Raw genomic sequence first — 125,949 nt, forward strand, 5'->3', positions numbered from 1 at the left:
TGAGAGAACTCCAGGAGTTGGTGATGGACCGGGAGGCCTGGTGTATTGCAATTCATGGAGTCACAAAGTGTCAGACACGACTAAGCAACTGAACTGAGGGTGTCTGAAAAACTGAAAGACAGTTTTGTGGTTGTCACAGTGATTGGGAGAGCTATTTTCATTCAGAAGTTAAAGCCAGGGATGCCAAATGCCCTTCAGTACTCCTGACAATCCCCCACATACAAAATTACTGTGCCCTCCATGCTAACAGTGTCCGCACTGAGAAAGGCCATTAGAAGATCTCCAATGGCCTTTCCAGATCTAAAAGTCTGTTAGTGAATTCTAGTCACTCATTTGAATTAGTATTGGTTTACTATTCTAAATGTCAAATACAATAAGCAGACAATATCAACCAGCTAGGCATCTGTGATGATTGATTTTATGTATCTATTTGGCCCAGCAATGGTACTAACATTAACAGTCAAACATTATTCTAAATTAAACCTGTGATGGTTTTGGGGTGAGAAAGTGAAAGTGAAGTCACTCAGTTGTGTCAGACTCTTTGCGACCCCATGGACTGCAGCCCACCAGGCTCTTCCATCCTTGGGGTTTTCCAGGCAAGAGTACTGGAGTGGGTTGCCATTTCCTTTGGATGAGATTGACATTTAAATCAGTGAATTGAAAAAAAAAAAAACTTTTTCTTTTACATTAGAGTATAACTGGAGAAGGCAATGGCACCCCACTCCAGTACACTTGCCTGGAAAATCCCGTGGATGGAGGAGCCTCATGGGCTGCTGTCTGTGAGGTCACACAGAGTCGGACACAACTGAATCGACTTAGCAGCGGCAGCAGAGTATAACTGATTAACAATTCTGTGATAGTTTCAGGTGGAGAGTGAAGGGGCTCAGCCATACATATACATGTATGCGTTCTTCCCCAAACACGCCTCCCATCCAGGCCCCAACATAACATTGAGCAGACTTGCTTGTGCTATACAATAGGAACTTGTTGGTTATCTATTTTAAATATAGCGGTGTGTACATGTAGAACCCAGACTCCCTAACTATCCCTTCCCCCCATCTTTTCTTCCTGGCAACCATAAGTTCATTCTCTAAGTCTGTGAGTCTGTTTCTGTTCTGCAAATAAGTTCATTTGTATCATTTCTTTTTAGATTCCACATATAAGGAAAGTCATTATGTAAATCAGTGGACTTTGAGTAAAGCAGATTGTCCTCCATAATGCAGGTGGGCTTCATCCAATCAGTTGAAGGCCTGAATAGAACAAAAAAATGACTGCCCACAAGCAAGAGAGAATTCTGCCAGCAGATGGGCTTTGAACCTGAACTGCAGATTTTGAACTTTCCAGACTTCATAACTGAGTGAGCGAATTCCTTTAAACTTGTCCCCCCCACCCACCCTCACACACACACTTCCTATTGCTCCCATTTCTCTGGAGAACTCTCACTAATATAGCCTCCTTGAACTTTGATATAAGATTTGGAAAATGTGCAATGGATAAATGAAGTTAAAGGAAATTATCATGTTTACCCTAGCTATGGATAGCCATGGTCTCATTAAGTGCACACCTCAAATCTTAAACATTTCAAGTATTTGAATTTTAGAATGTCCCTGAGCATTTTTTCCGGTAGTCATGAATGGATGTGAGAGTTGGACTGTGAAAAAAGCTGAGTGCCGAAGAATTGATGCTTGTGAACTGTGGTGTTGGAGAAGACTCTTGAGAGTCCCTTGGACTGTAAGGAGATCCAACCAGTCAATCCTAAAGGAGATCAGTCCTGTGTGTTCTTTGGAAGGACTGATGCTAAAGCTGAAACTCCAGTACTTTGGCCACCTCATGCGAAAAGTTGACTCATTGGAAAAGACCCTGATGCTGGGAGGAATTGGGGGCAGGAGGAGAAGGGGATGACAGAGGATGAGATGGCTGAATGGCATCACTGACTCGATGGACGTGAGTTTGAGTGAACCCTGGGAGTTGGTGACGGACAGGGAGGCCTTGCATGCTGCAATTCATGGGGTCACAAAGAGTCGGACACAACTGAGCAACTGAACTGAACTGAGCATTTTACTAAGCATGTTTTCCTCTGTACTTTTAAATTCAAGTACACTGTGAGGGCGTCCCTGATAGCTCAGTTGGTAAAGAATCTGCCTGCAATGCAGAAGACCCTGGTTGGATCCCTGGGTCAGAAAGATCTGCTGAAGGGATAGACTACCCACTCCAGTATTCTTGGGCTTCCCTTGTGGTCAGCTGTTAAAGAATCAGCCTGCAGTGTGGGAGACCTGGGTTTGATTTCTGGGTTGGGAAGATCCCCTGGAGGAGGGAAAGGCTACCCACTCCAGTATTGTGGCCTGGAGAATTCCATGGACTATATAGTCCATGGTGTCACAAAGAGTCAGACACTACTGAGCGACTTTCACTTTCACACTTTGAGGAGTGTGTGTGTGTGTTAGTTGCTCAGTTGTGTCTGACTCTTGGTAACCCCATGGACTGTAGCACATCAGTCTCTTCTGCCCATGGATTTCTCCAGGCCACAATACTGGAGTCGGTTGCCATTTCCTTCTCCAGGGGATCTTCCTGACCCAGGGATCGAACCTGGGTCTCCTGCATTGCAGGCAGATGCTTTACTATCTGAGGTACTATAATCCATATGTTTCTAATTATTTACACTTAACTGATCAAAATCTCTTTCCACAGTTGTCTCTCTGAGCCTTCTGAATGCTTTAGCTCTACCAAGTCTCTTTTCTAAGAGTCTGAAGTCACTTTTTGCTCTCTCAAAGAAATGAAATAAAGTAAAAACCCAAGTTGGGGTAAATCTGAAATGTATAACTTTTTAGTTTAGTTCTTACTCCCCTTCTAGAGGCAGATTTATTTTTACTTATCACATTTTCATTAGGAAAAAACTGCCTTGGACCTAAAACCTATTGAAGGTTTTTAAAACCTATTGACATATTTTTAAATATAGATCTTCAAAGGCAGCAAGTCATTTTTGTATCAAGCTTATTTACATTAAGTATATTTCTTTTCTTGCCTTGGTTACATATACTTATGATGGACTAGTATCAAGTTGAGTGAATCCAAGTGTATTAGAGGTTGGTTTTCTTTTCCCCTTTAAGTGCCTCAGGTAGTACTGCAAAGTCCATATAATTTAATCTATGTAATTACCTTTTCAACACACAAAAAAATTCCTTGGTGTTGCCTTATTCCAACAAAACTAGCCCTATCTGATCCAACAGATGAATATTCCTGAGACACATACAACAACAATCCAATATCGACACAAGAAATAGGAAAAGCAACTACTCACAAAGAAATTAGAAATGCAACTTTGCACCTCTAAGCTGCTAACTCACATTTTTAATTTAAACACGAGATCTCAGGACTTTTGATTTAGTTCTTACTCCCCTTCTAGAGACACACTGAGAGAAGGACATGAAGGACACATTTAGTCAGGGCGCTGACGTTAACTTATAGATAGTAGTGAATTTCTTAAGGCTGATTAATAGTCTTTTAAACAATTTAAAGATTGTAAATATTAAAAAAAAACACTCCTGTTTCTCTGGCTTTGATAGCTAAACTTTAATTTCAGAATTGTTCATTTATCTCTATTATTCCAGACTCTACGATAGTAACAGTTAATTAACCTGGCAATGATTGTCATCTGTTTTTCAGAGAACTAAGCATACAATCAGAGAAGGCAATGGCACCTGACTCCAATACTCTTGCCTGGAAAATCCCATGGGTGGAGGAGCCTGGTAGGCTGCAGTCCATGGGGTCACGAACAGTCGGACATGACTGAGCGACTTCACTTTGACTTTTCACTTTCACGCATTGGAGAAGGAAATGGCAACCCACTCCAGTGTTCTTCCCTGGAGAATCCCAGGGATGGGGGAGCCTGGTGGGCTGCCGTCTATGGGGTCGCACAGAGTCGGACACAACTGAAGTGACTTAGCAGCAGCAGTAGCAACAAGCATACAGTATGAACCATGTACCAGACAAAAGTTGGTCTTCAAACAGCTAGGTACTTAATGCTTAAAATTATCAAGTTAGATACAGAGATGCTTTTTAAGGGAATGAAGGAGAATTAAGCAATTTTTAAAAATTCATTTATTTGATTGCTTTTCAAATTAAAATAAACTTTTTCCTCAATCCCAAAGTAATACATGCTTATTAACAAAAATACAGAGAAGCAGAAAGAAAGAAATAAAGGATATACTCAGGTCCACCTCGCTCAGTCTGACTCTTTGCGACCCCATGGGCTGTAGCCCACCAGGCTCCTCTGTCCATGGGATTTTCCAGGCAATAGTCCTGGAGTGGATTGCCATTTCCTTCTCCAGGGGATCTTCCCAACCCAGGGATCGAACCCGGGTCCCCCACATTGTAAACAGATGCTTTACCATCTGAGCCACCAGGAATATCCACCCAGAGATAAACATGTTGACAATTCAGTGCAAAGCCATCTGGTGCAGAGATGAACTCAGATCCCAGCGTAAGGCCATATACTTTCAAATTTGGCTCCACCATTTACCACCATTTACATCTGGAGCTAGTGATTTAATTTCTCTGTCTCTTCTTCTTCATCTGTAAAATAGGGGTGCAAGGATGTGGTGAAGATTATGAGACAAATCATGCAAGGTCCTAAGCATATAGCAAAACTTCAGTGAACATTAACTCTTTGTTCAACTTTCTAGATCCTTTTTGTCTTAGTATTTTCATCTAAGGACAATGCTGAGTTTAATTTACATTTGAAAAGAGCACTGAGTGTCTCAGAAGATAGTCACTGAAGATAGTTGTAATCAGATAATGTCTCAGAAGATCAGGTCAGTTCAGTTGCTCAGTTATGTCCAACTGTTTGCGACCCCATGGACTGCAGCACACCAGGCTTCCCTGTCCATCACCAACTCCTGGAACCTACTCAAACTCATGTCCATCGCATTGGTGATGCCATCCAATCATCTCATCCTCTATCTTTCCCTTCTTCTGCCTTTGATCTTTTGCAGCATTGGGGTCTTTTCCAATGAGTAGTTCTTTGCATTAGGTAGCCAAAGTATTGGAGTTTCAGCTTCAGCATCAGACCTTCCAACAAATATTCAGGACTGATTTCCTTTAGGATGGACTGGATGGATCTCCTTGCAGTCCAAGGGACTCTCAAGAGTCTTCTCCAACACTTCAAAAGCATCAATTCCTTGGCACTCAGCTTTCTTTATAGTCCAACTCTCACATCCATGCATGACTACTGGAAAAACCATAGCTTTGACTAGATGGACATTTGTCGGTAAAGTAATGTCTCTGCTTTTTAATATGCTGTCTAGGTTTGTCATAGCTTTTCTTCCAAAAAGCTAGTGTCTTTTAGTTTCATGGCTGCAGTCACCATCTGCAGTGATTTTGGAGCCGAAAAAAACAAAGTCTCTCACTATTTCCATTCTTTCCTCATCTATTTGCCATGAAGTGATGGGATAGGAAGACTTTATCTTAGTTTTCTGAATGTTGAGCTTTAAGCCAACTTTTTCACTCTCCTCTTTCACTTTCATCAAGAGGCTCTTTAGTTCTTCTTCACTTTCTGCCATAAGGGTGGTGCCATCTGCATATCTGAGGTTATTGATACTTCTCCCGGCAATCTTGATTCCAGCTTGTGCTTCTTCCAGCCCAGCGTTTCTCATGATGTATTCTGCATATAAGTTAAATAAACAGGGTGAAAATATACAGCCTTGACGTACTCCTTTTCCTATTTGTAATCAGTCTGTTGTTCCATGTCCAGTTCTAACTGTTGCTTCCTGACCTGCATATAGGTTTCTCAAGAGGCAGGTCAGGTGGTCTGGTATTCCCATCTCTTGAAGAATTTTCCCCAGTTTATTGTGATCCACACAGTCAAAGGCTTTGGTGTAGTCAATAAAGCAAAAGTAGATATTTTTCTGGAACTCTCTTGCTTTTTCCATGATCCCGCGGATGTTGGCAATTTGATTTCTGGTCCCTGTGCCTTTTCTAAATCCAGCTTGAACATCTGGAATTTCAGTTCACGTACTGTTGAAGCCTGGCTTGGAGAATTTTCAGCATTACTTTTTCTAGCATGTGAGATGAATGCAATTGTGCAGTAGTTTGAACACTCTTTGGCATTGCTTTTCTTTGGGATTATAATCAAAATGTATTTTCCTTCTTGCTGCTGTTTAGTCACTAAGTCGTATCCTTCTCTTTGGCAGCCTGCCAGGCTTCTATGTCCATGGGATTTTCCAGCAAGAATACTGGAGTGGGTTGCCATTTCCTTCTCCAGGGAATCTTCCTGAGCCAGGGATCAAACCTGCGTCTCTTGTATCTCCTGTGTGGGCAGGTGGGTTCTTTACTGCTGCACCACTAACAAAGCCCAATTTCATCCTATCTTTTTTAAACTTTTATTTTAGAAGGAGGACATTGTGGATAAAATCTTATTATTCCTAAAATCAAGGCTGGTGATTTTAAAGCCCAAGCAAGCTCTTCTTCCAAAAAACAAAATATATTTATCATTCAACAACTTTCCATGCAGTAACAAATGTTTCAGTCTCTCCTACACAGATTGTCTCATTTAATGCTCACACAAAACTCTCTTGACAGCATAAAACATTAGAATTAACTCTATTTTTTTAGCTAACTCTTCCCTTAGATAAAGGACAGATTATTATCGTTCCCACGGGCTCTTGAAGACCATATTTAGATTTCGAGAGAAGTAAAATCACACGTCTCTCTGCTCAACACTGAAAGTTAAAAATTCCACGTGCTTCTCCTATTTTTTCTTATCTTATTTAGAGATACCATCACCCAGGAATTCAGGCATACTATTAACCTGAGTCATTCTATGCCCCTCTCTCCATCCGTCACATTTCATGAATTACCGAGTCCAGTTGATTATGTCTCTTCAATGCCTTTGGAAACAACTCTTTACCTTCTATCTTCTTGGGCACTGACTTCAGGTCTGCAGTGTTGCAGTGGCCTTGGAGTTCATCTCCTTGCCTCCAGTCATACCCACTGATGTCTGTCAAAGGGAAAACTCTTCTTTGACCACCCGTTACTTACAGACTAATGGCAGAAGGCTTTTCATAATCTGGCCCCTTCCCAACTAACAAGATACTCATTTCTAAATGATATGTCCAAGTATTAACGTTATGCTGTAAAATATACTTCTCCAGTGACAAAAACACGAATGCCTACTCTTTAGAGCACTGTCTTCTTGTTATCAAGGAAACCAGAAAGTTGAACTAATGATTATAAGGTAGTATTTGGTAAGCAAAGTCACTGCATAATCATAACAGAGTTTTTATTCAGGCTATCACTGATCCCAATAAACTTTCGTTTATTCACAATCGACTGTGCTTTTCCTATGATTGGAATACAGTATTTGCATCTACTGAGTTGTCTTTGCCTCCCGGACTCTGTTAGAAAAAGACTGATAAAAATGATTTTCCAAGATAACTGTCTCCTCTTTATGAAGACTTCTCATATGTCCACTCAATGAATATTATATATTTCCCTACCCATCCTATTCTAGTTCTGTATTCAGTGTCGGGAATTTCTAATATAGGACTCATTCGTATTTTCATCACTATAATAATTCATGAAGGTTATTTTCTTCTTGAAAGCTGAATGTTAGTGATGAAAAGGACTAGCACATGGGTCAGCCAGATGTGGGTTTGAATTCTGATTCTCCCGCTCGCTTTTTGAGTGGCCTTTCTCTAATACCTTAACCTCTCCAGCTACTCTTCCCTCATCCATAAGAAGCAGATAATATGGTACTGGCTTCACAGAGTTATTGAGAGAATTAAAGGGCAAACTGCATGGAAAACCCTTTCCACAGTACTGGATGCACTCAATAAAGAAAACACTCAGTAAAATCAGTCTAAGTGATCATCTTTTTATTCGGCATGGCAGTGAGGAGCCCCGTGTGTAGGATGGGAACGATTAGACAGTCTTGCTTTTACTCCTAGTGGTTTATCGATTTTGGAAAGCAAGAGCACTTTCTCTTTTAAAATATTTTGTCCATTATTGAGTGAAGAGACTTTCTCAGACAGCTGGAAACATGCATTTGGTTTATCTGTCTTCTTACCAGACTGTCAGTTACGAGAGGAGAAGCATAATATTTTAGTTAATTTTGAATCCCCAGGACCTAGAAAGTGCCTGGCACATAGCAAGGGCTTAAAAATATGTTTACTAAGTGAATAGCTAAATTTCTAGAAACTGTTCATAAGACATTTCTGAATTTATCATCTAGACCAGTGGTTCTGAGAGTGTGGTTCTTGAATCGGCAGCTCAGGCATATCCTTCAGTTTGTTGGAAATGTACACAAAAGGGCCCTTTCCCAACATAGTGCATCAGAGGTTCCGGGGTGGAGTCTGTTAAACTGTGATTTAACAAGATATTCAGCTGACTCAAAAGCCTCCTATAGTTTGGGAACCACTGATCCAGATAACTGGGCTTCCCTGGTGGCTCAGTGGTAAAGAATCCACCTGCCAATGCAGGAGATGAGGGTCTGATCCCTGGGTCGGAAGAAATGGCAACCCACGCCAGTATTATTGCCTGGAAAATCCCACGGACAGAGGAACCTGGAGGGCTACAGTTCATGGGGTCACAAAGAATCAGACACGACTTAGCAACTAAATAACAACGATCCAGGTAATTAACACCATGTTATAAATCTCAAAAACATTATACTGAGCCAAAGAAGTCAGAGACAGGACTTTGCTGGTGGTTCAGTGGTTAAGAATCCACATGCCAGTGCAAGGGACAAGGTTCAATCCCTGGTCTGGGAAGATTCCACAGTCTTGGAGCAACTAAGCCTGTGTGCCACAGCTACCAACTCTGCTGTGCTCTAGAGCCCAGGAGCCGCGACTTCTGAAGCCCTTGTGCCCTAGAGCCCATGATCTGCAACAGGAGAAGCCGCTGCAGTGAGCAGTCCACACGCTGTAACTACAGAGTAGCCCCCTCTCGCTGCAACTAGAGAAAAGTCTGCCCAGCAACAAAGACCCGGTACCGTCACATATAAATAAATAAAATAAAAAGCAGTCAGAGACAAAAGAATTGTTCCTTAAAACTAATAGAAGGCGCACAAATCCAGAATAGTGTTTTCCCTGGAAGATGGGGTGGGGGTTTGAACAGAAAGAGGCAGGAGGAAAGCAGACTGCGTGGGTGTATGCTTATGTTAAAACCCATCAATCTGTGTACTGAAGATCTGTGAATTTTGCTGCATTTAAATGCAATACCAACAATCAAGATGAAATAAATTAATGCCCTTTGAGTTCTTTCTGTGTGAGTCGTATCAGCAGGAGATCTATTTTTACACTGCAGTCTTAAGCTGGTCTGCAAGGCTCCACATGATCTGACCCCTACCTGCTTTCTCTAACCTTACCTGTCAGCACTCCTCCCGCCACTGTTGCAGTACAGTCCTTCTCCAGCAGCGACCTTTCAGTTTCGCGATAGTATACATTCCTATCCTGCCCCAGGCCTTCGCACATGTTGCTACCACTCCCTGGAATGTTTCTTGCTCTTTCTTTTCACCTGGTTAACTCCCATTCTCCTTTGGTTCTCATTCCCTGTTTTGCAGGGAAACCTTACCAAATCCTACTTAATTGTGTGTCCACGGAACCTTCTGTAGGGCTGCTGTGTACATTCGTGCAGGTTATTCATCTAAAGAATGGTTCCCAGATGAGGTAATGGTGGCTGAAATCTACTTTAGTTCACGTACAGTGCCTTGCGCAAAGATCAAGGCTGTGTCACCTGGCCGAAGGACTGCCTTTTTCTAATTCATCGAAGGCACAGTCTGCTTGTCAAGCTGGGTTGTTTCTGCCTATGAAGGTACCTCTTAAAAAATAGCACAAAGACACTATATAGCCTAACAGCAGTCCTGGTTTTGTACTTTCTCTTCATGGTACTTCACAGTTGTAGTTTTACCTTTATCTGAGTGAATATTTGGTTAATGTTTATTTCCCCCACTACACAGTAAGCTCTATGACACTAGGAACTGTCTAGTTTTATTATCAAGTATTTCTAGCACCTAGAACAGTGCCTGGCACACAGTGGTGGTGGTGGTGGTTTAGTCGTTAAGTCATGTCCGACTCTTGCAATCACATGGACTGTAGCCTGCCAGGCTCCTCTGTCCATGGGATTCTCCAGGCAAGCATACTGGAGTGGGTTGCCATTTTCTTCTCCAGGGGATCTTCCCGACCCAGGAATTGAACCTGGGTCTCCTGCGTTGCAGGCAGATTCTTTATGGACTGAGCTATGAGGGAGCACTCAGCAAATACTTCTGAAATGCATGAGATATTTTTCACTGCAGGAAGACTAGGTAGATCCTCTTATTTTCCCTCTTTCCCTCCCCTACTCTTCCCCAATTACCACACTGCTTTGCACATAAATGACATTCAGTAAATTCCTCCTGATTGACTTTAAAATGTTCAAAGAAGCCATATGATGTTCTTTTCCAAGAAAAGTGGATCTGCAAGCATCTAATTACACACTGCCTGAGCGATGATGAACAGCTGCTATTTATGAAGCAGAAGAGACAAAAAAATGCTGAATGAATGAGAAATAGACTTCAATTGAAATGGTAAGGATTTAATTTAGCTTTTGAAATTCATTTCCTGATATGAAGCTTACAAAATACTAAAAGGCAACACAAAGGAGACTGTGAAAAATTTTCATTCTTTATAAACAGATTATCTTGGAACATTTTCCAAAATAGATCAAGTACTTATTTGAAGGTTAATGGGTATTTCTGACCTGAGTTCTCAACAGTCTAAGACAGATATTTTTTTAATAAGGTTTTTCATAGGGGATAATTTTACAGAAAAGTTGGAAAGTTTTTCTCATTAACATCTTATATTTCCATGGTAAACTTACCAAAATTAAGAAATTGGAACATATAATTGTTAACAAAACTTCAAACTTTATTTGAATTTCCTGTTTCTCCAGTTATCTCCTCTTTCTGACCCAAGTGAGACAGCCTTCTGATATTCTTCAGTGGTGTGTAAAAGATTGTGTGTTCTAGATATCAAGCTCTGTAAGTAGAAATACACATACCTAGAGTTGCCTGGGGTCCTTCATCTTGAGGCAGAAGTACTTTCCAATCAACCAGACTTGATTAGGATCCACAGCTCTATCACTTGGAAGAGATGTGTGCTTGGGGGCAACTTGCTTAATTACACTGAACCATGCTTTCCACGGAGAAGGCAATGGCACCCCACTCCAGTACTCTTGCCTGGAAAATCCCATGGACGGAGAAGCCTGGTAGGCTGCAGTCCATGAGGTCGCTAACAGTCGGACATGACTGAGCAACTTCACTTTCACTTTTCATTTTCATGCACTGGAGAAGGAAATGGCAACCCACTCCAGTGTTCTTGTCTGGAGAATCCCAGGGACGGTGGAGCCTGATGGGCTGCCGTCTATGGGGTCGCACAGAGTCGGACACGACTGAAGTGACTTAGCAGTAGCAGCAGCATGCTTTCCATGGGGTTTCCCTGGTGGTTCAGAGGGAAAGATTCTGCCTGCAACTTAGGAGACTCAGGTTTGATCCCTAAGTTGGGAATATCCCCTGGAGAAGGGAATGGCTACCTACTCCATTATTCTTGCCTGGAGAATTTCATGGACAGAGTAAACTGGTGAGCTACAGTCCATGGGATTGTGAAGAATTAGACATGAATGAGCAACTAACACACACGTGCTCTACACATCTGTTTTGTTTTTGGCCACTGCACGGCTTCCTGGATCTTTGTTCCCCGACCAACGGACTGAATCCAGGGCCCTCAGCAGATTGGAGTCCTAACCACCAGATCACCAGGGAATTACCTCCACATTTGTAAAATGTACGTAGTAAGACCGCTCCAATTGTGATGGTTTCTGAAATCTTTCACAGTAAGAGAATTCAGTATTGAAAAACTTGATTTTTAATAGGTAGTCTTTTGCATTTATTAAACTAATATCATAAGAATAGCACTCTAAATAGCATATCTGTGATATTTTACATGTTGAATTAGAAGAGGGTTCAGAGGAGCCTGACTAAAGACTCTTTAACTAAACATTAGTCAGGCTCCTCTGAGCCCTGTCCTCAACTTGACCTTATCCTAGAACTTGCCTAATTCAGTTTTCACAAGAATTTTGCTAAGTTGGTTTGGAAAGAATTTTGCAGATTTGATATCTTATAACCCTGGTGTAAACCCTGGTGTAAAGCTCAACATTCAGAAAACTAAGATCATGGCATCTGGTCCCATCACTTCATGGGAAATAGATGGGGAAACAGTGGAAACAGTGTCAGACTTTATTTTGGGGGGCTCCAAAAAATTTCATGGGGCAGACATGAAATTAAAGACACTTACTCTTTGGAAGGAAAGTTATGACCAACCTAGACAGCATATTCAAAAGCAGAGACATTACTTTGCAAACAAAGGTCTGTATAGTCAAGTCTATGGTTTTTCCAGTGGTCATGTATGGATGTGAGAGTTGGACTATGAAGAAAGCTGAGCGCTGAAGAATTGATGTTTTTGAACTGTGGTGTTGGAGAAGACTCTTGAGAGTCCCTTGGACTGAAAGGAGATCCAACCAGTCCATTCTGAAGGAGATCAGTCATGGGTGTTCATTGGAAGGACTGATGCTGAAGCTGAAACTCCAATACTTTGGCCACCTCGTGCGAAGAGTTGACTCATTGGAAAAGACCCTGATGCTGGGAGGGATTGGGGGCAGGAGGAGAAGGGGATGACAGAGGATGAGATGGCTGGATGGCATCACCGACTCAATGGACATGAGTTTGGGTAACCTCCAGGAGTTGGTGATGGACAGGGTGGCCTGGCGTGCTGAGATTTATGGGGTGGCAGAGTCGGACATGACTGAGAGACTGAACTGAACTGACCTGAACTGAACCCTGGCGAGTTGGATTAGAAAGAATCCTCCTACTCTTGATGTCTTCTTTAGCAAATTTCCACCTACCAACTTCCCTGAAGGGGAGGAAAGACTTTCCCTCTAACCTTCTAGGTTTGATAGCTATGCCTAAGAAACAAACTAAAACCAAGCAAGTTATCAAAATAAAAGGTACATAAATCTATTAATTTTTAATAACACATGCACAGGGGCATCTTGGGGGGGAAATTGAATATCTAAAAAAGCAGTGATCTTTGAGAGTTTATACCAATCTCAGTAGGGGAAGGAGAAGGGGGAGGTATGCCACTTGGGCAAGAGTAATGTTTGAGAAAGATGAATGCGCTCAGAATAGAGGGGAGCTAATGACAGTGTGCTGCAAAATTTCTCTGGGTGTGGTGTTGAGTCCTGACTTCTAGTCTCTTCTTCGGTGATAAGAGTCAATCTTCCCTGATTGCCGAAATTCCTAGGGAGGGAATTGATGACAGTTCAGTTCCTTTCGGAGGACTATCTTTAGGCACAAAAGTGAAGCTCAGAGAAGTCTGTTTTTCAAAGTGTCTTCACCTCAGAATTATTACTTCCCTGGTGGTCCAGTGGCTAAGACTCCAAGCTCCCAATACCGGGGACTGGGGTTCAATCCCTGTTTGGAGAATGAGATACCATATGCCCCAACTAGTTCACAGGTACCACGAAGACTGAAGGTCCTGCATGTTGAGACTAAGACCCAGCGCAGCCAAATAAATAAATAAATATATATATATATAAATGTTAAAAAATTAATATACCAAAGCAACATATTGCAAGTGACATGCCTAACTCCTTCACACCCCACTCTTCTCTTTGGTTATAAAGCCCTACCTACCCTTGCTGTATTCAGAGCTAGCCCTATCTCTCTCTCCTACTGTGACAGTCTTGACATTTATCATGATAGTACTGAATAAAGTTCCTGTTTTAACAAGCGTCAGAATAATTTTTTAACATTAGCAACAATGAGTATTAACTAATTTCTATTTATTATCTCTGATTCATTGTACAAAACTTTAAAACTATCCCTCCAAGTTTTAACAAAACTCTTTAAAAAATATTTTTGTTATGGGTCTCATGAATGCTGAAAGACATCTTCCTTCCATATGTGTCCTTTATCCAAATGAAAGGGACAGAGTAAAGGGATAAAGTAGGTGATTAAATAGCTAGTCCCACTAGGGGACTGTAAGTAGGAAAAAATATGGGAGACCCCACAAATTAATGATTACTCAGGAAAGCTCATTTACTTAACCACAAAACCAACCAGGCTTGCTTAGCAACAAAACCATGCACTAGAGGCACAGGACATGACCCAAAACAATAAAACAATGGTGGCATGAGACCAAACTCCTGCCCAGTGAGCTCAATAGGTTAGTGATCCTTAGGACATACTTTGCGCGCATAAAAAACAACTCTGAACCTAGCTTGACCATGTAAGGACATGAAAACTTCCCTGGCCGACCTGGAGGAGGAACTGATGATGGAAGCATGAGGTCTACTCAAGAAGAACAAAGGTCTTCTCCTCCTCCCCTCTCTTCCTCTGACTATAAAAATGTAACCCACTAAGTACTCAGGCCACAGCACCCCCTCAACCTCACCCACCTGCCTGTAAACATCACAAGCACCTTATTCTAACAAATCGTTTACCTATCACTTTGCCTCTCATTAAATTCTTCCTGTGCTGAGACATAAACGACTGTGGTACTGAGCTCTTTGGAGCTCCCTGAAAGGACACCATCGAGTTTCAAAGTCATTCAGCACTTTTTAAATTTTATGAGTAGAAGTTGATGCCCACTTCCCAGCTCCCACTGATTTCAGATACAAAGAGTAATTTGGATTGGAATTGCTTTAGTTGATTACCCTTTTATTTGTAGGACTATATTTCACAAACATCCTTCTCAACAGAGAACTGGGAGATGTTTGTCTCTGCCCATGAACATGTCAAACAAGACACATCTTACTTTCTCAGTGGAGACTCCATACTAGTCTCATCTCTCTCTCGCCAACTAACTGATTAGTAGCGCCTGGCACTTTAGGAGTTCAACAAATAAGTGCAATTACTATACTAAATCCAAACTTTTTTTTCAGCTTCCCTATTTTTTCTTGAATCTTCATTACAAAAACATCTAAATTCTGCCCTGCCTCTACCTTACTTTTCTTATTCTCAAGAGTTCTCTCTTTGTCTCCAAAAGAAGTGACTTGCAATCTACAATATGTTAAGGCATCTAGCTCAAGGACACTAGAATTTTAGGGATGAGGCATTCTTCTACTGTTGTATCCAACATGTGATGTAATGAGCTCTAGAACACACAAAAAAGTAGATATTATCCAGTAGTGCTCAAGAAATGTTAGGTCCCTTCTTTTATCGTCATTTTTACAGATGAGGACAATGACGTCCAGAAATATAAGGAGTCACAGCTAAGTTCCCAAAGAGGCAGGTGACACGGAGCTGCCTTTTATTTCTTATCATAGTTCTCCTTTTCTGGGCTACTCCTTTGGTCATGTGGCTTAACGACCCCTCTAACAAATCTACGAGGCTCACCAATGCACTTAGCACCTGTCAAGAGCCAACATAACACAAACATGTTTGTAAAATATCACAGTTTTTGTTGACTTCCCCTATAATTTTGTCAAAATCATGCCAAAAAAATAGTGTCCGTCATTTAAGTCTCACAGTCTCATACATACTTGGAGATGAACATTGCTTTTCAGGCCTTGGCATTGTTCAGGGCAGTTAACATTCTTTAAGAGGTAAAGGAAGCACTTTGGGATGTAATTCAAGGGAGTCTAGAATTATACTTTTAGGGTATTCCTACTTAAGCCCTATCCAATATTGGAACTAACTGGACGAGGATAATAATCCCTTGCAATCAATATTCACTAGAATAAATATTCATCAAGAAATCAGGACCCACTCAAGGGACTACGATTGGGTAGCTCCTTGAGATCCACCCTTTGCCACGGAAACCGGTGGAAGACTACCTGGTTGGAAAACAAGATTTCCAAGAGGAGGGGCCTGGAGGAGGCGGGCCCGGACAACCAAGCCCGAGCACACGCCCCGGCGCATGCGCACCTGTTAGCGGGCACCTTCCATTCGCTAGGCAGGGGAGGCAGGCGCGAGGCTCGCTACAGTTTTTGAATTTCTGTTCTCAACCGCAAGTGAGGTGGCGACCAGTTCCGCGCATAACGTGACAGCGTTACTCCTCGAGTTCAAGATGAAGAACACTCGGCACAGACGCCCGAACCGTAAGGCGACTTGTCGTCTGGTCCCCCCCGTCCCCCGGGACCCGAGTCGGCCCGTCCATTCCACAGACTTTCGAGTCCTCGCAGCGGGGTCGGGGGATCGAAGGATTGGGCCAATTGCGGCTGAACCGTCTCTGGAAGGAGGAAGGGGGTGAGGGGGCACCCCTCTTCAGAGTTCCGCCTCTCCCTTTACAGGGCGGTCGCGGGGAAGGGGGACGTTGGAAATAACTGCCCTCGGAAGCCGACGGATCCCACACCCGCTCCGTGCAAACTGCCGGGAGGGCGGCGGGAAGAGGGCAAGACGGGAGCGGGGACAGGGAAGGACCCGGGAAGCCGCGCGGGAGGGCGCGCGCGCGCGCGCCCCTTTTTCAGCAGTGTGGCGGGGTCGCACGCACGCCCGCCTCGGCGGCTGGGCGCGGTTTGCGACAGTGGGGGGAGCGGCGGCGGTGGCGGCGGCGGCAGCTTTGCGGCAAGCTCCGGCCGGGCTTGCTTGACGGCGGTGTGGCGGAGGCCCCGCCCCCGGCGGCAGGAACCTGGAGGGAGGCGGAGGAATATGTCCGAGAGGGAAGTGTCGACAGTGCCGGCGGGAACAGACATGCCTGCGGCCAAGAAGCAGAAACTGAGCAGCGACGAGAATAGCAACCCGGACCTCTCTGGAGACGAGAATGTGAGCGCAGCCCCCCAGGGCAGTCCGGACGGGACTTGGCCGTCAAAGTTTTCAATTCTTTTTAAACTGTAGGCGCGGGGGCGGGCGGGCGGCTGTGGTAAGGTGGGGTGGGGGGAGGGAGAGGTGTCACCGCTCTGCTGAGGAAAACGCGGGCGTGGAGGAGAAAATCAAACTCGTCTCTGAGGGGATTTTTTTTTGAGCTGGGGCGCCGAGAGCGAAAGGAAACTTCGCGAAGGAGAATGTGTTTGGGGCCAGAGCGTGGTGGCGGAGGGTCGGAGGGGGTCTGCACTGAGAGTGTTTTGCGTGGAGTGGGAGAGTTTGGGCCTTTGGGGGCAAAGTGCGGATCTGAGATTCCAGTAGTTTAAAAGGCAAGTCAGAGGTGTGTTTTTTCTAAGACAGTTGGAAGGAGGGGCCAGCGTGTGTTACGGACTTTTAAAAAAGGGATTTAGGGACCGTGTCCTTAGACCCTTCCAGGCGGTCCACAATGGGAAGAGCAGATCTCGGACGTCAGGGATTTCAGTCACTCTCTTAAAGGGGCTTTTGTGTTTGCTCCTGTCTCGTCTGTGGAGAAGGGGTGCACCTGACAGTCGGCCTCACTTCTGGAGAACTGCGAGAGTCGTCTCCAGAGTTGGAGGGGGAGCGACTCTTGAGGAAGGGATGAGAAGGGACAGTTGGTCTTTCGTCGGTTTTCACTAGGATAACGGGGACAACCTAGAAGACACTAGGCAACTGTGGTAAAGGTAGATGGCTTTAGGTGTAGGCTCGTGGTCTCGCATGTGTAAAGGTGCTCTGAAATCAGATTTTTTTAACTTTTTTAAAATAGTCACAACTCTAGTCCGTCCCAACAGTTGACCCCACTGTGTTTAGGTGAAACGCCAGTGATAACCGAACCGAATTGACGTTAATTTGCCGTTTCATGTTTTAAGTTTATATCCAATAAGTTCAGGAAAAAATGTCTGGACGGTTCATTCAGAGGTGATACTCTAAAATGTGAATCCTCCGAGGGAATGTCTTCTGAAGTGTTATAGAAGGGTGGTGTAAGTTCTTTTTCTCAGTTTGCCTAGTTTTAAGAATAAATGGTGTATCTTACACACCGACTGAAGCACATGTATGGCATGGTATGAAGACCAAAATTTTCACTGAACAGATGGGAAAGAATTCTTTTTGCAGATAGAGGAAGGATATTTGGGGGGTTGTCAGTTTGTGGGATTTGGACTTGAAATATCTGAAAGGCTTAGTAGATGGTGTTACTTTTAATCTTTTTATTTTCCTGTTTGTGATTATATATTGGGATCTAACATTTTTGACCCTCTTCACTCCAGCCGTTGGAATCTGTTTTACTTCCACCTTCTCTTAAATTTCTCTTGGCAGATTAGATTAGTGACTAGGAGCACAAACTGGATCCAAGTGTTAGGTTAAAATTCGCCACTCTACTCTTTACCGGTTGCTTGATCTAGGTATTTTACCTAGTTTCCTTGGATTCTTATCTTAAAAATGGGGATAATAGTATTTACCTCATGGGATGTTTGTGAGGATTAAATGAGATAATATAGGTAAAGTGCTGAACCGAATGCCCCATTCATAAATACCATGCAAGTGTTATTTAATTATTATTCCTTATTTTGTAATCTAGACTTGTGTTTCTGGCTCTTCCAGATATTTATCAGGCAGAAATGTAAAGATGTCAATACCCAATTTAGACTGAGGAAAATTTCAGGGAACTAAATAAATTGAAAAGTTATTTTCTTTTTACAGACCCTTAAGAGGAATGTATTCTTTGATGCATACTGAAGCTATTCAGAGCTACTTGGATTAAGCCTTTGTTTTGGTTCCTTCCTTTAGATGGCTACTTTTAACCTTTTCTCTGCCCTGGACACTTTAATGAATCCTGTGAAACTTCAGAGTAATATTTTCAAATGTATAAAATACAATATATAAGATCACAAAATCAATGATAAAGTTATAAGGAAGTTATAAAATTGTTTAAAACAAATTTCAGGTTTAATAAAGTACTTCTTTATTACATTAAGTAACTAGACATCACAATGACTAATAGTACTGATGGGTATAGACAGCTTTTGAGATCTGCAACAACTATAATGGAATATAAAAATTCATGATTTCCATTGCTGAGAAGGTTACAGCTACAGTAACATTAGCACATATACTGCCTGTATTATAGTAGAAGGAAGTAATAGATTTCAGTTAAAAATGTGAAAATTAAGATGCAATCTTAAATTTATTTATGAATTTATTCAACTGCATAAGTTCACAGGCCCTCTGAATTCCATCCAGGGACCCAGATCTAGGACATAAGTTAAGAGAAGCAGTAAAGGAAGGGAGTAGAGAATTCTGTATAAAAATGAATTCAGAAAAAGCTAATAAGGGCAGTGGTTTAACTCTTGAGGGAGCCAAATAATGACAGGAAGGCCAAAGGCAAATGGAGGAAAGAATCTAGTATTTGTAAGTTGGAGTTATGGTAATCTGAGCAGTTGATACTGTTAAAGTGAATCAAAGAACTGATAGGATGTTAAACTTTTTTAAAGTTTAGATAAAATTGACCAATAACATTATGTTATTAGTTCTAGGTGCACAACATAATAATTCAGTATTTGCATTGCAGAATGATCAGCACAGTAAGTATAGTTAATATCGGACCTATTTTAAGTTCATTGTATATGTACCTGCCATTTTATTAACTTTTTCATATAAGTGCAGCATAATTGGCTTCTGAAAGAATACTGATTGTTGCCTGGTAGTAAGATCAGAAGGCTGAATCTGAAGACTTGACTTTGCTTAAGGAACCTGTGGCAAGATCAAGGGACAAACTACTATCCCCATTTCCTTGTTGAGCAGATGAAGGTGGTAGTGCCATGTCTGTTACACAGTACCATTCTATACTTTGAGGAGGAGGAGTCAAGGTGGATATCAGCTTGTGCACATACTAGATGCTCAGGAAAGGTTTGAATTTACAAATAAAATGAAAGCATTGTGAGTGTTTTGCATTTCCATTTGATTCTGTCTTGATTTGACTATTTGAGGAGATGGGTAAATTAAATGGGTAAAAGGTGTGTGTGTGTAATGTTCCCCAGTTATTTACTATGTTTTGTGTGGCTTCTTGATTAGCAGTTGAATTTTTAGCCAGAGTGGAAAGAAGCTGGTGAATAAATGTCTAAGTATTGTATTGTTTCATTTCTCTAGTGTTAAAAGATAATTTTCAGAAACATTTTACTCATGTAAGGGAACTGGTTAATTTAAGTCACACAGTACAAACTATACAGATGAAAGAAATGTAGAGATGAAATTGCAAATGGAGACAAAAACTTTTCTTCAGAACGAAAGGGAAGACATTTTGAACCTCTGCCTTTGGCTGTCCACAGTGTAAGAGGTGTAAGATTGTTCAAAGACAGTGAAGCAGACTAGAATCTGATAACCTGGAAGAAAAGTGTGCAGTAGACGTGAAGTTTCCCAGTGAAACACAAAATTGTTTTCTACACTAAATTTTAACTGTGTAAATTCAACTGAAAGGTAGGAAGAAATAGAGATTAAAAAGCAGTGATTTTGACCTAGAAACTGAACTCTATATAGTTTTGTATTTTATGTATCTAAAAGCTGATTGTGTTTACATTAAGTTACAGTCTAGATATTGAGCACTACTGTGTGCCATCTATCCACTCCATTGCTTTTTTCCCATTGTAGTGTTAGAATAAGTTGTGTACTTTTTAAAAGCATTTCATTTTGGTATGAACCATTTGAAGTTTTGGAAACCACCCCTAAAAACTACCATATAATACCATACAGTTTTTAAGCAAATTAATGTGAATTTTTAATATACTTTTTGATATTCTAGTGGATTTTTAACTTTCTGTAATATCGTAAAACTAACTTTAGAAAGCAATAATTTAAAAACAGCTCCTAGGGCAATGGTTTCTAGTCTGTATTCTCATAGATGTTAGCGGGTACTCCATGAAAAACGCTTCCTTTGGAATGAATTTAGTAACTACTGCCCTAAGGTGATAACAGGTTTAAATAAATCTCTTTATTCCAAAGAACACTTTGGAATGTGTAATTGGAAGAGGTAGTGAAATCCTCTTCTGAGAGTAGAGGACCATTAATATATCTTGTGGACTGGAGACAGGATATAAATTAGGTGAATTTTTAAGGTTTGTAGTCATTTCTGCATTTGGAAAGATTTTACTTTATTGTGAGCTTCTGGAGCTCTGAATCATGAGTATTTTAGAGCCATGAGTCAGATTTCACTGGTAAATAGCACGTAATATGTAGAACCTAAAAAAGTTTCTAAATGGTTTAAGTGTTATAAATAAGTAGAGTTTGAGTGATAATCAGGATTTTCATCTAAAATAGGAAGTAGTAACACACTGGCCTCAAACCGCCACCTACTGCCATGCTCCAGACTGAGCAGCAAGCAGTCAAATAAACTATGAGGACATGTAGGTCAGTCAGATTTAGGAGTCACAGCTCTGGTTTTCAATCCCAGCAACCCTAACCAGCAAGACACCACCTTAGGCTCTCTAAGCAACACTTTCTTATCTAACAGTACGTTGTATGAAGAGCAGTAAAGATGAAGTGAGGTAATGTAGTGTCATGGCTGGCACAAACCAGTGCCTTATTAATTAAAGGCAGTATTATTCTTACCATTAGCATCATCAGGATTCGATTTTTGTTTATATTTTTGCTGAAATAGCAAATATCCACAAATCCTAATGCATTTGCAGGAATACATTTTTTCATTTCTTGCAGGATTTATTAATTACTTCTTTTATGTTGGTCAGCAGCTCTCCAGTTTGAAGTCATTTCCTAAGTACAGTATTGCTGTTTCATATAGTTTTTTCTGATTTGCTGCTTATAGGATGATGCTGTCAGTATAGAAAGCGGTACCAACACAGAACGCCCTGATACACCTACAAATACGCCAAATGCACCTGGAAGGAAGAGTTGGGGGAAGGGAAAATGGAAATCAAAGAAATGCAAATATTCTTTCAAATGTGTAAATAGTCTCAAGGTATGTGGAGAAAGACACAATCTATGGGCTAAATGCAGGGTTCCAGAATTGCAGGTTTCTCAATGGCAAACATTTTATGCTCAAGGTTCTCTGTCAAGTTAAAAATATTTTAAAGTTATAATAGTTGGAAGTCAGTCTTTAAAAATTGAAGTATTATTTGTAATTGTTTTCAAGAAAAAAGGTATAAATTAAAATTTGTTTTACATAGTTAATATTTAGGAGAAATAATAGGTTCGTGTTATTTAGATTACTGTCTTTCTCAATAGTCTTTATTTTTAAAAAATGTTTACTGATATTTATTTTAAGTGTTTTATATATTCATTTCCTGTTTTTTTAATTTGGGGATTTTTTTCTATACTGAGCAAAAATATACCTTATAGTGTCTTGTGCATATGTTAGATTCTTTTTAAAATACCTAAATATCCTTTTAAAGTCTTTGAAAGGCGTAAGAAGCTATGGAAATTATTGGAAATTATTTCCATATGGAAATTATTTTCCTATCTAGGTAGCAAAATTCATTGCTGTGTATGTCAAATTATACTCTCTTTAAAGGAGAGAAATTAATCTCAGTGTTTTTGTGTGTGTGTTTTTCTTCTAAAGCAAAGTGTCCCTTTGTAGTTTCATGTTAATATTTAGGTATATTAACCTATTTTTATGTAGTATATTTGGAAAGTGGTTTGAACTGTATTGTTTTTATTAAATATTTCCAAAGCCTAAAACTGTGGCTTTTTAAAGGATAAGAAATGAATGTTGTCAGACTTTAAAGTGCCTTAAAGTGAATATGAAGGTTACTGTTAAACATCAGGAAATTGCCAGTAAAATCCTAAGGCTGAAAAATAACTTTATGAACAAAACTTAATACTTTTAGCAGAGGGAACTCTGCTCAGTATTCTGTGGTGACCTAGATGGCAAAAGAGTTTGAAAAAGAACGGGTGTGTGTGTGGCTGAATCACTTTGCTGTGCACCTGAAACTGACACAACATTGTTAATCAGCTCTACTTCAATTAAAAACAAAAACTGAATGCTTGTTTTTTATACACTTCCTTATAACCTCCTGATAACTGTGGAGTTACAGCCCACTGCCTCCCTGGCCCCCACTTTCAAGTGTTCTTGTTCATTATAAAACTTCTTAGGTGGTTTTTCTTTTAGGATCCAAATTCAAAGTAATTTTAAATTGTTTCTATAGAACTAATGGAGAGCAGTGATTTGAATGGAATCAATTTTCTTCACTTCACAAGGGAAGAATTCAACCAGAAAACGTTTAATGAGTACTGGAGAAACTGTATTAACTCAGGTTATTTGTTATTTCAGAAAAATAAATTGTGTCCTGAGAGATTAAATGCATTTGTCACAATTATCCATTATATTTTGATTCAAAAGCATGGCATTTCTGTTTAAGAAGATAGAGAGCAACTATTAAAGTATTTTCATTGATGAGTACTTGTTACCTAAGCTCTAAGTCTTTAATTGTTACATAGTTTTATCATGCACCAGTATTTTAAAATGTGAAAACTGGACTAACATATCTTTTAAGTGTCAAAAGTCAGTTTATGTATGATAACATAAAATTGCAGCTTGCATTTTGTGGAGGGGAAGGTTTTTAATGGGAATGATCAGTTTACTACCTTTTTTGTTTTTAAAATATATTGATTTTTCTTATTTCTTGGTTATTTTATAGGAAGATCATAATCAACCATTGTTTGGAGTTCAGTTTAACTGGCACAGTAAAGAAGGAGATCCATTAGTGTTTGCAACTGTAGGAAGCAACAGAGTGAGTGTTAAGGGGCTGTTTGGCATTTGGCCCATCAGTCTCTGGTATTAGTGTAACACTGAAGTGTAATGATTTTGAAGTAAACTTTGTATAGCCGATTTGACAGTATCATTCCTTTATGTAAAACTGGAACATTCTAGAAATTGTCAAAAATTAAAACTGATATTCATGACTGAAAATACATCTTTTTTCATATATACTCACAAAATACAAGTCTCTATTTATATTTTGTCTTCATAAATATTGTTCTAAGTGGCTGAAAAAATTGACTTTGCTTTTTCCAAGTGACTGTGATAGTTGTTTGTCAACTTGGAGTAACAGGTCTGTGATTTCTTAAAAATAATAAATGTAATTAGTTGCTCTCTATAAATGCAAAGCATAAATACAATGGATTTGTATAATAGTTACTGAAAATATTTTAATTATACACAGTAAACATTTGTTTTGAATTGTTTTTATTTAAGGAAGCCAGAGTATCTTGAACTGAGAGAAGGCATGGAAAAAAACCGTAGGGGACATGTTTTGATGTAAATTGTTATTTAACTTTTTAGTTGAACCTGGGACTGAAAAAGTGGATTGCAAAGACTTACTTCCATTCACTTCTAAATGAATGGGAAAAAGGAAGATTCCTAGGGCCTACCAGGGAGTCTCAGGAGTCTGTTAAATTAAAATAATTTTGGAAAAGTTGTCCTCCTAATAATAAGTCTTTTAATTAACTTACATTCTGGTTATTCATTAATAATATACTAGGAGTTATGAGGAATAACAGAAAAACATATTGGTGTATTTGGAAAAAGGAAGATGGGGAAATTGACTAACTGGTATGGGTTGACAGTAAAGTCACTTTCTTTACCTTTAGCCCAAGAGGGGAAGGGAAGGAGGTGAATCTGGGAGCTATTCTGTAACTTTAATTGAGTGAAATTCAATCTTATGCTTCTTTAGTAATTGTGCTAAGCTTGTTATAGAAATGAAAGACCATGATTTTGAACGCACTGTTTCCTATATTTATGTGTTTAGTGTTAGTATTCTGTTTTCAATCAAAACTAACCTGGGAGTCGTCAGCTGAGTATTTTCCAAATGTCAGCATATTTCCAAGCTTTTTTTTTTTCTGAAAGTTTGAAAATCTTACAAACATGCATGCATCTATTTTTACTGGGCTAAATCCTTTCTATTCCTATTTTCTGAAAAGTAAAATTTGGTTTTAAATAATTTCCTGGACGTCTTCAAAGAAGTTTATATATATATGTAATCATATTATTTGGCTCTGCTGAGTGTTTGTTGCTGTGTGGGCTTTTCTCTAGTTATGGCAAGCATAGATTACTCCCTAGTTGAGGTACACAGGATTCTTCCTGAGATGGCTTCTCTTGTTGCGGAGCACAGGCTCTGGAACGTTGGGGCTTCAGTAGCTGTGACACATGGGCTCAGCATTGCGGCTCCTAGGCTGTAGAGCATAGGCTCAGTAGTTGTGGCGCACAGGCTTAGTTAGTTGCCCTGCATTCAGAGAACATGCTTTTATTGGTCGTTAAAGTTCTGAAAATTTGAAACTCACTAAAGTTGATAACCTGGATAACAGCCCTTTTTTTATGTTTAGCCAAATGTCTGTTGTGATATGTACCTCAAAAACAATGATTCAGAGAGAACGTGATGCAGTTCAAAGAAAAAATTAAGGTGTTTTTCTTTTTTTCCCGAAAATTGGGAATATAATCCATTAATTGATTTGAATTCACTTTTAAGACATCACTGTAAGCATACTTCACTAACTTGACCATCAATTATTATTAACTGTCATGTTGGTATAATTAGAATTAATACAACTTGTGCTTCAGAATGCCTATTGTAATGTTCCAGGCTTTCTAACAAAAAGAATCCCTAGTCTCACTTAAAATGACATTGAATAATGTTATTGAATTATAAGAAAGATCATGGCATCTGGTCCCATCACTTCATGGGAAATAGATGGGGAAACAGTGGAAACAATGTCAGACTTTATTTTTGGGGGCTCCAAAATCAGTGCAGATGGTGATTGTAGCAATGAAATAAAAAGACGCTTACTCCTTGGAAGAAAAGTTATGACCAACTTAGATAGCATATTCAAAAGCAGAGACATTACTTTGCCAACAAAGGTCCATCTAGTCAAGGCTATGGTTTTTCCAGTAGTCATGTATGGATGTGAGAGTTGGACTGTGAAGAAGGCTGAGCGCCGAAGAATTGATGCTTTTGAACTGTGGTGTTGGAGAAGACTCTTGAGAGTCCCTTGGACTGCAAGGAGATCCAACCAGTCCATCCTGAAGGAGATCAGTCCTGGGTGTTCTTTGAAAGAAATGATGCTAAAGCTGAAACTCCAGTACTTTGGCCATCTCATGCGAAGAGTTGACTCATTGGAAAAGACTCTGATGCCAGGAGGGATTGGGGGCAGGAAGAGAAGGGGACGACAGGATGAGATGGCTGGATGACATCACTGACTCAATGGCCGTGAGTTTGAGTGAACTCCGGGAGTTGGTGATGAACAGGGAGGCCTCAGTTCAGTTCAGTTCTGTCGCTCAGTCGTGTCCAACTCTGCGACCCCATGAATCGCAGCATGCCAGGCCTCCCTGTCCATCACCAACTCCCGGAGTTCACTCAAACTCACGGCCATTGAGTCAGTGATGTCATCCAGCCATCTCATCCTCTGTCGTCCCCTTCTCCTCCTGCCCCCAATCCCTCCTGGCATCAGAGTCTTTTCCAAAGAGTCAACTCTTCGCATGAGATGGCCAAAGTACTGGAGTTTCAGCTTTAGCATTATTCCTTCCAAAGAAATGCCAGGGTTGATCTCCTTCAGAATGGACTGGTTGGAACTCCTTGCAGTCCAAGGGACTCTCAAGAGTCTTCTCCAACACCACACTTCAAAAGCATCAATTCTTCGGCGCTCAGCCTTCTTCACAGTCCAACTCTCACATCCATACATGACTACTGGAAAAACCATAGCCTTGACTGGACGGACCTTAGTCGGCAAAGTAATGTCTCTGCTTTTGAATATGCTATCTAGGTTGATCATAGCTTTCCTTCCAAGGAGTAAGCGTCTTTTAATTTCATGGCTGCACTCACCATCTGCAGTGATTTTGAAGCCCAAAGAAATAAAGTCTGACATTGTTTCCACTGTTTCCCCATCTATTTCCCATGAAGTGATGGGGCCGGATGCCATGATCTTCGTTTTCTGAATGTTGAGCTTTAAGCCAACTTTTGGCGTGCTGCAACTCATCGGGTCGCAAAGAGTCGGACACGACTGAGTGACTGAACTGAACTGAACTGCTATTTGGACCTCTTTTTTTTTTTTTTTTTTTTAAAGAAAAATAAAGCAAAATACTTTCTAAAGACATAACTTAGTTAATGTCCATATAAAGAATATGTTTTTAGAATATTAATGTAGAGATTATCTTATTAATAGGTATTTTAAAGGATTTTTATGGAGGTCTTATAGACGTATTGAAATTAGTAACAGTATTGCTAACGTGACTAAACTAATAAAAATGGAAAGAGCGTTTTAAAAATGTAGTATTACAGGGACTTCCCTAGCGATCCAGTGGTTGAGACTTTGCCTTTTAATGCAGAGGGTGCAAATTCTGTCCCTGGTTGGGGAGCTAAGATCCCACATGCTTTGGGGCCAAAAAACCAAAACATAAAACAAGCAATATTGTAAAAAAGTTCAGTAAAGACAATGGTCCACATCAAAAAGTGTTTTAAAAAATTTTAGTATTACAGGGTAAGCCCTCTGTATCCTTGGGGTTCCACATCCACAGATTCAGCCAACTATGGATTGAGAATATTCAGAAAAGAAAATTCCAGAAAGTTCCAAAAAAGCAAAACTTGAATTTGCTTTGTGCTGGCACCTTTATTTGCATAGCATTTGCGTTGTATTAGGAGAAGGCAGTGGCAACCCACTCCAGTACTTTTGCTTGGAAAATCCCATGGACGGAGGAGCCTGGTGGGCTGCAGTCCATGGAGTGGCTAAGAGTTGGACACGACTGAGTGACTTCACTTTTCACTTTCATGCATTGGAGAAGGAAATGGCAACGCACTCCAGTGTTCTTGCCTGGAGAATCCCAGGGACGGGGAAGCCTCGTGGCCTGCCGTCTATTGGGTCGCACAGAGTTGGACACAACTGAAACAACTTAGAGGCAGCAGCAGCAGCAGTGCTCTAAAGATAAAGTATACTGGAGCATGTGTGAGGTTATATGCAAATACTATGCTATTTTATATGAAGAACTTGAGCATTCTCAGATTCTGGTATCTGTGGGTGTCCTGGAACCTATCCCCTTGCAGATACTGAGGGACAACTGTACATAATTGAGTAAAGTGAATATGTTACTAATTTTAGAAAATGATAAATGGAAAGGGCCACTGTACAGCAGAAAGTTAATATTTGATGAGCAATGTTCATGAGGCAAATTTTAGATTTTCTTTTATGTAATTAATGAATGCTCTAAAACTACCCAAAGACTTTAAAGAGGATAAGCCACAGGAATTCCCTGGAGGTCCAGTGGTTGGAACTGTGCACTTTCACTGCTATGGGCCTAAGTTCAGTCCCTGATCAGGGAACTGGGATCTTGCAAGCCATATGGCACAACTGAAAAAAAAAAAAAAGGATAGACCACAGTTTTAGGAAGTAGTTATACTTTACTGTGGGAGAAGGCAGTGGCACCCCACCACTCCAGTACTCTTGCCTGGAAAACCCCTGGACGGAGGAGCCTGGAAGGCTGCAGTCCATGGGGTCGCTGGGGTCAGACACGACTGAACAACTTCATTTTCACTTTGCACTTTCATGCGTTGGAGAAGGAAATGGCAACCCACTCCAGTACTCTTGCCTGGAGAATCCCAGGGACGGGGGAGCCTGGTGGGCTGCCGTCTGTGGGGTCGCACAGAGTGGGACACGACTGAAGTGACTTAGCAGCAGCATACTTTACTGTGAGGTACTCAACTCTATTTACTTTAGAATTGGAGTTATATGAATAAGTTGAAAACATTGGAAATAGAAACCATTATTATTACTACAGTGTTTAATATACTCTGGAAATTATGCATTAGAGCTTATAATGGTTTCCTTAAATTTAAAGGAGTTCTCCTTTTTTAATAGTTTTCTGTATTAAGTTATTTAAAAAAAGCTTTTTTTGACTGTACTGCACAGTAAAATAAAGTATGCTCAAAAGCTGGAGAATGTGTTTCTGTTTTTGAGATAAACTTTGCTGTATTTTTGTTTTCATTAGGTTACCTTATATGAATGTCATTCACAAGGAGAGATCCGGTTGTTGCAGTCTTATGTGGATGCTGATGTATCCTTTCCTGGGTTTTTGGTATTATTGGCTAAAGAAATTGACTTTGAATAAGTACCTCAAAACTTTTGTACCTTACTTTGTTAACTTTATCCAATGCTATTCCTTCACTGTTACCCAAGAGATTCTTGGTATCTAGTTTTCCTGATCCCGGGAAGCCACTGTCAGGGTGGATATGAGGGCAGACAGTACAGGTGGCTAGAGATGAGTGCTGGAAATCCAATAATAGAAAGTTATAGCAGAAAGTAGTTAAAACTTGCTGTTTCTTTGACCTTGCTTAGATTTTTATCATTTCAGGGCAGGGATATTGGTGAATTTGGGTTGATCAGAAGGTGTGCCTGACAGTCATATCAAGTATTTGGTCAGCAGAGCCTACAGGGAGAAAAAATACGCATGTTTGTTTAGGAAATGAAATATTGTAAAACATGGGTTTATAAAGAAAAGAAAGCTTTAAAAAGCCAAAGGATACAACAGTCAAAGCTTGGTGATAAGATTTCTTTCAGATCCATTTGAAAAACCTAGCAAGTAAGAAAAAGAACATTTTAGTCTTCCCTTAGGTGATGAGGAAGGAGGTGACCTTTGGCATTATTGGGAAAGTCTCACACAGGAAAAGGTGGAAAACTGAATAGTTAGCTGATTTTTATCTAGAGGCACATAGAGTTGTTGAGATAGAGCCAGGGTCAGCAAATTACAGCCTGTGGAACTGGTCACCTGGTTTTGTTTTTGTTTTTTTTAAGTTTCAATTATTTATTCTTAATACCAGAAACATTTTGTATTAGGAAATAGCCGATTAACAATGTTGTGATAGTTTCAGGTGAACAGTGAAGGGACTCAGCCGTGCACATTGATGTATCCATTCTCCCCCAAACCTCACTCTCATCCAGGCTGGCACATAATGTTGAGCAGAGTTCCATGTGCTATACAAGGGTTTTTGTTGGTTATGCATTTTAAATACAGCAGTGTGTACATGATCTTCCCAAAGTCCTTGACTATCCGTTTCCCTGGAAACCTGTTTTTATAGATAAATTTGGGGGAGGATACAACCTATGCCTATTCATTTACATATTGGCTGTGGCTGCTTTCAAAAGAAAGGTAAACAGTTGTGCAAACAGCAAAATAGTAATCAAAATTGAGTGGAAGGATTGGGTTTGTTTGATCACTTGGTATAGATTTTAGACCTAAAATCTTCATTGTTTCAACCCTGATGGTATAAGAAAAATGAGAACTTCTTTGTCAAGAGCTTCAGCAGTTCTTTGGACATTATTGTGATCATTGATGTGTTTCCTTTTCAAAAACAAACTATATTTCTTAACTGGGATTTCTTAGGCTGATGAAAACTTTTACACTTGTGCGTGGACATATGATAGTAATACAAGCCATCCTCTGCTGGCTGTTGCTGGATCTAGAGGCATAATTAGGATAATTAATCCCATAACAATGCAGTGCATAAAGGTGGGTTTTCTTGTTAAATTGTCGATCTGCTTCTTTTGTATGCCCGCCTGTAAAAACTTGCCATGTTGAATTTAAAACGGAGTCAGTTTCTGTGCAGTTTTTTAATTTGGTTTGTACTTTGCCTGTTGCTTCCTTTAGACAAGTCTTTTGAGACCTTTGTCACATTTGGGTCATGCAAATCAAGGAATAAATGGGAAATTTTTATCATTTGCACTGTTTTCTATTAAAATCATTTCTGTTCTTTTCCTTTATCCTAAGAAGCTCTAAATGAACAATAACTAAAGAGTGAGCTCATTTTTCAAGAACCCCTAAATAGGAGTATGGAGTCAAGGATACTTTGTAAAGAATTAAAAAGTGAAGCCTTGGAAGTTGATACTAAAAGAAATTTTACAAATCACTTTAACCCTGGGGGCACATTAGAATCACCTGAGAATCTTTTAAATCCTTGCTGTGGCTCAGAATATCTGCAAATGGGACTTCAGTATCATTTATTTTTCCTTCAAGCTGGGTGATTTTAATATGCAGCCAAGGTTGAGAACCACTACTTCAAGTGAAATTATTTTTCCATTCTTTGAAGATTAATGAAAATGAATTTATTGATTTTTATATGAAAGTTGAAGTGTCTTAAATTTATTATAGCACTATGTTGGCCATGGAAATGCTATCAATGAGCTGAAATTCCACCCAAGAGATCCAAATCTTCTCCTGTCAGTAAGTAAAGGTAAGAGAAACAAATATTTCCTTGTATAGTTGTATTTATTTGGGAGTGAGTTGGGTTTTTTGTTTGTTTTGTTTTGTTTGACTTCGGGACAAACTAGTCTAAGGGAAATTTCCAAATTTAAAACAAAATAAGTTTTAGAAAAATTTTGGGCTACATTAGCATCCCCAAACCAAGAACTGGAGAATGGGACCATGAAGTACACGGTTCCTGTAAGATGTAGATAAGACAATTGACACTGAGGATTAGATGTATGTTACCCTTATGTACCATATTGCATTATGATTGTTCTAGAACTTTATCCTCAATTGAATTATCATACTAAACTGTATTAATTTTAATGGCAGGTCACTGAAGTTGCAACATTTTTAATAGTTTGAAGGTAGTCTAGCAAATTTCTGATGCTTTCCAACCATGTAATAAGAAATAGTGTATCTGAAAATCCATGATGCTTTTTTTTGCCTCTCTCTATAAGGCTTCCATTTTATAAAAGATTCCCTACAGGATTCCTTAAAATGCTAAGTGATCCAGTGTAAGCTCTTCTAAATATTTTCCTTCCTTACAAAGAGAAAGCATTGTCTTGCTATGTATGCCTATGTTGGCATTGTAAGTTTATTTTGGGTTCAGACAGGCCTCTGAATCATTCTTAAATTTCTGAGCTCTCTAAAGTGATTTGAGTTGTTCTTATTTCTACATTCTGTTTTTAATTGCCCTTTCTCTTTTCATTTCTACATTATTATTCTAGTCAAATGTATTCTTTTCTTAACAGCTATCACACCTATAACCTAACCCCCATATTAAAAGATATCCTCAAATTAAAACTCTTACATGAAAAATATTTCAATGTGATTTTTCAACTATCAAGGCTTGTTTGGAAATAGACACCTAAGAAGAGAGCTGACAACTTTTTCTCTTCTGTTAATAACAGTAACTGGGCTCAGATATTCTTTTACAGGTAACATAGACCATAATGCCTTACTTGTTCTTAATATCACAGTTTCTTAATCTTGCTCTTCCCCCATTGTGTTAGAGCATTTTTCAAACAGCTTTTCAAAATGAACAGGAATTTTTCTGCAAGTAAAACTCTCAAGAAAGGGAAAGACAACTTATAGGAAAAAAAAAAAGATATGCAAAGTGTGTATCTAATAAGGGACTTAAATCAAGAGGTCATATAGTTCAGTAATAAAAAGACAACCAAATTAAAAGCAGACAAAGGCTTTGAAAGTAGACATCTTTTGAAAGAATAGGCAAGAATGTCCAATAAGCACATGGAAAAGCACTCATTGTTAATCACTGCTGCTGCTGCTAAGTCGCTTCAGTCGTGTCTGACTCTGTGTGACCCCATAAATGGCAGCCCACCAGGCTCCCCCGTCCCTGGGATTCTCCAGGCAAGAACACTGGAGTGGGTATTGTTAATCATTAGGGAAATGCAAATCAAAAATACAGTGAGATAACCACTTCACACCTACTAGGATGATGGCAGTGAAAAAGACAGTAAAATAGGGAACCCCTTCATCCATTGCTGGTAGGAATGTAAAATGTGTAAGCACTTTGAAAAACAATCTGGCAGTTCCTTAAAAAGCTAAACATAGAATTACACTCCTAGGTACATATATCTTCAAGAGAAATGTAAAACTTGGATGCAGATTGAAATCATTGCTACAAAAAGAAATCATTTTTGTAGCAATGTTTATTTCCACTACTAACAATATGTTGTATTATATGTTAATATTACACAGTATAGACATTGTTATATTTCAAACTCTGCTTGGTATTTATGAATATTGCTTTCTATTTATTTTGTTGCTGATGTTCAGTGGAAAATGAGATTGCTCAGATTACAGTTATAGAATTTGTGAAAGGTCCATAATGCTCTAAATAATGTCCCAATATGTGTATGTTTCAATCATATTTTTAGATTTACTGTAGAGATCTTATAAATCTACTTTGTCCTCTTCAATTTGTAAATGTGGGTATGGTAGAGGGAAAAACTAGTACCCTTGAAAGTTTGAACTCATACCTAGTTAAATCTACAAGTAATATAAATATTTTAAGTTCCTATACGATATGGATTCCTTCTTAGTCATTACTGTGAATGAGTTAAGTCCAAACTTTGGTAGATTTTTCTTTAAAGAGATATTAAAAGTCCACAGTAAATGAATGATAAAAGTTTATGTTAATTTTTTTATGTCTGTACTAGATCATGCTTTACGATTATGGAATATCCAAACGGACACTCTGGTGGCAATATTTGGAGGTGTAGAAGGGCACAGAGATGAAGTTCTAAGTGCTGTAAGTTGAAAGCTACAGGGCAGTGACCTTCAGGTTACAAAGCTGTGAACAATCCCTATAAGAAAGCACGTAGTTTGTTTCATGTAGCTTGGCAGGCAGTTATTTCATTTACTGTGACAGATAAGGTTTTAACTTAAAGATGAAGAAATAAAGCAAGTAGGCTCTTTGTGTTTTATCTGTACTCTTGCACGTGTTTTACCAGCACCTGGATTCTCATGAAAGAATTCTGTGAACTTGTTCTTTTCCTTTTTTAATCTAAAATCACCAAGTTACCTTTTGTTGTTTCTCAGTTATTAAAGGAAAAGGTTAACCTACTTGGCAATTAAGAAATTTTTTCACCTTTTATTTGAAGTTGAAATATAAGTTACTCATTTCTAGGAGGTATTGTTCACACTGACTTTTAGATAACTTCCCTTTGATGGCATGGTGTTGTCTTTATGCTTTGTATTACAATCTGTTGATCTGTTGTAGTGATATTAAGTGTCTTTAGTTAAGTTTCAGATTTTGTGTTGTTTAGGTTTATTTACCTTCTGTGTGTAGCTTACTTATTTAGTAGTCTTAGAGCTCTTCAGTTTTTTTTTTTTAACTATTTTTAAAGGGCATTATATTTTGAAGCATGTGATATTTTAATTGGAAGTACTAAATATTCCTATATGCTTTTGTGAGAATCATACCTACCTTAAAGGATTTTCTAGAACTTGCAGAATTCCATCTGGCTTTATGTGTGAAAAAACAAAGACTACTGTCCTTCCTTAAAAACTGAATGAGAGCTCCTGGCTCTAGAGGTGTCTTGTTGCCATTGACAGTGAGGTTATTAGGAAAAGTAGCAGCTGCCAGACTTCTGAATTCAATAAACACCAAACCTGAAGCTCTCAGGCTTTTGTAAAACTGTGTTCATGATTGATTCAAAGGTTGGATTAACATAGAATATCTAGATTAGTGAGGAAAGTACTCTCCTTAAATAGAACTCTCCACTGTTATTTCTTAAAATGAAAGCAGGGGTTAATTTGTATCTCTTTTGTACCAATAGGAGTTCACTGCTAGAAGGATTGTATGAGATTGTCACTGACACATGTACCATGTGCTAAAGTAACTATCTCTGAGCCTCAGTGTCTGATCTGTGAGATGAGGTGGAATAAGGTTGTTACAATAGATGATCTGTTAGGAGCTCATTAAAAATTAGTAAACAGCAAATGAGGAAATGTTGCTTCCTTTTTAAGACATATTTTTCTTTATTCATTTAAAAAGTGAACTCTAAAACCAAGGTACCCGACTTATCTAAGTGTTTTGGCTTAGATGTACAAGTAAATTTCAGTTGTTTAAAGGACTCCTAATTTCACATGCAGATAGATACCAGTTTCATTGCTTCATCTGGGTTGGACGAAGAAAAATAACAACCGTTCAGGTTTTTATGTCACAGAATAATTGTTTTACCTCAGCATTAGGTTCACCTTCAAAATCAAACAAAGGAAATATTTGGCTAAAGGTAATTGAATAGATAGAACTAAATTAAAAGAGTTTACTTCTTACCTGCCATATTGCATAAGCTCATATATTGTGGTGATAACAAGTCAGTTAAAACTAAATCTTGAAAGTGGTAAAAACTTTGCGACCTATGGCCTATATATATGAAACACAAAATGTTAGTGTTGTGGTTTGAAATATAATTTTCACAGTACTGGACATGAGGTGAAAATCAGCATAATTTGGGGAAATAATTTACATATTTAATTTAAGCTTTTCTTTTTTATATACAGGATTATGATCTTTTGGGTGAAAAAATAATGTCTTGTGGTATGGATCACTCTCTTAAACTTTGGAGGATCAATTCAAAGAGAATGATGAATGCTATTAAGGAATCTTATGATTATAACCCAAATAAAACTAACAGGTAACAGCTGTAGTATTTAAAGCAATATGCTATCTTATGCCTTTGAATAGTGTCTTACTTTTTCAAAAATTGTTATATAAGTCTCCAGTATTGAGTTGAGAATCCCCTTTTAATAACTTGAAGGTATAATTTATATGCTATAAAACTCAATGAATGTAAATGAAAGCCTTTATTTTTATCTAATTATGTTTGTGGCTCATTTTTCAAAATCGCTTTCAGTTATATTTTTATCTTAATTTAGTAGCCCATTTCACATATTTTATTTAGGTACGCATGTGCTAATGTTTATTAGCACTGCTTGTCAACACTGTAAATTCTAATTGAAGACAGTAAGTCATAATTTTTTCAATGGGGTTCTTAGCTTTAATTCATGATAGACACTCTCCTTTAAATGATACTTCACTAGACAGAAAATTCAAAAGTAGGAGGTTTGTTCTAAGGGACTATATGTGGGAGCTTTTCAGTTTTCTTATTTTTGAAAAACCTCAGTTCTTAATTAATTTACTATCTTTTTCAGAATCTTATCAAGCTATTTACTCTTTCAACTGTGACTGTCCTGTGTTTGTAAATGTTAACTTTGTTTGCTCTTTTCATTTTAGCAGTTAATTCCCTGGTTATCGACCCACATTATGAGTAGATTGTTAGTTGAATTTGTAACCATAAGTAAATATTTTAATACAATGACCGTCATCACATCTCAGGCCTCTTAAGAATTGGCACAGCTTTTAAATTCTGTTTTAAAACACCAGGGGTTAGTACAATATTAAATTTATGTTTTTGTATTTTCTAGAACTCTGGAATAAATAGAAGTTGTATTTTACAGCGTACAGAAAGTAACAGTGAATTATGCTGGTCTTCTTGAAAGAGGTTTAACCATAGATTATAATACATATTTGGCTAAAAAGCAGTTAAGCTATAGCAGTTAAGAATTTATATCAAGTCATTAATAACATTTTAATGTTTTAATAAAGAAAAGATCTGGGAGTTTCCTGAGCCCCGAGGGGTTAGGATTCCAGGCTTTCACTGCTGTGGCCCTAGTTCAGTCCCTGGCTGCGGAACTGAGATCCTGTGAGCCACCAAAAAAAGGTGAAAAAAAGATCCCACGAATTGGAAAATGTATTTGAAATGATTGAGCTCAATATCTTTTTTATGTATGAGGGAAAAGCCAAAGAGAAGACTTGTGCCCAAGATATAACTAATTCATGATATATGATACTTCTTCAGTTACTTCACTTTAAAAACTGAATCACTTACTAGATTAGAAATGTTAGGTATACATTTAATTAACTGAAGAATTGGTAGCAACTTCTCTAGCTTATGCTTTTGTCACAAACATCTTTAAGGAAAAATTGTGCCATATTTTACTTTTCTAAATACAGGAAAAGTTCTAACTAATAAATGTCAAATTCCTGTCAGATCATCTTCAAAAATTGTTGTTCTAGGCAGGATTCTCACTAACTTTATCTTTACCAGACTTTGAAATGTGTCATTGTTTCTGAAAGATGACTATCTTTTGAAATAAGGTAGGTGTGTTAACTTTCATAGACCGTTGTTAATATGAAAGGATTGAGTTGGTAGCTTAGCAATTTCTGTGAAAAAATTTAAGCTCTAAACAGATGTCTTTTGTTATTGGTTAGGATAGCCAGAATTGAAGTAATTGATTTTGGTCTATATATAGTAAGGCAGGAAGTTGCAGTTTTTATAAATGAAATTTGATAGGATGAATACAAAATTCAGTTGCGAGCTAATAATGGAGTAAAATGTAGAAACAACAGAAGGGGATTTTAGTTCCCAATAAACAGATCAGAAGGTATTTAGTTTTATAGGAACACAGACGAACTAATACTCATCTGTTTTTCTTTTCAGAGTTTTATAAATCCTAAAAAAAATTAGTGAGCTTCTGCTACACATTTTTCTCTAAACTTTTGATATTTCCATTTCAGGCCATTTATTTCTCAGAAAATTCATTTTCCTGACTTTTCTACCAGAGACATACATAGAAATTATGTCGATTGTGTGCGATGGTTAGGTGATTTGATACTTTCCAAGGTATGGTAACTGCTGTTAAGCTGAATTTCCATTGTTTGTGTGAGTTGGAATTCTGCAGGGAGCACAGTTTTTTATGCAGTTGATAAATTGTGTAACAGATGGAAAATTGCTTTTTTTTTTTTTTTAAGTCTCATGATACTTTGAAAATTCAGAAACTTATTTTAGGCATAAAACATTCTGATGAACTATAATTTGTGCTCCAGTAAGAAAAAAAACGTTAACTTGCAAGATGATATTCTCTGATCTCCAGTGTTACTGTAAAATTACCAATATCTAAAGCCAGTAGTAGGGGTTTTTTTGGGTTTTTGTTTTTAATGTTCGTGTCCATTTTAGTGAACTTACATGTACAAAAACAAATAGATGAAGTTGGCTCATGGGCTCTAGTTTGCCAGCCCCTGCTCTAGTATGTTGATATATATTTTTTCTACTGATAATTTAGGGAAGTTGGTGATGTCATCTGAACGTTTAGGATTGTCAGATTTGAACAAATTGCTATCCAGTTTCTTCTTGGTATAGGTTTTAGGGCATTTCACTGTTTCTTGGGTAGAGCCTGATTATTTATTTTTTCCTTACCAATGAAGGTACAGTTTTACTTTTTTATTTTTCAACCTTTGATTTTGAGATTAAATTCACAGGAAGTTTCAAAGTCAGTTTAGAGAGGTTTCACATTGCCCTTCACCCAGTTTGTCCCATTGGTTACACCTTATATATACAGTATCAAATCCAGGAAACTGACGTTGTAAGTGTATGTGTAGCTGTATGTTATTTTATCGCACGTGATTTTGTCATTTCAAGAATGTTTCTGTATGGGACCTTTTAAGGTTATTTTTCACTCAGTGTAATGCCATCCAAGCTGTATATGTCAGTAGGTCTCCCTTTTAGTTGCTAAATAGTACCCATGGTGTGGATGTACCACAGTTTATTTAACCTTATTCATCTATTGTAGGACATTTTGGTCCTTTCCAGTTTTGGGCCTGTTATAAATAAAGCTGCTATTGAACAGTCGTGTGTAGGTTTTTGTGTGGACTTACGTAAGTTTTCACTTCTCTGGGATAAATGCCTAGAAGGGCAATTGCTGGGTCATGGTTACGTTTGTTTAGTTTTTTAAGAACCTGCCAAACTATTTTCCAGAGTGGCCGTGCCATTTTACATTCCCACCAGCAATATATGAAAGATGCAGTGTCTTCGAATCTTCGCCAGCATTTGGTATTGTCACTATTTTTTATTCTAGCTGTTCTGATAGGTGTGTAGTGATACATCATCATGGTCTTAATTTACATTTCCCTGATGGTTAGTGGTGTTGATCATCTTTTTTATGTGCTTATTTACCATCCATATATCCTTTCAATGATGTCTCTTTGTATCTTCTGCTCATTTTCTAATTGGATATGTTTTGTTTTTTTACTGTTGAGTTTTGAAAGTTCTTCATATGTTCTAAATCCTATGTCAGATAAGTAGTTTGCAAATTTTCTCTTCCAGTCTGTAGCTTGTCTTTTCATTCTCTGAACAAGGTCTTTTGCAGAGCAAATATTTTCAATTTTGATAAAGTTTAATTTATTGATTTTTTTTAAATTTTTTTTTTTTATGGATAATGCTTTTGCTATTATTTTGAAACGCTCTTCACTAAGCCCTGGATCCTAAAGATTTTCCCCTGTGTTTCCTTCAAAAGTTTTTTATAATGTTTTGTATTAAATTTATGGTCCATTTTAAGTTAGTTTTTGTATGACATTTAGGTAAAAAGTTCGTTTTTTGCCTATAGTTTACCCAGTTGTTCCAGTGCCATTTGTTGAAAGCCTATCTTTCCTCTGAATTGCTTTTGCACTTTTTTAAAATTGTTTGGCCATGCTTGTAGGAGGCTGTTCTGGTTATTCTGTTCTGTTCCCTCTACCAGCACTACATACGCAGGCTAGATTACTCTAGCTCCTTAATAAGTCTTGTAATTGGTAGAATAATTTCTTCCACTTTATTCTTTTTCAAAATTATTTTCATCTAGTTCCTTTGCCTTTCTGTATAAGGTCTAGAATTATCTTGTCTACATTTACTGAAAATCTCGCTGGAATTTCTTTAGGGGTAAGGAATATTTTAATTGGAATTGTGTTAAACCTGTGCATCAGTTTGGTGGATAATTAATATCTACTCTGCTTAGTTTTCTTGTCCTTGACTGGTATGTCTGTTTATTTATTTAGACCTTCTTTGATTTTTTGTCAGCATTTTGTAGGTTTTTTAAAATATAATTTTTTATTTTGATTTTGGCTGTGGTGGGCTTGGCTGCGTAGGCTTTCCTCTCACTGTGGCGTGTGGGGGCTGCTCTCTAGTGGTGGTGTGTGGGCTTCTCATTGCAGTGGCTTCTCTTGTTGCAGAGCACAGGCTCAATAATTGCAGTGCATGGGCTAAGTTGCTCTGTGGCAGGTGGGATTTTCCTCGATCAGGGATCGAAGCCATGTCTCCTGCATTGGCAGATGGATTCTTCACCGCTGAGCCACCAGGAAATCCCCAGCATTTTGTAGTTTTGAGCATGCAAGTCCTCTACCTACTTTGTTAGATGTATACCTTAAGTATTTCTCTTTTTTGAGTGACTATAATAAATGGTATTTCTCATTTCCATCTCTTTGTGTTCATTGCTAATATATAGAAATTTTGTCTATTAATCTTGAATCCTATCTATTTTAACTACGTACAATTCAAGAAGGGTGGTTTGTGGGGTGTTTTTTTTTGGCTGATTACTTGGGATTTTCTACGTAAATCATTTCATCTCTAAATAAGGACAGTTTTTGTATCCTTCCTTTCTGAACTGAATTTTTAAAGAACTTTCCATTTTTTGTCTCATTTCACTGACAAGTTTCTGGTGCTACACTGAATAGCAGTGTTAACTCATTAATGACTGGGGAATTTTTGCAGAAACTAACTCCTGTGACCGATGATATTTATTTTGACCAGTCAAAAATTAGTTCTGTTATTTCACTAAACTGTACAGGTGCCTGTAGTCAGTTACACCTGGCATACCTGTAATTCCTCCAATTTTTGTGAAATGTTGTCTTCAATCCACCTTTCTGTAGAAGTACAGGAGCAGTCTCCAGCACTATTGCATTTTCACTTTGTATCAGAATCACTAAGATTTTTTTGTTGGTCTGATATTCACATCATCTGAATTAACTAAATTCTGAAGAACTATCATCTTCTGAGACACTAGTATATATGTCACTCAGACATAGAACGTATCCACATAAAATTCACTGAAAAATTCTTCCTCAAAATTTCGTGACATGTCACTTCTGAAAATTTTATGTTTATAATATACACAGAGTTGGAACAAAATGTAAGTGATAATGACAGTCATAAGTTGTATGATGAACCCTTGGTACAGTTTAAGCTCTAACAACTTCACACAGTGATGTTGATTGTATCACTCTAAAAACATTGATACATTTCCAATCAATAGCATTCAGGTAACAAAAGATATATTAACATGTCTCTGGTCAGTAATGTGTTAAGAGCAGACTTCTAGGCTTGTTTCTGATGTTAAAGGGGGAAAGAATTCAGTCTTTTGCAACTATATGTATCAGCTGTATGATTCTGTTTTAGTACTTATTTTTGGACTGTGTCAGGGCTTAGTAGCGGCACTCGGGACCTTCGTCACCTCATTCAGGATCTTTCCTTGTACACATGGGCTCTCTGGTTGTGGTGCGCGGGCGTAGTTGCCCTGCGGCATGTGGGATTTTAGTTGACCCGCTAAGGATTAAACCAATGTCCCCTGTATTGCCAAACACTCTGGACCACCATGGAAGTCCTAGCTGTATGATTTTTGTAGATGTTCTATATCCAATTGAGAGTTGTTCTTTTGCCTAAATTTTTCAGAGTTTTACCATGAATAGGTGTTGAAGTTTGTCAAGTGCTTTTTCAGCATCAATTGATATGATCATTGTTTTTTCTATTTTAGCCTGTTAATGCAATGGACTGCACTGATTGTTTTTGAATATTGAATCACTGGAATAAGTTTACTTGGTCATGCTGTATAATTCTTTTTATATGTTGCTGAATTCTGTTTGCTGATATTTTGTTTTAAGAATTTTATGTGTATTAATGAGATATAATATTGATCTAAAGTTTTGTTATTTGTCTTTGTCTGGTTTTGATATCAATAATACTGGCATTTGGGCCTAAAAATTTTTGAGGAGGAATTTAAAAATTAAAAACTTGATTTCCTTAAAACTTGTTTGAATGAAGTTTCATATTGGGTGAGTTGTGGTAAGGTAAAGTCGCTCAGTCGTGTCCGACTCCTTGCAACCCCATGGGCTGTAGCCTACCAGGCTCCTCTGTCCATGGGATTTTCCAGGCAAGAGTACTGGAGTGGATTGCCATTTCCTTCTCCAGGGGATCTTCCCGACCCAGGGATCGAATCCGGGTCTCCCACATTGTAGACAGACGCTTAACCGTCTGAGCCACCAGGGAAGTGGTAGTTTGTGCTATTTCAGGAATTGATCCATCCCATCTAATATAAAATTTATGTGTGGAGAGCTGTTTGAGTATTCGCTTATTATCCTTTTGATATCTGCAAGGTCTTTAGTGATAGCCCCTGTTTCATTCCTGAAATCAGTAATTTATATCTTCTTCTCTTTTGTCAATCTTTTTAGGAGTTTGTCAAAATTATTTTGTTACCTTCTGTCTCCTTTTTTTAGTTTCCTGTGAGTGTATTTTGTTTTTCTGTTTGCTAGTTTTGGGAGCTTAGATTATTTAGTCAAGACTTTGCTAATGTAAGCTTTTGGTGCTGTAAATTTCCCAGTCAGCACTGCTTTAGCTGCTTCTCACAAAAATTTTGATACGCAGTGTGCTATTTAGTTTTTGGTAGTGGTTTAGTCACTAAGTCATGTCTGACTCTTTGCGACCCCATGGACTGTATGTAGCCTACCAGGGTCCTCTGTCCATAGGATTTTCCAGGTAAGAGTACTAGAGTGGGTTGCCATTCTCTTCTTCAGGGGATCTGATCTTCCCAACCCAGGGATCGAACCTGGGTCTCCTGCAGTGCAGGCGGATTTTTTACTGACTAAGCTACTAGGGAAGCCCATTTAGTTTTTAAGTGTTGGAAAATTTTCATTATCTTTCTCTTACTGATTCTAGTTTGATTCCATTTTGGTCAGTCAGTATATATTCTTTATGATTTTGATTCTTTAAAATTTTTCAGATTTGTTTTATGAGCCTGTTTTGGGTATGTTCCATGGGAGCTTGAAAGAACGTGTATTCTATTGTTGGGTGGAGTGTCCTGTAAATGTCAGCTAGATCCTATTGGTTGTTGCTGCTGCTGCTGCTGCTAAGTCGCTTCAGTTGTGTAAGACTCTGCGACCCCATAGATGGCAGCCCACCAGGCTTCCCCATCCCTGGGAGTCTCCAGGCAAGAATAGTGGAGTAGGTTGCCATTTCCTTCTCCAAGATCCTATTGGTTGAATGTGGTTGAATTTTTCTGTGTCATTGTTGATGTCTGTCTGCTCTTAAGTGCTGAAGTCTTCAACTATAATCATGAATTTTTCCCTTTCTCCTTCAGTTCTGTGACATATTGCAGCTCTGTTGGTTAGCATATACACATTTAGTATTGCTGTTTCTTGGTAGCTTGACCCTTTTGTCATTGTGGAAGGTCCATCTCTATCTCTGGTAGATTTTTTTGCTTTGATGTCTCCTTTTGTCTTATAGTATAGTATATCTATATAGTATCTTATAGTATAGTGTAGCAGTTCTTTCTTTCCTTTAATTAATGCTTACATGGTATAACTATTTCAAACCCTTTACCTTTAATCTACGTGTATTCTTACATTTGAAGTGAGTTTCATACAACATACAGTTGGGTCATAGTGTTTTTTAATTCACTTTGAGAAACTGTTTTAGCTTGTAAATTTAGACTGTTTATATTTGAGCCTTAACTTTTCAATTGTTACACTGTCTGGCTTTTTTTTTTTTTTTTTTTTTTTTGCATTTTTCTGGGTTTTCTCCCCTAAGTTCCTGTAGGTTATATGCACATATTTTAAAATTCAAATTTGATTTCTCTGTACTACCTCTAGGTGTATTTCTTTGTGTAGTTTGTTTTGTTCTTATATTTGCTCTGGGAGTTGCAATATATGTATGTGATCATCAGTATATCAGCATTTTACCACTTCAAATGCAGTATAGGAAGCTTATCTCCCAGTTTGTCCTATACTTATAATTGTTTTAAATATTTCCTTTACAATTGAGAACTTAAGTAAATAATATTACAATTTTGCTTGAACCGTCAAGCAGAATTTAAAAACTTGAGGGAGAGTTTTGTGTTTACTCATTTTGCTTTTTCTGTTGTTCATTCCTCCTTTCTAATATTCCAAGATTCCTTCTTTTATCATTTCCTTTCTGTTCATAGAACATTCTGTAGCTATTGATTTAGAATGTTGACAGATTCTTTTAGTTTTTCTTAGTTTAGGGATGTCCTCATTTCCCGTTTATTCCTGAAGGGTATATTCACTGAATAGAGGATTTTGTGTTCACAGTTCTTTCTTTAAACATTTGAACAGTGTTGTTCCCCCTCTTTCTGGTCTCTGTCATTTGTAATGAGACATCTGCCACCATTGGAATTGGTTTTTCCTTATAGCTAAGGTATTCTTTCTGACTTAACTGCTTTGGGGATTTTTTTTTTTTCCTCCTTTATTTTTAGTTTTCAGAAGTTTGACTGTGCTCTGCTTGATATTGATGTCTTTGAGGGATTCATTTACTGTCTTGAATCTTAGGTCTTTAGGGGACATAATTTGTCCCAAATATGGGAATTTTTTCAGCCATCACTCAAATTCTTTTGTATCCCTCCTTTCTCCCCGCTCTCCTGTATTGGTACTTTAGATTTTTCGTTTGGTCCCTGAGACTCTGTCATTTAATAAGTCTGTTTTTCTTTGTTCAGTTAGTAACTTCTTTGTTCAAGTCTTGTTCAAATTGGGTAATTTCTATGTTCTAACTTTGAATTTACTACTCTCATCTCTCTTCTGCTGGTGAGCCCTTCAGTTGTTCTTTATTTTGATTATAGTATTTTTAGTTCTAAAATTTCCACATGGTTCTTTTCTTTGCTGAGACTGTATTCTAAGTGTGTTTGTAATTTCTTACTGAACCATTTTTTTTCCAGATTTTGAACTTTTAATTTTGTATTTGGGTGAAGCATTTTTATGATCAGTTCAGTTCAGTCGCTCAGTCATGTCCGACTCTTTGCTTTAAAATCCTTGTCAGACAGTTGTAACATCTGTGTCATCTCATTGTTTGTGTCTCTTGTTATCATTTCTCATTAAAGTTGAGATTTTACATTTCTTGGTATGACAGATGAATTTTGATGGAGATATGGGTATTTTGGGTACTGTTAGGAAACTTGGGCTGTTATTTAGCTCTCTTACAACAGGCTTCCTTTGATACATTTTCAGCTGTAAAGTGAATGCTGCTTCATGATTGGCAGGTGGCAGGGGACGTTCCCCACTTGGTTGACTTGGTGGTGATGTCTCTTTTCTATGGGGCAGGAGTTCACGCTTTTTACGGGGACTCTGCTGACACCACCCTAGCAGGGAGGGGTTTGGAGCCCTCATGACTGCTCCCTGGTTGTTGTCCGCTGACACTGTGGTAGGTGGTTATGAATGTCCTGGCTCTCTGCTCAGTTTAGTCAGTCAGTTCAGTCGCTCAGTTGTATCTGACTCTTTGCGACCCCATGGACTGCAGCACGCCAGGCCTCCCTGTCCATCACCAATTCTCGGAGCTCGTTCAAACTCGTGTCCATTGAGTCAGTGATGCCATCCAACCATCTCATCCTCTGTCGCCCACTTCTCTTGACTCTTTGCTATGCCGCCTCTAATACAACCCCAGCCAGAGAGGAGGAGGAGTCACGTCATTACTATGAGGGGTAGGGAGGAGTCAGCAGGGTATTCTGTACTTGAAATGTTCAGTTACCACCTGTGAGAAGGGATCCCCACTGGGACTTTGCTGGTTCATGTGTGGGCGGGTCCACAGTTTTTTCTGTGGTATTGTTTACCTGAAGATTTTCTCTCATGCTGGGTTACCACTTCCTGGTCCTTTGGAGAGAGTAGGCTTTGGGGGGCTTTGTTTTGTCTTTAGCTTTGTTGAGTCACTGCCTTCTCTAGCATGCAGTCTGGGATACAGAAAGGAGGCAAAAGAAAACCGAGGAACTCAGTGCCCCTCATGTCCCAGGGTCCTTCACCAGTCTGCCTCCTCCCTGCCCTTCAGACTTCTAAGTTGTATTCAGTGAGATAAACAGGGAAAAGTACCTCTACTTCACTGGTTGCTGGAAGCAGATGTAAAAAGGCAGAAGGTCTAAAATTTCTGCTCTTAGAACTTAATCAGATGATAGGAAAAGATTTCTGCATTTTAGGTAAGAGGCTGAACTGAGTATTGTGGTCTCAAATCTGGCTCCACATCAGAACTACTGGGAGGACATTGTAAAAACAGATTCCTAAGCTTCATCCCCATGTATTCTACATCTGGCACAGGGACCTGCGGATTTGTAATTGTTAGAAACTCTCTGGATGACTTTCAAGTACAGCCATCCATTAGTGTGGGTAGACTCTTTTTACCTCCCTATGCTTTAGCTCTCTGTGAGGGGACTTCACTGACTAAGGGTCCTTTGCCAGTACAGTCAGTAAGAAGCACTTGAAGAGCTATGTTACAATTCTGCTGCTTTGGCCTCCTCTCTCAGAAATTGTGATTCAGTGGAGTTGGGGCCAAGATGTATTTTTAAAGAAAGCTCTACAGGCTGTCAGTCCAACTGTGCAGTTAAAAGAGTCACCAGACTGGGTGCTCTCTAAGGTACTTTACAGTAAAGAACTTGTATAATGGATCTGTAACCCTGGGATTTTATATGATCTAAAAAAGGCAGAGAAGAAGAAAACATGTTCTTCACTCTCTAATCTCCCTGTGACTGCGCTGTTAAACCATTGAAATGCCAGTGAACCCCACAGGGCTACCATATGTGGTTGTGTGGAATGTGTCCTGTAAAATGCCAGTAAGCACCCTTCACCTCCACCAGGATTTCTCAGTCCGGGGTCTGAGATAATGAGGTCAGACAGTTCTTTTTTGTGGGAGGAGCCATTCTCTGCTCTGCAGTTTTCAGCATTCTCTGGCCTCTCTTAACTGGAAGCCAGAGACATTGCCAAAGATTCCTTAACTGGCAAACCACTAGCCTACACAGTAATATAAATAGTGCCCTCTGTGTTGCATTTTCTTCTCCCATTGTATTCTTCACCGCTTGTTCCTAAAGTAGAATGTATGTAAAGATTTCACTGTTGCAGCACAGACAAGGTGTAACTCAACCTATTTTGCTCCCGTCCCCTTACCAGTGTCGGGATACTGAATAACTGCTTTTATGGCCTTCTGTATAATCTGATCTGTAAGGCCCTTCTATGAATTCATTAGCTTTCCTACATCTGTTGAGTACCTACCATGTAGTACAGATACTGCAGACGAAGGATTAATAGTTAACTGTATAAAGGGAACCACAGGAGATTGGAACCGCAGGAAATTAGAAGTGAAATAGGGAAAGATGGAATTAGCAGGGGCCATATTGAAGAACCGTGTATTCTAATAACTTTATCTTTGCTGTAAAATACTTAAGTCTCTGTATGCTAAAGTGTCTAAGGCTGAAACTTGGTTTGGAAGAGAAGTTGTGACTTCAAAAATGAATATTCTAGATAGTGTAATGCTTTTGTATTGTTAAAATCTTGATAATCTGTAAGTGTAGATACTGATTCTGCAAATACAAATGAATATGTATATCGTTGGACTCAGTTGAGGGATAACCAGGTTTAAAGAGCTGTGAATTCTGAAATGATAGTTGAGAAAAAGCTTTGTTTATAATGTTTAAAATTCAGTTCTACAATTAACATTTCTTTTTTATCTCGTGTCTTTTTTTTAAGTCTTGTGAAAATGCCATTGTATGCTGGAAACCTGGCAAAATGGAAGATGATATAGATAAAATTAAACCCAGTGAGTCTAATGTGACTATTCTTGGGCGATTTGATTACAGCCAGTGTGACATTTGGTACATGAGGTTTTCTATGGATTTCTGGCAAAAGGTAGCAACATACTTTACATTTTGAAATTATTTGACTTAAAACCACGCAGTTTTAGTTTTATCTGAGTGCATCTGTGTTCTCTTTCCTCTTTAAATGTAATCTACCTTGATTTTTTGTATTATTTGTTTTGGCCTTTGATGTTATTTATTCTACCCTTGTGGCTCCGCACACCATCTGCAATGCTTATTATAGATGAAATTGACAGGTGTCAGTGGTGGCAGTTAGATGTTTACTTTCCATAACATCTTTTACTAAGATTTAATGTTTTGGTGATTAGAATGTTCATCTTCTTATATAGAAAACCAACATGGAAGATAGAGACAAAATATTAGTTATCCAAAATTTTACAAAAGTTTGGTATTAGAATTTTATGGTAACACATTACTTGGTTATTTCTTTCTATATGAAAGCTTTGGAAAATTTCTGTGGCTTTTATTATAGTTCTTTAAGGCAGAATGAAGAATATATGCTAATTGTGTATATTGTATAGTTCTTCAAAAATTTGCAAAATGGCTTAATTTATTCAGGACACCTTTGTGAAGCATTAGTTGCTCTTATCTTCATTTACAAATCATAAATATAAGATGCAAAGAAATAACCAAGAGCATTGCCATAGGGTGGAGCTGAGATTTTTCTGCAATAAGAAAGCTATCTTAGGATCGCTTGAAATCTTTATAGCTTATATTAATAATTTGATAGGTTTTTGTTTTGTTTTTGATGGGTTTTTAAAATATGTTTATACAGATGCTTGCACTGGGCAATCAGGTTGGCAAACTTTATGTTTGGGATTTAGAAGTAGAAGATCCTCATAAAGCCAAGTAAGTATTTAGAAATTCCTCTTCATAATTTCTGACTTTTCCTCCAGAGTGTTGTCACTATAGAGTAAGTAATTGATACTCACAATGCCATCCTTAACATCATTTGTAACATTTACATTTTCAGCATATTATAAAGTGTTTCTTTTTTATTCTAATAATAATTGTTTTTCCTGAGTACTTTGGTAGTAAGTGACATTCACTGTTTTTAAGTTTGATACTGACAGCATTGTGTGTGTGATATTTAACCTGTTGTCATGTTTTTTTCCTAGATGCACAACGCTGACTCATCACAAGTGTGGTGCTGCTATTCGACAAACCAGTTTCAGCAGGGACAGCAGCATTCTTATAGCTGTTTGTGATGATGCCAGCATTTGGCGCTGGGACCGACTGCGATAAAGTACTTTTCCCAATCAAAATTAGCGTGTGTTTTCTGTGTACAATAGAACTAATGTATCCTGCTAGTAAGGGCACATAGAGCATTTAGAGTTGTCTGTCAGCATTCAATCAGGCTGAGCTGAATGTAGTGATGTTTACACTGTTTACACTCTTTGTACTGTCTCCTGCTCAGACTCTACTGCTTTTAATAAAAATTTATTTTTGTAAAGCTGTGTGTTACTTTAGTTTGTTTTATTCATTGTGATGCAGTGTTGAAAGTAATAAAATTACACCTTATCTTTTTTCAGTGATGATTATTGTTTTATTTGCCTAACGGAAAAAGCTGTAAAACATAGTGATTAAGTATAAGCTCTGGAACTAAACTGAATTTTAATCTTGGCTCTGGCGTTAACTGACCTTGGAGAATTAAAAGGATCATGTGATTTAATACATGTGAAGCAATTTGAACAGAATTTGACTCACCAAACCCTTACCTTTATTGGAAATTGTATTTCCTATGGTTTTATATTTCTTAATGATTTCTTCTATACTAACATTGTAATAAGCAGTTTATAAGAGTTATATAATGTTTTATCTTTACAGTTAGGAAACATTGCCATTTGATTTTACAGCTTGATCATTAGTAATCTTAGTGGAAATATCATCAGAGCAAGGGAGGAGAGGACACAGCAGCTTAAATGCAGTGGGTTGAAAAAGGAAGGAAATGGAGAGTGTGTTTGTATAGTGAGTTCTTGTCCCCTTTTCTAGAAGAGTATTGGTTAAAACAAGCAAATTGGTATCATAGGGTTGAAATAAAGCAAGAATAGAATAAAAAATATAAAGGCCAGAAAAATCCTCCAAAGAAGACCAAGATGACATACAGAGCATTTAACCAGAAGCAGAAGAAAACCTGAGCAATCATACAGATAAGGTAGAAGGTGAAATGAAGGGAACCAGGGTAAAATACAAAAGAATGAATTTTGTCCAGCCCAGTACAGAAGTATTTGTCTACATCTCTGATTATTTCCTTAGGCTCATTTGTCAGAATTAACAGGTGAAAGGGCATTTTTGTTAAGGACCAAATTCATTTGCTCCAACAGCGTAGGTTAGTGCTTCCTGAGGTTTTTGTTTTTAGCTCCTTTGTATATCTCTGTAGATGAGAGGTCAGCTAACTTTTTTCTGACCTCTCTAACAGCCAGATGTAAATATTTTAGTACAGTCTCCATGACGTGTACTCGGCTCTGCTGCTGTAGCATGAATGCAGCCTTAGACATTACATAAACGAATGAGGCTCGCTGGTGCCAGAAACACTAGTTAACAGAAACAGGCAGTGGGCCATATTCAGCTCACAAGCCATTCATTGTTATGGATGTTAGCTATTAAACCTCAACAAGGCCCCTAAGATTGCTAAAAATTTAGGTTAACTAGCTTACAATCAGATCACCAGACAGAAAATGAAACAAGCTGCTGTGACAGTTTAAACAATTTGCAATATGCTGAGACCACTAAAGATTTCAGAATTATCAGAATACAGTCACATTTAAAATAAAATTATTTGTGTCCTCCCTTATTTTCCATCAGTTGTCGCCTAATATGCTGCATAATTTACCTACTTGGTTGTTTACCTACTTGGTGGTGGTATGTCTCCCACTAGGATGTAGGTTTTATGAGAGTAGATGGATTATTTTTCCTTCTGTTTCATTTCACTGGTATAACTGCAGTACTTGTAACTTGCACTTGGTGGGTGCTCAATAAATACTTGTTAAATGAATGAACACTTAAAAGATGCAGTCACAAAAATAAGCAGTAAGAGACTCCCAAGATGGACAAAGAGGAATTGAAAAGTAGAATTTTCTGAAATGAAAGGTGTGATTATTGAGATAAACTCAGTGGATGGGTTAGACAGTAGATTAGACATAACTTGAATAGAGATTAATGAACTGAAAGCCTAATTAGAATGTGTTGTACATAGAGAATCAAAATGGGGAATACAGTTAAAACTACAGAGGATAAAATGAAAAGATCTAATGATACTTTTAACTGGAGATCCAGGAGAAAAAATGAAGGGTAAGTAATAATTTGAGATGGTTCTTTTACTTGCTTCCATGATACCTAAGTGCCATGTGGGCATGTATGATAGAAAAGGAGAGCCCTGTTGGTCCCGACAGTTTCCATACGATCACGCCTCCTGCTTCCAGTGCAGTCGTAGCCACTAATGTGCCATCTGCTGAAGTTTACCAGCCCTAGAACTTCACCCCCACCTGTATCCACATCCTGAGAAGAGGCTTCCACAGTTAATTTCAAGCTGGATAAGCAGCCAACTGATGCCATATTCCTATGGCGGTTTTTTGGAGTGAGGCAAGGTGCTCACTAGGACAGGTGAGCCTTCTGCAGCATAATTTGAACGACAGGAAGACGAAGTCCCTGTGTTTTGTTTTCTTGAACAACGGGATCCAAGGACTGGCATTCCTACACTATGCGTCTACCCAGGGCTTGATGCTTGATCTAAACTCCCTCTTGTCATTCGCTTCATTCAGATAGTCCAGTATGTAGAGCCACACGTTCTCTCTTTGATTCCACGTCATGGAGCCCGTTTTGCTGGATTTCATACAACTACACTTCCAATAGCAAAGGAAGGCGCAGATTTAGCTCACCTGGACCTCCAATCCAAAAAGGAACGAGAAACCCTGCTCAGCGGTGGTGATAAGCACTGACACTCTCTATGCACACCAACATTATGCTCACTGCCCCGAGGGAGCCAAGTTCATGACACAGGAGTGGGTAAGGGACACATGATTCTTGTCTATGGAGATTAGAATGAAGTCTTCCCCAAGCCCATTGTGCTTTGGAATATGTTGTGCTTTGTGGGCCCCACACACCCAGCTCTTTGAAAAGAAATGTGGAATAATCCAAGAGGGACAGCATGCTATTGATCTTGTTTCTAGTCCTGAAGGCAGGGTCAGCTACATAATTTGCAAGGCCTAGTGCAAAATGAAAACGCAAGCCTCTTGTTTAAGCAGCAGGAAAAAAGTAAGATGCTGAAATTCTAAGCTTTTCCCCTTCTGTGATTTCTTAACATTTTTTAAATTTTCAATGCCATTCCAAGTTAAAGTGTCAACACAAATTTTATTATTCATCTTCATATTATATAGCAACAGTTTTAAGTGCAAACAAAAGCATTTAACCCCTTTGTGGAATCATTGAAATTACATAATTGGTATTTTGTAACTCATGTATTCATGTGTATTTACTAGTGCAGTGAGAATGTTGGGCGAAAGTAACTCGGCTTTTTGTTTCACTTCTTGGTACAGTATATTCTACCAGTGTTCCCTGTGTTTGACGTACTGATGTGTAAGGACAAACTGAAAGGAAGATAAACTATTAATTGCCCTATCTTTCCATTTTCTTCAATGCCATAAACTGGTGTAAGTTGTTGGCTAATAAGGGCTTCCCAGGTGGTGCAGCGGTAAAGAATCTGCGTGACAATGCAGGAGACGAGAGTCGAGTCTCTCTCGAGTTGCCGGTGAAACCCCTCAGTCAGGAAGATCCCCTGAAGAAGGAAATGGCAACCCATTCCTGTATTCTTGCCTGGAAAATTCCATGGACAGAGGAACCTGGAGGGCTACACTTTATGGGGTCATAAAGAATCAGATGCAGCTGAGCACACAGTTGGCTAATGTGAGGAAGTGACAAACAAGAATAGGGTTTCTTGGTTGGTTGACTTTCCTAAAATGTCATATCTTTGTTGAAAACAAATGTCAAGATGGGACAACAGAGCATTAAGCTAAGCATCTTTCTGATCTCAGTGTTCTGCACGACTGCATCGGTCACATGCCCCTGAAGCTGACCCTGCCGGGGGCTGACCTGAAACCCCATGCCTGCCTTTTCCCAGCAGCTCCACGTGGTACTGACATCTCTGTTGACAGGTTCTCATTTCTTTTACAAACTATTCAGTCTTGTTACCAGTCTCTTTCTGTTGGCATCTTTGGCCCATTTAAATAAAATGAATAGGACGGATATCCATGTCCCTGTGGTTCCACATTTGCCCCAAAGAAAAGCAATTGTGTTTCTTTTAGCAGTAGGAAATTGGGGAGAAGCTGGAAACCATTCTGTGCTCTGTGGGGAGGAGACCAGAGTCCCAAGAAATGGGTTAAGCAAGGACTAGGACACGACAAGCGACTTAGCAGCAGCAACTGGATGTAGCATTAGGTGTATCATTCAACTACAGAAATTAATGATTATTAAAGTTTGTTGTTTTTTTTTTTTAAAAAAGCAAATGCCTGAGAAGGGTAGAGGTCTAAAGAATTAATGGTCACCTTGTCCAAACATTCTTGAAGAAAGTGCTCACTTGAGGCAAAGGGGACAGTCATTCTGCTTAATCTCATCTTCAAACTAGAATGAGGTACTCTAGGATGGTAATTTTTAAACCTAAAAAAAAAATGCTACCCACAGTAAAACAGACTATATATAGTATATCCCAATCACACACACATAAGTTCCATGAGTCAATCACACAAAAGGTCCATTAAATGATACACTTTACATGTATTCTGAATTTTTCTTTTTTTCTTGTAATTTTGTTGAGACTCACTGCATTAATTTCACAGCTCGATAATGGACCTCAGTCCACATTTGGAAACACTGATCTACGGGAAATGAGTCTAGATGGTTTTTACCAAGGAGACTGGGAGCAGGACCCACATTTTACAAGCAAAAGTAAAAAAATGCTACATGGTCTCTTTAACCACTGAATGTATCTCTAACCCTGTAAAGTTTGTAACTTCCCCTACTTTCATTTATCACCTGTGGGTTTCCCCTGTTGTGATTTGCAGAAGATGACTGTCATTTTGGAATTGAGCTGGTGGATTTCTGAAGAGATTCTTGGTACTTTGTGGTTATTTTCTGATGTAGAGCAAGACTTCGGATGTAAAAGCAGACTCATTTCACTGTCCTCGCTTCAGTCACCCCAGACTGATGCGGAATGTGTTGGGTTGGCCAAAAAGTTCATGCAGGTTTTTAAGCCACATGGAGAAACCCGAATGAACATTTTTGGCTAACCCGATAACAAGTTGGTTGATTTCTGTGACATTTTTGTGTGATGAGTGAGGGAGTGTGCATTTGTGTTTAATTCTAAGACCATTCAATCATGGGTGGTCAGAAAATCCTTGTGAGAAATGTGTAGCACTGTATTGGCCATTATTTGATTTTTTTTGGATGCAAAATCACTTTTTAAAAAGTATTTATTTTTAGCTGCGCTGGGTCTTTGTTGCTGCATACAGGTGTTCTCTAGTCGTGGCAGGCGGGACTACTCTTGGTTGCGGTGCGAGGGCTTCCCATTGCAGTGGCTTCTCCTGGTGGAGCCCAGACTCCAGGCCCTCGGCCTTTGGTAGCTGCAGTACACGGGCTCAGTAGTTGCACTCCAAGCTCTAGAGCACCAGCTCAGTAGTTAACCGTGCACAGGCTTAGCTGCTCTGCAGCACGTGGGATCCTCCCAGACCACGGATGGAACCCATGTCCCCTGCAGGACCACCAGGGAAGTCCACAACATCACTTTTTAAACTGCTAAAATTTTGCATAAAAAATATTTCTCTTTCTGAAAGACTAGTTGCAAACCAAGGTTTCATAATCCCAGCTGTGAGTAGCTTACCTATCTCACTTCATTGTTTGCCTCAAGTCCCGGAATAAAGCTGGTTGCCACAGTGGTTGTTAACTCTTAGAAGTCAAAACCCTTTGTGAAGCACCCTCTAAAATAATAATTTATTACCTTTGCCTTAAAGTATGAACTCCTAGTAGACAGGAGAGAATCGCTTATCAATACACTCAAGTGGCCAGGTGTGCAAAGCATTTCATTAAGCAGGTCACTGTATTAACTTGTGCCCTACGATGGTTGCCACATGCTGGGCTGTGAAAAGAGTGTGTGCACCAGACTCATTAGAGAGTATATGACTTATCTCTGAGTCTCAACTTGAGAGAGTCAAATTCAGTATTTGAAAAAAAAAAAAAAACTCACCCAGGTGATCCTGATACACAGATTGTGCTTACCTTAAGCCAGCCCCCCACAACTTTCTATAGTCATCTGAAACTTTCTCATGTGGCTAACCAGTACCTCCCAGACGCATGTTCAGCATTACTGGCCGAGTCACCTCTGTATCTGGGATTTAGCACTGTTTCTGTCCGAGGTCTCAGACTGGGACCTGACTCAGCTTCCTGCCAGGACTCGCCTATAGCCTTTCTCTCTTGTCTTCTGGGCCACAGCCAAGATCAGGACATCCAAGAAAGGCAGCTGCCAATAGGCTGGAAGTTGGCAGGGACAGTTCAAGTCCCCACATAGACGGGTCTCTCTCTTCTCCCGGGCCAGGGGTCCCCCACTTAGCCAACGTCCTTTCTCTTTTCTTCTGGTGACCTTGAAAGGCTTGGGCAGAGGCTTTCCAGGAAGTCAAGTTGTTTTCTGCATTTGGTTAAATGTTTATAAAGAATTTCTCCTTTCTGAGTTACTGCCTCTCTTCTATTTCCCTTCATATTATCTCTTGTTGAAGCTCTCATTTTAGCATCCCACAGAAATGCACGCACTGTTGTGTTTTCCTATGTTATGAAATCAGTGCTAGAGGAAGAACTATTGAAACACACAAGTGTTTCCTTATTTTTTAAATCTTAATCTCAACACACTGGCTCATAGTAGACATTCAACAAAATTCGGAATGAATGAAAAATGAGCTAAACTTCTCTGGTGATCCAGTGGTAGAGAATCCACCTACCAATGCAGGGAACAGGGGTTTGATCTCTGGTCCAGGAAGACGCCACATGCCATGGGACAACTGAGCCTGTGAGCCACAAATACTGAGCCTATGCACTGCAATGAATGAAGCTAGTTCACCTAGGGCCCCTGTTTCACAAGAGAAGCCACTGTAATGAGAAGCCCATGTACCACAACTGGAGGGTGGCCCCTCTCACCCCAAGAAGGTCCCAGTGCAGCCAAAAAATAAGAAGCAAAAAAATTTTTTAGTGTTGAAAGAAAAACCAAAACCCAAGAAAAATGAGCTAAGAAATCTTTGCTTAAGTGAATTTCTAATGAGTTTCAGGCATATGGACTACAAACACACACACATAGAAACACACACTCAGTTTATGAACAGAGACATGAACACCACTAAGCCTATATAAAGCTGTCCTGAGGGGAGGGGGCGGGGAAGACTTGTGCATCACTGGCCTTGATACTCTTAACCCCTAGCACATACAATGCCTGGCTTCTTCTATTTTCTTTAGCAATGTTTTCCAAATTTTAACATGCATCAGAATCATCTGGAAGGTTTGGTAAATGCCACATTGCTGTGCCCCATCCCAGAGTGTCTTATTCAGTAGGTTTGCGGTGGGGGCCAGAGAGTTTGCATTTCTAACAGGATCATGAATCTGTTGATGCTGTTGGCCCAGGGACCACACTTTGAAAACCATTGAATTTTCCGTCATAGTAGCTGTACTATTAGTTGAGTACTGATCATCTTGTTCCCTACCATGTACTATGCTAAATTCCTTATATGAATTATTTTACTTACCATTCAACAACCTCATGAAGTGTAAATTATCGTCCCAATTTTACAAATGAGGAATTGGAGGAGTAATGTTGTTAAATACTTTGCCACAGAGTCGTTAAGTGGCAGGCAGGGCTGAGATGTGAACTAATTTCTAACTCCAGGGCCCCTGGTTATAGGCATGATGACAGACAACATAGTTTATGTGTTTTAAGTAAATATCTGACAATGTGCAGACCAGTAATTTCTCAGACGGATGCCCAGTCATATCTGCCCCTGGATAGCTACCAAACACCAGCTCTGCTGGAGCAAGGGGCCTGATCACCCTTATTCCTTTATTCCTTTTTTATATCTAGAGCCTAGAGACAAGCTCTCCCATAGTAAGTGCACAATAAATGGATACTTGTTTAAAAATTAGTGCATATTTAAAGCATCTAGTTTTGGCAAAAAATCCTTTTCTGAATAAAGGAGGAACATGTTCACCTGTAAAGACTGTGTTCAGATTCTTGAGTAGGGGTGGTAGGCATTTACTTTACTCCAGCTTTAAGACCTCTGAATGGGCTTCACTGGTGGCTCAGTGGTAAAGAATCTGCCTGAGTGCAGGGGACACAGGTTTGATTCCTGGTCCAGAAAGATCCCACATACCACGAGACAATTAAGCCCACACACCACAGCTACTGGGCCAGCACTCTGTAGCCCGAGAGCCACAGCTGCTGAAGCCCACGTGCCTAGAGCCTGTGCTCTGCCACAAGAGAAACCACTGGAGTGAGTTGCGGTGAGCCGCACTAAAGGGGAGCCCCTGCTCACTGTAACTGGAGAAGGCCCGCATGTAGCCACAGAGACACAGCGCAGCCATAAAATACATTTTAAAAGAAATTGTCATTTAAGGAAAAAAAAAAGACCTCTGAACTAGAAAGCTCTAGTATGTACAAGATTACACAGGTTGGTGTTTCTCAAAGGGCAGTTCCCGGACCAGCAGCATTAGCATCAGTCGCAAACTTGCGTGGTTCTGCTGCTGCTGCTAAGTTGCTTCAGTCATGTCCGACTCTGTGCGACCCCATAGACAGCAGCCCACCAGGCTCCCCCGTCCCTGGGATTCTCCAGGCAAGAACACTGGAGTGGGTTGCCATTTCCTTCTCCAATGCATGAAAGTGAAAAGTCAAAGTGAAGTTGCTCAGTTGTGTCCGACTCTTAGTGACTTGCCTAGGGGCTACCAGACTTAGCAATAAGACACAGGATGCCAAATTAAGTTTGAATTTCAGAGAAAACAATAAATAATCCAGTACTTAACAACTAGCATGTGTGTGTTCAGTTTCTTGGTCATGTCCGACTCTGTGACCCCCACGGACTGTACAGACCACCAGGCTCCTCTGTCCCTGGGATTCTCCAGGCAAGAATACTGGAGTGGGTTGCCATTTCCTCCTCCAGGGGATCTTCCCGACCCAGGGATGAAACCCGCGTCTCTTGAGTCTCCTGTGTTGGCAGGCAGGTTCTCTACTAGTGTGCCTCCTAGGAAGCCCCATGTACAACATACTTATAATTGAAAGTTATTCACCGTTTATCTGGAATTCACATTAAAGATACTGGCAACTTAACTGGTTAGAAATTAAAATTGTCCAACTCCAGACCTGCTGAAAAAAGGCTGGAAGCCATCAGTGTTTGAACATACCCTATAGTTGATTCTGACAAACCTGAAAGTTTGAAAACCACTGGTTTGTTGACCTAAAGCAGGCTCAGCCGAATCTGGCCAGCAGTCCTTGGGGTCAAGTTTTCAGGACACAGCCACACCCTTCATTTTACTTATTTTACTTACCCTCTCATGTATATACTTTTAAGTTCCCTGCCCTCTTGGAACTTACATTCTAGTTGTGGGTGGTTGTGTTAATTCTATCTTCAGCTTTAATTAACAATGAAGTCAGCTAAAATTGGCTTAAACAATAAAGGAATGTATTATCTTGCATAACCCAAAGCACAGAGGGAGGGTGGTCTCTGGGGCTGGTTGGTTCCACAAGTCTTGGTATTATAAGGGCATGTCAGCACAAAGAGCTTCCGGCTCAGGAAGCCCAAAACATTTGCTACCTGGCCTTTTACAGAAAAACATTTATTTGACCTTGACCTAAAGAGAATTTTTTCAGTTGACAGAAGCACGTCCTCAGCCTTCTCTAACAGGTGCTGGAAGCTGGGACAGCACAGACGCTGAGGTTCTGAATTTATGGAAAAGTCCCTTCTAAGCTCCCACGCAGGCACTGGTGTGGTCTTTAGCTCCTAGTGGGGAAGGTGGCAGAAGAGGGGTGGATGAGCAGATAAAGGAGAGTGCCTAGTGCCAGAACACCTGGCTGTGTGCACCCTCTGCTGGAGAGTTGGCAGAATATTCTGGAACACAGACCATCTCAACAAATGTGCAGAGAATCTACTATCCGCAAGGTACTGGGGAGCAGAGTCCTGTTCCTGAAGGGTTCACTGTCAGGAACAGTCAGGCTTGGGGACTTCCCTGGCGGTCCAGTGGCTAAGATCCCAGGCTCCCAATGCAAACTGCTCAGGTTCGATCCCTGGTCAGGGAACTAGATCCCACATGCTGTTACTAAAGAGATCGCACGTGCCACAGCTAAGACCCAGCACAGCCAAACAAATAAATAAATATTCAAAAGGATAGTCTCCATAATTAGATCTTTATGAAATCTAATCAAGTGTCAAATGCAGACATACTCAGTGATTACTGATATAATTCCATTCGTTCAGCAAATGAGATGCTTCAGTTCAGTTCAGTTGCTCAGTAGTGTCCGACTCTGTGACCCCATGAACTGCAGCATGCCAGGCCTCCCTGTCCATCACCAACTTCCGGAGTCCACCCAAACCCATGTCCATCGAGTTGTTGATGCCATCCAACCATCTCATCCTCTGTCGTCCCTTTCTCCTCCTGCCCTCAATCTTTCCCAGCATCAGGGTCTTTTCAAATGAGTCAGCTCTTCGCATCAGGTGGCCAAAGTATTGGAGTTTCAACTTCAGCATCAGTCCTTCCAATGAACACCCAGGACTGATTTCCTTTAAGATGGACTGGTTGGATCTCCTTGCTGTCCAAGGGATTCTCAATAGTCTTCTCCAACACCACAGTTCAAAAGCATCAATTCTTCAGCACTTCCTAGAGGATAGATGCCAGGCTTGTCACCAGAGATACAGCAGCAGACAAAACAGACACGTGCTCTGCCCTCTTGGAGCTTATATTCTAGTGAGAGTTGTATTCATTAGAACATCAGCTGCAACAACAAAGTTATTTTTATCTGTTTACTCTGCCTTCCTGATTGTGCTTTTTTCTCAGATTGTTCTCAGGTTGTTTCAAGATGATCGCTACAACTCCAGGTGTCATTTTCAGATATATCAAATGTAGAGAGAAAAAGTGACCAACTTTTCGTGCGACTTTCTTAAGACCAAGAAATCTTTTTCAAAAGCTCCCAGCAGACTTCTTCTCAGGTGTCGCTGACCAGAATTGGGTTATAGGATTGGTCCTATAACAGTCACTGCCAAAGGAATGGAAATTTGTCAATTAGATTAAGCAGGGTCTTCTTCTGGGGCTCCTGTGTCTCACAGAGGAGGGGTTCCTGAACCAAACTGTGGTTAACAAGGAAGAAGGGGGCAAATGGATGTTAAATAGATAATTACCAGTATTCATTATAGGGAAGGAAAATTAATCAATAAAAAGTGATTACAGATAGTGACAGAACTCCGTAGAAGTTAGCTTTTGCTACATAACAAAACATCTCAAATTTATTTATCTTATGATTCTATTTGGGCTGAGCTCAGCTGAGTGGTTCTTCTGGTCTTGACAGGGTTCACTCACGTGTTTGATCAGCTTCAAGTCAGGTAGCTCTGCTCCTGGGGCTGGACTGGTTGTTGGCTGACGTAATGAGGCCAGATGTCTCTCGTCACCCAGTGGGCTATCCTTGGGCTGTTCCTGCAGCAGACTGACAAAGTTCTAAGAACTAGAGCATTCGCTTGCAAATATTTTTGAAGTGTGGCCATGGAAATGTCATAACATCACTTCTGTTGTATTCTTTTGCTCAAATCAAGTAAGAAGGCTAAGAGGGTGAACAGACAGACTCTGTCTCTGGAAAGTCTTACCGCAAGATCATGGACACGGGAAGAGGAACAATATGTGCTATTTTTGCGATCTACTTGGGTTGGGAAGATCCCCTGGAGGAGGGCATGGCAACCCACTCCAGCGTACTCGCCTGGAGAATCCCATGGTCAGAGGAGCCTGGCAGGCTACAGTCCACAGCTCTGCAAGGAGTCAGACACAGCTGAAGTGACTTAGCATGCACGCATACACAGGCGATAAGATGAGCAACAGGAGAAAGCCATTCAGATCTCCCTTCAGGACAGAACTATTATGTGGAAAGTTTCAAACCACCAATATATCTTTTTCTGAGCTGAACTTCGTGCACCATATGATTGTTATTAATGATTTGTTTTAGGCATCAGAAGTTCAGAGGCTGTGATGCTGTTACTGAAAACAATAATGTAAAGAGGTAAAGGCTCATGGAATATTCACTGATGGTAATTTTAAAGATTATACAGTCCACTTCCTTTTCTCACTTGTCTAAAATCAGATTTTGTTATTAATATAATATACGCATATATACAATTTTAAAAAATCAAACAGGGTAGAAAAGTTTTAAGCAAAATACAGTGGTTTTCTGCTCATGATCTATTCCCCAGAAGCAAGCACTTTCAACATTCTTAGCTGTTTCTTCTTGTATTTACCCTGTTGCTGCTGCTGCTAAGTCGCTTCAGTCATGTCCGACTCTGTGCAGCCCCATAGACAGCAGCCCACCAGTCTCTGCCGTCCCTGGGATTCTCCAGGCAAGAACACTGGAGTGGGTTGCCATTTCCTTCTCCAATGCATGAAAGTGAAAAGTGAAAGTGAAGTTGCTCAGTCGTGTCCGACTCTTCGAGACCCAAGAGTACTGGAGTGGGTGCCATCGCCTTCTCTATTGTTGTTGTCCTATTGCAATTGCTGTCCTATCCTGTTTCATTCATTAGTTTCGACATATTTTGACTATGTTAGAAGAGGATTTTAGCTATCCACATGTCCTTTCTTTTCTCTCATCTTTCTAAAAAATTAATTTCCTGAAGCATAGTTGATTACAATGTGTTAATTTCTGTTGTAAAGTGATTCATATTCATATTATTTTTCCATTGTTCTCCCATCTTCTTAACGTTGTCTAGTTAACCCACATTTGGAGTTTTTATTAAGATAGTGGTGACAGGCTAAATAATGCTCTCTCCAAATAGCCAGGTCCTAATCCCTAATCCTAAATAGTCAGGACCTGTGAATGTTACTTTATTTGGCAAAAGAGATTTTGCCAATGTGATTAAATTAAGGATCTTGAGATGGGGAGATTATTCTGAATTATTTCATTGGACGTTAAATGCCATCACAAGTATCTTTTTAAAAGGGAAGCAGAGTGATATCTGACAGAAGAGGCAATGTGAGGACTGAAGCAAGAAGCCCCTCTGCTGACTCTAAAGATGGAGAAAGCCAAGAACTCAGCTCTAGGATCTGGAAGAGGCAAGACAACAGATTCTCCCCTAGAGTCTCTGGATGACAACTACGGTCTCGGTGACAACTTGTTTTGGGCCAAGGGAGATTGATTTCAGCCTTCTGACCTCTGGAACAGTAAGAGAGTGTGTGCTGCTTTAAGCCACCAAATTTGTGACATTTTCTTACAGCAGCCATACAGAACAAATACATTCACGTAGATATTGTTGGGTGCTAAGTCATTTTATTGGCACTGGCCTAGAGAACTGCCTCTTTTTCAGCTTTAGTATGAATATCTGACTTAGGCTAAGGTTTCCTCCATCTACCAGCTCCAGGAAACACCTCTCTGTATAACTTTTCATGTTGTCAGACATGTCAAATAATTGATTCATTTTTTTTCTAACTGGAAAAAAAAAAAAAATCCCTCTCAAGAAGTTCCTGAATTGGGTGCTCCAGGCATTATCTACTGGGACTATTTTGCCATCACTTTTGAAATTCTCTTTATCCTTCTCCCTAGTGGAATCTCTAGTGTTCTGAATCTGGATCTCATCTGACGTCTTTCTCTTTATTGTTTCTTCCCTTGTTTGGAAGGAGCACATCCAGTAACTTAGTGAGAAAAGGATATATGGGAAACAATTTTTTTTCTTTTTTTTTAGATTTTGCAGGTCTGAAAATATCTTTAGTCTGTCCTTGCATGCATGTTCAGTCGGCTCAGTCATGTCTGGCTGTTTGTGACCACATGGACCATTGCCCGCCAGGCTCCTCTGTCCATCTAATATTTCAGGCAAGAATACTGGAGTAGGTTGCCATTTCCTTCTCCAGGGCATCTTTCCTGGCCAGGGATGGAACCCGAAGCTCCTGTGTCTCCTGCATTGTCAGGTAGATTCTTTACCACTGTGCCACCTGGGAAGCCCTGTCTGTCCTATACTTGGATTATAATTTTGGATGAATATTGAATTCATATAGGAAATAATTTGCACTCAGAATAATGAAGGCACTTTTATCTTTTAGCTTTCAGAGTTCCTACACAGAGGTCAATTCACTTTGGCCTGCAATCATTGTATATACTTTTTTATTTTAGTTTAATGGAATCTCTATTTGGTTCCATGTTCTGAAATTTCATGAGGATGAGCCTTGATGTGGGTTCTGTTTATATTGGTAGGTAGTCAGTGAGCCTTTTTCCTTCTGGAGAGTCATATCCTACAGCTCTGGGATCTTAATAAATAGTATTTATTTGATAATTTACTGTCCAGTGTTTTTTTATTCTTTCAGGAATTCCCACTAAGTCAAATACTGAGCCTCCTATACTGATCTTCTAATTAGATCATTTCTGTTTATATTTCCATTTCTTTTGTTTTCCTCTCTTCTCTGGAAAAGTTCCTTGACCTTATCTTACAACCTTCTAAAATCTAAACATTGTCTTTTTAGCCCTCGTGCTTTTAAGTTCTATAGGGTTCTTTCTTGTTCTCTGATTTTCCTCTTTTATAGCATTCAGTCTTTATTTCAGTGACACAATCTGTTTCTCTCTCTGGATAATACCTACAGGGTTTTATTAAGCTTTTTTTTGCCACTTGCACTATTTTGTTTCTACTGAAATTGCTCCCCTGCTTCCACTGCCCCAACTATTAATTTACCTTGGTCTTTCTCTTTCATGATAGGGAATTTCCTCATATGTGTGTTGATCCTTAGAGGCATGTTCTATTTATTTATAAATAAAAAATGTGGGGAGGCTGTTTACTGGAATGTTTCACTATTTTTAGGCAGTCTGTCAATTTTGTCATTTTAGATTTCAAGATAGCTGTGTCTCTGGGGTGTTGAGTTTTTCCTGAGAAAGATGCTTCAGTCTCCTACCTGGAGAATATGAGCCTTGAGGTCAGTATTGTAGAGTCAGGCAGGGGGAGACCTTCATGGAATCTCCCTGTCCCCACTCCAGGACTAACTACTTGCTTATAGGTACCTTTACATGAGGTTGTTGTTATTTTAATACTATTATAAATGGTACTGATTTAAAAAATAGTTTTATTGAAATATAATTCACATACTATACAATTCATCTATTTAAGATGTATAATTCAGGGAGTTCCCTGGTGGGCCAGAGGTAAAGAGTCAACATTTTCACTGCCATGGGCTCAAGTTTAATCCCTGGACGGGGAACTAAGATTTCACAAGCGGAGTAATGGGGTCAGAAACAAAAAACAAATCCATTTTATCCAACAAACAGTGGTTTAATAAAGAGGAGTTTCTTTAAAAGAAAAAAAGTATAATTCAATGGTCTTTAGTATATTCACAGATATATGCAAACATCACTAGTGTCGATTTTATTAACAGATCATTTTCATCACCTCAAAAAGTCCAGGGGAGGGCAATTGTTCAACAGGCACAGTGTTCCAGTTTTGCGAGATGAGAAAATTCTACAGATCTGCTGCAGGACAAGGTTATCAGCTAATACTACTGTTGTTGCTGCTACTGCTACGTCGCTTCAGTCGTGTCCCACTCTGTGCGACCCCATAGATGGCAGCCCACCAGGCTCCCCCGTCCCTGGGATTCTCCAGACAAGAACACTGGAATGGGTTGCCATTTCCTTCTCCAATGCATGAAAGTGAGAAGTGAAAGTGAAGTCGCTCAGTCGTGTTCGACTCTTAGCGACCCCATGGACTGCAGCCTTCCAAGCTCCTCCGTCCTTGGGATTTTCCAGGCAAGAGTACTGGAGTGGGGTGCCATTGCCTTCTCCGAATACTACTTAAAAATAGTACGCTTAAAAATAGTTACGACTGTTTCCTGGTGATGCAGAGGGTAAAGCGTCTGCCTGCAATGCCGGAGAACTGGGTTCAATCTCCGGGTCAGAAAAATCCCCTGGAGACGGGCATGGCAACCCACTCCAGTCCTCTTGCCAGGAATATTTCATGGACAGAGGAACCTGCTAAGCTTTCCAGTCCATGGGATCACAAAGAGTCGCACACTACTGAGCAACAAACCCATAAGGCTTAGCAATTCACAACCACCTCCACATCCACACCTACCCTAGCCAAAAGGAATTGCTAATATACTGTATTTGTAGATTTCTCTACATACTTCATATGGGTGAAATCACATTTACTATACGAATAATTTTCTGTTGTACAACATACCACATTCTGCTTATCCGTTTAGTCATTGGTCGACATTTGTTTCTACCTTTTGGGTATCATGAATAATGTTGCTATAAGCATTCACATACAAGTTATTGTGTGAACATCTGTTTTCACTTCTCTTGAGTATACACCTAGGAGCAGAATTACAGGTCATATGGCGGCTCTATGTTTAATCATTTGAGGAACTGTCAATCTGTTTCCTAAAGCAGCTGCACCATTTCACATTCCCACTAGCAGTGTATAAGGGTTCCAGAGCTGTGCTTCTGACTTTCTGATTCTAGACTTTCAGAGCGTGTGAAGTGTATCTCCTGTGGTTTTTATTTGCATTACTCTAATTACGACTGGTGTCCAGCATCTTTTCATATGCTCCCTGGCCATTTGTATATCTTCCTTGGAGAAATGTCTATTCAGATGTCTATAGTGAATTGAATAGAGTCCCCCCACCCCACCCCTGAATATATGTCAGTCTGGTAACAGTGAATGTGATCTTTTTGGAACTAGGGTCTTTGCAGATGTAATCAATTTAAGTTAAGGCCATACTGGATTAGGGAGGATTCTAAATATAATGAATGAGGTCTGTATAAGAAGAGACACAAAGACACAGAAGGAGAAACACAATATGAAATGGAGGCAGAGTTTGGAATGAAGGGTCTTAAATCAAGGAATGCCAAGGACTAGTGGCAACTACTTGGGCTTTGCTCAAAGCTCAGTAGGTAAAGAATCTACCTGCAATGCAGGAGACCTGGGTTCAATTCCTGGGTCGAGGGGATCCCCTGGAGAAGGAAATGGCAACCTACTCCAGTATTCTTGCCTGGAGAATCCTGTGGACAGAGGAAACTGGCAGGCTCCAGTTCTTGGGGTTGCAAGAGTCAGACAAGACTTAGCAACTAAACCACAACCACTACCGCTGGCAACCAGTAGAAGTTAGAAGAGAGGCATGGAACTGATTCTTCCTCAAGCCTCCACAGGGCATGTGGCTCTCTTGACACCCATCATGACTTTTAGACACCAGAATTATAAGAGAATACATTTATGTTGCTTTAAGTTACCTATCTTGTGGTAATTTTTTATGGCAGCCATAGAAAATTAATACAAGATCCTTTGTCCATTTAAAAACTGGGTTGTCTTTTTAAACTGTAAAAGTCCTTTATCTGATCTAGATACAAGTCCCTTATCAGATATACAGTTTGTAAATACTTTCTCCAATTCTGTGGTGGTTGGTTCACATTTTTGATGATTTCCTTGGAAGCACCAGAGTTTTAATTTTTTTAAATTAACTTAATTTTTATGAAATTCAGATGATCTATTTTTTTTGGCTTTTTGCTCTTACTTTTGGTGTTATATCTAAGAATTCTTTGCCAAACTCAAATTAATGAAGATTTAAACCTGTTTTCTTCAAAGAGTTTGATAGTTTTAGTTTTTACATTTAGATCTTTGATCTATTTTGAGTTAATTTTTATATATGGCATTAGGAAAGGGTTCAATTTCATTATTTTGCATGTGACTATCCAGTGGTCCCAGAATCTTTGTTGAAAAGACCTTTCCTTCCCCAACAAAATGATCTTGGCACTTCTGTTGAAAATCAGTGGACCACAGACAAAACTGTTTATTTCTGGATGCTCAGTTCTATTCCATTGTTTAACACACTGAGTTTTGTCCCAATACTGCACTGTCTCCATTATCATTGTTTTGCTATAACTTATGAAATTGGAAAGTGTTAATTCTCCTTGCTCAGATGCTCAGTTGTGTCTGACTCTTTGCGACCCCGTGGACTATAACCCACCAGGCTCCTCTGTCCAGGAGATTCTCCAGGCAAGAATACTGGAGTGGGTTGCCATTTTCTTCTCCAGGGATCTTCCTGACACAGAGATCAAGCCTGCATATCTTATGTCTCCTGCATTGGCAGGTGGATTCTTTACCATTATTGCCATCTGGAAAGCCATTAATCTTCCTAGTTTGTTATTTTTTCAAGATAGTTCAGGCTATTCTGGGTCTCTTGCAATTTTTTTATAAATTTTAGAATCAAATTGCTAACTTCTACAAAAATAGCTGAGATTCTGATGGAGACTTCATTGAATCTATAGAACAATTTAGGGAATATTGCCATTTTAATAATATTAAGTCTGTAGATCCGTGAAAATGGGATGTTTCCATTTACTTAGATATTTAATTTCTTATTTTGTTTTTTAGATAACTTCTGGAATGTTTTACTCTTTTTGATGCTACTGTAAGTGGAACTGTCTTATTTTTAAGTTTGGATTGTTCATTGCAAGCGTTTATAAATATTGAATTTTCTATATTGATCTTATATCTTACAACTTTGTTGAACTTGCTTGTTACATCTAATTGTTTTTTAGTAGATTCCTTAGGATTTTCTATGTACAAAATCGTGTCATAAATCGAGGTAATTTTATTTCTTAATTCCCAGTCTGGATGCCTTTTATTTCTTTTACTTGCCTCATTGCTTTAGCTAGAAGCTCCAATACAATGTTGAACAGACATGGCTGGAGAAGCCATCTTTGTTTTGTTCCCGATCTTTGGAGGAAAGCATCCAACATTAACCGTTAAGTATGATGTTAGCTGTGGGATTTCAAGCTCTTTATTGGCTTGAGGAAGCTGTCTTTTATTCCTAAAAGTTTGTTGAATTTTTATTTTAATCATGAAAGGGTTTTGGATTGTTACATAAATTTTTAAAGTGACCCTCCTCCCCTATATGGATGACTTAGTAAGAGATACCCCTCTCTGTATGGATGATATAGAAAAAGGCACTCCCCCACCCTCCAACTGGATGTTTTGGAAAGCCACCCCCACTCTGGGTGGCAGTCCTACATTAGTGTGAGCTAAGTGCTCCTCTCTCACAGGTACTCTATTTCAAGGCCTAATCTGCACAAGGCAGCCTTGCCCCACAATCTTTTTTTTTCCCCAGTATCTGGTTTCCTAGTGCCTGGGGCCTCTCTGATTCAATTTCTTCCAGAGATTTCATACCAATGGCTGAGGTGTTGAAGAGGGTCAGATATGGAACCCGATGTCGATTTTAAGCAATCTGTGTGTTTCAGTCTACTGCCTTACCATTGCCTTCTGTGGCCCCTGGCATCGACAATTCCTGAACTTCTTTGGTGTTTATTATCTTTCTCTATAGGTACTTGAGTTTGACCTTCTGCTGTGCTAAGTTACTTGTCTTTCCACTGATAGCTTTGTGACTTGGAGTTACACATATCTCTTAGTTCAAAGGAGAAGGAGTTTGTGCTTTTATTTCTTGTTCTCCCTGCTTTAGAGAAGAAACTTTCCTTGGAAGAAGAGAAAAATATTTTTGCTCTTGAAATCAGAATTCAATGTCCTCATTCTAGAAGTATGGAAACCTATCACCTAAAAAGATAAATTACCTACCTCATCCCTAGGCTAGTTAATGGAAAAGGTAAAACCAGAATTCAGTTCCTGACTCCCTGGCCAACACTCAATTATGATTTGTTCTTAGTCCACAGAAGCACATGTAGTCTGAAAGCTGGTAGGTACCTTTGAGGTTCTAGGTCAGTTTTCTCAAGTTTTCTATGAATCTCCTTAACAATATAAGTGGATATCAGCATTGGTTAAAATATCAGTGTGAATGGGAGAATTCACTATCCCATGCCTGCCTATTCTTATCTCAGAGAGTTCTGGTTATTGGAAAGGTTTTTTTTCCTCTGAAACACTTTTCTTCACTTACATACACCGCATCTACTTCTACTCCTTTAATTACCAAGGACTGTTGTATTTAAAAAACAAGGGACTTCCCTGGTGGTCTAGTGGTTAAGACTCAGTGCCTCCATTCTAGGGGGCGTGGCTTCCACCCCTGCTGCAGAAATTAAAATACCCACAGGGTGCACAGTTGCGACCCAAAACGTAACAAATAAAAATAAGATAGTATGGTGAACAGAAGGCTGATTTTCATAGTCTGGAGAAAGGATACTAAACTCATTGTCTCTAATTCTTTGTCCAACCTAGAAGTAGACAGTTCACCAGCAAAATGAAGAAAAAGCTCAAATCCCAGATAACAAAGGTTGGGCCAATTAACAAACAGCAACTGTAGTTTACAAAAATCTAACTAGTTCTCAATCAATTAGATAAGATTGGCATGTAAGAGAAGGAATGACTAATTACAGGTGAGTCATAGAAAGATTTCTGAAGAAAATATTTGAGCCAATTGGAAGGGTCCATAAGGAATTTCCAAGGAAGTATTATAAAACAAGTCGCATAAGCACATAAAGGTTAAAAACTGCAAGTGGTTAAGAGAATCAAAATACACAGAACACACAGTCACAGTATCCTGCTTCTTTACTTTCACACTACAACCACACTGTTTTTCCTACATCAGGCAATTCTGTGACACCAGCTCAGTCCTACCATTCAACCCAATCCTGACTCACCTGGAGATAGTATCAAATCCCACAGGTTAAGGGCTCAGCCCCTCAGTACCCCTCTTCAGATGCCAATCACAAGTAGTTAGTCCCAGGTTACCCACAACTTCTGTTCAACATGGCTACAAAAAAAAACAAAGACGGTTTCCATACCTTCCTCCCCTTGAATTTGATTATTGACTGGAACAACTCACAGAACTCAGGGAAACACTTACTTATGTTTACCAATTTACGAACAGTTATGATAAAGGATAAAGATGAACGGTCAGGTGAATAGATGCCTAAGGCAAGGTTTGGGAGTACAGGATCTTCTGTCCTGGTGGAGTTGAGGTATAGCATCATGGTACATGGACACATTCATCAACATGGAAGTTCTCCAAACAGCATACTACTGGAATTTTATGGAGGCTTCCTCATGTCAGCATGATCCATTAATTCCATTTCCAAACCCTCTCCCCTTTCTATAGAATGGGGGGAGGGCCTGAAAATTCCAAGCTTCTAATCAGGCTTCATGTTTCTGGTGATGAACTGCCATCTAGGAGCCACCCAGGAACCTACCCAGAGTCCCTCATTAGAAAAAAAGATGCTCCTAGCACTCATTACTTGGGAATTATAGGAGCCCTATGTAGGAAACAGAAGGCAGAGACCAATATATTAATTTATTATTTCAAAGGGTACAAGATGGGTATGAATACATGAAAAATTAAGAAAAGTAATAACTGATTCTGGATGTGGTGCTGGAGAAGACTCTTCAGAGTCCCTTGGACTGCAAAATCAAACTAGTCAATCCTAAAAGAAATCAACCCTGAATATTGATTGGAAGGACTGATGCTGAAGTTGAAACTCCAATACTTTGGCCACCTGATGCAAAGAGCTGATTTATTGGAAAAGACCCTGATGCTGGAAAATACTGAGGGCAGGAGAAGAGGGTGATGAGGATGAGGTGGTTGGATGGCATCACCCACTCAAGGAACATGGGTTTGAACAAACTCTGGAAGATAGTGAAGGGCAGCGAAGCACGGCGTGCTGCAGTTCATGGGATTGCAAAGAGTCAGACACAACTTGGCAACTGAACAACAACAAATAATCTGGCTACTACTTTACTACTTTACATGTAATAACCTTTATAAGAACCTTATTACTATCTCATTCTATACATGGTGAAAAGGAGGAAAAGGTAGTGTTAGGTTAGCTGGCCTAAGATTATAAACTAATTAATGACAGAGATGGGCTCTGAGTCCAGACAGTTTGTCTGCCTGTCATGAAATAGTCTCATATGAATGGCCTTCTTATTTTGAAGATTCTGGGACTTCTTAGGTAGAAAGCTGGAGACACTGGTAGAAAGATCCTCTTCTATCTATTAATCTTTGGCTTGGCTATTCAAAGGAGTATCTGAGACAAAGACACAGGGTCCAAGTCTATGGTGCTGGAGTGGAGACCAGAGGACTACTGTTCCAAACACTCTGATCCTCCACATACAACCTGGGATAGACTTGGTGGTGCCTGGTGGACTAAGCTGAGATATTTCAAGTTGAGCAGAGACCTTTGCAAAGGCAATATTTTATTTTCCTATCAGAGAGGAAAGGGAACCGAAGCTGTGAAACGCAGGAACAGTATTGGTGGCAGTCAGTACTTGACACCAGTTCTTCTGGCTATGAACCTTTTCTGTAAATGCACAGACAAAACAAAACAAGACATTTTACAACAAAGCAGCCTTTAGTTAAGTACTGCCAAGTTCTAAGGGCTTAAATTCATTTAACCCTCACAGCAACCCTAGGAGACAGACACCATTATTCAAGATGCCATTAAAGTACAAGGATATTACTATACAACTTGCTTGCAATTTTTTTTTTACAGGAAATAAATGGAGGAGCCAAGTGAAGTTGTAAAGAATTACAATAAAATTGTCAATAAGTACAAAACAGCTGATTAAAAATCAGTAACTTTCAGCTAACATATAGCAGAAAGATTTATCAAGAGGTTGTCAACAATGGTCCTTCTAGTCAAAGCTAAGGTTTTTCCAGTAGTTATGCATGGATGTGAGAGTTGGACTATAAAGAAAGCTGAGCGCCGAAGAATCGATGCTTTTGAACTGTGGTGTTGGAGAAGACTATCAAGAGTCCCTTGGATTGCAAGGAGATCCAACCAGTCCATCCTAAAGGAAATCAGTCCTGAATATTCATCGGAAGGACTGATGCTGAAGCTGAAACTTCAATACTTTGGCCACTTGATGCGAAGAACTGACGCATTGGAAAAGACCCTGATGCTGGGAAAGACTGAAGGTGGGAGAAGGGGATGACAGAGGATGAGATGGTTGGATGGCATCACCGACTCAATGGACCTGAGTTTGAGTAAGCTCCGGGAGTTGGTGATGGACAGGGAGTCCTGATGTGCTGCAGTCCATGGGGTCGCAAAGAGTAGGACACAACTGAGCAACTGAACTGACTGACTGACTGAGAGCAGAAACTCGGATTTGAATCAGAACTTGGATTTAAACTCCATCCCTGAGTGCTGTGTGAAGATTTGGGGCGGGTCACTCTGGGCAATTTCCTCGCCCACAAAATGCAGATAATAATAACCAACTCACACGGTTTTTGTAAAGATCCAGAGAAATGATTGTAAAAGAGCAATGTAATCGCTGAAATGTTATACAAACGTGAGCAACACCTCCAGCCTGCTTTGGAACCGGTCATTTGAGTGCGGACTACCAATCCAAAGGGCAAATCCTCCGCTCTCCCTTCCTGGAAGCCCACGCAGGGCTTCCTGGGACTTGTAGTCTTAGCTGGAACCGGCCCACCTGTCTAAAGCCCCGGAAGTACTCGTCGCCTGGGAGGCGCGCTGGTTAGGAAGCGGGGGGTCAGAGGTCGCGGAGGCAGAAGGCGTTCCTGCCGCTGGCCTCGTCACTATGTAGCTGAGGGGCAGGAGGCCTACTCTACGTTCTGGAAGGTTCTTGGGCTCGACTACGGCAGTAGCCCCAGGACTTATAGTCCTCGGCCTCGGGTCCCTGCCGGCCGAGCGGAGTCGCCGCCGCCATGTTCGGCTGCTTGGTGGCGGGCAGGCTGGTGAGGAAAGGGTCGGACGGTCTTAGGAAGGGGGCGACACCCCAAGGGCGAGGCCACGGGGAGTGGGGGTGGGGTGCGCCGGGTTCGGTGAAGACCCCTCCGTCTGCTTTCCGGTGGAGCGCGTGAGCGTGGTGGCTGGGTTTGCGCCCTTCTTTGCCCCCAGCGCTCTTGATAGTAGTCCCAGTATTCACTGCCGCTTCTTGAGTGTGCCTTACCCTAGGCAGCGCACGCCTTTTGTTCACTGCGCTTCATCTCAGCCTTCTTCGTAGCGCTTGTTTGGCACCGCAAACTTAAGCCGTAACTTGTGAGGTGGTGCTTCTCATTTTCATTTTGCAGTTGAGGAACTTAAGCTCAGTTGACAGTATAAATACTCGCTTGAGCTCAGAAAGGGGATTCGAGGTAAATATTGGCATTTGATCTAGCCTGTAGCGTGCAGCCTGTCGAAGGTTAAGATGCTCGGTCAGTGCTTAGCTTCTGGGTCCCTTTGGAAGGGCTCGAATAAAAATAGGCTTAACATAATTTGAAGTTGATTGTTAGAAATTCGTGAAACTTAATCGGGACCCGTGCCTGTGATGACTCCAAAATGATGTGAGCAGCGAGTTTCCTTATTGGTTAAAAAAGAGATTGACCCCCCCCCCCAAAAAAAAAAGAGAGATCGCCTTCCTTGATGAATTGTTAGGTAAATAAGATAAGTACCTGAAATTGTTGAGGAATCATCTGGAGGGTGAATCTTGCTTGTCTCCGTAGAAACCATTCAGATTCATTTCAGACCTGATTTTTTTTTTTTAACCAAGAGTTCTTTTTATGTTTTCTCCCTGCTTTGTTAAATGTTGCAGCTTCTTCGTTAAGTTTTCGTCAATTTGTTTTAAACAGTGTAGTCTGTACATAGTGTTAGGAACTAGAGAGAGAAATTGGAGATGGCTATCCTCAGAAAATTTATCTGTCCCTTAAATGGCCGAGAGGAGCCTTTTGGCGCTGGTAGTAGATAATACTGGTGAGAAGTTTGAATTGCACCTGCCCCTGATAGGAAGAATGACAAGCCCACCCGCGGAACTCAGATGAATTTCATTAATGAATGATCTTTAAAATGTGTTTTTCTGAAGAATAGGCCCTATGGAATTCGTGTTGTTAACTAATTTGCAGGGAATTGAGTTACAGCAGTGCCTTTGTCTATTTACCTAATACCTTGTCTCTGTAATAGATATCCAGGAGGGGTTCGTTGGTGGCAACATTTTTTCACAGCGTTTGACTCTTAATTCTGCAGTGTTGGAACATGTTAATAGAAATAAAGGGCAAAGAGACCTAGAGTACCTCAGCACTTAACAATATTATTTTACTAAAAAAGACCATCTAATCTAAAACTAGAAAGTCAATTTTCATTCCTTGAAAACTTTTCTTAAACGAGGTCCTTTTCTACCTCGGGTTGAGGGTTAGAGTGTCATAATACAAATTAACAGAATGTCTGGTGCTTTTGACAGTTGACATTAAGAAATGTTTATTTTGCTTGAGGATTTGTACATACCATAATTTTACATGCCTTTAAGATTGTGTGCATGCCAAAAACTGATAAAATTGAATTTAATACTAATATGGGCAGTTGGGTTTATGTTCTTTCTTCCTTTGTTTTATTCTCTGTATTTAAACTGAAGGTTAGTAATTTGGGGGTTGCAAATATATTTTAGTGAGTAGGCAAAATGACAAATAGGGAATCTGCAAATAATGAGGATTGACAGTAACAACTTCTGGATTGCTTACTCATTTTAATTACCTGGAATTTCTTTACCTTCAAACTAGAAGATAAGGCTTTCATGGTGTGGTGTTTTATTTTTATAACATTTTGAAGCTGTAGTGATTTATTATGTAAGTAAAGTCTTTCTTGGGCACTTCTCAAATAATTTAGTCATGATTTTAAAAGATTGCATTCATTAAATCATTTTCAGCCTAGATATATGTTTTTAGATTTTCTATTAAAGTTAGCACTCTCTGGTGTATTTGATAATTCCATAGTTAGAGTATCAGATTCACCCAGTGTTAGGCTTGACATGATGACAGTAGTCAACTGTATCTTTTAACAGAGCTTACAGCAACACTAAAAGGGCTTTAGTAACTTATCAAACTATTGCACTAAGGTGAGTTTCTTATTTTCTAGGTGCAAACAGCTGCACAGCAAGTGGCAGAGGATAAATTTGTTTTTGACTTGCCTGATTATGAAAATATCAACCATGTTGTGGTTTTTATGCTGGGAACAATCCCATTTCCTGAAGGAATGGGAGGCTCTGTCTACTTTTCCTATCCTGATTCAAATGGAATGCCAGTATGGCAACTCCTAGGATTTGTCACGAATGGGAAACCAAGTGCCATCTTCAAAATTTCAGGTCTTAAATCTGGTAAGAATAATATATTAAATTAGTTTCATAGTTAAACTTTTTTCTTAAATAGCATAGCATAGAATATGGCTTTTTTCAACTTTTCATTATATTTTTCTGATTGTTAAGGTAATATGTAACATTGTTTAAAAAAGAATCAGGTGATACACATTTGAAAATACTCTCATCCTTTGCCCCTGGAGAGAACCAGTCACTGTGATTCTTTTTATATGGTGTATACCTTTATAAAGAGATATTTTTGAGTGAGAGGGTGTTTAATGAATAATGAGAGGAATTTTCTCAAATTTGTAGTATATATACATCAGTGTTTAAACAGGTAAACCAAGTAGACTTGTGTAAGAAATACGAGAGTCCTTTTTTTCTATGAAGATTTTTTAATTCTTAGATTTGATTACCCCTTCAATGTTGTGTTGGTTTTATTGACATTACAGATGCTAGATCTCAGAGGGACAAATCTTATTTACATGCTTGAGGTATTTTGTGTAGAAACTGAAAATAGAACTAGGTACATTTACTCCCAACGGATGTCGAGTTCCTTTGAAAGTCTAGATGAAAAGAAACGTGGAAAGTCTTAGATTATAAATATATCTTCTCCTAGAAGTAGTCTGTAGAGTCTAAGGAAAAGTCGTATTTTAGACAACATGTTTGGACCATTATTTACAAGGTTGAAAAGTAGTTGTGTATGTTTGTACAAAGTCCTGAGAGAATCGGTAAAGGGAGCAACTAAGTAGGCAACCCTTAGTAGATTGGGGAAAATTTCTGGGCGGAGGTGATATGAGTAGGTGTTTGTCAGGCCTATGAGAGGCCTATTGGGCATTCTTTTCTAGGTGGAGGTAATATGGATATAATGATAAAAGTTTGAAATCATGGTTTGCTCAGAATGGCACAAGGCATGGGGCATAGGCTGCAGGCATGGGTCATGAAAGGCTGAAAAGCTTTTGAATCACACTGACTCATTTGAATTTAATAGGTTAGCGAGTTTTAACATGCTTTGATCATAGACCTATTGGATAGTGTCAAAAAAGTATGTGTAATATAAGCATAGTGTAAACACTAAAATATTTGCATGTACTCTGAAGCCCATGTGTGTCTCCCTCAAAAAGGATTGTCCCTGTAGTTGTAGAGGAGCCAGTGAACAACTGAGTAGGGGAATGATAGGGTCAAATTCTGTTTTTACCTTGAGGACTATGAATAATGAACTGGAGCATTTCTGGTCAGATGATGAACTGTTAGCTGCTGTTATTTATATAGTTGAATTTCTGTGAGGATAAATGGGAAACGGTAATATTTACAGCTAAACATGGTTTAGATTGATGGTAAAGACTATCCTCTAGATTTAAGAAACAACAAATTCCTGCAGTCCTTCTGAGTGGGGGTTCTCTGAGATAATTATTCCTAATCCCTAAGGAAGTGGTTCTTAAAGCATGATTCCCCTACCAGCAGCATCAGCCTGGAAACTTGTTGGAAATGGGGATACGTGGTAGGACCCCAGACGTACCGAATCAGAAGACTTGGCTGGAGTCCACGTTTTTCAGTAGGTTTCCTAGGTGTTTCTGTTGCCTTCTAAAGTTTGACAGTCATTGTCCTAGGACATCCACTCTATGTAGTAAATTAATGCCTCTTATAGTGTGGTATTGATTCTGAAAACTCTTTGGGAAAATTAAGAAAATGGTCTTTCTAAAATCACCCTCTGTGACTGTGCCTAAAAATAGACACTCTATAAGTAGGAAAAAATATGGACAACTTGGTACTCTGTAGTGAAATCACTGGATGGTAAATATATAGAGAAACTAATAAAGGAACCAGAGAGAAGACAGGTCACTTGTAACTGAACAGCAGTTAGTTCAGCAGATTTATCAACAGCATGAATGAATGTAAAAAATATCTAGATTATTATTTCAAAGTGCCGAGGAAAAATGACATAACCCTCATTTGTTATTGTCAATGTACAGTGAAGGAGAAATGAACGTTTTCAGGTGGAGATGGAGAGTTTGCTGCTGAAAGAACTGCTGAAGGTAGTTGAACTTTGATGGAAGGGAACTGAATCCAGAATATAGAAGAGGATGAAAGACTCAAAGTTAGCAAAGAAATTGGTAAACATATAGACAGATTGGGACAGTTTGATTATATAAAACAATACAGTAAATAAATGCATAAGATATGATGGAGGTAGTAGTCTGAGTAAGCTTTCTGAGGTCCTATTGTTTAGAAAGAGTAATAAAATTGATTCTACTTTTAAGTAGTTCTGTTAAAATTGTAAGGAAAACTTAAAGGAAAGAAAAAGAAAATGCATGGTATATTGAAAACAAAGCTGTGGGAATAATTTCACATATATCAGTTATCAAAATAAATGTAAACAGAATAAACTTACCAGAGAAAGCATGGAGACTCTGGGATGGGATTTCTTTTAAAGATAGCGAACAAATAATTATGGTGATGTTTATCAATAATGCATCTAAAACATTCTAATGCAAGGACCCCTGCTCCCCTGAAGCTGTCATAGATGTGTTTAAGAAAAATGAGACTAATGCAGAAGCATTATCAAGGAATAAGAGGTTCATTCCTTAAGAATGAGATCATCACTAGGAAGACTTAAATATTTCTAGGAAAAAGTAAATGTCATGAATTTGTGTATAATATAAAAGATAACCTCAAATATAGAGAACTTTATAATCAGTATTTTTAACACACTTCTCAATAATTAATACATCAAGTAAATAAAATAGGAATGAAAATTTAAATAAAGAATTAACAATCTTGGGATGCTGTAGAACCCTGAAACTAATAATTAGATCATACACATTTTTTAAGTACACAGAACATTTTTGAAATTTGACCTTATAGCAAGTCATGATTGTAGCTAATTGGAGATTATCACTGTGCAGCCCACAGTGCAGTCTAATTACAAACCAAAAGATAAAGCATTGTCATGTTTAGAAATTTAAAAATATTTTAAAGTAATTAAGTGGGTTGCAGAAGAAATAACTGTGGAAATTAAAATTCTACAGTCAGTTCAGTCGCTCTGTTGTGTCCGACTCTTTGCAACCCCATGGACTGTAGCATGCCAGGCCTCTACAGAATAAAACATCACATCCCTTGTGGCTCAGCTGGTGAAGAATCCGCCTGCAATGCGAGAGACCTGGGTTCAATCCCTGGGTTGGGAAGATCCCCTGGAGAAGGGAACGGCTACCCACTCCAGTATTCTGGCCTGGAGAATTCCATGGACTGTATAGTCTATTGGGTCACAAAGAGTTGGACACAACTGGGTGAGTCCTTCTTCAAGGTAATACTGAAAAGATTAACTCATAGGCTTAAATGGGTGTATTTGAAAAGAAATGGAAATGAGTGGGCTAAGTATTTAAGCAAACTAAGGAAGTAGATGCAAAAGTGGTAATGCCAAAGAATAGAAATTAGTGACAGAAAGCAAAGGAACAGTGGAGGGACTTAATGAAATAAAAATCGGATCCTTTGGAAAGACAAATAATGAGCTACTGAAAGGTATATTTAGGAAAAAGAACACAGTGTTTTTGAAGATGTGAAAATGGAGACATAACTATAACTGTAATACAGTTTAGTAAAATTTACAAGAAATTTTATGCCAGTACGTTTGAGAACAGCAAAGGAACATATAAAATTGGCTATATTCTAGAAAAATACACTAAACAAAACTGACTCAAATTTAAATCATGATGAGATAAAGTATCAAAAAATAAATTAAAATGAGCAATTAAAAATATACCTTTCCCTTCTACATATCACTATCAGACTGGAAGGGTTAAAAAGTTAAGTTACACCTTTATGAAACAGATTGTTTATATCTTATATAAATGTGTGAGAGAATAGGAAAAGAGGCAGAGTTACCCAGTTTAGATTTTGAAGCTAATATAACCTCTTTATCAAAAAGGATAAGGAAAATATGAAAGAGGAAATTTGGCCTAAGCCAGTTTATTTATTTGGATATTTATATCTATGTACATACGAAAGTTACAAAGTGAATTCAGTAAGGTATCTTTATTTTTAAAACTTGTCATTATGGCAAATTTAAGATGTATAAAAGCACTTCAGTATTCTTGCCAGGAGAATCCCGTGGACAGAGAAGCCTGGCGGATTACAGTCTCTGGGGGTGCTAAGTGTTGGATATGATTGAGCGCATGCACAGTTCAGCTAACCTGCATATATTTAAAGTGTACCTTTTGATCAATTTTGACATATGTATACACCTGTAAAACCATTACCACAATCAAGGTAATGAATATATCCATCACCCCTAAAAGTTTCCTAGTGCTTCTTTGTAATCCCCTCTCTTATCTCCCCCACTACCCCAGGAAACTACTGATCTGCTTTCTGTCACTGTAATGTTTGCATTTTCTCGAGTTTTCTTTCAGTCAGGACAGTGACTTTTTCGGTCATCCACGCTGTGGAGTAACTCGCCACAATAGTAATTCATTGCTATTTATTACTGGGTAGTTGTGTGGTATACCGCCATTGTGTATCCATTCACTTGTTGATGGACATTTGGATTGTTTCAGTTTTAAAAAATAAATTATTTCTCCTCATTTCCAAAACTATAACATGGCTTTTGATAGTTTTAGTTATGAAAACAGAATGAAATTTCAAGGCAATATTTGTACTGAGTAAAGCAGAATGCTTTATTAAAGAGAAACAAAGCAGCTTAAAATATATACTTAGTGATTATCATAGTTTCATTGAGTTAGACAAGGCTGTGGTCACTGTGATCAGTTTGGTTAGTTTTCTGTGATTGTGGTTTTCATTCTGTTTGCCCTCTGATGGAGAAGGATAAGAGGCTTATGGAAGCTTCCTGATGGGAGAGACTGTCTGAGGGGGAAACTGGGTCTTGCTCTGACTGGCGGGGCCGTGCTCAGTAAATCTTTAACCCAATTTTCTTTTGATGAGTGGGGCTGTGTTCCCTCTCTGTTGTTTGACTTGAGACCAAACTATGGTGGAGATGATGAAGATAATGGCAACCTCATTCAGAAAGTCCCATGCACACACTGCTGCACTCAGTGCCCCCGACCCTGCAGCAGGCCACCATTGACCCACGCCTCTGCTGGAGACTCCTGGACACACGGGCAAGTCTGAGTCAGTCTCTTGTGAAAAGATCAGTTTTCATTCCAATCCCAAAGAAAGGAAATGCCAAAGAATGTTCAAACTACTGCACAATTGCACTCATCTCACACACTAGCAAAGTAATGCTCAAAATTGTCCAAGCCAGGCTTCAACAGTACATGAACTGTGATCTTCCAGATGTTCAAGCTGGATTTAGAAAAGGCAGAGGAACCAGAGATGAAATTGCCAACATCCGTTGGATCATCGAAAAAGCAAGAAGAGTTCCAGAGAAACAACTACTTTTGCTTTACTGACTATGCCAAAACCTTTGACTGTGTGGATCACAACAAGCTGGAAAATTCTTAAAGAGATGGGAATACCAGACCACTTGACCTGCCTCCTGAGAAATCTGTATGCAGGTCAAGAAGGAACAGTTAGAACTGGACATGGGACAACAGACTTGTTCCAACAGTACCGGAAAGGAGTACGTCAAAGGCTGTATATTGTCACCCTGCTTATTTAACTTCTATGCAGAGTACATCATGTGAAATGCTGGGCTGGATGAAGCACAAGCTGGATTCAAGATTGCTGGGAGAAATATCAATAACCTCAGATATGGAGATGATACCACCCTTATGGCAGAAAGTGAAGAACTAAAAAGCCTGTTGATGAAAGTGAAAGAGGAGAGTGAAAAAGTTAGCTTAAAACTAAACATTCAGAAAACTAAGGTCATGGCACCAGTCCCGTCACTTGGCAAATAGATGGGGAAACAATGAAAACAGTGAGAAAAGACTATTTTCTTGGGCTCCAAAGTGACGGCAGATGGTGACTGCAGCCATGAAAGGAAAACACACTTGCTTCTTGTAAGAAAAGCTATGACCACCTAGACAGTATATTAAAAAGCAGAGACATTACTTTGCTGACAAAGGTCCATTTAGTCAAGGCTATGGTTTTTCCAGTAGTCATGTATGGACGTGAGAGTTGGACTATTAAAGAAAGTTGAGCCCTGAAGAATTGATGCTTTTGAACTCTGGTATTGGAGAAGACTCTTGAGAGTCCCTTGGCCTGCAAAGAGATCCAACCAATCTATCCTAAAGGAAATCAGTCCTGAATATTCATTGAAAGGACTTATGTTGAAGGTGAAACTCCAATACTTTGGGCACCTGATGTGAAGAACTGACTCATTTGAAAAGACCCTGATGCTAGGAAAGATTGAAGGTGGGAGGAGGAGGGGGCATCAGAGGATGAGATAGTTGGATGGCATCACTGACTAAATGGACATGAGTTTGGGTAAACTCCGGGAGTTGGTGATGGACAGGGAAGCCTGGCGTGCTACAGTTCATGGGGTCACAAAGAGTCAGACACGACTGAGTCACTGAACTGAACTGAGTGATTATTAGCATTAGACAAATGATAAAATGCTGTGGTGGTTCTTTGCTAGTATGTTTGGAAAAGTACTTTTTGGGTGTTTAAAATATTAGAATTCTTAATTTATGCAGAAAAGATTAGACTTTTATATTTGGGAAATGTGTATTACTGCAATTTAAGAATAGATAGACTTGTAATGGATTTATCTTTTTGATGCTTTGAGATGTCTTTTATAAACTTTGTTACATTGAGCAAATCTAGCTAATTAGCACAGCAGGGTGGAAGAGAGACTTACTGAAGTAACTTTAGGCAACTGTGATTGAACTGAGAATTTATTAGGGAATCTAGCAGAATTTTTTGGAGTAGGGAGGATAGTTCAGATGAAGCTATTTCATGTTAAACTTTGGTAGTGTTTGCGGTTCTCTTCTGGATGATGAACAGATTTCTTAATTTTGCATTGAAAGATTTTGGTTGGAGAAGGTGAGGAGCAGAGGGCTCTGTTGAGAGAATTTCAGTGGGTAGGGGATCTTAAAACCAGTTACTGTGAGTTTTATTTTGATGGAAGTTTCTTTGTGACTCTTGGGTTCTGAAAAGGAGTTTATACAATGAATACATTTTTTAGGCTGATGCTGGAACAATCTGAGATAATGATTGAGAATTAGTATGGGACTATTAAAATGTAGAAGGGAAGGTTTGATATTAAACGAAAAGAAACTGCCCTTCTTCCTTCTTTCATGGGATCTAGAAATCCTTAAAATAGTAAATAAATAAAAGGCACAAGCTTTGGGAATACAGTTTGGTGGTTAGAAAATTGGGAAAGTTTAAATCAGTCTTGCAATTTTTATCTTTAGATACACTGTGCTTGGTGTTTAGTGTAGAAGAGACATTGAATTAAAAATTTAGAAAAAATTATGAAATACTGGGAGTATTACATAAAGAAATTGTTTGGTTTATAGGAATTATATGCAAAATCAGATCAGCACATAATTGTATTGACAACAATAAACTTTGTGTTGAACTTAGATTTTTAAAAGTAGGTAGCTATAGGCACGATAGGTCTTTTGCTGTATTATAATTTTTAATTATTAAAAACTTGGGAAGTATACTGGAAATTGCTTTAGACATTTCCATTAAACAAATTACAGAAGAAAAAATACTTGCTTATGTCAAAACTTTGTTGTATATCTATTTCATCCTTAGCACATACACTTCAAATTGATGACTGCTTTCGTTTAGGGTCTCCATATCTGTGTGTGAATATTAGAAACCACTCCAAGACAGTATTCATGGGAAGCAGATTAGTGACCTGAGATAATTGAAAATGGCTCAGTGGAAGATTAGCCTGGAGCATGAGCTTGAGGCATGACTAGATTTGGTTGGGATGGAGGTGGGAGGATGGGAAGTTGATTGCCTATGGAAGTCAGCAAAGTTATACAAGCAGTAGTGCACACCACACCTTCAAGTGACAGTGAGCAGGAGACTTTGAAGGTAGCACGATAGACTTCTATTTGGGAAGTCTCAGATGGGGATGCGAGTCAGGTTTATAGGTAAAGTGAAGCTGTTTTGCGATGCTTGTACCATGTGGGGTTTTCATTTTTTTTCCTCTGGTAGGCAAGTGTTTGAGCAGGAGAATGATACTTTAGAAAATGATGTTTTAGGAAAATCATTGTCTGGGATGGCTTGGAAAATTTTGTTGAGATTAGAGCCAGAGCAGCCAATTAGGAAGCTTTTATGATGTTGAAAGAATGAAGAAAAGGGTAACATTGAATATCTGCTCGTACAGTGTATTGTGCTAGGCTTTCACGTGTATTATCGCGTTACTCTTTAACAACAACGTTTAGAGGTGGATATTATTAGTCTCTGGCTTTCAAGAGACTGGATGTCAGAGAAATTAAATATTTCACTTAGAAATATTGTTAACTTTTAGGCAGTATGTGTAGATGTACCTCTTTCAAACAATTGTATGTTATGCAGTACCAAAATGAATATTTAACTAATCCCCTTTGATTACTTACGCAGTCCATGGGGTCACAAAGAGTCAGACACAACTGAGCGACTGAACTGAACTGAATCCTCATTGATGGAAATTTGGATTATTTCCATTAAAAAAAAATTGTTTATAGCAATGCTACAATAAATATTCTTACATATATTTTTGTACATATTTCTGAGCACTGTAATTCTGTAGAAGAAACACCTACAAGTGGAACTGAATTCCTGGATTAAAATGGCCTTTTAAATAAATGTGTAGGAGGCCTGGAAAAAATGTACTGAGTGTGGATAATGGATCATTATTGTCTTGGCAGTTGTTAGAGAATCATAAGAAAGGTAGTTGGTATGACAGAAAACTAATAGAGCATATCCTTGCCAAGTATAATAAGAAAAAGCCATGGAATTTTAGAACAGAAGGTCCTAGAGATAATTTCATCCAACCCTTAAATTTACTGTTGAGACACTTGAGATCTAGAAAGTTTCAGAGAGTTTCTAAAATTGAGCAGGGCTTAGAATCTAGATACCCAGATTTTTATTCACTATTTTAAATGATATAGATCTTTTCACTTCCCAAAGTAAATTTAAGGAGAAACCTACATTCACATTCCTATGCATTGTTTTATATGTATATTTAATTCATATGTTTATAACTACTATTTTCTGCCATTTTCACTTAATATTATTTCATATGGCATTAAATTTTTATGAAACTTTGATGTGTTAAAAAGTATTTACTGTTTAATCATCTCCTCTCTCTCTCTTTTTTTTAACCCTCCTTTTCCACCAGTCAGGTACTGTAGAGTGAGAAACAGACACACTGGTCTTTAGATGGGCTGAAGTGATGAGATTTTTATGTGTTTTAAAACAAAAGATGATATGCATTAAAAGGTTTTCAGAAACACGGATGTGGAGTGTATGGTCCTTTTTTACTAATTGTTTCAAATAGTATAGAATTACATTTTGTTGATAGGTTATAGTTTATCTATTTATTGTTTGCCTTTTTGGCTTTTTCTTGCCCTTCAAATTACTTTAAATTTTCGGTGATTACTGGTATGCTGTGCTGTGCTTAGTTGCTCAGTTGTGTCCGACTCTTTGCGACCCCTTGGGCTTTAGCCTGTATCCTGCCAGGCTCCTCTGTCCATGGGATTCTCCAGACAAGGAGACTGGAGTGGGTTGCCATTCCCTCCCCCAGGGGATCTTCCCAACCCAGGGATCAAACCCAGGTCTCCCACATTGCAGGTGGATTCTTTACCGTCCGAGCCACCAGGGAAACCCAGGAATACTGGAGTGGGTGACCTATTCCTTCTCCAGGGAAACTTGCCAACACAGGAATTGAACCAGGGTCTGCTGCATTACAGGTGGATTCTTTACCAGCTGAACCATCAGGGAAGCCCTTATTACTGATAAATAGAAGTACAATTGTTTTTAAAAAAAAGCAGGCTTTTTTAAAGAGCAGTTTTAGGTTTATAACAAAATTGACAGGGAGGCACATAGATTTCTCATATACGCCTGCTCCCACACATGCTTAGGTCTGTTCTGTCATCAGCATCATTAACCAGAATGCTTTTTTTCTTTTAAGCTACGTTGATGCATCATAATCACCTAAAGTCCACAGTTGACCTTAGAGTTCATTCTTGGTACTGTACATTCTATAGGCTTGGACACATGTTTAGGATATAGATATATAATTATAATGTCATACAGAGTATTTTCACTGCTCTGAAAAATCTTTTGTGCTCTGCCTATGTACCATATTGCCTCACCTCCCCACCGGCAGCCACTGACTTTTTAAATTGTCTCTAGGTTTGTCTGTTTCAGAATGTCAGGTAGTTGGCATTATACAAGTGAAATCTTTTCATGCAGATTGGCTTCTTTTGCTTAGTAATAGGCATTTAAAGTTTTTTCATGTCTTTTCATCACTTGATAGCTTATTCTCTTTTTAATGCTAAGTAATACTGCATTAGGGCTTCCCAGGTGGCTAAGTGGTAAATAACCAGCTTGCCAATGCAGGAGATGCAGGTTCAGTTCCCTGAGTGGGGAAGAGCCCCTGGAGGAGTGCATGGCAACCCTCTCCAGTATTCTTGCCTGGAGAATCCCATAGACAGAGGAGCTTGGTGGGCTACAGTCCATGGGGTTGCAAAGAGTCAGACATGACTGAGCATGCATGTGATATTGCCTTGTCTGGATGTACTGTAGTTTATCGTTTCACCTACTGAATGTTATTTTGATTGCTTTCAAATTTGGGCTGTTAGGAATAAAGCTACTGTAAATAAATATTCATGTGTAGATTTTTGTGTATATAGACATTTTCCACTCCTTTGAATACTAAGAAGCATGAATGCTGGATATTATGGTAAGAGTGTTTGATTTTATGAGAAACTGCCACATTCTCTTCCTCGTGGCTGTACCAGTTTTCATTTCCACCAGCAGTACGAGTTCCTGTTGCTCCACATACTTGCAAGCATTTGGTGGTGTCATACGATTGGTTTTTGTTTATTGACTTTGTATACTGAAGGATGAAGGAAAGGGTAGCACATTGAGTATCTTGCTAAAATCCCTTTATTAATAAGGTTCTGGTTGTTTCCTAAAATTTTCAATATAGATAATCGTAACATCAATGAAAAAGACTTTTTACTGCTTTCTTAACTTTCATGCCTTTTACTTTCTTTTTATTGGCTATTACATCGTCCAGTCCTTTGAACACCATATTGAATAGGAGCAGTAAGAGGGCAGTGGGGCAAGAAAAAGAAAAGCCGTAACTCTCTTCTCTCTTTTTCCTCCCACTGTTTTATGAGTGTCCAAGATTGATAAAGAATCCATCCTCTAATCAGTATGAAATACCCTGTCTCTGGTAATGCTTCTTAAAAAGACTTCTTAAAGTAATGTCTTAATGTCTACTTTGTTAAAGATTTGTATAGTTTTTCCAGCTTTCTTATGATTAGTGTTCACATGCTCTGTTTTTCTGTATTTTTATCTTTGACATAAATCTTTGTCTCTTGTAAATAGTATATAGTTAGGTGTGGTTGTTTTTTAACCTCTTACTATCTCTGCCTTTTAAATAGGTGGTTAGACCATTAGTACTTAATATTACTGATTATGGTTAGGTTTAAATTTTTATCTGCTAGTTTTTCCTCCTTTTTTGGGAAGGAGGTCTTTTGGATTGAGTATTTTTAAAATTCATATTTCTTCCACTATTTTTTGTTTATACCTTTGTATTTTTTCAGTGGTTCCTCTAGGAATTATGATACGTGTTGTTAACTTTTTACACTGTACCATGAATTAATACTGACAAAATAAAATCTGTATTTGACAACTCTGAACCTGAATTTGGTCATTTTTTAAGGGTGTCATCTCCACTTTTCCTTGTTATGTTAGCCCACTTAGTGAAATTCTGAATATGACAACAAGAACTTTATGGGAAAAATCACATTTCGGAAAAAGCAAAATCACACTTTGGTAGTTTATTTTAAATTAAGGATATTTACCTCCATTCTCATAATCTTCATACCGAAGTTCACCATTGCAACTCTTAGTACCATGTGAGAGAGTCAGATATGGATAATAGGAAGCCAAAAGATCTATTATAAATACTCTACATTATATTTTTTCCCAAAATTAAGAATTTTCACATCCTGAGAGTTGAATACAGAGACAAAGGATTATCTGCTCACCTTTGCTCTGGACTGAATCTGGTCCAGAGAAGCATTTCATGGTCGGGTCCAGGTTGTACTGGCAATTTTCTTTTTTTTTTTTTTCTGGCAATTTTCTCACCGGGCTGCATCTCTGATTTTCTTAATGAGGTTTTTTGGGAGATGGACTGCTTTGTCATGTGTGTCCATCTCATTGACCCAAAAGGTATCTGTAATTAGAATTAGAAATTTACTTTCCACATACATGTAAGTATTTATAGTTGTACAGTATAATGATTATCATATCTCACAGTACTTTTTGAATACTTTTTACACTACTTTTGGAAGGTTTTTCTTAAAATGTCTTATATGAGTTCTGAAGTTGGTATCTAGCCTTAGTAGCGTTTATTAAACTGTAAGATGCACCAAAAAACTCAGCATTCATATAGTAGTCAACTGAGTGCTGGTGTTCACTTGTAGTAAACATCTGTTAAAACTTGTAATATATGAATAATGAAATGCCATGTAATGTTGACTTTAAGAAGTTTTGATTCATGCTATATAAAGAACATGAGTACACTATCTTAAGATTTAAAATCTTAGTTCTGAACTTGGAAGGTGGAAAATATGTAACTGAAAAATTTTATATTATGCATATTTATGTGTTTATATGCATATATCTGTCAAAGGTAAATATTTGTAGAGTTCATATACTATTTGAAGAGTTTGTTTAAGCCACATCTACATATTCTTTCATACACATACTTAAGTTCAACTTAAAACCTTCCTTTTTTCTGTAGGTTAACTATTTTAAAGTGTTTCAAGATACAATGAGGAAGTGGCTCAGTGCCTCAGTCAGGGAGAATCCCAGTGACATCTGCAGTGGAGAATTATGTGGAGAATGGGAAGCAGAAGAGGCCAAGATTGGAAGAGCAGGTGGGGAGCAGGACACTAGGTCAGACAGAATAAGAATACTGACGTGGAGCTTAAATGTTTTATATTGTGTCTTTAGCACTTTAATATGTGATTGTACTTAATAGAATAAGAAATTGCTGATTAACTCACCTGTGCTATAAAGAGGAATTATATATTTATGTGAATAAAATAGAGTAATGAAGGTGGTAGAGCTTTTTAGAATACTCTGATGAGAGAGAAGGCTGGTGTTTTCTGTTTCACGCACCTCAACTAGGCACATTATGGTGGGGCTTTACCTTTTTTCTTTTTTGGCTAGGGCCCTGTTGTGAGATAGTGTTTGGAATGAAATTCTGGAAGTATCATTTCTGATACTTAAAAACATTTTTTTTGTGGTAGGGATTTTTAAAATTTATTTTTAATTGGAGTATGATTGCTTTACGTTTTGTTGGTTTGTGCCATTCATCAACACGAATCAGCCATAGGTATTTCCAGTAAGAGATTTAAAGCAACTATATTTTGAAATAATTTCAAAATTAGAGAAAAATTATAAGAATAGTGTAAAGAATTTTTTACATTCTTCTTCTGTATTCATTTGGGCTTCCCTGGTGGTTCAGACAGTAAAGATCTGCCTGCAGTATAGGAGACTTGGTTTTGATCCTGCGTTGGGAAGATTCCCTGGAGAAGGAAACAACTACCAACTCTAGTATTCTTGCCTGGAGAATTCCATGGACAGAGGAGCCATATTCATTAATTTTGTTACATTTTATTTATGATTCTCTGGATATTTTTTCCCTGAAAATTTTGAAAATGTTATAGATATCATACCCCTTTACTCCTAAATATATCAGCATATGTTTCCTAGAGCAAGGATATTCTTTTATAATCACAGTATAATGATCAAATTCAGGAAATTTAACATTAATACAGTACTCTTGTCTGTATTCTGCATTAAAGTTTTGCCAGTTTTCCTAGTAATGCCTTTTATAGCACTTTGCTCCTTCCTCTATCTAGGGTTCAGTCAGTGTTGTGCAGTCCATTTAATTGTCACACTTCTACACTTTTGCTCAGCCTTTGTCTTTCATGAAATTAGGCTTAGCACCTAAGAATATCCATGAAAAAAGCCTGAGCACCAAAGAATTTTCAAGGAATGTTAAAATCAGAGTTTTTTTTTAATAAATCATTTGACTTTCTTTTTTATAGTTCTCTTTTGGAGCTTGCTGCCACATTTTAATGTTACCGCTTTGGCTTCTTGCATCTAGCTCAGTTGCCAAGAAGAAACGTTTAAACTGATTCTAGTTTTCATTTTAAAATTGGATTGAAAATTGGATTAGAAAGGACAACTCCGCCCCACCCCCTCAAGATACCACTGCTAAGCTGCTAAGTTGATTCAGTTGTGTCCGACTCTGTGCGAACCCAGAGACGACAGCTCACCAGGCTCTGCCATCCCTGGGGATTCTCCAGGCAAGAGCACTGGAGTGGGTTACCATTACCTTCTCCAATGCATGAAAGTGAAAAAAGAAAGTGAAGTCGCTCAGTCATGTCCGACTCTTAGTAACCTCATGGACCGCAGCCTGCCAGGTTCCTCCGTCCGTGGGATTTTCCAGGCAAGAGTACTGGAGTGGGTTGCCATTGCCTTCTCTGCAATGATACCACTAGGATCAGTCTATTCATATGTAGTGGAACTAGAGCCAGAATGGGAACCTTTTTCTTCTTGACTTGCTATCTTGAATGCTTATTGTAAAGTAATGAGTAAAAGTCAGTATAGAGTTCATATTGCAGAATTTGATATAAACAGGATAATTAACAGAAATAAGTATCAGCCTGGGAGCTTACTAGACCTCTTTGAATCCCAGTGCATTACTAGCTGGGTAGTCTTGACCAGGTTCTTTAACCTTAGAGGAGAATTCAGGTAAAATGGGGATAATAATACCTACAGTGCGTGTGTTTTGGGCAACATTAGAGATAATGCATAATAGTGCCTGTCTGGCGCATAGTTGGTGCTCAAGAAATGATTATTATGTTTTTATTATATTATAGAAAGACAGCTCTAGGAGGAATCTTAAAAGTCACCCAGATAATGAAACCTGTTCAGAAAGGTTAAGTAATTGTGACTGCTTTATGAGAGTGAAAGTGCCTTGAGAGTAGGGAATATTGTATTTTTTACCTTATGTTCTTCTGAGGGTGTAGAGCACAGAGATGGACTTTAGATACTTGGTAGATAGTGATTGTTTAAATACATTTCAGACATCCAGATTCTAGACATACTTCAATGTCAGGTAAATTAACATTTTTATCTGATTTAAGAGATTTATTGCTGATAAACCTTTGGAAGTCACATAGCTCTTAAAATATGCATTCAGGAAAAATGGTATTTCAGGCTTGTCAAGCTATCCATAGAAATGAAGCAGAAGTTTTAGGAATATATATTTGTGATTTCTAAATATTTATATTCGATACTAAGAGGATTTTCAACAAGCATAATTTGGCTGTTTTTCTGTAGCTTTTTAGTATATGTCAGATTTCAAATGTCACTTCGTAGTTAATTGCTTATTTCTGCCATAACAGTTTTCTTCGGTCCTCATCTCTTTGCACACCAAAAATACCTTAACTACTGGACTCGCTTTTAGTTTCTTTTAGGGGACACTTGTAACTCTTAGATGGATATTTCATGAGTTTTATTTTTTTGTAGAGGTCTTTCAAAGAACAGAGAAAGCATTTATTTTACTTAATCTGTTTTTTAAGTTCATTCTATCTTACAGTTACCATATGGGTCCATTGGATCATTTTATAAATCTAATATGCATTTGGAGATATTACTAATCTTATTTTGTCTATATTTTGAAACATTTTGCTATTTCATCCAAGAAATTCATTATTCATTAGTTATTCTCAACTATGGGGGAGAAAAGGCTGAAATGATAATAAAAAGGAAGAATGGTGGAATTTCTTGAAGCTGAGGTTGGCAAACATTTTTGTAAAGCTTAAGATAGTATATCTTCTTAAGATACTGTCTAGAAGTAGATAGTATATAGAAAAGGCTGAAATGACAATAAAAAGGAAGAATGGTGGAATTTCTTGAAGCTGAGGTTGGCAAACATTTTTGTAAAGCTTAAGATAGTATATCTTCTTAAGATACTGTCTAGAAGTAGATAGTATATAGAAAAGGCTGAAATGACAATAAAAAGGAAGAATGGTGGAATTTCTTGAAGCTGAGGTTGGCAAACATTTTTGTAAAGCTTAAGATAGTATATATTCTAGATTGTGTGCTACAGATGGTCACTGTGACATATTCTTTAAACAGCCCTTTAAACATGTAAAAACTCCTCCACGTCCGGAGCTTGCATCAGGTGATGGGGTGGGCTTGCATGTGGGCCTTACTTTGCTAGTGCAGTACCGCTGAGTCAGCCTCCGTGTCGTATTGTCCAAAGAATTACGTCATCTTTCATAAAGTATGAACTGAGACTGGAGACACCATCTTCATTGTTTGCTTTCTGCTTTTATTGGACAGAATTAGGAATTAGTAATTTTTTATGTTTTTAATGGCAAAGAGAAGAAAATTGACAGGAACAAATTTTACATTTATTGCATGAATCGGAAAATAAATACAAAGAGGCAAATAGCAGCACTCTAGACTCTTATGATGCTGGTGTGGTTGATCATATAAGTAAAATCTCAGGACTGAATCTTCTTAAGTAAAAGAATGATGATCTCAGTGAATTTTGTTAACTAAAAAATTGATGATTGAACAGTATATTTCTAAGGACCAAAAGAAAATATGGTATTCTTACTCATTCAGTCATTCAGCAAGGAGGAATTAATCATGTAGTATTTTGTGACAAAACCTTGGACGTGTGGTTGAAGGATATGTGCTGGTATTCTTGCATCTCTTACCTTTGTGCTCCAGATTTGACTGAATACAGCTTGTAAGTGGAGATTGCATCTGCTTTGGTTATGTTAATCACTTTGATGTTTGAGTTCCACACAAGTTAAGTGAGAAAAACGTTCTTGACTATATTTTTGCATGTGATTCTCTACTGAGACATATGAAAATGTTCTGTTCTTAAACAAATTGTGCCAAGTGATGAAACGTGGATACTGTATAATAATGTGGAACAGAAAGATTGTGGGGCAAGTGAAATGAACCACCGCCAAGCACATCAAAGACCTACCTTCATCCCAAGGAGGTGATGTTGTATATATGGTGGGATTGGAATGGAGTCCTCTATTACGAGTTTCTTCAGAAGAACCAAACGATTAATTCCAATGAGTACTGCTCCCAGTTAGAACAACTGAAAACAACACTGGATGGAAAGTGTATGGAATCTGTCAACAGAAGATGCATAATCTTCCATCAGGATAATAAGACCTCATTTTTTTTGTTGACCAGGCAAAAACTATTACAACTTGGCTAGGAAGTTCTGGTTTATCCACCGTGCTCACAGACATTGCTCCTTCAGATTTCCATTTATTTCTATCTTTACAAAATTCTCTTAATGGAAAAAATTTCAGTTCCCTGAAAGACTGTAAAAGGCATCTGGAATATTTCCTTGCTCAAAAAGATAAAAAATTTCAGGAAGATGGAATTATGAAGTTGCCTGAAAAATGGTGGAAGGTAGTGGGACAAAACAGCGAATACATGGTTCAGTAAAGTTCTTGGTGAAAATGAAAAATATATCTATGTTTACTTAAAAATCTAAAGGAATTTTTTTGCCAATGCAATGCAAAGATGATGATAAGGTAATAAATGTAGAAATGAAAAGTTAATAGGATTGGTTATTCTAGATGTTCACAAATCTAAAAATGACAGTGATTTAAAAATTAAAAATCAGAGAAGGTGGCCGTTCTTCAACACTTTATGAGCCATTAAAAATTTCAAGTATTGCACTTCGACAGTACAACTACTAGAAGAAGGACCAGAAGTAATGATAAGCGTGAACCTAACAGAGATGTGTTTAAAGTCAGGAGTCAGGTTTATAAAATGGATACATTCCACATTTATTAGTGACGCTTGATGAACAGTTGTATTCAGAGAATGTGGCTCATTTTGTTTTATTGTAACTTAAATACCAGGCACATGTGGGAAATCTAGAGTGTGTATTTGAGTTTGCTATGCTTTGTTACTCATTGTAAATTCCAATAAAGTTGTTTTTTACCCTCTATTCTTCCAAACATTTTTTGTGAAATGACTTAAAATGTATATATATTTTAAGAGTCAATTAGACCCAGATAGTAAATGATGATGACTGCTTTTCCTTGTATACTAACAGTAAAACACTAGTTTCCTATATGATTTCTTCTCTTGAGTTATGCCTTGTTAGTTAGGTTAGTGAGGAGGAATTCTTTGAGAAACAGCCTTAAAAGATTTGCTGCTGCTTTTACTGTTGGAATGTTACTGAGGACTTTATGCAGTGTATTTCTTTTTTTTGAAGACCAGATGTTTTACTTTCCCTGCTGTTTTTGCTTTTTAATTTTTTATTATAAGACTCAGTGTCACTGATCATGTTTTTCTTTTGACTTTGGCTATCATGAATTCATATACAGAATTAAGCACTCACTGTTAGTTTGTATTTTATGTTCCAATATTTCTTCTCAGTATTTTATTTTATGGTTTGCAAACAAGAATTTTTTTACTTGGAGGGTATCAACTACTGTGTCAAAACCTGTTTTGAGAATAAAATTGACTAAAGGAATGGCTTAATTGCACAGTAGATTTCTTTGAAAATATTGATTAAAGATTATTGAAGACTTGGAGTTTTATTTTTCCCCCTTACATTGTCTTGGTTCCACAGAGCTTTAAAATGAAAAAGTCAGAATATTTCCTTAGCCCCAGTTTTTACAGTGGATCGTAGACAGCTTTACCTAGGACCTCACTCATTCACCAAGAGCTTGTATATGTTAAAAGATGGAGATTAGAGATGACAAGGCTTTCTGCTTGGGCACATCACTCCCTGGGTGATTATAACTAAGGCAAGTGTATTGAGTCATTTTCCTGAGCCTGATACACAGACAAATAGCAGTGCATTTTCTGGACTTAGCATGATTCTTAGCTTAAAACAGTTAAAATGATGGAGAAAGGGATTCCAAAATTATCCTTCCATAAAAGCAACAACACCAATAACAACAAAAAACTGGCAGAAACCGTCAGAATCAACTACTTCAGGCCCCTGGAAACTAACCAAAGACTTGTCACAACCAGAGGGACGTTTATTAAGAAAAAACACCAAATCTCTGTGAGAACAATGAGCTTTGTGGTGTTTTAATCCACCCTGATCTCAACCCTTTTTCCTCTGCTCAGTGGAAACCTTGAAAGTAACAGACCATGTTCTTGGTATTGATACTGATACCAGAAGGAGCACAATGGACGTCATTCACAATTAATTGTAATTATTTAGTTATGTGATTCTTTGAAAGACAGAATCAAAAGATTTGCCTTTATGTCATTTAACTTGGAACTCTTCCACTGCTAAAGTGACTTCTTGCAAGGGTTTGTCAAAAATGTTTACAGGTAAATGTAATATTTGCATATATATTACAAATATTTACAGGTCATTGATGCCTGAAGAAGTGTCAACAGTTGGGGCAAACATCAGACTAACCAAGAAGTTTGGAAGGGAAGGCTGTGAATAAGATACTTAGGAAACAAGGGCTTTAAAATTCTCTGACCTGGGAATTCCTAGGAATCTAAATGACCACATGGGTGTCCAGGGCTGTGCACATGCTTGGGAAAGATCTAAGAAGGTCCTAAGGTCTCACTGCTGGCCGACCTTGAAGGCATGAGTTTTGAAGCCATGTCTCAACACATGGAGCACACCTGCAAAACATTGGGAGAATTTGGTTCCAGGCTTCTAAGGCAATCTCTTTCCATTCACTAGCTGATCATTAAGCTAATAAGGGACTTTAGTAGTCACAATGATAAAAAATAAAGACTTTATAGTATTAGTTCAGAAAAATCATTAAGAAAACAGCTACAACAAACAGTGGCAATAAACCTTAAGAAGGGGTGAAACATCTAATTGCTGGAGTTGTCAATTATTCAATATCTAGTTTTCAACAAAAAGCTATGAAGCATACAGGAAGCAAGCCCCTTTCACAGAAGAAATGACTAGAAACTACCTAGGAAGTAAGAGACATTGGACGTAATAGTCAAAGACTTTAAGGAAACTTCTCAGACATGCTCAGAGAGCTAAAGGAAATCAGGAGAATGATATATCATCAAACAGAAAAAAGTAAAAATTGAAAAAAAATTTAAAGGAAGTAAACTATGGAGTGGAAAAGTACAGTAATGCAAATGAAAAATGTAGCAGATTTGAGTAGGCCCCCCAAAGTCAGTGAATTTGAAAATAGGTAAAATATCAGGTTTGAAGAGCTAAAGAATGAAAAATGAACAGAGCTTTAGAGACCCATGAGACACCGTCAAGCATGTCAGTGTTGGGAGTCCCAGAGGAGGAGGAGAGACAGAAGGGGTGGAAAAAATATTTGAAGAAATACTGCCCTAAAACAAATTTGATAAAAACTTTAATCTACACTTAAGTAGCTCAACAAACTCAAGTAGGCTTAGCTTTAGGACATGTTAAACTGACCAGAGAAGCAACTCATCATGTATAAGGGTCCTTATTAAGTTACAGCTGATTTCAGAAACATTGAGTCCAGAGGCAGTATGCCGACATATTACAAGTATTGAAAAAACATCAATCAAGAATTCTGTAGCCATCAGAAATGAAAGCGAAATAAAGATATTCCCAGATAAACAGAAATTGAGAGAATCATGACTAGAGGACTAACCCTACAGGAAATGCTAAAGGGGGTCCTTCAAGCTGAAATGAGACCTGAGACGTAAATCAGATACATGTTAAGTAAAAACACAGGTAGAGGTAACTACACAGATAATTATAACAGTCAGTATTAATACATACTTTGTAACTCTCTTCTTCCTATTTGATATAAAAGACAATGACATAAAACATTGTCTGCTTATTGATATAGCGGGCTCCTCTGATAACTCAGTGGTAAAGAACCTGCCTGCCAGTGCAGGAGAATGCAGATTGAATGCATGGGTTGAGAAGATCCCCTGGAGAAGGAAATGACAACCTACTCCAGTATTCTTGCCTGGAAAATCTCATGGACAGAGGAGCCTGATGGGCTTGTAGTCCATGGGGTCACAAAAGAGTTGGACATGACGTAACAACTAACACCACCACAACATAGTCATACTGTGTATGAAGATGTAATTAGTGACAATAAACAACATAAGGAAGAGAAGCAGTTACACAGGAGCAGAGTTTTTGTGTACTGAATTTTGTATACTGAAATTAAACTATTTTGTATACTGAAATTTAAATTTTGTATACTGAAATTGATATTAATCCAAATTGGAGTTGTTATAAATTAAGATGTTAATTGTAATTGTAGTGCAATCATTTAAAGAATATAATAAAAATTATGATAAAGACGTTAAAATGGTATACTAGCAAGTATCTATTTAACAGAATTCAACTTTCCAATTAAAAGGCAGAGATTTGCAGAATGGATTAAAAGACATGATTCAACTATTGATTCAGAGAGATAAGTGTTGGAAGTAAAGGATGAAAAAATATATATGCAAACCGAAATCAAAAAGGGTCAGTCTTTCAAAAAGATGTAACAGTTGCAAACTTGTGTGCACCTAAAACAGCCTTGGAATACATGTCAGGTATTGACAGAGTGGAAAAGAGAAATAATCAGTTCAGCAGTAATTGAGAACGTCAGTACCTTACTTTAAATATGGACGGAACAGCTAGACAGAAGATCATCAAAGAAATAGAAGACTTGAACAACACTATAAACTTAGTTAGATGTAGTAGAACATTCTGTTCAATAGCAGCAGAATAGGCATTCTTCTCAAGTGCCCATGGAACATTTCCTTGACACATCAGGCCACAAAACAAATCTTAGTATATTTTAAAAGATGGCAGAGTATGTTCTCAGACCACATTGATAGAAATAACAGAAGTCAACCTGGAAAATGTACAAATATGAGGAAATTAAATAAAATACTGAGAATATCATAAACCAGTTGCATTTAGTGAAGTGTGTGTATGTATTTTTAAAGCACAGAAACAGAATGGTTGCAAGTTTTTGTATTCATATACCTGAAAATTTAAGAAGAGATTTGATACTTTAAGTGAGGGTTCTGGTTATTAGGAATGCATGTTGTCCCAGATTTTCATTCTATAGTATTAGTTTAGACATTTTATAGTCCTATTAAAAGAGCAGATAAACCACTAATCTATTCATTGTATTTTTTTCTTCTTTATGATCATTTTATATGGATTAATAAAACTGACCTATATTTTTTCATGTTTAAGTTAGCTGACACTTAGAGGATCAGGTATATCAAATACACATACAATTTATGATATATATATTTATAAATGATATATTGTGAAGTGGACAATTATTTTCTGAATAAGTTGCAAATTTCTTTATTGCCTATTTGATAATATTCAGGTGTTGAGTGGTGTGAGTCATGACATGTAGTAAAATATGCCATGTCATTGTTGATAATGGCAATTGAGAGCTCTTTGTATAATCAGAAAATATGAAAACTAATTCTAAAAATCTTTAAAGATATCCTTTCGTCACAGCATTGAGAATCTTTTATCTAATTCTCATTTATTTTTGTCTTACTCTCTTAATTTCCATTTCTAGCTGTAATAATTTTATAAGTTTTTAGAAAAATAACAGCTATTTTTCTGGTGGGGAAAAGTTCAGTTTTCTTAATATGGTAAGAACTAGGCTTTTGGGCCTTCCTGGTGGCTTGGATGGTAAAGAATTTGCCTGCAGTGTAGGAGACCCAGGTTCTATCCCTAGGTGGAGAAGATCCCTTGAAGGAGGGCATGGCAACCCATTCCAGTATTCTTGCCTGGAGAATCCCATGGACAGAGGAACCTGGTGTTGGTCTACGATCCATGGGGTTACAAAGAGTCGGGCACAACAACTAACACATACACACTCACAAACACACAGAGGCATCCTTTTACATTTATCTGAGAAAAGACAAACTTTCACGTGACAGAACTTCTTAGTGCATATAAATCAGCGGTTCTTCACATCTTTAGGAAGAAGTTTATATATATACAAGTTAAGTTTGAAACATGTGGCACATGTTAATTTCTTTCAGGAGAAGGAAGCCAACACCCGTTTGGAACCATGAATATTGTCCGAACTCCATCTGTTGCTCAGATTGGGATTTCAGTGGAATTGTTGGACAGTCTGGCTCAGCAGACTCCTGTGGGTAATGCTGCTGTGTCCTCAGTTGACTCATTCACTCAGGTAATGGAATGCGCCTTTCATTTTCTAAAATAGTTTACAAATCACATTATATACTTCATAAAACAGCCTGTGGTAGAATTCATGTAAAAATGAAGGTGAACACATATGACATAAATTACTGGCTTCCATGAATATTTTCAGTTTGTCTCCCTTCTATATAGGTATTTTAAAATTCATAAGTGCTTTGATGATACTTAGTTTTTACAGTGATAAAATAGCTCTGATTTTTTTAAATGAGTTTAAATATTAACTTTTCCCCCTGTTTCGTCTCAATTAATATGCATAGCTGTGGGTATACAGTTGTGAACTTCATGATAAGCAAGATTCTGGTCCTCATGTTGCTTAAAATCACATAATTTCATAAGGGTTGACTTTTAATCTATAAGGCAAAGGCCTGAAGGGGAGAATGATTGAGGCAGAGTTATAGCTAATACAAAGTCCCAGTGGTAGAAGTCTGTTATGTTTGAAAAATAAAGTGAAACTTTGTGGCTGGAGTAGAGTGAGCAGGGGGGAGAGATGGGAGATTAAGTTGGAGATTATGGGGAAGCTGCTCCCCCATAATGAGATTCCATATATGAAATCTCATTGGCTTTTGTAGGGACTTTGGCTTAAGTTCTTTTTGGAGGACAATACATAAAGTTTTGAGCAGGGGAGTGATATGATCTAACTTACGTTTTTAAAGGATCACTTTTGCATCTTCGGAGAGAAACTGTAATGAGGCAAAGATGGAAGGAGAAAGAGCGGTTAGGAGTCTCTTGTGAAAATCTTGGTGAGAGTTTAATGCAGGAGTACAAATGGAGGTGGTGAAAAGTAGTTGATATCTCTTACGGAGATAATTTGAGTATGGGGCCAATTCAGTCTCACAGTGTGAATCACATGTAAAGTCTGAGATAGAGACATCAACTATAGCTCTAAGGATGCTGGTTCCAGGAGCTGGAACACAGGAATGTTGTGCAAAGAACTAGTATGGGCTGGGAGTGGAATCAGGAGTTGAGTTTTAGTTGTACTGTGTTTGGGATGCCTATTAGATAGCTGGAGGTGGCAGGTTCATGAGAGAGAAAAATTTGGGTGCCCTCAGTATAGAGGTGGTATTTAAAGTTGTAGAGGAAATGTGATCACTGAGAAATAACTGTAAACATAAAAATTGGCCAGTGACAGAGCTTGAGCCATTTCAAAGTTGAGATGCTTAAGAGATAAGGAGGAATAAAAGGAAAGGAACACCCAAAGTAGGAGGAGACCCCCCCCCCCAAATGGTATTTTGAAAGAGAAGTACTTTTTTTTTTTTACCTCTTTAAATTATTAAGATATGATAGCACATTTAGAGGAGATTTGGAAAATACAAATAACAAAGTTATATATATTTCCACTATATATTACAATTATTTTTTTTAAGTAGATAAAAGATATTTAGTTGGGGTTTCAATATCAAACTCAAAACTTAATAGAATGAGTATACAGAGAAGTAGAAGGATATAGTAGACCTGAAAAACACGATGAACCAACTCAACATAAGATATATACAATTTTCAAGACTGGTTTTTAAGAAGGAAGAAGTGATCAGTAGTATTGACTACTTAGGGATCAAGTAAATGAAGGCTAAGAATTAACTATTGGACTTGGCAAGGTAGAAGTCATTAAAGACTTTGGCAAGAATTCACAGAGATGGAAAGGGAGTTTGGAGTGAGGTTGGGTGACTTGGAGAAGAGGAAATGGAGAGAGTGACCGTAGATGACTCGGTGAATGTTGTTACAAAGGACAGCAGATGCGTGGTCTGGTTGCTTGAGGGCTGTGGGGACAAGGAAATTTTTTTTTTTTTCTGTTTTTAATAGGAGGTACTATATCATGTTTGACAGCAGTAAAGCATTTGTGAGGGAAAAATTGATGATGCAGGAGAGTGGGGAGACTTGTGAATGTGGTATCCTTGAGTAGGAGGTAGACTGTATTAGGAAGTAATAGAAAGGATAACGGGCAATGTTTACAGTATGAACAGAGAGATGCAGCAGGTTAGTAAACGAGCTGAAGAGAACTTATGCAGGTTCTCTCTTGATTCCTTCTGTAGTGAAATAGGAAGCAAGATCATCAGCTAAGATTGAGGGGGAAGGAAATACTGGAAATATAAACCAGGGGCTTCCCTGGTGGCTCAGATGGTGAAAAATCCACCTGCAATGTCAGAGACCTGGCTTCAGTCCTTGGGTTGGGAAGATCCCCTGGAGGAGGGCATGGAAACCCACTCCAGTACAGTCTAAACCAAAAGGATTGCTAAATAAGTCCTCTAGGAGAGGAGGAGTATGAATGGACTAGGGAAACCTCTGGGCTTGCTGGACAGCATACTTTTAAGAACTGTGGCTGTGAATTTAAGAGCCAACTTGTCATGCACTCTCTGGAGAATGGGCCAAATTAAGAATGACAGAGTCTGGGTTTTAAAATTTTTGTCAGTAATTTAAAAATAAACTGTGCTGAAAAAAGTAAGTTACGAAGCAATACTCAACAGTTATTCCATATAAATTTTATGTGAAAAATGTCTGGAAAATACATGCCAAAGTGATGTTATCCCTGGAGAGGGGTAGGAAGACATTTTAACTTTATAATAAATTATTTGACCTTTTAATTAAACATGTATTTTTTATGAAATATTTTAATATACAGAAAAGTATATCCCACAGATATTTATTTTGTACATTTTGTGTGCCAGGCATTTTTAAAGAACAAATAGATAAAAACAGGTATCAAAATAAAATAGTACCTGACCTTGTAGGGCTCTCTTTATAGTGGGGCATATTTGAAGACTTCCGTGTATCTTCCTGGGCTTCCTTAATGGCTCAAAAGGTAAAGAATCTGCCTGCAATGCAGCGGACCCAGGTTCTTTACCTGGGTTGGGAAGATCCCCTGGAGATGGAAATGGCAACCCACTCCAGTATTCTTGCCTGGGAAATCCAATGGACAGAGGAGCCTGGCGTGCTACAGTCCATGGGATCACAGTCTGACTCGACTAAGCGCTCACACATCCACACAGTCTTCCACTTAGATTTAACTGTTACATTTTGCTATATTTTATACTAGTTAAAAAGTTATATAAAGTGTTATAATCCGCTGCTCTCTGCTTCTCTTTTTCTCTGTCCAAGTAACTACTCTTCTAACTTTAGGTATCCTATGTATTTCAGTACTTAAAAAAAAAAACTTTTTTCCCACAAAATATGTATAGTACAATTTGTATGTAATATATGCCTTTAGTTGTTCTTATTTGATTTTAGTTTTTATCAGTAGCACATGATTGAAAAAATCCGTTTTACATGCAAAACAGCTGTTCTCTGTTGTACCTCTTAATATTCTGCTCTTATTCTGCTCCTCAGCAGCAGTCACTTTCAATATCCCACCTTTCCCCCCCTCTTTCTTCTTGTATTTACGTCCATGTGTCAGAAGAAACTTGTTGAGTCTTTATTGATTTATTTGTTATAGGTATTTTCCATTGACTTATAGATACATAACATGATTTAAGGGCTTCCCTGGTAGCTCAGATGGTAAAGAATCCGCCTGTAATGCGGGAGACCTGGGTTTGATCCCTGGGTTGGGAAGATCCCCTGGAGAAGGGAATGGCAACCCATTCCAGTATTCTTGCCTGGAGAATCCCGGGGACAGAGGAGCCTGGTGGTGTACAGTCCGTGGGGTCACAGAGTCGGACACAATTGAGTGACTGAGGATAAGCACAAGCCCAGCATGGTTTAGCTCTCTTAATCTTCTGCTCCCCAGCATATACAGGTATCTTTTCTCCCCTCTTTTCCAATATAAATCTTCAAGATTCCAAATTTTCAGTATTATAACCTGGTAAATATTTTTCAGAGCTGAGCCATGTGTTATGAGTTTATGATTATATTTCTTGTCCTATATAACTTTTTATTTTTCTTGGTTAATAAACTCCTCATTTTTTCATTTGCATGGATTTCTGTCTTTCCATTTCTAATAATTTATGCCCAAACTCTTCCAAATATAAATTCCCTTATCTTTATATATATTTATAGCAATTTAAAATTTGTCTTGGAAACATTCCTCCTGGAACTCTTTATTTTAAAGCAAATGCATCTTAAAATTTTTTTTTATTTGTTCATCTTGGACTGTGCTGGATCTTCATTGCTAAGCAGGCTTTTCTGTAGTTGCAGCTCATGGGCTTCTTATTGTGGCGGCTTCTCTTGTTGTGGAGCACAGGCTCTAGGGCTTGCAGACTTCAGTAGTTGCAGACTGTGGGCTCATTTGTGGCGTAGTTGCTCTATGGCATGTGGCATCTTCCTGGATCAGGGATTGAACCCGTGTCTCCTGCATTGGCAGGTGGACTCTTTTTACTGAACTACCAGGGAAGCCCAGTCCCTATTTTTAAATGAATTAATTTGGCTGTGTCTGGCCTTAGTTGTGGCCTGTGGGATCTTCCTTGCAACCTGTGGGATCTCCCATTGAGACTTGCAGGCTCAGTAGTCGTGGTTCATGGGCTTAATTGCTTCGCATTGGGATCTTAGTTTCCTGACCAGGGACTGAACCTGTGTCTCTTGCACTGCAAGGTGGATTCCTTACCACGGCCTCCAGGGAAGTCCCCACATACATTTTTTTTTTTTTAATTGAGTAATAGCATCTTTGTTGTATGCCATGTGTCACATGTACTTACGTTTGTTTCTAGGCTCTCCATTTTATTCCAGTTAATTTGCCTGTCCCTTTGCCAGTTATATCTAGTAGGCCAAGACCCTCCTCCTAATCATCAAAACAGGCCTGAGTATTTTCCATAATAATTTTAGCATCAGCTTGTCAAGTGCCATGAAATATCTTGTTGGAATGCAGTTGAAAATAACGTTGGATTTATAGGTTTTAATGTGCCTTTATTACATTATGTCTTCCCATTCATGAACACATGGTGTCTTTCCACTCAGTGTGGTTAAAAAAAAGTCCTTTTATTTGTTTTCTTTCTTGTCTGTCAATACACTCTTAAAATATTTCCCACAAATATCTTACTGTCAGCTTGTCTTAGCATTTCCCCTAGGTATCTTACAGACTTTCTGTCATGAGTTGGCTCTTCTTAAAGTTACATTTAAAAATTTTTGTTTCTTGTGTGGAAGGTTGTTATTGGTTTTTTTTCTCTTGATACTGAACTTTTAGTCCACGCTCTTACTGAACTCGCATATTGGTTCAAGTACCTTAACAGAGTCTCTTGGGTTAAATTATCTCTATATTATTAAATAAAAATCGTGTTAACATGTTTCTTCTCATGTAGAAAAGAGACAGCAAGAATCTGCATGGCTAGTTTTGAGTATCTGAGAAAGTGATGTTCGGAAGATTATTTTTGAGTGAATAAAAGGTATTATTATTGTTAGTAGTTCATTAATTTTGGGTTTAGTACTTAAACCCATTTGATGCTCAAGAAATGTAAATCCATGTGCTTCTGGCTTCTACCAAGGAGACCTGGAGGGTGTTAGTGGATTTGCCCATTTGAGGGTCAGTGAGAGCAAAGAGGCCAGGAGATAGATCATCTCTGTAATTGATGGCAAGTAACCAGTTGCTCCTTTTTTATACTTTTTAAAAATTTTTCTGGGAAGAAAAAGACTTTTTAAATATGGTTAGTATTTTGAATGAGGAAACAGGTTGATTTGACCAGGGTGGTATTTGAGGAGAGGGGAATCTCCAGAGGTGGAGATAAAAGAAAATATTTGGAAGGAAAAAAATTTTATCTTTTTTTTTTAATAAAATGAATTTGTTAGAAACTTAAAAATAGTTGAAAGTCATAGAAATTCTTTGAGATATAAAGATAGTACTAAAGGCAGATGGTTATGCTTTTGTGCCCTAGTGTCATTTTATGACTTCGCTTAGTGGTCAGCATTAGACTTAGAACTCCTAGACCTTAAACCAAGTGACTGCAATGACATTTCAAATTAAAAATATTGGAGTTTAGTATTTTTAAATATTTCAGTATTTAATACAACCCATTAATCTATTTATTATTAACTTTTAGTTCACACAAAAGATGCTGGACAACTTCTACAATTTTGCTTCATCATTTGCTGTCTCTCAGGCCCAGATGACACCAAGTCCATCTGAAATGTTCATTCCAGCAAATGTGGTTCTGAAATGGTATGGGGGATTATGTAGCTCTCATATTAAGGCTTTAAGTAACCATATATATTTTGCTTGTGAATGTATTTCTTCTTTGACCTTTAAACATTTTCTTTTATAGTGGATATCAGCCTACATTAACATTTGCATGTGATAAATAGTATGTACTTTAGAGTTCAGATTAGGAAAAATTTCTGCCCCAAATAATACTCTGTTATATAGTAGCCATCTTGGGTTTATAAAGACAAGGAAATACAGTTGCTTATGTTTTAGGGACCACAATTAAGGTCTGTATCTTATATATATATATATATATATATATATATATATATGCACTTGAATTTTAAGTACCCTATATGAGGCTTGAAATATCAATGAAAACTTCTTTTCCTAAATTTAGGGAGTCTTGATCTAAAATAAACATGTATAAGACATCAGAGTGGTTTATACTATACCCTGTACATGAATGATTAATAAATCTGTTTCTTCAGCTTTTCTCTGTTTCTCTTTTATAGATGTTTCTTTTCACTTTGAATATGCTGGTGTTAGGGAGGTACATAGGGAGACTGTTGAGAAGTGGTAGCATGGTGTAGCATGGACTGGTCTGGAATGTATTAGATTTGAGCTTTGTTATCATGTAGCTATGTGACCTTGAGCAAATCACTCTGATCTATGAAATGAGGGTGGGGGAGTTAGATTTCATTTTTTCTTAGGTCATTTCCAGCTCTCAGATTTACTGAAGATGATAAAATATATTATGATGTGTGCTTTGTGATACAGCCAGTTAAATCACTATGCTTGCTGTCTTATACATTAATAATTAAGCTACCAAATTAACTTTTTAACTTTCTAGGTTCTTAATCTTGGCTTTTTAGAAGTAACATGTAAAGTTATTTGCTTTTTGATGAGTTATTTGTCAGGTTATAAAAGAGTCTAATTAAATTTCTTATAAAGATGTTTTTTCTTTTGTAGGTATGAAAACTTTCAAAGACGACTAGCACAGAACCCTCTCTTTTGGAAAACATAATTTGAATAAAATAATTTTTAATGGATTCTGAAATTTGTCATGTTTTGAAGATAATGACTATTTGAAAGCATGAAGTCAAAAGGATCAATGAAGCCTAAGTTTAAAAACTGCTTAGTGACTATGAAGTTTAATTAAGACCTTTATAAAAAATTAAAAACATTAAAAAATGAAAACATGTTCATCATTAATGACTCTTTTCCCTTAAGCTTAAAATATTCAAGAGGTAAAACAGTTTGTTTGGGCTATGATTCATGTTTTACTTAAAAATAAAGCATATTCACAATAGCGTACCAAAAGCATTGCATTTATAATCTTTCATTTATATTTACAGTGGAATTTGCTAGAATAATTAATGAAAATCAAACGTCAAAATTTGGAGATTTTTGGAAAAACATATCCATTATACATTTTTACATATGGAGAAATTATTTTCAGTTAGTAGTTCTTAAGAGTAAAATTTTTTCAGGGGAGTTCCCTGGCAGTTCAGTGGTTAGTACTAGGATCATTCACTTCTGTGGCCTGGAGTTCAATCCCTGGTCTGGGAACTAAGATCCTATAAGCCTCATGGTGCAGCCAAAAAAGTTTTCAGTTAACAAGTTGGTTGTCACTTTTTTATATCGGCAAATTCATACATTTTTGACAAAATTCCTGTAATATTGTTCAGGTTAATATTGATAATGTTGTTAGGCACTTTTATATAGAATATAGGATTTATTACTTTTATGTATGAAGATAAAGCCTTTGTGTCTCGTTGAGAGGAAGACCTTTGACTTACACTGGTGATTCCCATTGACCAAATACCACCAGGATCTCACCTGTCTGGTGATCTTTTTATGGTGAGAACAGTAAGTATTAACTAAATACAAACTATCCCTTGGCTTGCCAAGAGGTTATAAAGACTGTGATTGTCCATGACAGCCCTGGTTAGTGTATTTAAACTGGTTTGTTGGGCTTCCACAGCAGAGGATTAGGCAAAACTTGGATTACTTTTCTGATTGTATTGTTCTTGCTGTTGGAGTAGGTAGTCATACCCAATTTGGGTGTAGTGTTAGTTGCTCAGTTGCATCAACTCTGTGACCCTGTGGACTGTAGCCTTTGTTCATGGGATTCTCCAGGCAGGAATACTGGAGTGGGTTGCCATTTCCTTCTCCACAGGATCTTCCCAACCCAAGGATCAAACCCAGATCTCCCACATTGCAGACAGATTCTTTACCATCTGAGTCATCAGGGAAGCCCCAAAAGAATACTGGGGTGGGTTGCCATTTCCTCCTCCGGGAGATCTTCCCAACCTAGGGATCAAAGCTGTGTCTCTTGTGTGTCCTGCATTGGCAGGCAGATTGTTTAGCTATAAGAGGTGGGCAAAAGCCTGGTGTTGATGTTGCAATTCCTGGTGGTTACAGATAATATCAGAAATATATTATCATAACAGGAGTAAGCCAATAATTGTTCCTTGAGGTGGACACATTTTTAGTGGAGCTTAGTTCCTGCACAGAAGTCTGGAAAATCTTGGAGAAAATGAGCAGTACGGTGAGAAGTTCCAACCTGGTACACTTGGTTTAGCAGACAGTGTTGTAATGATTACAGCAGAAGTACTTTATTGACTTGTAGTATAGTTTTTGCAATAGTGAAGATTGGGGCTGATAGTATGAGGGAAGTTCAAATTATAAGGAGCCTTTTGGAGGAAATTGATCTCAGGAATTTAAAGGAACAGCTATTAAATCTTTCACGGTGGAATTTGACAGGTTTAGAGTCAAATTCCAAAGTAAAAAGATTTAATAACTGTTCTTTAAACTCTGAGGAGACCAGTTTCCTCCCAAAGGTCCCTCCTGCCATGTGAGGATATATAGAGATGTCTGAGAGCTGGAAGAGGGTCCTCCACTGACCACATTGGCATATTGATCATGGACCTCTAGCCTCCAGCACAGTAAGGAACACATTTCTGTTATGGTGTTGAGTCTGTGGTTATTTTGTTATAGCAGCTTGAAGGAACAAAGACACATTGAAACATTTTATTAACTTTTACTTACAGTTTAATACAGGAAAGCTGAACTCTTGATGTGTCAACTTTTTTAAGTTTGATTTTTAAAAAGAGCTTTTAGAATAGTTTTGAATTATTGAAAATTTGTAGAGAGTCACACAGACTTAATTTTGCCTATTACTGTTTTTTCCATAAAGCAACCCAGAGTTTAGGTAACAACAGTATTTTTATGCTTGAATATGGGAAAGGGAAAATCATAAGAGAGTTGTCAGAGGAGACAAGATACTAACTTGAGTTAAAAATATCCAAAGGCAAGAAATAGTTTAAAGACAATATCTATATTGGTTTACAGGGAAAAATAGTAATATCATTTACCATCTGTGCCCAATGGATCTATTTTTTAAAATGCTTGTAAGTCACTGAATACTGAATAAAAAATTTTAAATGATAGTAAGGGACTTTATTAGAATAGTTAGAAAATAGCAAACTCATTATTAGAATAGCAAACTCAATATTAGAATATTAGAATAGTTAGAAAATAGCAAACTCAAATATGTGTTTCATATTTTCATGCTTTGATGATAAGAGTGCCTGATGAACTATGGATGGAGGTTCATGACATTGTACAGAAGACAGGGATCAAGACCATCCCCAAGAAAAAGAAATGCAAAAAAGCAAAATGGCTGGCTGAGGAGGCCTTACAAATAGCTGTGAAGAGAAGTGAAAAGCAAAGCAGAAAAGGAAAGATATACCCATCTGAATGCAAAGTTCCAAAGAACAGCAAGGAGAGATGATAAAAGCCTTCCTCAGCGATCAGTGCAAAGAAATAGAGGAAAACAGTAGAATGGGAAAGACTGGAGATCTCTTCAAGAAAATTAGAAATACCAAGGGAACATTTCATGCAAAGATGGGCTCAATAAAGAACAGAAACGGTATGGACCTGACAGAAACAAAGGATACTAACGAGGTGGCAAGAATACACAGAAGAACTGTACAAAAAAGAGCTTCATGACCCAGATAATCACGATGGTGTGATCACTCACCTAGAGCCAGACATCCTGGAATGTGAAGTCAAGTGGGCCTTAGGAAGCATCACTACAAATAAAGCTAGTAGAGGTGATGTAATTTCAGTTCAGCTATTTCAAATTCTAAAAGATAATGTGAAAGTGCTGCACTCAATATGCCAGCAAATTTGGAAAACTCAGCAGTGGCCACAGGACTGGAAAAGGTCAGTTTTCATTCCAATCCCAAAGAAAGTAAATGCCAAAGAATGCTCAAACTACCACACAATTACACTCATCTCACATGCTAGTAAAGTAATGCTCAAAATTCTCCAAGCCAGGCTTCAGCAATACGTGAACCATGAACTTCCAGATGTTCAAGCTGGTTTTAGAAAAGGCAGAGGAACCAGAGATCAAATTGCCAACATCTGCTGGATCATGGAAAAAGCAAGATAGTTCCAGAGAAACATCTATTTCTGCTTTATTGACTATGCCAAAGCCTTTGACTATATGGATCACGATAAACTGTGGAAAATTCTGAAAGAGATGGGAATACCAGACCACCTGACCTGCCTCTTGAGAAATCTGTATGCAGGTCAGGAAGCAACAGTTAGAACTGGACATGGAACAACAGACTGGTTCCAAATAGGAAAAGGAGTACGTCAAGGCTGTATATTGTCACCCTGCTTATTTAACTTATATGCAGAGTACATCATGAGAAATGCTAGGCTGGATGAAGCACAAGCAGGAATCAAGATTGCTGGGAGAAATATCAATAACCTCAGATATGCAGATGACACCACCCTTATGGCAGAAAATGAAGAAAAACTAAAGAGCCTCTTGAAAGTGAAAGAGGAGAGTGAAAAAGTTGGCTTAAAGCTCAACATTCAGAAAACAGCTCATGGCATCTGGTCCCATCACTTCATGGGAAATAGATGGGGAAATAGTACCTGACTTTATTTTTTGGGCTCCAAAATCACTGCAGATGGTGATTGCAAGACATGAAAATTGAAAGACACTCCTGGGAAGGAAAGTTATGACCAGCCTAGACAGCGTATTAAAAAGCAGAAACATTGCTTTGCTAACAAAGGTCTGTCTAGTCAAGGCTATGGTTTTTCCAGTAGGCATGTATGTATGTGAAAGTTGGATTATAAAGAAAGCTGAGCGCCAAAGAATTGATGCTTTTGAACTGTGGTGTTGGAGAAGACTCTTTGAGAGTCCCTTGGACTGCAAGGAGATCAGTCCTGGGTGTTCATTGGAAGGACTGATGCTGAAGCTGAAACTCCAATACTTTGGCTACCTGATGCGAAGAGCTGACTCATTTGAAAAGACCCTGATGCTGGGAAAGATTGGGGGCAGGAGGAGAAGGGGACGACAGAGGATGAGATGGTTGGATGGCATCACCAACTCAATGGATGTGGGTTTGGGTAAACTCTGGGAGTTGGTGATGGACAGGAAGGCCTGGAGTGCTGCAGTTCATGGGGTCACAAAGTTGGACACGGCTGAGAAACTGAACTGAACTGTACCCAATAAGGGCATTGTCTTCTGAATTTAACTACCTATACATGAGTTGTCATGTATGAACCTGGAGCATATCCATCTTTTAAATGTGGATTCTAGATTTCAGGTATATATCTAATAGGTTCTACTTTACTACTATCTGGTTTTGCATCATCAAAATGCAATACATGAAGTATTAATTGAAAACTGACAGTCAAAAATTTTGTTAGAGAATGGCTGTCCTTGTAGGTCCATAGTTGAAACACATTTTCGTTTTTAGACTTACGGATTTATTGGAATGATCAAATAATTACTCATTTTTGCATTTTCTATGTAACTTTTGTGTGTATACTTGCTTTCAACATTTGCCTGCTTAAAAGCCTTACTAATATATAATTCTCATAATATCAGATTCACTGAAAAGTGTGTAATTCAATGTTTCTTTTAGTATATTAATGGTATTGTGCAACTGTGATCATGATCTAATTTTAGAACATTTTCATCTCCCCAAAAGAATCTCTGTGACCATTAGTGGTTAATCTCCAGCCTCTAGGATCCGCAGTGCTGTAAGCAACTATGAATCTACTTTCTTTCACCATGGATTTGCCTTTTCTGAATATTTTATATAAATGGAATCGTGTAGTGTGTGGTCTTTAGTGACTCATTTCCTCTAGTTGGCATGATTTTTCAGAATTCATCCTTATTATAGCATGTTTCAGAGCTTTAGTCTTTCTTATTACTGATAATATTACATTTTATGATTATACCACATTTTGTCTGTATGTTGGTTGGCATTTGGGTTATTTCCGGTTTTTGGTGATTATGAGTAATGTTCTTGTAAATATTCATGTATAATGCTTATTGAATATTTGCTTTCAGTTACCAGAAGAGGAATTACTAAGTTCTATGGTAACTATGTTTAACTTTTTGGAGAATTGCTACTGTTTTCCGAAGCTTTTATTATACTTTGCTGTGAGCAGTATATGTCTGTGTGCTTAGTTGCTCAGTTATGTCTGACTGTTTGCAACTCAATGGACTGTAGCCGACCAGTCTCCTCTCTCCATGGGATTCTCAGGCAAGAATACTGGAGTGGGTAGCCATTTCCTTCTCCAGGGGATCTCCTGCATTGTAGGCAGCTGAGTAGGCAGCTGAGTTACCAGCTGAGTTATCAGGGAAGCCCCACTGAGTTACATGGTAACTATGTTTAACTTTATAAAGAATTGCTAAACTGTTTCCCAAAGCTTTTATTATACTTTCTCATGAGCAATATATGAAGATTTCATTATCTCCATGTCCTTGACAACACTAGTTATTGTGTCTTTTGATTGTAACCATTCTAATGGATGTGAAGTGGTATCTCCTATTTGATTTGCAGTTTTCTAATGACTAATAACTTCTTTTCTTTTTTTTGGTGAGGGGCTGTCATTTTATTTATTTTTTTACTTTACAATATTGTATTGGTTTTGCCATACATCAACATGAATCCACCTCGGGTGAACACGTGCTTCTCATGTGGTGCTAGTGGTAAAGAACCTGCCTGGAATGCAGGAGACACAAGAGATGAGGGTTCGATCCCTGGGTGGGGAAGATCCCCTGGAGAAGGAAATGGCTACCCACTCCAGTATTCTTGCCTGGAGAATCCCATGGACAGAGGAGCCTGGTGGGCCACAGTCCGTAGGGTTGCAGAGAGTCAGACATAATTGAAGCAACTTAGCACACACATAAGTGTGCATGCAATGACTAATAATATTATCTTTTCGTGTGCTTGTTGGCCGTATTTTTACATTCTTTGGGAAAATGTCTATTCAGATCCTTTACTCCTTTAGTTTGGTTATTTGTCTTTTTATTGTTGAGTTATAATAGTTCATTGTATATTCTGGATATAAATCCCTTATCAGATGCATAATTATGCAAATATTTTTCCCATTCAGTGAATTATCTTCATTTTCTTGATAAGAGTAATAGTTGTAGCACAAAAGTTTCTAATTTTGGTGTAGTCTAATTTGTCTTTTGTCACTTTTTTTTTTTGGTGTCATATTCAAAAAAAGACATTCTATTAATCTGTAAAGGTTTATTCCTGTGTTTTCTTTTAAGAGTTGTATATTTTTAGCTCTTCCATTTAGGTCTTTGATTTATTTTGAGTTGATTTTTGTGAATGGTGTGAAGTTGGGCTCCACCTTCATTCTTTTGCATGTGGATATCCAATTGTCCCAATACCATTTGTTGAAACATAGCCTACTTTTGTTAATCTTGGTGCACAAGCATAAAATATCAAAGAATATGTGACTGAGATTATTAGGAACTTCAATATTTTCAAAAGTGGGGAACTTTTTTCAAAAATGATTTGAGTATATCAAAATTAAATTAGAGGGGTATTCTTTAATCATAATAGAAGAAAACTCTCAGCACAGATAGCTTTGCTGTCTTATAAGAAAACTAATTTCACTTTTATCTATTTTCTATGTAACATCTAGTAATGATTTAATGAGCCTACCCTTGTGAATACACTCATATTAAACCAACTTTGTCAATAGTTTTAAGACATTTATTAATCATTTCCAAGCTCATTATAAACCCAGACAAAGTTCACCCCTCAAACCTTCTACCTGTATACTCTTGGTCTTTACCAAAAGTATTGTTTTATAGTCTTAACACAATCAGACACTTTTTAAGACAAAATTTTCCTTATCTGTGTAGAAAAAGTGTTTATTACTCTGCATGGACATCCTGTTACCTACACACATTTTTTAATATTCTTTCAAAAATTCTCATACCAGCAATCTGAGGTTCCTTTTTAACCTAGTATTTCCAGGTATTAAATAAGAGCACATGTATAGTAAAATTATATTTTCTACTTATCCAGGATTATCAATTAATACTCTCTCTTTTGAAAAAAAATTTATATTCCTTTATTTGGCTGCACTGGGTCTTCCTTGCAGTATGTGGATCTAGTTCCCCAGTCAGGGATCAAACCCAGGCTCCCTGTATTGGAGGCAAGGAGTCTTAGCTCCTGGATCACCAGAGAAATCCCTATACTTATTAATATTCTTAAAGATAACTAAGGCTCTGGAAATTAAAAATTAGGCTGATGCAAGAAGTCTTAATGGAAGCATAAGAACTGCACAAATTTAATCTCTCTCAAAAGATACTTATTATAACCATTCCATTTTGTTAAGCACAATTTTAGGTTTTTGTAGTAATAATTTGTGGAAAACTGTTAACCCATAAAACCTGTATTACATATTTAGAAACTTTAAGGCATGGAAAAAAAAAAAACCCTAGTCTTGTACAAACTTGAATATTTTTACATTGTGATAAGGGAAAAAAGTGATATTATTAATTAACTCTAATTGTAAAGTCATCTGTGTTCAGGTGTAGTTAATGAAGTTTTTCTTTAATACAAATTTATTAACCTGCATACATAAATCAAATTTAAAAGATTTTAAATTACATTTAGAAGTTCTGAATGCCTTGCTTTTATTCTTGTAATTATTTGCTTAACTAATAGCAATTAAAGTGTTTTCCTGCTACATTTGAAGCAGAAATATTTTCCTTAGAGGAGCCCAAAATATAAAGGATTAGAAGCCTCTCCCCTTCCCTTTGGAGTTTCTTGAATTAGTTCTTGAGATTTGTGTGAATATGTCATACAAACCAATCAGAACAGGAGCTCCTGTAGATTTTAAGAGTCCTTGTCATCTGATTCATTCCTCTTTTGGTTTTTAATGTACTTCTTAAATGAGCAAGTTTCCCGAAGTGGCCACTTGTAATTCTAAATTGGCTTTGATGAAATTGTCATGGAGAAAGGTATATGCAGGCTGAGAAAATGGAAGAGTTCTGTTAGCAGTTCTATTTCTTTTGAAGTGAACCATAGGACAAACAGTTTGTTTCAGTTAAAAGGGAAAGTACTGCTTTTGTGAGTCTCTAGTCATTACTCAGCAGTTTCCTAGTCCCTCAACAGGGAGAATATAAAGAGAATATCTCTCCCAGGGCCAGTTTTTCACACACAGACAAGACTGAAGTGTATTGATTTATGATCTTAAAAAGGTCAAACTTAAAAGTTTGCCCAAATGATGCCAAGTTGTCAAGACCTTGTGAACTTACCGGTTCTTGGAAAGAAGCTTGGAGGACAGGTTTAATGGATCTGTGGCTGTCTTCTGTTCTGTGGTCTTTCTTAGACACGTAGCAGTACTGTAGACAATAGACAGGCGAGACGGCTAACAGTGAGTCAAAGATTTGGCAGACCTTCACCAGGGGCTTCCCTGGTGGCTCAGCTGGTAAAGAATCTGCCTGCAGTGCAGGTGATCCTGGTTCGATTCCTGGGTCAGGAAGATCCCCTGGAGAAGGGATAGGCTACCTATTCCAGGATTCTTGGGCTTCCCTGGTAGCTTAGCTGATAAAGAATCCACCTGCGATGTGAGAGACCTGGGTTTGATCCCTAGGTTGGGAAGACCCCCTGGGGAAGGGAACAGTTACCCACTCCAGTATTCTGGCCTGGAGAATTCCATGGACTGTGTAGTCCATGCAGTTGCAAAGAGTCGCACACAACTTGAGCGACTTTAACTTTTCACCAGGGAGAGTATGTATTTAGTTGGATAGGCCAAGAGTCTCAGGGGAATTTATTCCTAGGACAAACCCAAAAACCCATCACTGGAGAACTAGTTGAAACCATTGAATTCAATTTTAGCACAAGGGTGACTCTTAGGGGGAAATGAAGGGTTTTAGAAGTGCACATTCCCATCCAGTTGAGGGTCTAGGCCAGAGTAGCAAGGATCCCAGTGGGATCTAAACTTGTTAAGCTCTGCAACACAAAGACCACTAGGAGCACACCCTTATTCACAGTTCTGCTGCAGCAAGGGAAAATGTAAACTGAGGCAACAAGGGGACTTCTCTAATGGGAGAGGCTTTGGGAGCCAGAGCTCATCTTGGATCATCTAGGCAGGGATACACTGTTGGAAGTCAGTGGTTTTTAAAACACATAAACCTGAGTGTGGTTAATGTTAGACCAGTTTGTTTGGTTTAACCAGACCCTTAGACTATAAGGGTCTGCATTAATTTAAGATGGTTTGTTTTGTATGTTAAGTTATCGATGTAAGTTAAGTCTGTGTCTGCAAGTCACGGGCAAGTTGGAGTTTGTTTCAGTTCTCAGTCCTTTAAGAAAACACCCACAGTTTAAAAAGAAAATCTTTATAAACTACTACATTTATTGCCTAAGTTAGAGTGGTGGTCTTTAGTTTCTGTATTTTGGGTTTGTTTTTTTGTTATTAGTTTAATTTTTTAGTTAGCTCTTAATAATACATCAGGTCATGGAATTATGAGCAGTTTGTGACATTTAAGGATATCTCCTTTCATTTTATTTATTAAAATGTTTTCATAAGCCATGTGTGATTTACTAGAGATTGCATAGAGCTGATAGAAGGGTTTGTGTTTTTTTTTTTTTTGAGTTTCTTTCAGTTTAATAAGTACACTTGTCCTTTAACAGGTTCTATTTTTCTTAAATAAATTTTTGTTATTGAAGCTAGCTCATACCAATTTCAAGATGAGTTTTTCCTTTGATCATTATGATAGTGGTCATGTGTTAAATCTAGACCGAGCATGGGAAATTTTTAGGGCTTTGCACTTTATTCATCTTCTTTACTTGTTTTCTAGCCCACATTCATGGAAATTGAGAGAAGGACTACTATTCAGCAGTGGCTGTGTTTAAAATATGCTTGTAGAAGTAGGCTGGCAGAATTGTAGTGACTGCTGCTTGCCAATTTCTGTTTGATTTAAAAGATCCTTTAAATACTTACATGTTGAAACCAGCCTAATCTCTTTAATTAGTTTTTGGGAAAACCTCAAAAAGTTTCCCTTCACAATTGTACAGTGCACTGCATCCTTTTCCACTCAGCATTAGAAGGAATCAGTGTTAAAAAAATTACACTAAACACATTGTTTCTTGAAAGTATAGTGTGATATCGTTTTGCACTCTTGTAGCCTGTAGAGTTAGATGTTCTCAGGCATTTTTTTTACTTCCGCTAATTATTTAGCATATATTCAGAACTGATACTCAGTCCCCTTATCCCATTCCTTGTCCTGAGTTCTGAAGTCCAACCACTTGTACTTTGTTTTTTTTTTAGAGAAGGCCACTGATGATTTCTTTTTAAAAAAATTTTGTAACCACAGTCTTTGACTTCACCTTGGTTGGTAGTGCTGTTTAGCAACCTTATGTTTTTTGATAAACTCTCCCATCTCACTTGCCACCCACTGTTTTTTTCCTTCTTGGAGTGCCTTTTACGATTTCCCCTTTGTTTTTTTGTTTCCAGCAGTTTGCAAATGATTTGCCAGGTGGTTTTGTTTTTTAAGCTTGCTTGTGTTTCTGAGCTTCTTGAATCTGTGATAGGTAGGATGTGGTAAGCCGCACCTGTGTTTTCGGTTAGTTGCTCTACAATATCAGTACTTGGATGGATTCAAGAAGGCTGTGAACTCGCTGCTTGTTCATTGTAAGTTTGGTAGCATCTGTTTATCCAGCTTTCTATATCCCCAAAAGGAGATCAGATCCCTCACAGCAGTTTTTAAATGCCCTCCTTTATTTAAAAAAAAAAAAAAGAATTCCTTTTATAAAATTCCTTTCCTTTACATCCCGCTCATCCACTGGCAGTTAGTCACTTTCTGAGAAAGCACACACCATCAGATGGGAATGCTTCCACTTCCTGCAGCCCAGCATCTGCACCTTCCTCTTCTCCATTCTTCTGTCACTGTGGGTGAGGTATTCTTTCCCATACCCAAGGATCATCCCTGTCCGAAAGGCCATCCCGATTTAACTTCTCAGAGATCTCTTTCAGTATCCCCCTTCTCTCTTATATCTTATCCCTCTCTTCGCTCCTTTCCAACAACATTTAAACAGATTTAAGCCTCTTCTATCAAACCAAAAGCCCTCTGTGACATATTTGTTCCCTCTCTTGCTTCACTCCTCTTTCACAGACACATTTCTCAATGGAGTTGCTAGCTTTACTTTCTTAATAGCTCGACCTTTTGCAATCTGACTTAGTTTGCACACTCAAACTAATCCACAAAATCATTATTGGCCTCTTTGGACACTTCAATCTTAATCTTACTTAGCATTGCCTATTTAATCATATCCTTCTTAAAATGATCGAGCTTTGTCTTACCTGTCTACTTATAGCATCCCATGAAGACCCATGGAATTCTGTCCGAATCCCTCCATGTTTTACACTATATACTTCTACAGCAATGCTTTCCAATATAATGTAAGCCATAATTTACAACTTTCTAGGCGCCACATTAGACTTCCCTGGTGGCTCAGAGGGTAAAGCGTCTGCCTGCAATGCAGGAGACCCGGGTTCAATCTCTGGGTTGGGAAGATCTCCTGGAGAAGTAAATGGCAATCCACTCCAGTATTCTTGCTTGGAAAATCCCATGGATGGAGGAGCCTGCTTCAGTCCATGGGGTCGCAAAGAATCGGACACGACTGAGCGACCTCACTCACTCACTCAGTAGTCACATTAAAAAATAAGTTAATTTTAATAATATATTTAATATATGCAAAATATCAATATGTAATCAATTTTAAAATTAATGACATTTCATTTTTTTAAATGAACTTTTCAAAATCTGGTGTGTATTTTGTATTTACAGCTCATCGCAGTTTGGATGCCAAATTTTGAAAGGCTAAGGTGAAATATAGTACTGCTGCTGCTGCTAAGTCGCTTCAATCATGTCCAACTCTGTGCGACCCTATAGACAGCAGCCCACCAGGCTCCCCTGTCCCTGGGATTCTCCAGGCAAGAACACTGGAGTGGGTTGCCATTTCCTTCTCCAATGCATGAAAGTGAAAAGCGAAAGTGAAGTCGCTCAGTCGTGCCTGACTCTTAGCGACCCCATGGACTGCAACCTACCAGGATCCTCTGTCCATGGGATTTTCCAGGCAAGGGTAATATAGTACAACCAAAACAATAAAGTTGTATTTATTGCAAAAACATTTTACACTGCTTTGACTTTTAAATTCATTAAAACTAACTAAAACTGAAAAATTCAATTCCTCAATCACATTAATCTCATTTCATGTGCTCAGTGAGCTATGGGCTACCATATTGGAAAGTACAGTCTAGAGTGATCTGATCTATTCCAGCACATCTTGATGACTCTAGATCTCTTTTCTAAGTTCCAGAGTCTTATTTCCAGCTGTTTTCTGAAAAGCCTCATGTCCTATAAGAACGTAAAAATCAAACTCATAAATAAAACAGAGCTCATCTCTTTCCTCTGCCTTTTTGTCCCCTGTGCCTCTTATCTTAGGAAGTGGTATTAATTTCTATCAGGCTAGTTGCCCAGAGTTTAAATTCCACTATTGATTTTTCCTTCCTTCCCACATTATCTAGTCAGCAATTATGCTAAATGAGTACAGTCACATCTCCCTCCAAATAGTTCTTAAATTTGTTCTCTTGTCTAATTCTGCATCTACTAGGCAGTTTGGGCCAGTATTTCAAAACCTCTACTGTATGAGCAAGTCACCTGGGGAGCTTATGCCTGTGGATTCTGATTCAGTAGGTCTGGGGTAGTCCTGCACTTCAACAAGTTTTCAGGTGAAACTGCCGTTGGTCCTGCTGCTCCCTTCACCATATTTTGAACAGGAAAGCTTTCTCTGACTCCCCTTCTTATAGTATTTTGTGACACCTAATCACACTACTTTATTATTGGCTATTTACTTGTTATTTTTATCTTTTTGAGCTTAGGAACTGTGACTTCCCCGGTGGTTCAGGCAGTAAAGCATCTGCCTACAGTGCAGGAGACCTGGGTTTGATCCCTGGGTCGGGAAGATCCCCTGGAGAAGGAAATGGCAACCCACTCCAGTATGCTTGCCTGGAGAATCCTGTGAATGGTGGAGCCTGGTGGGCTACAGTCCATGGGGTTGGAAAGAGTTGGACATGACTGAGCTACTTCACTTTCACTCTCTTTTTAAATTGTTGGTAAATAGTAGATGCTCAATAGATTTTTTTTTTTTTTTTTTTTTTTTAAGATTGAACAAGGTATGAGGGCAGTATGCTTTGTGGAGAAGTAAGTGCTTCCTTTGTTAAAATGGTCTTATATCCCCAGTGGCTTCCAACTTGAGAGTTTCAGAAGGACCTACAAAGGAAGAAATTGAAGAATGAGAGGCGTTTCAGTTTCCTTTTTCAGCAGGGAATAATATTTCCCAAGACTTTAACTTATACCCTATTTCTTAAATATCACATGTAATATGAACATGAATTTCTTCAATATTGCATAATATAATCAATTTATTTAAAATGCATTTGAAAAACTGCTAATCTGCTAGATACTGTGGAAAAAAAAGTTTCTGAGGCCAAATATTTTAAGAAACAGCATAATCTCCCCCTTCTTAAAATTCATAGTGCTTAATAGATCTAAATATGGAATAAAAATTATCAAAACATGTTCTGATTTAAGCATTTATTGAGACAGTTTCATGGCCTGCTGTTCCTTTTTTTTTTTTTTTTCCCCATTTAGGACCTATTATGGACCAAATACATATCAGAGATCTGAGCCAACACAAAATTCAACTTTTCTGTATTTAATTGATCAAAAACTAATATTTTCTAACCAGGAACTACAGTTATCTTAGATCTTAATAGCACTAGCAAGTAGCTTTTTTTCCTCCCCACAAAGGTTTTTCTTTTTGGAAAAGTACATATATAACAATAAACTATTTGTACAAATTTATTATGTAGAGGTCAAGGTAATGGCCTCTAGAGCCAGATGGCTGGGGTTCAAAACTAGTCAGATGGATACAGTCCATGGGGTTGCAAAGAGTCAGGCACTACCTGATATTATCAAGTTCTTATATTGATATTATAACCTCTCTTGGTTTCCTTAATCTATAAAGGAAAGTGACAATAGTATCTGCCTTAGAGTCTCGTGGTAAGGTACAAATGATTTGATTTATACAAAACAGACCAGTACCTGGTATATCCCATGTGTTAACTATGTATTATAAATTATTAAAACTATCAAAAAGCAATCAGATCATTATATATCTTTAGGACTTCCTATGAATGATGAAATAAGCAATAACTATTTGAATACTAGGTATATATTGCATTTTTAAAGGAAAAATGCATAATAATAGGTCTGTATCAACATGTGTTTCTTGTTTGGAATTTTATTTTCTTAGTGTGGTTTGTGTACTTGTGTACTTTTTAGTGAGATTTGAGAAAAATGGAAAAGATAGTTATAGACAAAATTCTTTCAAAGCCTGGGGACCACTAGGGAGAAATAAAAGGAGGAATATACAATCTGAATAGGTCTATATCTATTAAAGAAATTGAATCAGTAATTAACAACCATCGAAAACTGAAAGCACCCGAAAGTAGATGAGTTCACTTGGTAAATCCTACCAAATATTTAAGGAAGAAATTATACCAATTATCTATAGTCTCTTCCAGAAGATAGAAGCAGAAGAAATACTTCCTAACTCATTCTAAAACTAGATAAAGACATTACAAGAAAAAAGAACTACAGATCTCTTGTGAACACAGAAGCAAAAATCAACAAAATATTAGCAAATCGAACCCAACAATGTAAAAAATGAGCTGTGTGCCATGACCAAGTTTTATGCAAGGCTGTTTCAACATTTGAAAATCAATTAATAAAATCTATCATGTCAATAGGCTAGAGAAGAAAAATCCAATGATATCAATAGATGTACTAAAAACACTGGACAAAGTCCAATACCCATTCATGATTCAAAACTCAATATCCTTAACTTGATAAAGAATATCCACAAAAAAACATACAGCTAATATCATACTTATGGGTAAGAAATTAGCTTTCTTGCTAAGATTAGAAACAGTTCAAGGATGTCCCCTCTTACCAGTCCTCTTCAATATCATACTGGAAGTCCTGGTTGATGCAACAAGACAGGAAATGAAAGACAAACTCACTGGGAAGGAAGAAATAAAACTGTCGCTGCAGATGACACGTTTGTCTACGTAGAAGATCTGAAAGAATTGACAAGAAACTCCTAGACATACTACGTGATGGTGTTAAAGTTTCAGGATACAAAGTTAGTAAACAAAAACTAGTCACTTTCCTATATACGAGCAATGAGCTTGTGGAATTTGAAATTAAAAATATATTACCATTTACATTAGCACCCCCAAAATGAAATACCTAGATATAAATCTAACAATACATACAATATCTATGTAAGAAAAACTACAAAACTCTGAAGGAAGAAATTAGAACTAAGTAAATGGAGTGATATTCTATGTTCATGGGTACAAAGACTCAATATTCTCAGGATGACAGTTCTTCCTAACTTGATCTTGATCTATGTTTTTAATGCAATCCCATTAACACCCCAGTAAATTATTTTGTGGATATCAACAAACTGATTCTGAAGTTCACAGGGAGAGGCAGAAGACCCAGAAGAGCCAATTTAATACTGAAAGGAAAGAATAAAATTGGAGGAGCGACAATGCCAAACTTCAAGACTTATTGTAATGCTATAGTCGAGACAGTGTGGTCCTGGCAAAAGAATAGACAGATCAGTGAAACAGAATAGGAGCCAGAAATAGGAGCCACATAAATGTACTCAGCTAATCTGTGACAAGGAGAAAAGGCAATGTAATGGAGCGAAGATAATTTGTTCAACAAATGGTTCTGGAACAAATGGACATCCACATGCAAAAATCAGTTTCAGTCAATCAGTCTAGACACAGACCTTATACTCTTCACAAAACAAACCTAAGATGGAGCATAGACCTAAATACAAAATTTAGAACTATAAAACTTCTAGAAGATAATATGAGAAAATCTTGATGGCCTTAGGTACGGTGATGACGTTTTATATACACCAAAGGCATGATCTAGGAAAGAAAGACCTGACAAACTCTCAGCAGCCACAGAACAGCGCTCTATTTCCCTTTTCCTAATAGGTTCTTTCAGTACACACTAGTCCACTATAGAATGTTAAACTGCTCTTGATTAGCAGGTCAAATGTGTCTTCCGAAATCACATGGAGTCCATAGGCAGGGAGCAGGCATCCAGCTTTTGGTCTAGCTAACAGCTTCCTGCCCTGCATAAGACCAGAGAAGGACCTCATTGCATAAGTCATCAGGTGACAAAGCAACTCAGAGACACTCATCATGTTTCCTGGTCTTTCTGGCAAGCCACTCTTCAGTCCACAGAATAAAGATATTTTAGCCCCTGTTTGCTTTTGCGTATCATAAATTCTCTTGCATAATGTACTCACTGAATTTGTACATGTGTTTTTTCCCTCCATTCATCTTTGCAGGGAGAGTGGTTCTGTTAAGAGGGGATTATGGGGGGAGTCCACTGAGTGCTTCGCAGCTGCGGCTCATTTTCTCCTAAAATACCTTGCATTAGTGTGCTATCAAGAGAATTAATTTTCATTTCAGGACTATCTGATCTAATCTGCATTAGAAGCCTGTAATCTTCCTATTGACATTTGCCCCTTTCTTTTTCTGGTTTTCATTTCAAAGGACCGTCACATTGCCTGCACATGGCTCTGTTTAAGCCCCTCTGACTAGTTAAAGCTAGGATTTAAGTGTTTCTCTTTAATTCTCAAGTTTATTCTCTGAAAATGGAATGAGAGGATGGATGGCCTGTTTTACTACACTCTCTAGTCTGATATTTAGCTGTTTTACAAACTTGTAAGCAGACGGGGCTTCCCAGGTGACTCAATGGTAAAGAATCTGCCTGCCATTGTGGGAGACGAGTTCAATCCCTTGGTCAGGAAGAGCCCCTGGAGGAGGGCATGGTAACCCACTCCAGGATTCTTGCCTGAGAAATCCCATGGAGAGAAGCCTGGTGGGCTACAGTCCATGGGGTCACTAAAGAGTTGGACACGACTTAGCGACTAAACCACAACAAGAAGCAGACAAGACCACAGATACTAACTTGAGCTAACTTAAAGAGAAGGGAGTTACTGGAAGACTACTGGGAAGCTCACAGAGTCGTGGGAACTGGGAGGATCACACTGGAAATGGGCAGGAATCATGGGGACTGCGGAGGGGCTAGGAATTAGGAACCCTGGCAATCTTTGTAAAGCAAAAGAGTGGGGAGAGCATGCCACCCCTGCAGTGTGTATGTTACAGACTTTTCTACTGTCTCTCTGTCATTGGCTCAACTGTCTAAGAAAGAGCATCTGATAACTGAGTTTGGGTCATGGGCCTGGTCTGCTGAGTCAAGTAGGGCATGCATCTGTTTTGGTCCACTCCAGTAATGGAATGTGCTCACCAGGAATTACTGCCACATCAAGATTACCCGCAGTCTGGATGGATGAATTCCAAAAGGAAATCTGATGCTCTTGAGGCAGCCAAAACAGAAACAAATGCCAACCAAAACTGTGTTTGAAGGAACCAGTTGAAATGTAGGAGAAAGGGATGAGGACTAAGGATGAGAGGAAATGGGGAAGAGGTAAAATCAGCAGGAAACATTCACTCAAGGAAAATTAATTTTTGACAGTAATACATCTGTATATGAGTAATGGTGGCTTTTTGTCTAACGTTTTTAAACTCTCTGAAAGCTCGGAGTATGGAAAGCGTGTCTTGGTGACTTAGAAATATTGTCACCCTCTTTCACCACCAGATGGCGCTTTACATATAAAGAGTGAAACATGGATCCTGGGGAAGTTCCCAAGCTCCTGCTGTTGGCAAAGTGCTTTTGTGTAGCAATTATTAAAGAAATCCACCTTGCAATGCAACAAATTAAAGAATCCGCCTGCAGTTCAGGAGACCCCAGTTTGATTCCTGGGTTGGGAAGATCCCCCGGAGAAGGGATAGGCTACCCACTCCAGTATTCTTGGGCTTCCCTGGTGGCTCAGTTGGTAAAGAATCTGCCTGCAATGTGGGAGACCTGGGTTCCGTCCCTGGATTGGTGAGAGGGTAACAGGCAGGAAGGCCAGGGGTCTCCAAATAGAGGAAATAGCCTGCACGTGTCAGACATTTTTCTCTCTCTTAAGCTGCAGGAGGAAAGAAACTAGTGATATTTTTTCCTTCTCTATACAAATTTAAAAGGAGGTTTCTCTTAAAATTCTGTGTTGCCATGACACCTGGTTTCACCTGAAGTTAACTATTCTCAAACCTAGAGATAACCAATGCCTTTTTCTTATGGAAATGTTTATCTTAGGCTATGCTAATGTACTATGCATTTACCCCAAACTCTTCAAGTCGGTTCTGCCTTTTGGGTCAGAACCTACTTGATAAACCAGTATGTTATACTCAGATATTGTTGCTCTAATCTATGTAAACGAAACTATTTGTATGGTGATCTGCCCTTCTTCAAGATTCAAGTTAATCATTTTATGGCCCAAGATAAACCGTTTGGTGCCAAGATTATCCCAAAATGCATCTTATGGGTGAGGGGCCTGGTGCCATTCTGAGTTTTGAGAGATTCCTTTCTTTCATTAACAGACTGCTAGTGACTATATAACATCCAGCTGAAGACTAGCAGGGGGGTACTCTTTCTGCCCCCTTTTGATGCCTATGTCAGAAGCTTTCTCTATCTCCTTTATACTTTAATAAAACTTTGTTACACGAAGCTCTGAGCGATCAAGCCTCATGTCTGGCTCCGGATTGAATTCTTCTCCTTCGGGGCCAAGAATCCTGGCGTCATGATTCAACAACAGCCTTTCACTGGGAAGATCCCCTGGAGAAGGGAAAGGCTGCCTATTCCAGTATTCTGGCCTGGAGAATTCCATGGACTGTATAGTGAGAGTCAGACACGACTTTCACTTCACTCACTCATTCAAGAAATATTGAGCTCCTATTGGAAATGGAAACTTAAGCCCAGATGAGGGATCCTGAACCTACCTAGGTAGATAGGGATGGCAAGTTTCCCGATTAACAGCTGATACTGGGGCACCAGGACACGATAGACATTTGGAGGGGTAGTCTAACGTAAGGGAGAACCACCAAAGAGCCTAAAGGTGTGAAATACCTACACATACATTTAGATTCAACTATGGATGGCTATTTAATTGTTTAGTTTGTTTTCTGGTGGTTTAGTCACTAACTCGTATCCGACTCTTGAGATCCCATGGACTGTAGCCCACCAGGCTCCTCTGTCCATAGAATTCTCCAGGCAAGAATACTGGAGTGGGTTGCCATTTCCTTCTCCAGGGGGTCTTCCTGACCCAGGAATCGAACCTGGGTCTCCTGCATTGCAGGTCCTTTACTGACTGAACTACAAGGGAAGCTCAAAGTGAAAGTCACTCAGTCGTGTCCAACTCTTAGCGACCCCATGGACTATACAGTCCATAGGATTCTCCAGGCCAGAACACTGGAGTGGGTAGCCTTTCCATTCTCCAGGGGATCTTCCCAACCCAGGGACTGAACCCAGGTCTCCCATGTTGCAGGCGGATTCTTTACCAGCTGAATCTGACTCATCTCAATTCTGTATCCTGTGATCTGAACTTGGAAAAGTGAGCTGTCTGTTTGAAATAACTATTCTAATTCTATCCACTGCTTTCCTTAGCCATAACTGTTCTTCAGCTTCCCAATTTTTCTCATCCTCTCATTTTCTGTGCTAGAGCTGTATTGGAACAGACGCATTGCAAAACAGGTGTTACATTAAAATACACCAGATCCCAAATGTTTATGCAACATCTACACTATATATATATATATATATAGAAGACTAAGAAAAAGCCCACGCTATCTTACTGATGCATTCATTCTGTTTGTAACTTATTACCTGTTTTGTACATCATGCTTAGTCACTCAGTCGTGTCTGACTCTTTGTGAACCCCCAGACTTCAGACCCCCAGGCTCCTCTGTCCATGGGATTTCCCAAGCAAGAATACCTGAGTGGGTTGCCATTTCCTCCTCCAGGGGATTTTCCAGACTAGGGATCAAACCTGCTTCTCTTGCATCTCCTGCATTGGCAGGCGGATTCTTTACCACTGTGCCACCTGGGAAGGCCATTCCATGATTTAAGCAATTATAATTTATTGTGTGCTTATGATAATAACTCTTTATGTTATCTCATTAAATCCTTAATACAGCTTAGAGTGATTATGATCCCATTTTACTGACAATGAAGCTAAGACTCATAAAAGTTGAGTAGCATGCCCAGGTTTTCCAGAACAGAAAATTAAAGGCCTCAGTCTTAGTTTTCCATTAAATATTCTCATAGCTGAGGGTATTTACATCTTTCAGGTCTCCGTTTAAATGTAGCAAATAATAAGAAGCTCAACAAATTTTATATGTTTAAGGATTGACTCTCAGTCCCAAACTCTTAACTTTTATTGTGTTCCTAGGCAGAATTAAGAAGATTTAATTTTTAAATCTCCTGATACTAAAGAATATGCTGTGCAAAGGTTGTGCATGCCACGTGCTAAATAATATGTGCCCTGATGGTCTGTACTCTTTTTAAAATTAGAGTTTAATGTACATATAGTAAAATAAATATTAAGTACGTGTGTGTTTTCACAGGTCTATATACTCGTGTAATCACCACCCAGA

General features: G+C 38.4%; 2 protein-coding genes across 5 annotated transcripts; both read left to right on the plus strand.

The window, feature by feature from the left end:
• Nucleotides 1-16,678: 16,678 nt before the first annotated feature.
• On the plus strand, nucleotides 16,679-48,734 carry EED (embryonic ectoderm development). Of its 3 annotated transcripts, XM_068977034.1 has the most exons (13): nucleotides 16,679-16,792; nucleotides 21,663-21,815; nucleotides 23,494-23,586; nucleotides 28,827-28,892; nucleotides 30,219-30,344; nucleotides 30,984-31,065; nucleotides 33,263-33,354; nucleotides 35,112-35,245; nucleotides 37,189-37,294; nucleotides 38,426-38,500; nucleotides 47,206-47,364; nucleotides 48,109-48,182; nucleotides 48,452-48,734. In XM_068977034.1, the coding sequence occupies exons 1-13, from the start codon at nucleotides 16,679-16,681 to the stop codon at nucleotides 48,576-48,578; spliced, it is 1,401 nt and encodes a 466-aa protein (XP_068833135.1). In that variant the 3' UTR covers nucleotides 48,579-48,734. The 3 variants fall into 3 exon arrangements, with proteins under 3 accessions (XP_068833135.1, XP_068833136.1, XP_068833137.1); XM_068977035.1 differs by lacking the exon at nucleotides 38,426-38,500; XM_068977036.1 differs by lacking the exons at nucleotides 35,112-35,245; nucleotides 37,189-37,294; nucleotides 38,426-38,500.
• Nucleotides 48,735-72,052: 23,318 nt separating this feature from the next.
• HIKESHI (heat shock protein nuclear import factor hikeshi) lies at nucleotides 72,053-105,216 on the plus strand. 2 transcript variants are annotated; one of them, XM_068978396.1, is made up of 5 exons: nucleotides 72,053-72,206; nucleotides 74,356-74,593; nucleotides 97,724-97,875; nucleotides 103,862-103,980; nucleotides 104,935-105,216. In XM_068978396.1, exons 1-5 carry the CDS (start codon nucleotides 72,177-72,179, stop codon nucleotides 104,987-104,989), a joined length of 594 nt encoding a protein of 197 aa, XP_068834497.1. In that variant the 5' UTR covers nucleotides 72,053-72,176; the 3' UTR covers nucleotides 104,990-105,216. The 2 variants fall into 2 exon arrangements, with proteins under 2 accessions (XP_068834497.1, XP_068834498.1); XM_068978397.1 differs by having other exon boundaries at nucleotides 103,922-103,980.
• Nucleotides 105,217-125,949: the final 20,733 nt, after the last annotated feature.

This window comes from Capricornis sumatraensis, chromosome 8 (assembly GCF_032405125.1).
Source record: "Capricornis sumatraensis isolate serow.1 chromosome 8, serow.2, whole genome shotgun sequence".
Lineage (NCBI taxonomy): Eukaryota > Metazoa > Chordata > Mammalia > Artiodactyla > Bovidae > Capricornis > Capricornis sumatraensis.

What these genes read in the sequence shown, in the direction of transcription:
- EED (XM_068977034.1), top strand. Translation starts at nt 16,679, where the DNA reads ATGTCCGAGAGGGAAGTGTCGACAGTGCCGGCGGGAACAGACATGCCT. An exon ending in AATGTGTAAATAGTCTCAAG is followed by an intron (nt 21,816 to 23,493) that starts GTATGTGGAGAA and finishes GTTATTTTATAG; the next exon opens with GAAGATCATAATCAACCATT. An exon ending in AACCCAAATAAAACTAACAG is followed by an intron (nt 35,246 to 37,188) that starts GTAACAGCTGTA and finishes TTTCCATTTCAG; the next exon opens with GCCATTTATTTCTCAGAAAA.
- HIKESHI (XM_068978396.1), top strand. Translation starts at nt 72,177, where the DNA reads ATGTTCGGCTGCTTGGTGGCGGGCAGGCTG. An exon ending in GCTTGGTGGCGGGCAGGCTG is followed by an intron (nt 72,207 to 74,355) that starts GTGAGGAAAGGG and finishes CTTATTTTCTAG; the next exon opens with GTGCAAACAGCTGCACAGCA. An exon ending in CAGTTGACTCATTCACTCAG is followed by an intron (nt 97,876 to 103,861) that starts GTAATGGAATGC and finishes ATTAACTTTTAG; the next exon opens with TTCACACAAAAGATGCTGGA.